Here is a 144,179-nt window from a genome sequence, read left to right on the forward strand (position 1 = left end):
CTGGGTTTCGTTGATACTTGTTCCTTGGTACCCTTTGAGATAGTTACTTTCAGGTGATTCCTTGAACCTAGATATTGGTTTTGACTTGTGTGTTGTTATCCTATTTGAGACTTGAGTTTATCTCCTTAGTACAGTGGGAGTGGGTCATTTAGGTTCCACGAGGTTAGGTGGTAGTGCATTTTCTTACACCATTGAGATCTGATCATTGGATGTTGTTGCTGGTTGTACCTGTGTAGTTGATTCTTTCTATCTAATCTTGTATTTTTGTTGGATGGTTATATATTGTTGTATTATACTTGATTATCAAAGATCTTATGAGATGTTGTATATTACTGGTGATGTATATTCTTTGAGCTTATCATACCCTGTGACTTGTACAATGGATGATTAAGTATTTATTATTATTGCCAAGTGGCATACTATATAACTGTATATAATTTAAATAGATTCATACTTGTAGTTAAATTGGATTCATACTTGTGATTATTCCATGATGTGGATTTTGGTTATGTGTTAGATTTAATATTAATAAAATATTTACATGTGACTCAACGTCATGGGACCCTTAGGAGATGTAATCTATTTATGATGGTTGTTATGTATGCGAGTTAGTGCTTTCACTATATGTTATCTCTTGTTTTGATTGCTTATGTTATATTATATATGTTGATGTTATTATCTTTCAAAAAAAAAAGTTTGACAAACTTAGTGAAACTTTAGGTTAATTTATTTTGGGTTCCATAGTGGGGCGATACAAGGTTTAAGGATTATTGAGATGAAAGTTGTGCACTACAACCCTCACCATATTGACGACGTGATCTCATAGGAGTCACAAAATCTTGTAAGAAGAGCACATAATATTTTAGATCATGACCCATAAGATACTATAAAATATAAACATCTATTGAACTTTTATTATTGCTTAAGATTAATTACTGCTTACCTTCAAAGAATTGACTCTAAGTATCAATTCTTCTTTCAGTGCTTTAGTCTCCTCAGTTATGTTTCAGTTGAGGAAAAGGTTAAGAATTTCATCACTATATTTTTTAATAATTTTATGAGCCATGAAGATGGGGTTAGCACTACATGTGACGTCATCTACAAATGACACTTGAATTTCAGATCTCATTTGATCTATAGTCATTTTCACTTTTTCCAATTAGTAAGTATCAAGTTGTGACATCAATATTAGTAAAATTCCATCAAAATAACTCCAAATCCATAAAGAAAAGAACATAATAATATGACATTTGTTTCTATATAATTTGTGCAATTACACTAATTAAGGTTTAACTTTGCTGAAGGAGTGTGAGGTAGATCCCTGCCTGTGCCTTGTGGTGTATCCATGTTGCCCAATGAAAAATATTATTAATTCTTAGCAATCAGCAGGGAAATGAAAGTAATAGAATTACAAAAAAAAATTTAATAAAATAGTAGATTGTATATTGGAGTCAATATTAATTGGAGGTAATTAGTATAAATGTTATTCTTACCAGTCCCATGATAGGGAATTTTTTTGTATGTACATGATTCAAATTGTAATCTATCAAAATCTCTTCCCCTCCACTTATTGATTTTATCGCACATACAAAAACATGATTTCCCTTGCGTGCCTCGAATATAAAATTCGACCACTTATTAGTTGACAGATGTTGAGAACAATTTATAAATCATGTAATATTCTTTGTTTCTTTTGGCCTTCCATCAATATACATAGCGAGCCTTTTACTTTGATTATTTTCTTTGCATTATATATAATTTGGTGACAATGCATACCTACGCATACCTTTTTTATATTGCACAACCTACATCCAATTGTTATAATTATAATAAGGTCCTACATACTCCATCAATTCAACAACTTTATTTTAACCGACTTTTATGCAATCCATGGAAAATAGACCTAATCCATGTAATGAAGATGGAGCTATGCGATATATCCTTTCGTTAACAAAAAAAATAGTGTTAACTAGAGGTGGCTCCTTGGGTACTCTTTATTAAGATGTGTATACCTTAAGGGAACCTTCCTATCACCTTCACTCTCATTATCATGTAAGAACATGACCCCCCCTCAATAAGAAAAAAATAAATTCATTTATTGAATTTTCTTCTAATCTTTTGACTTCTAATTGATCTCCCTATTTTAGACCTACTAGATGTCTCACTTTTGTCTTCTATTGCCGCATTTTCCTCACTCAAGGAAGACATATTAGACAAATACCTATTTGATGATACCTGTAATCCATAAAATGAGAGACATACTAGGACTAGATTTGATGTTGACAGTAAAGAGAAGATAAGAAAATAAAAAAATTATATCTATATTGACTTATACCTGTTGATCCATGTGACTATGCAAGATCCTAATCAAAAGCGGTAATGTAAATCATTTATCTTAAGTTAGCCAAAAATTACATGATATATATGCTACAAATTATATAGAAGAAAAAAAATCAAATAACGCATTCATCAAAATCATTGTATATTTTATAATTTCTTACCTCTACTTTATGTGTGGTAGCTATGCAATATCATTGTATATACTCCATGATAGTAGAGTTCAACACATAATAACTTTTATAAAAACATAAAAGTCAAACAAATTTCTATAAATAAATCGTGACCCCATCATACTTGGCATTGATCATACGTGGACATACATTTCGTTGATCATGCCATTGATCATCATTTTCATCCATGTCATCATCGTCATCACCATCATTGTACTTATCACTTTGATCATCATTAGCATCACCAACATCTTCATCACCATCATCAGCATCTTCATCACCATTATCATGACCATCATCACTATCTTCATAAGCATGATCATCATCATCATCACCATCATTGTTGGCATCACTAGAATCTTCTTCTTCTTCATTGTGTAACAGTCATTCGTGATCATCATTTACTTCATCTTATGATTCTTCATTATCTTCTTTTTCCATCACATTATAATTTATCGGCCTTCCTCTTGGATCATTTCTAACAACAAATGACCAACTCTATTTATGTGGAATACTTACTCACATTGGCTTGGAAGAACATATGGCTCATTGCCAACTAACTCAAATGACTTTGTATTAATCATTGTAAATCTATTATCATGTTCAATAATAGTCCTATCGAGATCATTTTGATTTAGTCGTAGCTTGTACCATTTGATGACAAATAGAATTAATTTGAATAAATTAAAGTCGCACTCAAGTATATCATCCAAAATGCCATAGTATTGATTTCTAGATTATTGAGGATGTATATCATTTCTAGATGAAATATTGGTGACCTTGAAGATTGCACTTATCCCATAATCATAAGTTTTCTTCATTTTTTCTAATCTTTTTATGCAAAATGTATGGCCATGGTAGTACATAGCTTTGTGGTGTTTGATATGCAATTATTTAAATATGTCAAGATTATTTGCATTAATCTGTGAGTTGGTATTAAACTTATCGGTCATGATTAGTAATCTTTTATGTACCTTTCTATCTGTTAAGCCATATGCTAGATCAAGTACCATTGGTGTAAGATTGGGATCTCCATTACAATGAGATTCTTTAACTAATGATGTAACATCGTCCCATGTTAATGCAAGACCATTTTCTTGAGGCTGTTGAATCCGTACCATCATCCAATCAATATTTTTTACAATATACAAATGTAGTGCATTCCACTAATGACCAACTATAAACAAAACAACTAGACCAATTAGAAATAACTTATATTGATATGGATAAAAATTAATTAACCACAATAACATCTTATAATTATCTCTCACTTTTCTCAATCTACCTTTCTCCATCAAGTACTCCCTTTGAATCTGTTAATGAAGTTGGGATCTCAAATGTAATCTACATGGATATTTGATGCAAACTTGGAAAGATATTCACTAATGTACACCATGGTCTGGTATACCATATATCCCTCTACCGTAGAACCCATAGGATGTGCTCTTTGTGAAACCAAGTCCTTCATAAATTTCATGTGCCTCTCAACCATTCACATTGACCTAGTTCGTATAGGTCCACACAATTCAATCTCCTCAACTTCATGTATGAGGTAGTGTTCTTGAGCATTGAAAAAAGTTGAAGGTAGACACTTTTACATTTCACACAAGTTGTGAAATTTTTCTCTTCCAATATTTTATATCTTTTTTATCAATTTCTTTAGATGATAACCACCTAAAAGAGACTCAACACAGAAGAACATATAAATGTGATTTTAAATAAAAATATACAATAAATTACATAAAAAGTAAAGAAATTCATAAATATAATATATGTACAACAAATATAATAAATAACACTTCTAACCTCATGGGTTTTCCAAGATCATACATATCTTGTTTAATATTATTGTCAAACTTATATGGGAGGGATATAGGTAGGATGTATTGCAATCATTTATTATGAAATAATACAATAGGTAGTACATGCAATTTTAAAAATATATTGCAAATAGAGAACATGACTTACCTTAACAAGGTATGCCAATCATGTGTTTTCAACCCTGGCCCAAAGTAATCTTTATTTGATACAAGACTACTTATATTTGCAGCAAATCCTATGGAAAATTTTGTTTATTATGACTTCTTTTGATGCATCACTTTGCTACTACATTAATAACCAAGGAAGGGCACTTGTATTCATGTGGTCTTCATTGCTATTTGATTCAATGAAATTTTTCAATGCATGATTGGATTCATAAATGTCATTACAATTTTTGACAATTTTTTCTCTATCACGCCTTCCATCCAATATTTTCCATAGTGTCTCAATTACATGCTTTCCAATATGCATAGCATCAAACAAATGCACAATTAAGAGATCCTTGTAGTACGATAATCTACTAAATTGAGTAGGATGACTTTTTATTCCTCTAGAAAGTTGGTCATCGATGCCTTGATGAACTTCATGAGCATCAATTATATTATTACTAAATAAAGACAATATCAAAATATAAATTTCAAACTTCTAACCACAAACTAGAAATTACCTCAACAATTTAGTTGATCGTATTCCAACTTCCATAGATGAGGTGTCATTCTTCGTGGCCTTGATGTTGTCTCTTTTTTTCCATTAAAGATATATTTTCCAGTAATTTGATACTTATGATTATTGTGGAAAAAATGCCTAAAATCATCAAACACTGACTTTCCTAAACTTCTTGAATGATGAGATTTCATCTTCGAACCACAAAAAGGACATGCAAATTTTTTCTCTATTTGAAGACCTAAAAGATTATGTACAATTATCATGCGCAACTTAAACATACAACAATAATGTGTAAGCACTATAACAAATGAAAAATATGTGACCTTAACAATATAACATATTGCAAAACTGAGTTAGCCTGGGGGTATCATGTATTGTCCATACAAGCATTGCATGAAATTGAAATTGTCTTTGTCATATTAGTCTAGATATGTCATGCATAGTGATCCCATTCCATAACTTCAACAACTTGTCAATAAGGGGCTCAATATACACGGTCATATCTTTAACTTGGTACTTATCTAGTAATTTAATGAACATAAACATTACATAATTATTATGAGAATTTTGATGCATTGTTTATAAATTAATTTAGATAACTATTAAATTAAAAAAATACCTGGTACAATCATTGACAACATTATGTAATCCCTCTTTATGGACATCCAAAGAGGAATGATATTGTTAATTACAAAAACAAGCCACACTAAGTAAACAGATCTCATATCTCCAAATGGATTGGCATTGTCCACTACCTATGAAAGCTTGAGATTACGAGGTTCTTCTTTAAACTGTGGACATATTTTTTATGTTTTTAAATGTGAAACTTTACAAAGGCATTTGCACAATGTCATCTTAACTTCTATTGCATGCATGATAATCCACAAATTGTGCCAAGATAGTGCACTTGAATAATCATTCAAGACATAGAATAATGAGAATGCATTGAAGAACCTTGTGAGGCACCTTTTTTTTAATTTTATTTGACCAATATCTACTAATATAACAATCAGGGCATTCTGTTAAAAATTCATGTTGTTTATGATATAGAATGTGATCATTGGGACATGCATGTATTGTTTGATACTTCATTCCAATTTGATTCATAATGGTGGATAATTCTTAGTACGAACGAAGAAAAATGTTTGATGGTGGTAACAAAAACTCACCTATCAACCCACATCAACAAATATGAATTGTTAATATAATGAATAGTAATGGTATGCTAACATTGAAGATGACAAAAAATGACATACCTTAGTATACATGACATTGCTACATTGGATAAACCATTCATAACCTTCAAGTTCACCAACAACACTATAGCAAAGAGAAGAGTTGTTTGGGAGCCTTGATATAGGGGCTCGTATGCCTTCTCAAGTATAGGTATATCAAGACCATCTTCATCATCATTATTAGATGCACTAGTACCATCATTGTGATTATCTTCATCAACTACACCAATACCATCTTCTTCAATTGTGTCTTCTAGCACATTATCATCTTCTTCCATTGGAGCATTATCCTTAGCTTGAATATTCACACCTCCATGTTCCTCCAAGCTGAAATCCACATTCACCAATCGACAAAAATTGTGACCCCCTTCAACATGACCATGTTGCCCAAAATGACTTTGGGTTGTTGTGATTAGAATTCTTTGATTCTTTAAGCCCTTACACTTTTTTGCAAGGACAATTACATTTATCAACTTTTCATTAGAACTGAGACCACAATCTAGCAATTCCTCATTATTTTGTTTTGGGTTCATATTGCTAGGTGTGGTCTTTCTTCATAGGAAAATATATCTACAAAATTATTGGACATGTTGTATTTAATGTTTATATTTGCACATATGATTTTGAAATAAAAATTTGGTGTGATTAATGTGTATATCTACAAAAATATTGGACATGTTGTACTTAATATTTATATTTGTACATATGGTTTTGAAAGAAAAATGTTTATATCTAGATTTTATGAGAAAGTTAGCTCTACAAAAAATTTAGTTATATTTACTTTTAGGATGACATAGTGATGAAAGCTAACCAATTATTGGTAATTTTAAGATATTATAAAATTTCATCATATGCGGTTAAAGATTTGTTGTTAAGGAAATTGACAAGGAAGCAACGACAAAAGTACACTTCTAGTTTTGAATTTCCATTGTGAGTTGTTGAACTAAATAAGTCCCAAAAGAGAGAGAATGACAATGTGCAAAAACTAGAAGGTCCTGGGTACAAATGTTATTAGAAGCCAAAGATTTCATTACAAGTATCACCTCCCAAAATCCAATCACAAAAACAAAAAGAAAGAATTTGTAGAAATGCAAGATGGAGAAGAAGAAGAGTTGAACAAGGTTCCAATAAACTCAAAATTGTTAAATCTTCCAAAAAATTGGAATTCTTATATATGTTGGATGTACAAAAAGTCAAAGTGGGGCAGCATATACTTGTAGACATGGGAGGTGTGGACCCAAATGAAGAAGAGAAAATATGTTATATGTTGAAGGCAATATGTAAGGGGATAAAAGAAAACTTGGCAAAAATATATATGATGTGAAACAACATAATAGATGCTACAGTTAGAAAAGCAACAAGGATAAAATTTGGCATAAACCATATCTAAGACACATGTAGGAACCAAACTAGTGTATCAACATTTCTTGTAAACTTAGATGAAGAACAATAGAATCCTTGGATAATTTCAGGTAAAAGATTTTAATAACCCCCATTGGTTTGATTCTAGGACAATGATTGTGAGGAGGGTGAACATAAATAATCTTAAGAGGCCAAATCAAAGAAATTCTATGACCTTGAATTTTCTTGTGTGCTAAGTGAAAGTAGTGGGTGCACCTAGCTACATGACAACTCTTGGAAGACATGACCAATTTTAAAAATAGATAAGGGGGAAGAAAGAAAGACTAGATGGGAAGTAAATCCCCATGGGAGCATCTTAAGAGAAAAAGGATACCATCAATAAAATCAATTCTTAAGACGTATTGAGCTTTGCCTACTTTCTTACAAAGAGCGAGCAGATTATTTAATTGCGAAATCAAATAAAGTAGGTCATACAGATTCATCTAATGAAGTACATACAATGATTTCTAGCCTTAACACTATGCAAAATTAACTCTGGATGTCTTCTGAACTTTATGATTTCAGAGGTTCTCAATTGAAAACATTACATCACATAAAAGAGAAACTGAGGTTTGTTAAATGCTGAAGTTTTTTGTCAAATGAGGAGATATTTAGGCTTTATCTACAAGCATTTAATACCAAAATTATAATTTATCTTTGGACAAATTATTTTGAAGTCTAGATGTTTGATGCAAAACTTGAGATGATGATTACATAAAATAAGAGTTTTAAGAATCAATTTGACATATTGATAAGCATTTTTAAAGATCTTCCCTTCATAACTATTTCAATCCATCATGTTAATGATGTGGAAAAAATGTTCAATATACACTAATGATTTTGTAATGGGAGACGAGGTGGTTGAGATGCCTTGTCATCCAAGCCATATATTCCATTCTCACTATATTCAACCATGGCTGCTCTAGCAATCCACTTGTCCAACCTAGTGTAAATGAAACATTGTAAATTGTATCCCCATATAATTTATTTCTTATCTAGGTCCCAGTAAAACCATGTGGCCTTACACATCAATTTTTTCTTATCCTATCTTGATTCCACATATATTCATAATATCATATCTCCAAGTAGGATCTTTGTTCCAAATTCAGGTCCATCTTGGGAAGGGAAGGAAGATTGGGGAGGACAAGGGTAACTTAGGGTTGCTCTTTCCATAAAATTTTTCCCTATCCTCAATTTTTTGGTATCAAATCTAAATTGGGCAATATTTATTTGGTTTTAGTAGGGATTATAGGCCTATTTTAGTCTCATTTGAGATTTGCATCCCAAAACGGCTAGGAGAGGTATATAAACAAGGGTGCCTCCATCATTTTGGTAAGTTTCCAATTCACTTCAAAGTGATGAATTTTAATCTAAGACCTCTCAACTATATTTTTACATCAATACTTTTGATTAATAAAAAGAGCATCACATCATCAAGGTATAAGGCATTATTTCTCAAATACAACCTTTATTACATATCAATATAACCTTTCACCTTTTTTTCTCTGCATAGGAAGATATACAAATACATGTAGAAAAGAACTACATTTTACAATTGATTTCATCAATTGTAAACAAAAAGAAATTGACTACCATCAAATCAAAATCTAAAAAATTAATATATATAAATCATAGAGTTAAAAATTTGGCATGTACTTTTAAAGAAACATAACATTTATAGAAAATCATTAAATAAAATGAATTTTAATTGGTAGAGAAGAGTTCATTTAATATCAAGTTAATACAAATAATCTAAAAAAAATCACAATAATACTTAGCCTACCAAATGAATGTCTTCCATTAAAAAATGGACTTGTTGCCTTAACTTTACATAGTTTTACTATGATTGAAAGTCATCCATCTCCTTTTCAATCCAACTACATCTTGTAAGATTTTTAATTTATCAATTTTCAAACTCTTTAGCATTGGATCGCATGATCTACCCACTTCTACGAAAATGTTTGAAAAAAGAAGATTGGTCACATAATTCTCAAGATCCAAATTAAGAAATAATGCCAATGAAACACTCGTCATGAGCCTATTTTCATATGTAATTTGCAAGTGGCAAGAAAGAAAATGCACAAACCCACCCTCGGTTTTAACTCATATCTTGGTAATAAACATTTACGAATATCCTCAAGATAGCTAACATGAGCAATGAGTTTAAGCTCACAAATAAAGATCAATTCTAGATATAATCCAGTGATCAATATATAAAAGTTTGATTTTACAACATAATCTTGTCTACATACTATCATTAGTATCAGAGCTTCTGTCAGTAACTGGCTAAGCCTACTTGATTTGTTTATATGATATAATATCATCATGACAATAGCTTTTGTTTGTGGTTTATATTCCATCTGCACATTTTTTCTTTATCTATCATGCATATTCAATGATCACTTTAGAATTGGGAATTGGGGGATAGAAAATTAAATTGAAGTAAACAATAAACATAGAGTGTTGGGTTTCATTAAGAAAAATCTTCTCGATTAAGATCATGGAATGAGTTTTCTGGGTTGTAGCTCTAGTTTTAGTTGGTTTAGGATTACTTCTCTTAAAGGTTGCAAGAGATATATGGTGGACACCATTGTAGATAAAAAAGTACTTTGAAGTCCAAGGGATTGGAGGTCCTTCCTATAAGCTACTCTATGAAAATGCCCCTGATATTTTTAGAATGGCTATAGAAGAGAGTTCTAAGTTGTCATTGTCAGGACACAATATAACTCCTCGAGTTATTCCCACATATCATCAATGGGGGAAAATTCATGGTTGATATATTCTATACTTAAATTTAATTTTTTTGAAATCAATTATGCATGTTTTATTGATGTTTAGATCACACTCAATGATCAATCATGAACATGATATTAACATATGTTTAATGACAAATAAGTTATTTTAGAAAACATGGCAAGTCTTTTACGTTCCTTTATTGTTTTATTTGCCAATTTGCACATCTTTTTAGATGAGTGGATTTGAATTTAGTTCTCAATAAAGAAATCTTCAATGAAATGAGGAATTTAGATTTTTTCTGTCCAAATGATAATTTTTCTAGAAAGATAGGATTCCTTAAAAAATGTAGTTGTTCCAATGACATTCAATACTAAATCATCTACCTATCACTTGCAAGTCATTGTTGATGTTCTTGATATAAATGGTCACAAAGCTATTCTTAAGGTTCATGCAAGCAACAATAATTTGGGAAAAGATGTCTTACTTGATGTTCTTTCCATGAGAACACCTAGGTTTAATGGTGTTGATCTTGCAAACCTCTTGAATGAAGTAGTAACTCTTGTTGGAAGATGAGGCAAACAATACATATCAAGTAAGGAAATAGATGATGCAATAGACATGATTGTGGCTGGTATGGAGAAAACATCAATGACTAATGGAAAGAGTAAGAGTTTGGTGGCTTACCATGAAGTTGGACATGCAATTTGTGTGTAAGTACAAAAAACTAAACATCTATTGGTACATTGTTGTATGCTTTTATATAGACCCTTCACTTATGTATGAACCACAAGATGGAAGTCTGATTTGCAATTATATATGATATCAATGTGTTTTTTAGAGGCAACCAAATCTTATTTTGGTAACTATTACAAGGTCAACACGATGACCCCTAGACATGATCCAGTTCAAAAAGCTATACTGGTACCTCAAGGACAAGCACGTGGTCTTACATGGTTTTTGCCTGTGAATGAATTGAGTCTTATTATCGAGCAACAAGTCTTTTCTTGGAGTGTGGGGGCTCTTGGTGGTAGGGTTGTAGAAGAATTCATATTTGGTGAACCTAAGGTCACATCAGGTGTAGCCAATGACTTATTGTAGGAAACACAAATGTAAAAACATGTATTTTTCTCTAAGTGGAGATTGTAAAGCATTCCAAAATGCACATAAAATCTAGAGTTGAAATCTATTAATCATTAATTCTAGAGCTAATTTTTTTAACATATAAAATTATATCTATCCATCTATATGTATGTATGTATATACACAACTTCTGAATATTTTGTTTCTTGTTGCATCATCATTAGCATTTTGCTTCTCATTTCTCATTTTTGGTAACATAGGTCAAATTTAATTTTAGCTTTGCTAGTTGAAAATTTCTATAAGTGAGGTGTCAAATGGGAAACTTAGTATGTTTTTCTATAACTTGCAAATGGTTATGAGGTTTGGAATGTCTGAAATTGGTCCATGGGCTCTATTGGACCCTGTAGTCCAAAGTGTTGATATTGTTTTACTCATGATGGAAAGGAATTCCATCTTAGAGAAGCTAGCAAAAGACATTGATAGAGGATTGAGAGGCATTTTAGATCATGTATATGAGGTGGCTAAGAGCCACATCAGGAGTAATTGAGCAACAATGGATAAGATTGTGGAGATATTATTAGAAAAAGAGACACTTTTAGGGGATGGGTTCAGGGCTATCCTATCTGAGTTTACAGAGATCCCAGTCAATGGCAAGGATTTACAGGTTGCTCCTCAACTAGCATTAGCTTGATGGATATGGCTAAGAAGATTCTAAGAATATACAATAAAGTTATACAACGAATGGGATGCATGAACCCTTGCATTTTCTGGATATGTAGAGATTTTGTGTCTCTTGTTAGACATGTGTGCCATTATGTGCAATATGTATAGAGTTTGTTATAATAAAAACATAAATGTTATTATATGTGATTTTTAGAGAGTTGTGGGTCTATAATAAGTAATGAAGTACAAATACAATCCATCAAACACTTTAGCATTCTATGTAGCTTATTTTGGTTAGCTACTTTTCTTCCCAAAGTTGGGGCCTTTCCTAACTCACAACACAATTTAGATTTCTTACAAGCATGAGACTAAGAAAAAATAGGATTAAAGTTGTATTTCCTTGAGTATTATGTGGTCATTTAATTGAATCTTTAGACCACTTGTTATCTATTATCCCATTTGTTATTGATTGATGGGTTGATCATCTTCCTTTTTTTCTTCCCTATGGGTAATTGCATGTTCACTTTTTGTTTTTGTTTGAAAATTTAGTTGGAAATAAATAATTGATTCTTTAAAAAGACTCCCTCTTCTTTATCTAAGAGGTCCATTCATAATCAAAAAATTCCATCTTAGATTTGACTCTCATATAAATGTATGAGAATTTGGATCATTTAAATAACATTTCTTCATAGGATAATGAGAATGGGAAAAATTAAAATCACTTTCTATTCTTTCAATTTTGAGTTGCATACCTCTTATAGAGTTTTTCTTCTACTAAACAATTCTTTTGTTGGGCAATCAACCAGGTGCTTCCAGACTAATGAATGCCAATTGGAAGAAATCCTCAGCTGGGCCTATCATTCAGTAGGAGATCCCTTCTTGTGGCTTTTTGTAGGGGGATTTACCTATTGCTAATGGGGAGAGATCTTTACTTCATTAGGGGTTTATACTCCTCAATGGAGATCCCAATAAGAATAAGTTGCTTGTGGAACTCTTTGATTGGTATCTACTAGAAGCATGAATCCTATCCAATCAATCACATACCTCCCATAAGATATGCTTGCAATTCTTAGCACCAATAGCTCTCACAATCCTAAAATCCTCAACTCCAATAGCTCTTGTAATCCTAAGCTTCAATAGCTCCAATAGCACCACAAAGATGAAATAACAAACAAACATACTTTTTTCTATTTGCTTATTTGAACCCGTGTTGGTCAAAATTTTGACCAAATTGGAAAACCCTAAGTTGGTTGAAATTTTGACCAACTCAAGCATAAAACCAAAAAAAAAGTATTAAACAAACCTCTTCATATGTTGGTGAAAATTTTAGGTCAAAATTTGACCTATAATGTACTAGTGGGGCCATTCCTTTTATAGCTTTGTCAAATTGGTTACAAGGTCTCCCAACTACAACAAACATAGGCTCACCTACTATATAGTTATTTATTAAAGAAGAAATGGAGATTGTGCAGTGGTGTTAGGAAATGGTAGATCTAGGATACGTTCTTGAAATAAAATAATTGAAAACATATGTTGCCCACGTTTATGAGACTAGGGAAAACCCCTTTAAGAATGCTTTTTCTAGGAAGTCATAGCAAGAAGAGTTTAAAATAAGAAATCCAAAATTGGTATTAAGAACTATAGAAGGTATATATAGTGACAAAGCTACCATGCTTAGACCATTTGTAGAAGAAGCCTTTTATGAAAACTTGGAAATTTTTTACACAAAAAAAAAAATGATTTACACCAAATTTAGAATTGTGATGATAGTAACATGTAAGTTGGGAGAAATGATGGAATGAGAGTTATAGCTAAAAAGGGTTCAAGGAGTGTTCCCTATAAAATATCAAAAAGTAGATAATAGATCATTATATTATGTTGTGTTAGTGTTGCAAGTTAAATCATTCTTGGATTCTACCTCTTCAAAGGTCAAAGGTAATAGAAAACTTATATTGCAGGTTGTAAACCTTTGTATTAACATGGAGTTAAATAATGAGGATGTAGTATTGTCAATGTCATCTCCTCCTCCACCTCTTCCAAAAATATTAGTTCACTGCTATGCAATCATAGAAGATGAAGAGATTTAATCAAGAGAAAATGATAGAATGGTTGATGAAAATATTACAAATGTATATAATATCCAACTAGAAGGCAACCAAATGCAATCATTGTCATCTTTTTTAGAGTTGTCAAATACAAAGGCTAATGATAAATATTCTTATATGAGTGGTGACACAATTAGGCCAAGCCAACACTATCAAATACTCATAGGAGATGAATACATGCAAATATATGTAGAACACAAATCCAATAAGAAGGAGATTGCATATTTGAAGGAAAGCAAAAAAGAACAAGGTAATGAGAAAAAGGATGATAGAGCTACAAGAGATGGAGTTTAAGGAACAAAAGAAACTAGAAATACAATGAACAAACAAATAAAAAAAGAAACTAAAAATAATATAGAAGTGAGAGAAAAAGGGAAAAAATAACTTTGGAAAATAATGGTGGAATTTGAAAAATCGAAGGAGCTAGAAAAACATAGATATAAAAGCAACACATTACATCCTATTCTAGAAAATTCAATTTTTATTGATATGATAAACATTTATGCCCATGCATATTCATCTGTTGTCAACTTTCCAATTAACATTCAGGTTTCTACATGACAATTTTAAATGCCCATAACACCTTCCAAGGAGAAAGAAAATGGATGACCAAGTTCTAGCATTGCAACCATTGCCAATAGTGGTCATTTCTCCATCCATCCCCATGTATGGTGTGGTAAAATTTCTAATTAAGTAAATGGATCTAGGTCTAGATATGGAACTATACCTAGTAGCATTGGCAGTAGCTTTACCTTAGCATTGTCATGAGAGAAGTAGAGCTTTCATCCCCATCTCGTCCACCCTCCCTCCCCTCCCACCCCAACCAAAAAAAAAGTTTAATAATAGGGCAATCTGCAGAATCATTTTGGAGAACCCTACTACTATTATAATAAATCACCCCTCAATTATTTATTTGTGCATGCATGCATAGGTGGATTCAATTATGGGGGGTTACATTCCTCCCACCCCTATAGGGGCCCTCATGCACACCCGATTATAGGGTTATTGTACCAAAGTTTGTCTTAACCAAATACTATCTCTATTTTTATTGAGTCTACTACATTAATACACAAAGTTATTAATACTTCTCTTGAATAATAATGAAGAGGAAACCTCTACTGGCTCTTCTCTGGCTATGAGAAAGAGGTGCTCAGATTCGCCGCATATTATATAGTTGTTTAGTAGGAGGGAGAATTGTCCTAACTTCCATTATAAGATATCAATTGATCACATAAAAAAAATTGATGGAACCACAAGGACAATAATCTAATAGTGGGAGCTTTCTGTGAGCTTCTACCATGTCGAGCTACCAAGGAGATGACATATTCACATGTAGGAGTATGTAAAATGAATCTTTGAGCCCTTGAATTGCATTTTTGTTAAAGTAGTTATCAGCCACAATGTGCCCCTTCTTGTTCTATGTTGTTGGTTTCCATATTTTCATGCCCAACTTATAATTGTAGGGTCCTCCCTTTAGAATAGTAAGGGGTCGGAGATTAAATCTAAAATTTCACTTATGTTCCCGCAATAGAATTACCTTTTTCTAATATTGAAGTAAAGTTATCTAAGGATCTCTCCTTTCTTAGAACTAAAAAAAGGTATAATTGACTCAACAACAAAACCCCACATGCACCAAATAATGCTATTAAAAAATCATAACGGATTATGAATTTTTTTAAATTTAAGAATACACTATCTTCTTGAAAATAATCCTAAAAATAGAGATGGTTATTTCAAAATATGTGTCTATGTAGACTACCATATAATTAAAGAGATCATAAATATATTCACCTTTCCCCTTTCTTCATTATCCTTAAATTATTAAAATCAAATTTGAGCTTGTATGATTCTTCAACCATGTCCTCTACATTTAGCTAAAATTAGGCAAACAATATACATTATTTGAACTATTTATGACTAGTGGTACTAATTAGATCTATAAAATCTAATTTACTTTTTTATAGGGATGTACATATCTCATCAGTATTGTCACTATCATTTTCCACCTTGAGACATAATTCTATGGTTAGATAATTTTTGATTTAAGCACACATTTACTTATAACCATGAAAACAAAGACATCATCCTATAGAATTCACATGCTCATACTTGGATTACTAATATTGCAAATATGCATACTAGGAGGAATTGAGAGTAATCTTGTGGAGAATAGAATTTAGGGGTGAATTAACACTCAACTATATCAATATTACTCTAGTGTTGAGAGAATGAAATGGATGCCTCTTTCTCCTTCATCTCATTTTAACTAGATAAACCCAACTTATAGCACAAAACTTACAACCTAAATTATACAAAAGCCACAAGCCGATCCACCTTCAATTTAGATAGACTAGATTGAAAATAAGCCCCCCAACTTTACACCCAAGAAAATGGTTCTCAAAGTCTTCATACTGGAATGATGAGAAATAAACTTGGACCAATTTATGGGGAAAAAAAAAAAAAAAGGCCTAATAAATAATACATGCCCAAGACCCTACTATACACTCATCCCATATTAATAAATGGAGGGACTCCAAATGTAGAAAACCAAAGCCACCTTCAATCTAGATAGACTAGATAACAAGAAGCACCCAACCCTTATATCTACAAAACAAGTTATAACATATTCATAATAGATTTTGGGGGAAATGAACTTGACCCAATATATAGACAAACATAAAAAAGGGTCTCACAAATAATAAATACCTAAGGCCATATTGGATATCCAACATAAGTCAACAAAATAGAGGGACTCCAAATGCACCCCATTACAACAAGGTTTCAAAAGAAAAAATTAAGTAACTGTAAGACTTTGTCAAAAAAAAAAGATAAGAAAGAAAGATAAGAGAAAAGAAGTAAGAGACTTATAATATAGTGCAAAGGCCCAACAAGTGTATTAAGATCCCTGATTACAATTATGTGCTTTCTACTGCCCTTGTATCTCCAAGAAACTTACTTCAAAATTAAACATTCTATAATCACCCAAAATCAAAACCCCAATTTAATCAGAGATTCAATAATGAGGGAAAATTGTCCTAAATTACGTTATAAGAGATCAATTGATCACATTAAAAAAAGCAATGGAACCATAGGAACAATAATCTAATTATAGGGGTTTTTTGCGAGCTTCTACCATGTTGAACTTCTAGGGAGATGACATATTCACATTGAGGAGTATGTAAAATAAATCTTTGAGCCCTTGAATTGCATTTTTAGTCAAATTAATTATTAGCCACAATGTGCCCCTTCCTATTATGTGTTGTCTCTTTTCATGCCCAACTTATAATTGTAGGGTCATCCCTTTAGAATAGTATGGGGCAAGAAATTAAAGCTAGAATTCTGCCTATGTTCCTACAATGGAATTCCCTATTTTGAATAATGGAATAAAGTTATATAAGGATCTCTCATTTCTTAGAATGAAAAAAAAAAGTATAATTGACTCAAAAAAAAAACCCCGCATGCACCAAACAATGCTAAAAAAATCATAATGGATCTTTTTAAATTTAAGAAAGCATTATCTTCTTGAAAATAATCCTAAAAATTGAGATGATTATTTCAAAATATTTGCGTAGAATACCATATAATTAAAGAGATCATAAATATATTTACCCTTCCTTTTTCTTCATTATCCTTAAATTATTTAAATCAAATATGAGCTTATAAGATTCTTCAGCCATGTCCTCTACATTTAACTAAAATTGGGCAAATAAAGTACATTATTAGAACTATTTATGACTAGTGGTACTAATTAGATCTACAAAATCTAATCTACTTTTTTATAGGGATGTGCATATCTCATCAATATTGTCACTATCATTTTCCACCTTGAAACATAATTCTATGGTTAGATAATTTGTGATTTCAGCATGCATTTACTTATAACCATGAAAACAAATATATCATCCTATGGAAATCACATGCTCTTAATTTGATTACTAATACTACAAATACTCGTAGTAGCAGGGATTGAGAGTAATCTTGTGGAGAATGTAATTTAAGGGTGATTTAACACTCAACAATATCAATATTACTCTAGTGTTGAGAGAATGAAATGGGATTCCACTCTCTCTCCTTCATCTCATTTTAACTAGATAAACCCAACTTATAGCACAAAACTTACAACCTAAATTTTAGAAAAGCCACAAGACAATCCACCTTTGATTTAGACATACCAGATTGAAAATAAGCCCCCTACCTTTACACCCAAAAAAAGTTCTCAAAGTCTTGATACTGGAATGATGGGAATAAACTTAGACCAATTTATGGACAAATAGAAAAAGGCCTAATAAATAATACACACCTAAGGCCCTACTGGACACCCATTATAGGTTAATAAAATGGAGGGACTCCAGACATATCAAACCAAAACCACCTTTAATCTAGATAGACTAGATTGACAAGAAGCACCCAACCCTTATATCTACAAAACAAGTTATTACATCTCCATAATAGATTGGGGGAAAATAAACTCGACCTAATATATTGACAAACATAAAAAAAAAGGGCCTCATAAATAATAAATGCCCAAGGTCATATTAGATATCCAGCACAAGTCAACAAAATAGAGGGACTCCAAATGCACCCCATTATAACAAGGTTTCAAAAGGAAAAATTAAAGTGACCTTAATATTTTTTTCAAAAAACAAAGAGAAGAAAAAAAGATAAGAGAAAAGAAGCAAGAGACTTGTAATATATAGTGCAAAGACCCAACAATGTATTAAGATCCCTGATTACAATTATGTGCTTTTTACTGCTCTTGTATCTCCAAGAAGCCTACTTCAAAATTAAGCATTCTATAATCACCCAAAATCAAAACCCCAAGTCATTATACAAAGGAATCTTGTAAATGGAGAATAAAATTGTATCTAGATGACATGGTCCATTTGTCTTCCATAAGAAACCTATAAAATATCGTTTAAAGGGACAATATAGAGGACATTATTTCACATTTGAGACTGTCGACAAGAAGATTGGAAAATCCTTCCTCATAACCATGTTTTCCATGTGGCTGCAAAATGTGGGAAGGAGAGTGTGAAAGTTTTTTGCCATGTAATCTACATATCGTACTAGGTACTTTCAAGAAAAAAAGAATGATCTATAGTTTAAATTACTTATATTAATTGTCGCATGCAAGAGCTACCCTCTATATAATTGTACCATTCTTTTAAAGGCCCTCCTTCTCACCATAGTGCTCTGTAAGATTATTTTTTAAGGGAAAACTGTGTGCCCTGGGCTTATCATGTAAAGAAGTTGGACCTAGTTATATCTCTAGCTTAATGGCTTCCACACTTATTAAAACAATTGTCTCCTAACCCACACAATGCCATGCCTTTCATAGCATCCACCCTTCATGTCACTATTAGAGAATTATCTTTCTCTTTGGAAACCCTTAACAATCCCAACAAACCCAACATCAAAACAAAAATTAGAAGTTATCTCCAACATGATGACTTTGGCATAAAATGTGTCAAACTAGTTGGTAGAACAAAATATGTGTTTCTTGAATGGTGGTCTACAGTGCATGCTTTATCATTTGTAAGGAAACCCTAAGTAGTGGAAAATGAAGCAATTAGAGATCCAAAAATGATGCAGGAGCATCTTGGGTGTAAGAGCAATCTTTCATCACCCAAAAAAATATTTTATTTCTAGTCTAATATACTTTAATAAGGACTAGTAGAAATGGTGGTTACTATTTATGGGAACTTGCTATTTTTTGTAAGTTTATCATATGAGCTTGGAATGTTCTCATTTTCTATTGGAAGGTTCCTCTAGAGTTATAAGCTTACCATAAAAGTCTCATTGCTCTAGATTAAGTATGAGAGAAGTTATTGCAGATTTTCGATGGAAAGATTTGTAGAAAAATCTTCAGGCTCAACTTTGGAGGTCTTAGAGTGCCTGAATGAGGTTTGTAAACTTGACGAAAGGGCGCTTGCGCAATTCCAAGCTTGTAGATTAGAAGCTAGCATTTCTAAAAAGTGGTAATAATAGCCAATCAGAGCAACAATTCGAGAGTTATGGCCTTCCAAAGTTGGGCTACCCGAAATATCTAAAATAATTGTCAAAGATGTACTTGGTCGACTCTATATGTATTGTTAGGGTATGTCAGCCCTAGGTATTAAGTTTCATTGTCTAAAACCTTCTTGGGCGACATAAAATTGTCTATTTAAGAAGGGTTTGAACATTGTCTAGGACAGCTTTGGGTGATAGTTTGTAGCTTGTCTTGCGACTTATTATAATGAAGATGCCCATGTGGGTTAGTATATTGTACTTATGAATTCTAAAATTCCACATTTGCAGTGCAAATAAGAAGTCCATATTTTGTTCTTGCAATTGTTGTTATTTCTTTATTTTCTATTATGGTTTATGGTATTAGGAGAAGCACCCTTCATCAATAGGTATCAGTGCTAGAGTTCTTGAGTGTGTGGATAGATCAATGACTATGAGGTAATTTGCACCAGGATCATGGTTTGGACTAAGCATGTAGACAGATCATCGATTGTGAAGCAGTTTGCACTAGGGTTTTAGCGGAAGTCCAAAAATGCCTCCACAAAGAGAGCATGGTGGAAGAGTCGAAGGTGATACACTTGAGGATTTTAGAACCCTCCAGAGGCAAATGCAAGCGATACAAGAATAGATTTGTAGAGGAATGAATCTTACCATAGGAGATGATGAAAGTGAGGATGAAAGAGAAGAAGAAGGAAACACAAACCCAAACATAGTAGAGGAAGTTCTTAACCTAGAGGAGGCAACGTTTTTTAGTGCCATTTTCAGTATTGGAAAAAGACCTATGTTTGATGTTCCCACATTTTTGGAAAATCTTGACCCAAAGGAATTGATCAATTGGATCAATGAATTGGAAGAGTATTTTGAATATGAAGATATTCAAGATTTAGATAGGGTCAAGTTTGTGAAGGCCAAACTATAGGGTCATACAAATATCTAGTGGCAGGAGATCTAGTTGGATCAAAATAAAAGAGGAAAAGACAAAATCACTAGATGGGATCAGATGGTAGCTAAAATGAAGTGACAGTTCATTCTTGTAGATTATGAGCTTGATCTATTGAAGAAAATGCAAGGGTTGAAGCAAGCGGGAAAATTTGTTCAAGAGTATACTAAAGAGTTCTACTGAGTTCTGATTAGAACCAGCCATGCAAAAGCTAATAAGGAGAAAGTTGCATATTATATTAATGGGTTATGACCAAGCATTTAGGATGAGATGAGTCTTGTTTAAGTGACCAATATTGAGGAGGCATACCAGTTTTCCTTAGGAGTTGAGGAGAAACTAAGAAAGAAGTTTTATAACAAGAATAGTGGAAGAGGTTATGATGGAAGATCTAGTAGACAATCTTATGGAGGTCATAATGATGATCGGAAGAAAAAGGATGAGGCTAGAAGTAGCAATCACAACCAGAGGGGAAACAATTCCAACCATTTCCATGATCAGAACAATATAGATTAGAGAGGAAGAGGTAGAGGACAAGGATCTAGAAGAGAAGGCTTCCATGGGAAATATTTTCACTGCGAAGAAGAAGGGCATAAAGCATTTGAATATCCCCAACACCAAGGAAGGATAGATCGAAGAACAAAAGGCCAGGCCAAAGTTGCACATGTTGATGAAGATGCCATATCATTGCATTTTGAAGATGTTGAAAGAGGAGAGGTCCTAGGTAATAGAAGAGTCTTGCTGAGTGGTGAGAATGAACCTGATCAAAGATAGAGCTTGTTTCACACAATGTGTAGATGTGAAGATAAGTGTTGTGATGTGATCAATGATGGTGGAAGTACTAACAATCTGGTGTCAAAAATGATGGTCACAAAGTTGAAGCTGAAAAGATAGAAACACTCGCATCCATATTGTATTGCTTGGGTACAAGATGACCACAAAGTCATGGTCAATGAGCACTACTCAGTGAAGTTCAAGATTGGAAGCTACTAGGATGAGGTACTATGCGATATCATACCTATGGATATATGCCATATGTTGTTGGCTAGGTCGTGGTATTTTGATAGGCACACTGTACATGATGGGTTGGCAAATACCTACACTCTGACCAAGGATGGAGTGAAACATAAGTTAAAGCCATTGAAGGATAAAGAAGAAAAGGTATGTAGTGCTACCAGATTGTGTTTTGTTGATGGAAAAGAATTTCTCAATGGTATGAAGCCTGAGCATATGTGTTTTGCTATAATTCCAAAAGATAGTAAAGAAGAAGTAGAGAAGGTACTTGAAGAAGTTGCAGATATGTTGGGAGAATTTTTTGATATTGTATCAGATAATGTACCTAATGGATTGCTCCCAATGAGGAAGATTAGTCACCATATGAATTTGGTTCCAGGAGCCAGTTTGCCAAACAAGGAAGCACATAGAATGACACCAACAGAAAGTGAAGAGTTGAACAAACAAGTTTATGAGTTATTGTAGAAGGGGTTGATTCGAGAGAGTGTGAGTCCATGTGTTGTACTAGCCATATTAACACCAAAGAAGAATGGAGGATGGAGGATGTCCATAGATTCTCACACGATCAACAAGATCACAATCAAGTATAGATTTCCATTGCTGAGGATGAATGATATTATGGACTATTTGAGTGGAGTTGAGAATTTCACAAAGATAGATTTGAAGAGTGGGTACCATTAGATTCGTATTAGAGAAGGTGATGAGTGGAAGACTACTTTCAAGAACAAAGAAGGAATGTACGAGTGGTCAATCATGCCTTTTGGACTAAACAATACACCAAGCACTTTCATGAGGCTCATGAATGAGGCAGTGAAGGAGTTTCTGGGTAAGTTTGTCATTGTTGACCTAGATGATGTGTTGATCTTTAGTAAGACATTGGAAGAGCATTTGATTTATATTCGTAAGGTGTTTGATAAGTTGAGGGAAGAAAAGTTGCTAATAAACCTAAAGAAGTGCAATTTTTTAAAGGAGTTGGTGTATCTGGGATTTGTAGTCTTACCCAAAGGTTTGAAAATAAACCCAGAGAAAGTGAATGCTATCCTTGAATGACCTACTTCAAGGAGTACGATAGAGGTAAGATCTTTTCATTGATTGGCTAGTTTTTACAAAAATTTCATAATAGGCTTTAACTATATTTGTGGACCCTTGACTGAAATAATGAGAGGGGATAGAAAATAATTTAAGTGGATTGTTGAGGCGGAAAAGAGTTTTAATTTGTTGAAATAGAAAGTTATTGAGCAACCTAAGTTAGCACTTCTTGATTTTAACAAGGTGTTTTAAGTAGACTAAGATGCTAGTGGTACTGCAATAGGATTTGTTATGAGCCAAGAATGTAGACTTGTTGCTTATTTCAGTGAGAAATTGAATGATGCAAAAAGAAAATATTCTATTTATGATCAAGAATTTTATGCTATAGTTCAAGCATTGAAGAAGTGGAGACACTATCTTCTTTCTAAAGAGTTTGTTTTTGTATACCGATCATCAAACTTTGCAATATTGGAATAGTCAAAGAAAATTGAACCAAAGGCATTTAAAGTGGGTTGAGTTTTTTCAAATTTATACATTTCTTTTGAAACACAGGAGTGGGAAGTCTAACAAAGTTGCATATGCTCTTAGTAGAAGACAACTTTTGTTGACATAAATACAGATAGAAGTGGTAGGGTTCAAGGAACTCAGTACTTTGTATCCAAATGATATTGATTTTGGTGAAGTGTGGAAGGCTTGTATAGAACCTGTAACACTTGACAGGACAAAGTGGTTGGATTTCATGATCCAGGATAGTATGTGTTCAAAGGAAGCTAGTTGTGCATTCCTAAAAGTTTAATGAGAGAGAATCTCATCAAGGAGAAGCATAGTGGAGGATTGATTGGATATTTTAGCAAAGATAAAACCATAGATTTGGTTGTTGAGAATTAGTACTGGCCATAGTTACAACAAGATGTGAAGAAGTTTGCACAAAGTTGCAAAGTATGTCAGATGGCAAAAGAAGTAAAGTAGAATACATGGTTGTATCAGCCATTACCTATACTAGAGAATTCATGGGAGGATGTCAATATGGATTTTGTTCTTGGATTACCAAGGACACAATGCAGGTATGATTCTATTTTTTGTGGTGGTTGACAGGTTTTCAAAGATAACACATTTTATTCCTTGCAAGAAGACTAGTGATGTTGTTCATGTGCGAGAGTTGTTTTCAGAGAAGTGGTGTGACTACATGGTCTTCCAAAGAGTATAGTTTTAGATCGAGATACCAAATTTTTTGGGTTTTTTGGCATACATTGTGGAAGAAATTGAAGACGGAGTTGAAGTTCAGTTCATCACATTATCCACAGACTGATGGATAGACATAAGTTGTGAATCATAGTTTGGGAAACTTGCTGAGATGTTTGGCTAGAGACAAGCCAAAAGGATGGGATATGATTTTACCATAGGTGGACTATGCATATAATAATTATGTCAATGAGAGTACCAATAAATCACCATTCCATATTGTATATGGGAGTAGTCCTAGAAATGCTTATGAATTGAGGCAATTGGATAAAGGAGAGACAAGTAGTGCTAAAGCAAAAGATTTTGCTGAACATTTGAAGAACATATATGAGGAGGTGAGGAAACACATTATAAAGATGAATACATAGTATAAAACTAAGGTAGCTATGAAAAGTAGGTATAAGGAATTTCAAATTAGAGATGAAGTCATGGTTCATTTGAGAAAAGAGTGTTTTCCAGTGGGTAAATATAATAAGTTGAAGATGAAGAAGTTTGGATCGTGCAAGATAGTGAAAAGGCATTATTCTAGAAATGCTTATGAAGTGGAGTTGCGTACTGAATTGAATATTTCACTAGTATTTAACATTTTAGATTTAACAGAGTATTATGAAGGAGGTGATGAAGATGAAGTTGTAGAAGTGCAGTGGAGTATTCCAATAGCTAGTTCGATTAGAAAGGAGATTGAGGAGATACTGGACAGTTATGTTGGTAAAAGTACCAGGAACAAAACTTATGAGGAATTCTTGGTCAAATGGAAAGGGAGGCCAGTAAAGGATTCATCATGGCTAGCAAAGGAAGGAGGTTAACTGTCTTGGTTTTCTTCTAAACACCTAAGATTCGATGAAGTCACTTCTCAAATTACTCCAAGTGTCGGATGCATGAGCATCCTAGGTGTAAAAGCAATCTTGCATCACCCAAAAAAATATTTTATTTTTAGTCTTTTCTATTTTAATAAGGACTAGTAGATAGGGTGGTTACTATTTATGGGAACTTGCTATTTTTATTAAATTTGTAATATGACCTCAAAATGTTCTCATTTTCTATAGGAAGGTTCATTTTAGAGTTTTAAGCCTATCATAAAAATCTCATTGCTCTAGCTTAAGTATCAAAGAAATTATTGTGAATTTTCAGTGGAAAAATTTGCAGAGAAATCTTTAGGCTCACTGTTGGAGGCCTTAGAGTGCCTAGATGAGGTCCAAAAACTCAATGGAAAAGTGCTTACGTGGCTTTGAGCTTGTAAATCAAGACCTGGCATTTTCAAAAAATTGTTATAATAGCCAATCAGAGCAATGGTTCGAGAGTTATGGCCTTCTGAAGTTGAGCTACTTGAAATATCTAAAATAATTGTCAAAGATGTATTTGGTTGACTCATATGTGTTGTTAGGGTCTGTTGGCCCTAGGCATTAAGTTTCATTGTCTAGAACCTTCCTGGGCAGCATAAAATTACCTATTTAAGAAGGGCCCGAACATTGTCTAAGATAGCTTTGAGTGATACTTCGTAGCTTGTCTTGCAAATTATTGTAATGAAGGCACCCATGTGGGTTAGCATATTGTATTTGTGAATTCTATAATTCTACAGCACAAATAAGAAGTCCATATTTTGTTCTCGCAATTGCTGTTGTTTCTTTGTTTTCTGTTATGGTTTATGGTATTAAGGGGAGCACCCTTCATCAAAAAACATGAAGCAAACTATATTGTATGAAATGAAGTAGTCGTGTATCCAAGTAGATGAAAATAATCATTCATAAATATTAATTAAGTTAAAAAGTCTCAAATTTTCTTAGTGTTCAATATTAGGACCATGCCATATTAGTTTAGGTTATAATATGTATAGTTTTAGGATTTTCACCTTAAAATATATGATGCGTAGTGAAATTAATTTTATTTATAATCAATAGAAGTTCTAATGTCTAACAAATTAGGTAAGAAATATACATTACAGAGGAGAAATAAATCAATTTGAAAAAATAAGCGAATATTATAGAATAACACTAGAATAAGTTTAGGTGTATATATATACAATTTTTCAAATAAGACTATGTTATTTTGTAAACACAAATTTTGCAATATAAAGATGTATATATATAACAAAAATAAGTGTTATTAACAAATATCATAATCTTTATTGTTTAATAAGTCACGCTTAAAAAGGAAAATATGGACATGCTTGTTACGCCGAGAGGCGTTCTATACAATGGCAGCACAAATGCCCAGCATGGGAATATGCCAAGATTCCTTGTCAATAAAAAAGAATTGGGAGCAGTTACAAACTTCCAAATTAAATATTAAAAAAGAATTCCCGAAATAATAGCTGGCCGAAATAATAGGAAGCCAAATGGAGGCCGAAATAATAGGCTCGAAAAAGTAGGGCCCGAAAAAGTAGGACCCGAAAAAATAGGGCCCGAAAAAATAGGGGCGAAATAATTTCAGTATGATTTTTTTTTTGTTAAATATAATTTTGCATGCACATTCATGCTTTTTTTTTGGAGTGGGGGAATTTGAAACAAATTCGTGGAATGTGAAGAGACGTCTGTTGGGGGATATGAGGAGCCTCTTAGAAGTTATAAAACCAAGGCTCCTCATTTCATTTTCATTTTATGTTTTTGCAGGAAGGAAGAGGTGGAGGTTATTGGAGGATTAGATTGGAGTTTTTGAATAGGAGTAAATTGAAGTTTTGGAGTAACATTTTTGCAGGTGAGATTTCTATTTTTTATTTACATTTTCATTTAGATTTAGATGTAGAAGTAAATTGAAATTCAAAATTAGTTATAATATTCTACTTTGATTTATATTTCAATTTTAATTAATTTCATTTAGATTTAGAATTCTGTTCATATGACCAAAATTGAGGCCACTGGAGGACCTGTGCAGAGTTTTTCGTGGAGATAAGCATGTGGGTACTGAATCAAGGCACATTAGGCCTCTTGGAGATGTAATTGTGGTGACTTCCATGGCTTTTTGAATCGAATAGGGCAATCTAAACAATCTCAGATCTGAAATTCTTTTTTTCCTTTTCAGCCGAAGACAGAACAAAGATTGCTTGCAAGAAATTTTGCAGAGTTTAAGATTTGATTGCTTATGGCCAACTATTCTTGGTAACTGATATTTCTATTGTATATTCCCGTGCCCAGCACGAGAAGTTTTAATCTATACAATTTATTTTGTGCATTTAGTGCACAAACTAAAGAATGCATATGCAATCAATTTTTTTATCAATCTTTATGATAGCTTTTTTTTTAAAATAGAAAATAGAAATTATTCTTTTATGTATGTAGAAAAAAATTAGAAAGATTTTATGTATGTAAAAAATTAAAAGAATTCTATATACATCTAGATTTATTGAAAAGAATTCTATTTACATCTAGATATTTTGATTGAAATAACCATAATGTAAAAACAAAATATAAAATAGAAATGTTAATATATGTATGTAGAAAAAATTAGAAAGACTGCATGCATCTAAAAAAATTCTATTTACATCTAGATTTTTTTAGAATGGAAAAAAATGGATAATAGAAATATCAGTTGCATGTTTGTAGAAATAAATTAGAAAAACATGTATCTAGAAATTAAAAAGATTCTATATGTGTCTAATTTTTAGATTTTACTTTATTCTAAACTAATTATTGATGGATATATATTTTAAAAATATTTATGTAGTTTAAAGTTTAGATTTTAATTAATTTGTATGCAAATAGGAAAAAGAATAAATATTTTATATATATGTAGATTAATTTCTATTTTTAAAATTTACAAGTAAATGAGTACTTTATTCATTTAAAGTAAACAAGTTTTTAAGTAATATATTTTTATTTTAGAAATATATTAATCATAATGTTCATTTATTATTACTTATTTAATATACTTACTCTCAAATCTAAGACAATAGAAATGATATTTTATTAACTTTGAAATAGGGAAGTGTTGAGCAAGTTCGTTTACAAAAATACCAAAAATATATTTGGTCTTTGATCAAATTGGAGTTAATATTAGAAATATAAATATGATCATTAACAATTAAGCTAAATTCAGTTCAAAACAATAATGTTATTTAAATTTAAATAATTTTTTTTGAAAAGAATTCTATTTACATCTACATATTTTGATTGAAATAACCATAACGTAAAAACAAAATATAAAATAGAAATGTTAATATATGTATGTAGAAAAAATTAGAAAGATTGCATGCATCTAAAAAAATTCTATTTACATCTAGATTTTTTTAGAATGGAAAAAAATGGATAATAGAAATATCAGTTGCACGGTTGTAGAAATAAATTAGAAAAACATGTATATAGAAATTAAAAAGATTCTATATGTGTCTAATTTTTAGATTTTACTTTATTCTAAACTATTTATTGATGGATATATATTTTAAAAATATTTATGTAGTTTAAAGTTTAGATTTTAATTAATTTGTATGCAAATAGGAAAAAGAATAAATATTTTATATATATGTAGATTAATTTCTATTTTTAAAAATTACAAGTAAATGAGTACTTTATTCATTTAAAGTAAACAAGTTTTTAAGTAATATATTTTTATTTCAGAAATATATTAATCATAATGTTCATTTATTATTCCTTATTTAATATACTTACTCTCAAATCTAAGACAATAGAAATGATATTTTATTAACTTTGAAATAGGGAAGTGTTAAGCAAGTTCGTTTACAAAAATACCAAAAATATATTTGGTCTTTGATCAAATTGGAGTTAATATTAGAAATATAAATATGATCATTAACAATTAAGCTAAATTCAATTCAAAACAATAATATTATTTAAATTTAAATAAAATAAGTCATGTTTACTTTGAAACATCAAACAACTAATTAACTAATACAATAATTAAAATAAATGAATCTATTATGACATAGAAAAATATTTTCGAAGTATAATTTCTTTGTTTTTGAATCAATATGAGTTTTTTTTTCTACTTGAAAAGATAAACCATCCTAATTGTCATCCTTAGTTAACCCTAACAACAACCCCTACCTTAGCCCTAGCCCCAACAATGATGTACAATATAACTATAATCCAACATTAAACTATAATTATAGCACTAAAACATATCCCTATTGATATAACGAAAATCTCAGTCCAAACCATAATCTAAACCAAGAACCTACACACTAATATTGGTTATAGTCCTAACCCTAAAATCTAACCCTTAACCATAATGTAAAAAAAAACTCCAAAATATTGATCAAATCCTAAACCTACCTATATGGATAACCATGATATTAAACTCTAAATCCAGTCCCAAGGTCCTAACCATGGTGTAAACCTATAACTGAACTCTTAAAAAATTTACTAATCCCTGATCCTAATCACATTCCCAACTTTAAACTTGAACCATAAACCATAGTTGTAACCATAATCATAAACTTAAGCAAAACCCTAACCCTAAAGGTACAATCATAAAAATTAATCATAGCTTAGACCCTAATCCTAGCACAAACCACAATCATGACCAAATATAAACCTTCACCTTACCCCTAATCATAATTTCAATGTTAACCCTAACATTAGTTTCAATCCTACCATGATATGAACCCTAATATAGACTTCACCTTGATCCTCACCCTAATCTTAAGTCTAATTAAACCTTGACTAAAACCTAATCTAAATGATATATCTAACTATAATCCTAACTGTAATGATCATACAACCCAATGCTAACCCTCATGTATATTTAATCCCTAATCTTAACTCTAAATATTCTATAAACTCTAGAATTGACCTTGATTCTAACCATAACCCGAAAATCTAAATTGTAACCATAGCACGAAAGGTGGGGACCCCCACTACATGGCACAATTCTGGGTCTTGGAGCCTTGCAAAAGCACTATAGAGTGAGGAAATGTCATAAAGGTGACATGTAGTAGCATGATGCAATTTTGGGCTTTAGAGCATTGCAGAAACAATGCAGCTTAAGGAGGCGCTAGAATGGAGACTCATGGAAAGAAGAGGAAAGACATTCATGTCGCTGGCAAAAAACTATGAAAAGAGATAACATGATGTCTTAACCTCCCACAAAAAATGCAAGGTTGATCCCAAGGGGGAATTTGGTTTCCCCAAAAATGAATGATGGTCATCGATGAAGGTCTTCCTCTCGAAATAGATGGCATAGATGCATCGTGAATCCTCACCAATGAAGGATTAAGTCGCAACCGTCGATGTAGATTCTCCCCTCAAAAAGGATGACTGAGATGCAACGAGGAAACTCCTCCCAATGAAGGATTAAGTCACATTCGTCGATCAAGATTGGCTTTATTTCCAATGGATGACTAAGATGTAGTGAAGAGATTCCTCCCAACAAACGAAGCAGATAGCACAAAAGGTGTGAACCCCCTCCATGTGGCACAATTTTGGGTCTTAAAGACTCATGAAAGCATTGTGGAGTGAGGAAATGTTGGAAAGGCAATGCGTGGTAGCATGATGCAATTTTGGGCTTCAGAGAATTGAAGAAACAATGTAGCATGACGATGCATCAGAATGGAGATGCATGGCAGCATCTTGTGCAATTCTAGGCTTTAGAGTGTTTCGAAGACACTAGCATATAAAGAAACGTTAGAATGGGAATGCATGGCGACATCTTGCACTTTTGGAAAGATGGGAAGATAGCTCGCGAAGAAATAAGAGTTATCGAATCTCGCAGCATGAATCAACCCGACCAAGAAAAAATGATCCAGCGTGGTCAATGAAGAAATCGAGCCAACACAAAATGTTAGCCGCCAACTTTAGCGATGTTAACCCTCTGCAAAGAACCTATCCCATTTAAGGTCTCTCAGATCAGACATCAGTGATGGGTTGAATAGGGGGAAAAAATAGCACACAATGCCCTCCTAAATGAAATTCTAAATGTAACACTAATAACCACAGTCCTACTTCTTTCCCTAACCTTATCCATGAGCGTGGGAATATACATATTATTATATAGGGCACCTTATATAATAATAAATATAATCTAAAATCCCAACCCTTACTCCCCTCCTAACTATAACTGTGACCATAAGAAAACTTCTAAATATAACCCTTCCTCTAACTCTAACCCTAACCCTAACCCTAACTATAATTGTAACCCTATCCCTACCACTAACTGTAACCCTGAATCTAACTCTACCATAATTGGACTTTAACCCTAACTATAACTATAACCCTAAACCTAACTCTAACCTTAACCGTAACCATAACCGTAACCCAAAACCTAACCCTAATCATAGCTAGGATTCTAATACTCTGTCTACCCCTAACTCAAACTATAGCCCTAACTATACCTCAAACTCTAACCATAACTCATATTCTAACCCTAAACCTAACCCTAACCTTGACCCTAACCCTAACCCTAAGCTTAAGCCTAACCCTTTGTCTACCCCTATCTCTAACCCTAACCCTAACCCTAACCCTACCCCTAACTCTAACCCTAAATCTAACTCTTTTTGTAAATCTAACTCTACCATAATTAGACTCTAACCCTAACCCTAACTTTAATCCTGATTGAAACCGTAACCGTAACCCTAACTCTAACCTTAACCTTGACTCAATCCCCTTACCCTAACCTTAACATTGATATAACTCTCTCTATATATAACCCTAACTCTAAATATAAACCTAACCCTAACCCTAAATCTAACTCTAACCCTAACTGTAAGCGTAACCCTACCCCTACCCATAACTCTAACTGTAAGTCTAACTCTACCATAATTGGATTTTAATTTTAACCCTTACCCTAACTCTAACCCTAACCTTGACTCAAAACTCTAACCCTAACCCTAACTCTAACATTAACCCAACTGTAAAATTAACTCTATTGGTAACTCAAACCCTAAAACTAACCCTAATTCTAACCCTAACTCTAACTCTAGCTCTAGCTCTAACCCTAACTCTAACCATAACTCAAACTCAAACCCTAAACCTAACCCTAATCCTAACCCAAATTATAATGCTCTGTCTACCCCTAACTCAAACTATAACCCTAACCCTAACTCAAACTCTAACCCTAACTCATACTCTAATCCTAAACCTGACCCTAGCCCTAACCCTAACCTGGAACCTTACCCTAACCCTAACCCTAACCCTATCTATAACCCTAATCCTAACCCTAACTCTAATCCTAATCTTAACCCTAATTCTAATCCTAACACTAACACTTAACCCTACCCCTAACTCTAACCATAAATCTAACTCTACCATAATTAGAATCTAACCCTAACCCTAACCTTAACCCTAGCTCAAACCCTTACCCTAACTTTGTCCCTAACCATATATCTACGTATGACTATAACATTTTACATTACAATATCCCAAAAATAAAATATATATTTTTATCTAAATTAAACTCCTTATATTAAATTAAAAATAATATTTGACTCAAACCTTAACCGTAACCCTAACCTTAACCATGAGCATTACTCTAACCCTAACCTTAACCATAAACATAACTCTACACCTAACTCTAACCCTAATTCTAACTCTACCATAATCGGACTCTAATCCTATCCCTAACCCTAACTATAAGCATAACTCTAACCCTAGCCTTAACCATGAGCATAACTCTAACGTTGGCCTTACTATAACCCTAACACTAACCCTAATCATAACCATAACCATAACTCTAACCCTAACCTTAACCATGACCATAACATTAACCCTAACCTTAACAATAAACATAACTCTAATCTAAACCATAACCATAACTCTAACAATAACCATAACCATAACTCTATCCCTAACCTTAACCATAGCTCAAACCCTAACCCTAACTCCAACCCTAACTCTAATGCTAACCCTAACCCTAATTCTATCCCTAAGGTTAACATTAACTATAATGGTAACTTTGTCCCTAACCATATATCTATGTATGACTATAACATTTTACATTACAATATCTCAAAAATAAAAAATATATTTTTAATCTATATTAAACTCCTTATATTAAATTTTTAAAAATATTTTGAAGCATAATTTTATACTAACTTCATACAACTCTAATTAAAAATTAATTAACAATTTTATAGTAACCTTATCAAAATAAAAAATAAAAAGTAAATATTTTTCCTATTGCGCCGCGACTGCCACTAGCTATATATACCTCTATATATATTACGCCGAGAGTAATCGTTCTCGAGGCACCTATTTTTATTTTCATTAATCCCAACTTCGATTAAAATAACTTTGAGATTAAATAAAAATAGGCGTCTCGAGAACGATTACTCTCGACGTAATATATATAGAGGTATATATAGCTAGTATTAGTTTTTGTTTTAGCATTGAACACATAGCTTTGGTTTAGATCGTGTATGATGCTAGAAAGCAAAAGAAGCTTCTTGTTAAAAACTCCTACACAATCTAAACCAAAAACTTCATATGGTATTTGAACAAATGAAGCCATAAGCCACATATCCAAATCTTACTTGTAGATAGATAAGAATCAATTATTCGATTAAAAAAAATAAAAAATTCATTACTAAAAATAAAATAAAATAAAATAAATTAACGGGTATATTTGTACATTTCCATTAATGGAATGTGTTTCCAAATAATTGTTGCTGCGCCGGTGGAAGTTCCGAAGCGAATACCGTACCGACACTACATATTCGTCCATGAAGACTATATGTTTTCTCAGAATACTGAATAACTGCCCGTACAGCACAATATAAAATCATACCATAATATAATTTTATGTGTTCGGGCGCAGGCGTCGAATGGAAGGAAGTCAGTGTTCCATTTGCCTGGAACCCGTAGACGGAGAAGCATATTTGGATCAGTGTTTCCGTAAGTTTAATTTTATGTAAATATTTTATTTACAGTTTGATGTTATTTTTAAATTGTTACCTCTAAACCACCCGTGATGCCAATCTTGATTATAATTTGTCAAATCTAAGCCGGGTTTAGCGCCAGGCCTCGAACGGGTACATCATTATTGATTCAATTTAAGGATTAAACACGTTTGTCAGGGATTTGACTTGTGCTGGTTTTTTCTTAATTTACTTAAGTTTGTTTTTCAAATGTATTGTAGGGATTTGACTTTAGTTTCCTTTTAATAATGGATAATTCATTGAGGTCTTGAGCTCAATATTTTTAATTTTATCTATACCACGTTTTTCGAAGATTTGAATTTAGACATTGTTCAGAGATTTTCTAAACTCACTGAAGTTAGTAGTTGACACATCTTTCAGGGATTTTAATTTTCTTAAATCTTTGCTGAAATTACTCAATTTCACATTGAACAGGCTTCTTCACGATTCACTCATATGTTTTTTCATACAAAAGGCTAATTCGTTTATGGCTTGAGCTCCACATTCTTCTTTTTATACGTTGCATGTTTTTCTAAGATCTGAATTCGGGAGTTTTCACAGTTTGCTTAATTTAATGCTTAACACGTCTATCAGGGTTCGAACACTAGTTGATGTTTTCCTAAATTGCTTAATTTTATAATTAGCACGCTTTTTAAGGGATTCAAACTTAGGTCATTGGAACAAAAGATAAATACGTCTATGTCCCCAACCATTGTTCTTATTCTTTATGTGGTGTTTCTGAGATTTGAACTTGGATGGTTGTTGTTTACTTAATTTTTTGCTTTACACCCCTTTGGGTGATTTGAACTTTGGTGGGTTGTTGCTTTGAAAATTGAATTCATATTAGTAGTTTTTCATTATTGGATGGCACTTCTCTTGCATTTATTTCCAAAAATCCCAATCAAGTTGTATGAGAGCTGTGTTTTGGGCCAAATTTTTTGTTTCTCCTTAACTTATAAACTTGTAAAATAAATTGGATACAAAAATGGCAACGCCAAAAAAGTAAAGAACTTGGCACTAGAGGATGAAGCTCACTACCCAGGACATGGGTGGGTACCCACACGATGTGCTGTCCTCCAGAAAAATTGCAAAATCGAAAGTTTTCATTAGATGTCAAACTCGATTGCGCTACGAGAAACAAAGGCAAGAGAAGCAGCAATACCAGATGGTGTAAAAATGTTAAAGATCAGTTTAATCTATGTATTTTGAATTGGAGATAGAAAACTGATAGAGAGATGAGAGCATGCAAACCCCCATGTTGAAGAGTTCCAAATAAAACCTGTGGCTTGAAAGAGAGTGGTTTTATGTTATGTACTATTATCAGTCATTCAAGCCTATACGTATTCAGTCTGTTCTTGTATCTTCCTTGTTTCTGTCTGTTGTGTATTTTCCCTTGCCGAGTATGTCTTTCTTCCGACTCCACTCTGCCTTTTTTCCTGTTGCAGTTTTCGACATCTCCATCTTGTAATTGCTACCATCCATTTCCTGCCCTGCTGTTATATTTTTCCGACTATCAGATTTTCCATCACTAGCATGCCTTTTGCTTGACCTGCATTGCCATGGTCTGTAGCTTGAGTCTTGTGGTGTGTCCAACGCCCAACCCTCCAAATCTCTGCTTGTGTTTTTGTGATCATTTATGTGCATTTCCTTAGACACAGAGTGCAGTGCAATCTTGATTTTAATTAAGACTCAAATTTAAAGTGTCAAAGGAATGACAGAATTGAAATTAATTAGTCTTATGTGCCAGTAAAAGCCGAGTTATCTATATTATAATTCCCTTTTATACCACACTTTCTACATAGGCATATAGAAAAAGAGACGAGGGGGAGGGGAGGTGGGCTGGTCAGGGGAGCTTCATGAAACACACTTGATAATTCTGCAGCACCAAAGGTGAACTTTTGGTTTGGATGGTACGAATAAGGGCTATCTCTCCTCCCAAATTTGCTTGCAATGAACATGCAAGTTTGTCCCATTTTTATATTCTTGCCATTGAGGTGGTGCTTTGTCTGAATAATTAGTACAAGCTGCGATTGGCAGTATTTCTCTTGATTCCTAGTTTATTACATGCCTAGCTCACCTGAAATTGCTTTCTCAAGAACTAATGCTTTTGAATTTTTAAACCACCATAGCTTGTGGAAATAGTCAATATTCAATGATAAATTGGAACAAGAGAAACCGAATTCAATACCTGTACAAGACCAGTTACCTTGAGTTAGAATTTAATTGTCATTGATGGGCTTCTCTATGAACACATTAGTGTTATTCTTGGAATTTTTTTGTAAATGTGTTGTTGGAAGATGTTAGGGCCATATATTGTTCATTTTGAAGGATGATTATTGTCATATTAGTATTGGAATATTTGATTGCACTCTCCAATTTTTCTTGCAAAGTTATTTCTGTTTTACTGCATTCACAAATCAGTTAACTTCGATGAATAGCTTCTATTATTTAGTGAAGTAGTGCTTATCTTGGGGTAACTATCATGCAAAGCCACATTTTATTTATGTTTTAACATGTAAAAAGTTAATCTGTTCAGATAGGTTCTGTTATCATTGTATACTGCAATGGGCTGAGGCGCATTCGAACCAATGTTCTAACTCCCAACCAGGTTTACTTTGCCCTCTATGCAAGGTTTTTAACTATTCTTTATCTCATACAATTTTACCAGATACAGAATTTTAGTGCAGTAATTACTATTTGCCAATGGCCCAATAAGTGATATACTACTTTTAAAATGTTCTAATGTTGGGATATGCATGATTTTTCAGATGGTTATATGTGCTCTTTCTTTGTCCTTTTCAATGCTTGTAAAGGAGCTATTAATATTTTTCATGTCTATCCTCCCCATACATAGTAATGTTAGATTTGAAGCCTAAGGATATTACACCTCTAAAAACACAACAAATGTAAGATTGCATCGCCATTTTCTTTTTTGCATTAGCAACAATGGGAGAAACCACCTGGCAATATCACAAGATGCTGATTGGCTGAGCAAAGATTATATTTTAGGGGTCAAAACTTATACTGATAGATAGGAGTAAAGATATGCCCTTTTTTCTTTGATTGACTACCACTCTTGTGACTATACCAAACATATTTTTCATGTGCTTTAGTAAGTTCTAAACTGTGCAAAGAATTTACACAAAATATATCACTGTGTACTAGAATTATTTGAGAGGTGGGTACATCGTGTGGTGATACCTCCTATGGACCCAGTAGATTTGCCTGACTCTTTAGTTTCCTTGAGGAAGATGTGTTCTTATATTGCATTTTAGGAGTCCCTTTCTTATTCTGTGAATGAGGGTATTTGCATGTCTCTGTTGAATATTGATGAAACAAAGAGTCCCTAGATATACAATCTAATCCAAAGGCATGTCATGTACTGCTCTTAGAGGAGTGTTTAAATGAACCTAATTCAAAAGAAGCAACACATAAAATAATAACCACTTACGTAAGAGATTATGATAAATTGATTTCTGGGGTGGTTGTGCAAGAGGTTTTGTTTAAGCTTCACATGCCCCTCTAAGAAGGATTAAATTTAAAAATACTGAGTCTGATCCACATATGGTGTACATATCATGGCATCAGTCTAACTGTTTAAGTCATAATTCACAAACTTGTACTTGAGTTGGAAATGGCAGACTCCAATATAGAAACTCGGTATGAATTCAAGCAAATCAACAAAGTCTGGCAACTTCAAAAAGTAAGTAGGGAAAAGAAAGGCGAGTTCTTCAGTCAACAGTCATGTTTTAGGGCACATTTTTTAGTAAACAGCTATATTACCAGGTTTCACGCTGCATAGTCCCCAGGAGAAGGGGTTACGTGGGGATGCCAGAGACTGGTTCCAGTACCAGCATAGCTAATTTTCAATAGGAGACAGGGACTTGCCATTTTTTAAATATAATTTAATATTTTCCAGAAAATATGACATGACTTTGAAAGCAAGAATAGTAATTCAGTCATACAATAACAGTAAACAGTAAAGGTAGACTCTCCTTATACCATTGCAATGACATCGAATCAATCATTAAACTGTCTTCGTCCCTTTCAAAAAGTCTACACTGTCAGTAGATCTGATCACTATAACTTTGAATGAATTTTTGTATCATCCAAAATATCAGCGTAAAACATTATGCAGGCTTTTTCTTTATTTGCCTTTTAGTTTTAATGCATTTTGACTTATGTTTACTGGTGAGAGACATCAATTTGTGGTTGGAAGACTTCAGAGATGGCAGCCAAAAGAACCCTGTGCATCGGAAAGTTTTCAGAGATGTCTCTGGTACTGGAGACCGAGACACATCTCAGGGGTGGGAAATGGGTTAGCATGTTTTCGCAGTATTGTCTTGCATGCGAATTCTGGTCTGCAATGGTTTGGGGTTTGACCAGGGTTTGATCCAATTAGTCAATGATCCAGAGTGCTTGGGGTAGACCCTTGTTTAACCCAAATGAAGGTTCATTTATCACTACTTATTTTGCTGCATTGATCTCAAGATTATCATTATTTACCCATTTTTGTTAATATTGAGAATATTATACTATTTTCTGTTATTCCAGGAGTTGTGATTCTGGGTCATGTTTGAAGTTTAAATATTCTTTTTCTTTCTTTCTGTTTAAATATTCTTTTTCTTTCTTTCTGTATTCATCTCTTAAAGAGTAACCCATCTAACCTTCGCAGGAGATTTTCTTATTCCATTCTATATTTATTTGGAAATGTGTAGAGAACTGCAGTACAAGATCACTTGTGCTTTCACTGTTCTGATCTCATCTTTCCTCTGTGTTCCTACTATGGATTACTGCTAATATGCTTTGTGTGATATGTTTTTACATCTTCTAATTTTAGCTTTTCCTTGTAAATTGATTGAGGGAGCATGACCAGTCAGGAAAAGAGTCAAGAGACCATAGTGGATAATTCCTTTTAAGCAGAAAGTGTTAATTCAAAGATTAGTAGAATTCTGGATGTGGAAATTATATGAATTTTCATATTGCATTATATCGTGAAAAACTGTAAAAATTCAACTCTGTGCCCAAGGAAAAGAAAAAATGCCATACCAGCATGCCCAAACCCTGAACCTGTTCCTGTCCCTATAGCAGGACTGCCAACATAGGTAACCTAGTCATTTTTAGGGTATGTTTTTTTAACCTAGCCATTTTAAGGGTATGTTTTTTTAACCTAGTCATTTTTGGGCACGTTTTTTAGTATACTGGTGTTTCTAAGACATGTTTTTTGCAGAGGCACATTCTCAGTCTTTAGTTGCATTTTTCAGTGGTGACGCTCTTAAACACTGCAAAAATTCCAATTCTTTTAGTGTTTTTGGGCTTTTTCACTAAGTTTTTTCTGTCATGTGTTCACGAGTTGCAAGTTAATGCTGCAACAACTTGATCAGAAAAACATCCAGCAAATTACGCAACACTTCTTAAACTGGAACCAGAAATGAATTGAAAACACTTGCAGAAATACTAAAACACAATAACAGAAAAAAACACGAGAATTTTTTCCCTGGGAAAATCCTCCACTTGAGGGGAAGAACCCAGCCACGCTCAAACAATGATTCTTTATTGAATAATCATAAATATGGATACAATGCACACTAGCTTAACCTGAAATGAATTCTTCACTGTGATTGTTAACCCTTAACAGTCGCACATTGAACACCTTTTTCAGTTATATATATATATATATATATATATGCACTGCTCAATATATACTGCTCACAGAATGCTTTTCATCACTAATCATGTGATACACAACAGAGTAAAATGCATATAATAACCAAAGAGGTAATTTTCAGCAAAAATGTCTGCCATAAGACTTGAGCAAGCATGCTTTATCTTTAAACCAGAATCATATTCAAATGATCACCACCCTAATGATGCTCAACTAGAGTAAGCAACCAATATACATGCGAATACAAAGCATTGAAGCAACTGATGTCATTTCCTCTTCTAAAACATGGAACAGATACAGCAACAGCAGTAACTATGAAACTGTTACATATTCTTTCCAATCCACAATGTCTTAAATCACTGTTCTGAATGACAGGAACCTCCACATGGACCATAACGAACTATAACAACCACGACCCTCAGAAATAATAATGAATATCCAATGAAGAACGATAGACATTAGAAAGAGATCTGCCACCAACGGTAGAAAAGAGCTGAGCCATTCCATCTTGAATTCCTGTGGCATATGAATGACCTCCAATAACAATACAGACAAATGCCATGACACATTACCCTACAGCGGTTATCAAAGCAGTCTATCCATCTTCTCATACCCGTTGCACAAGAATGAACTGTGGTTACTATAAGGGATTCAAATCAAACACTTAGATTGAATACATTACATTGCCATAACCAAATACAGCATATGAAGGAAATGCCCATCGTTGAAGACTTCTACAATCACAAAGTTCTTTAGAGATGCTACAATTGAATGTAATTCTTCAAATACAAACTCATAAATCTCTTCAGCGAGCATCAGGCATGTATGCACATGAGTATATAAAACATCAAAACTGATGGAGTTAAAAATATTTCTCGCAGCTGCCAATCACGAACAACTCTAGTTTAAAGAACATAGCACCATGACCATGAGTGCATGGAAGTTTTGATACATGGATTCTGCACTGGCTGATTCATGTATGGTAAATAGGACAAGCCTGGGGTTATTCAGATAAGATCTGCATACCATTTGACATGTTGAACCAAGCTTGTGATGAAAATAAGAGAAATTGATACTGGACTTTAGAACTTAATGGAGGATTATTTCGAGCATTCCTTTTTTTCATCACTTCAAGCATGCCTACTAGAATTTGTTGCAAGTGTAGGCAGAATGGTTCTTTTGTCAATAGAAGAATATCCTGTAATCTGTGGTGAGAACTTTCACAGGTGTCCAAAAGAAATGGATCGTAAGACTACAATTTTTTGCCAAGCTCTGTAAGTCAACATTCGTCCTGGTTCTTGGATGCAGTTGAACTTCTTTTTCTGTTTCTCTCATTCTGTCATGAATATTTTTATATGCAATATAGTGTCTAATAATTTTTATATATACACACATGCGTATATGTATGAACCTGTAGAGCTGTACTCCTATCCAGGTGGATTTTGTCTTTGTCATAGTGGCAATTTCCAAACCCTGAACCCATACTCATCTCACTATACCATGACCAGCAAATTGGGCATACAGGCTTTTTTGGGGCATGTTTTACAGCCTACAGTCATGTTTTAGAGCACATTTTTTAGTCACTGAGCAATTTGAAGGCACAGTTTTGCAGATGAGAGCACCTTCTCAGTCAACAGTTCCATTTTTCAGTGGCCACATTTTTAATCACAACAAAATGAAGGGCACACAGGGACAGTGAAGATACCAGGTTTTTGTAGTGGTTTTGGGCATTTTTACTGTATTTTTTCTAATGATTTGGTGAGTAGTGAGTTAACCCTGTGAAAACTTTGCCAGCTAAAATATTGCAAGTTCTCTAACTATGGTTTGAAATTTAAACAGCATAGTTTCAACTTTCACGACCATGAGTGTACAGAATGTTTTTCTTTGTAGATTTTAAGCTGCCTGATCCATATCATAAATAGGACAACCTTGTAAGATTATAGACCAGTTGACATGTTGAGCCAAGCCTTTGATGAATGTAAAACAAGTTGAGAATTGATTTTAGAACTTATGGAGCACTATATTAAGCTTTCTTTGTTTTCTCATCAATTTAAGCATGTCTACTAGAATTTGTTGCAAGCAAGGCAGGATTCTTACCCTTTTCAATTTTGAAGTAGTCTTTAATCTGAGGTTAGACCTGTGACACATGTCTAAAAGAAACAGATGATAAGATCACAATCTTTGCCAGGTTATGTGTTGGTTAACAGTTTGTCTTCCTTATATTTTTGGTTTATACCTTGACTCTTAACTTGCCCAATGGCTTATGGAGGACATAGATGTTAACAACAGAATGGGTCAATGTAATGATTTACAAAGGACCCCTAAATTGAAAGGTACAACTTGTAATGCCTACCCCTAGTTTTGTTTCATCTTTCTTGTAGGCTTCCAGGAGTAAGCCTAAGTCTAGGGGGAGCGGATGTAATGCCCACCCCTAGTTCACTTTTCTAATTGTATTGTTAGGTTCTTTTAGGCCTATTTTATGTTATGTTTATGATTATTGGTACTTGGTTACCAGATTTGATTATATGTCACTTCATACTTAATTGATTTATGTTATGAGTTATTTAGTTATTTCAGGTGTTCAAGATTATTTCTACGATGATATATGTATGTTCATACATTGATTTCAGTTATTGCATGATGTTAGTTAGAGGAATGATTTATATACAGTTTTATGGATACTTACCCCATACTTGCATGTGTATGGCGTACTTGTTTGTTTTACTTTATGATTGATGTTTCTAACATGGTTGAGGGAGGGAGTAGTAGTCACCTACTTGTCGGGATCTACACGATGTACCACTCCTCACTGTTGCCTGTTTAGTATAGAATATATGAATATGTACATGCGTGAATTTTATGTAGATTTCAGGTACCAGGTATCGACTTCCCTAAATTGCTAGGGTGAGTGTACCCTAACGCAGTATCTCAATGGTATAAATGGGGAGATAATTCTTGAGTCCAAATCTTAACCTAAGCCAATTGTCCTAGAAAATAGGACAAGTATCTGAGTTGTTTACCCTTCCGAATTCGTCAAGTGACATGAATTCATGATTTTGACCCTGGAGTTTGACTTTGTGCTTTGTCCTTTAGTGGAGTTGTCGCATTTAGTCTTGTGGGCTTGTTGTGATTTTTTGTTATAACTAAATCAAATTAAAAGATAATTTAATAGAAATTTTATAAAGAAAATTTGATATTTTATTATATTTAATTAATTGAGAAATTAATTAAATAAAAGAATTAAATTTAAAAGGTTTTATTAAAATTCTGTTTTGGCGTATTTATATTTATTTAATTTAATGATAATTATTTAGGAGTTTTATTTTAATAATAAACTCTAAATAATTTATTTAATTAAATTAATAAATATATTATTAAAAGCGTCTTAGGATTTAATTAAAGAGAAAAAACTTATTTAATAAATATATTTTAATTAAATGGCAAAAAGGTTGTGCATGAAAATTAAGATATAATTAAATAATAAAGGTAAAGGGCTTTTTGCGTGATTGCACAAGCTAGCCCTGATTTGGGGAAAAAACTCTTTATCAGGAAATTAGTGTTCATTTCTCCATAGACAGTTTTGGAGGAGCCGATTTCCAAGAAGAGGGATTTTGAAAGAGAAGGAAAATTATGCGTGTTTGGTGCATTCGTTATTTAGCATCAGATCCATGTAAGATCTCGTGAGTTTTGTGCAATAGTTCTTGCACTGAAAATATTTGTCCTCTTTGTGATTGATGGATCTGTTTTAGAATTCTTTTTGGGATGAAACTCTTGTTTGGTTTATTTATTGTTCTTTGTTTCAGAAATCATTTGTAAACAAATTTAATATCTGAAACCCTTGTTTGTGAATGATTCGTTCCTTGTTTTCAAAGATGACTGTGAATGAATTTCAGCTTTTGAAAACTCATGATTGTTAATTTTGGAAACTCATAATTAGTTGTTTGTATGCGGGTTGGGGTTTGAAAAAAGAAAAAGTATATCAGAGATTAAAAAATTACAAATGTGATTAGCTGTTTATATATATCTCCTTTCAGTTCTAATATGTGAATTGATAAAAGAAAATATATATTATATTTAGAAAAAATGCTGATGAAAATTACCTTTTTAAGTACGGACTGCAATTTTTTTATTGAGAAAGGGTGTTTGTCTTATTTTATGGTTTTTAATCATATGTTAAATTTTTTTTTGAAGTTTGGAGGGGGGGTTGGCGCAGCAACCATCCAAAGGATAGGTGCACTGCCAAGGCAGCGTGCGACTGTCCAAGGACAGTTTGCCGCTCTACCAAGGTAGCGTACGCTACGCTACCTTGGGCAACGCAGCTTTGGCTGCATCCTGATTTTTGGGGCGTGTGATATGAGAAATCACAGTTTTTTTAAAAAGGCTTTTTATATATTTAAAATTATTGAATATTTAATAATTTAATAAAATTTTTATAATATTTTTAATTTAATTTAAATAATAAATGCTATTTTTTTTTGGCGAAACATTATATTTATATTAATAATAACTAGTTCAAAAAAGCTCCTAGAGAAAATAACTAGAAAAGAAAAACTCCGGTCATTGCTTGATACAAAAAAGATGTAAAAGAAGAAATATTGCATCAAGAGAGTATCGATCAACACTAATGAATCTTGTCCTAGAGATTCCCAGATTGAGAATATAGTGATTACAAAGAGCTCAAAACTCATATGAATACAATTCATTGATTGGTGCCAAAGACAAGACGAAGAGCCCAGCCAAAAATTGTCATAGAGATTACCATCACTAATCTATATCCAAAACTTCAATTAAGACCATGATATTAGAAAGCCATCTAATGCAAGTGCAATCCAAGACCCTGACTTGCATACAATATCTCAAAAGAACAAGTGAGATCCATAAAAGAAAAAACATGCGAAATCATAGAGAAGTCATGATTTACTATCAAATAAAATATGAGGAGGACTCAACCTTATACTAAACATATTCTTTTGTCATAATATTGACCAAGTTGGGGAGATCAAGGAGGCTAAGTGGAGAAAGTAAAGAGTTAATATAAATCCCGTGAGTACCCAAATTAGCTAGACAATCAACTAAAAGATTGCCTTCTCTATAAGTATCCATGATGTAACATTTAGAGATTGAATCAAGAAGAGACCATACTTGATGTAATATATAGTATGGACCAATTATATACATGGCATTTAATACACGCATTAATAATAATGGATGAATCCCCTTCAACATGTAACTTAGATATAGAAAGAGATTTTGCAAGTTCCAAACCAAAAAGCAAGGCCAAGGCCTCAACTTTGTTATTAGTACATTGAGGGAGAGAATATAATTTTGCTACAATTACATGACCTTTAAAATCTCTAATGACTATGCCATAGCCAGAGTTGCTTGGATTTCCTCTAGAGGCCCCATCAAAATTGAGTTTGAAATAACCCTCACTTGGAGGAATCCACTTGGTTTGTGCTCAGATAAGAGGAATCTTGGATGGACATAATGGAGCAGGAAGATGAGGAAAAAGTAAACCCTTCCACCGCTAAATAACATAGCCATCCCAAGGAGAAAAAACATGTTTACCCTTATATTTACTTACTCAAGCATTAACAAGCTCAACAACTGATCTCTCTAATCCTTCCAAAAACTGAGGTATTGGAGATGACGTTTGTCTAAAAATTCTCTTGTTTTTTTCCCACCAAATTGCCCATACTACAAATGTAGGGATGCACTTCCAAAGACATGAAAACATTGATTTAGATAATAAGATTGGCCAGGCTTGGAATAAATCCCATAGAGAATTAGGTAATGGCATATGGAAATTAAGTTTATCAAGGACGAAATGCCAACAATCTTGGGCAAAAGGCCAGTTTAAGAGGAGGTGATCTATTGTTTCTATAACTTGTAGATAGAGCACACAGTTAAAGGGATTAGAAATGTTCAATCTATGAAAGACAATCACTAGTTAAAATTCGGTTCTTTAGTGCAAGCCATGCAAAGCATCCTACTTTTGGCAGAACTGAGCTATTCCAGCAGAATTCAAAAGCATGATATGTGGTCTGATTATACTGGTTGTGTTGGAGAGCTAAGTATCCTAGTTTAATATAGTATTTACCATCTTTAGCTGGAACCCAAAAGAGGCAATCTGGATGATTAGACATAAAGACATTCCTTTCAGCTAGTACTTGTTTGAAAGAATCAACCTGATTGTGGGATATAGGAAGAGTTGAGGGGTCTTGCCTAATGACTAGCCTTGTGAACCTATGAATAGCTGAGACATAAGTAGAAAATGATGTCCCCCAAGCTTGAATCACTATGTTTGAAAAATCCTTTAGAGAATCAATAGTGGCAAGGGGGGGGAACCCATTCCATGAATCAAACCAAAAATTGACACCATCTTCGTTGTTCACTTGCCATGATATGAATGAAGTAATAACTTATTCGAAAAGCCATCATGAAATCCCAAATGACAGACCCCTTTGGCGGGTCTAGCATAGTAAGAACTTTGGAAGGTTCCAAGTTATCTAAATATTTCTCTTGTAAAAGGCGACACCATTTGGCAGAGGATATTTCATACATTTTCCAAACAAGTTTAGCACCAAAAGCCCTATTCCTATTGGTAATGTTGGGAAGTCCGACACCTGTTCTATAAGAGGTTGGCATGGCATGAATAGAAATTAGTGGTAATTTCTTCCAACCATTCATATTATCTGACCAAAGAAAGGTGCGGATTAAAGTTTCAATTTGAGAGATGATACCTTTGGGGGCTTGTAGAATGGAGAATTAATAGGTAGGAATGGCAGAAAGAACAATTTTGATAAGCAAAATTCTGCCTGAGAGGGATAACTAGCGAACCTTCCAAGCACTAATTCTACTATTGATACGATCAATCACAAATTTCCAATAAGAGGGTTTGTTTAAACTTTAATCTCATAAAAAAGGGAACACCAAGATAAGTAGAAGGTAAATGGTCATGGGGAAAACCAAGAAGACAAATTATTCTTTGAGAAACCAATTGGGATGTATTAAAAGCATAAATGTTGGATTTAGTTGCATTGATACATTGACTTGAAACTTGTGTATATAGGTCAATGGCTTTCTTCATACTTTGTGCTTCTTGATATGTGGATGATCCAAAAAGGAAAGTATCGTCAGCAAAAAGAGAATGAGTTATGGACAAAGATGTACCTACAATATTGATACCTTTCCACAACCCTTTCTGATTAAAAGAGTTAATAAGTTTGCTGAAGGCCTCTGCCATAATGATAAACAAAAATGGAGAAAGAGGGTCACCTTGACAAACTCCTTGGGAAGAGGCAAAGAAACCTGCTGGTGCACCATTAATGAGAATAGAAAAATGTGCACTTGAAATGCAAGCTTTAATCCATTTACACCATCTAAAAAAAAAACCAAACTGATGAAGGACTAGAAGAAGAAAAGACCAATTCAATTTATCCTAAGCCTTCATTATATCTAATTTGGCAACAAAGGCTGAAATATTATGTTCTTTGATGGAATGAAGGGTCTCATGGGCTATTATAACTCCCTCAGTTGTTTCTCGACCAAGAACAAAACCCCCTTGTTCTGTCGATATAATTTTTGGAATAATGGGCTTAAGTCGCAAATAGATAGCCTTTGTGATAATCTTATAGATAGTGTTACATAAAGAAATAGGACGAAAATCAGCAAAAGAAAAGGGATCATTAACTTTTGGGATGAGAGCAATATTGGTGGTATTAAAGTTCTTCAAAATGGAAACATTTTTCCTAGATTCTTCAAGAACCTCAAGCAATTCAAAACAAATGACATCCAAATGTTTTTGAAAAAATAATGCAGTGAACCCATCAGGGCTTGGTGCCTTATCAACAGGCATATAAAATACTACACCATGAATCTCAGAAAGAGTAAATGGGGCCATAAGAATCAAATTGTCTTGTTGTGTAATCAAAGAAGGGATGGAATCCAAGATCTCATCCACAAGGTGGGAAGTGGGGGATCTCGCGGTGGAGGGGAAAGAAGATTAGAGAAGAACCTTACACTCTCAGTTTGAATGCCCTTAGCATCAGAAATCAAATTTCCTAGATGGTCATGAATTGTAAAGATTGTGTTATTAGCCTTCTTGTGTTTGGTAGATGCATGTAAAAACTTAGTATTTTGGCCCCCTTGTTAAAGCCACAATTCTCTAGACTTTTGTCTCCAATTCTCTTCTTCTCGCTTACATAATTCAGACCACTCCTCTTGCAAATTATTCTGTCTTGAATGCATATCAACATTTAAACCATGGAGTAAAATATGTTCATTAATCTTAGCTAGTTTTTCTTCTCCCACCTTTTTCTCCTCAAAAATATTTTTAAAAACATGTTTATTCCAAATCTTGATAAGCCCTTTGATATATTGCACTTTCTTGTGAAACTAAAATATTTTGGTTCCTGGCTCTAGTGGAGCATCCTTCCACCATTGCTTTAAGAGGCCATCAAAGTGGGGATGACGATACCATACACTTTCAAACTTAAAAGATGGTCTAGAAAAACTAGTAAGAGGAGAATTTGATGGAAGAATGGACAATTGAATAGGGAAATGGTCAGATTCTGGATATGGTAGTATATCCGATTGGATAGTATAATTCGCCAATTTCCAAAATTGTGAACACAAAAATCTATCCAATCTAACTACAATCTGGTGGAACCCAACTCTTCTATTAGTCCAAGTGAAAGATCCAGCTTGTGGGGGAACATCAAATAGAGCATTATTGTTAACAAAGTCATTAAAGTCCTGGGTAGCTCTAGGTGAGGGAATAATACCTCCATACTTATCCCTAGGATGAAGAATGACATTAAAGTCACCGACAATAATAAATTTGACACCTACTGATTGTTGGATAAAACCTGTAAGAGTAAGCATAAACTTTGTTTATCTGACATAGGGGTAGGGCCATAAACATTAATCAAATGGAATGAAAGTTCAGTGTTGAATGGATAATATTTGCCAATTAGTTCCTTGATGAAGATGTTGAGCCTTGATAGTCTTAGGATTCCATAATACAACAAGGCCTCCAAAAGCACCTAAGCTATATAATAAATGATATTATTATTATTTTAATATAAAATTATTATATTATGTAATTTTAATATTTATTATTATTAGATGAAAAAGTAGATCAATGTAAGAGACCAAAAAAACAATAACCATTGAAGAAAGAAAGCATGACCGTTGATATAAAAAGGAATTTGCTTCTGTTATATAGCCTATTCACTTGAGAAGCAGAGCAAATTATAATCGTCACTCCTTTATTTTTCTGTTTGTTTGATTTGCCTGCAGTTTCATATGCTTTAGTTTTTTGCCCCCTTTGTTTTCCTTTCTTTATGCTGATTGGAGTATGGTTTTGGCCTGGCCATGCTTCATTTTTCAGCTTCGGTTTTGATTCATTACTTTGTTAGATTTTGTATTCACCTTGCTCTCTATGTTTCAATTGCAATTTGTTTTGGTATCTTGTGCATATTTTTTTTTATGTTTTTGGTCAATTTTTAATTGGAAATGGAGGTAGACAGCAGCAAAGATCCTACGCTAATTGCAGATGAGGTCAGAATATAGCGAGTACATCTGATACTCTGCCCTCCTTGTTTTCCTTCATGTCTGAAAATTGATATGTTTTAAATAGTTCATTTGAAATTGAGTTTGGTGTATATTATACTGAAGGATTTCTCCATCCATCTGGTTGAATGGCACAAACATTTCCTGTTTCCATCCTCTTTTAACTTCTCCATAGGATTTCAAATTGTTAGGGTAGGGTATTGATAGGGTTTCATAATCTTATTATATAGTTAGTTCGTAGAAGAGGATTCGTTAGTAGCCTTTTCTGGCAGACATGCAAATCTTAATTAAGGATATTTATGATTAGTCTGCGCCTCTAAATATATTTTTTTGTTAAACAAAAAAATAAAATAATTATTATTGATAATATAATATAAATATATTATTTTATTAATAAGATAATAAATATTTTAATTTGTAATTCATAGTTATTATTAAAGGATGATGATAATATTTAATTTTATGAAGAGTTAATATTAGCTTTCTTCATTAAACATATTATTAATTTCTTTATTAATAATATTTTAATGAGGTAAAATTGATAATTGTAAATTGGGAAAAATGGTTATCTTTAGTAAACTTGGGTTTTGCTTAATGATACAATTTTATATGAAAATGATTTATATTGCTGGAGAAATTTTATTCGAAAACCTTAGTAGTTATCATACTTTGAAAAGAAGAAAACTGTAATGTGTATGTTTACGGAACTCTTACTTTTTGATAATGAATTGAACTATGAAAATTGAAACCTTGATTGAATCTGTGTTTTGAAAACGAAAATGGAAACTTGGAAACCTATAAGTGAAAATTAAACTTGTGTATTTTCCAAAACCTAATGTATTGAGAAACTTACATTGTATTAACTGTATGCGACGTGTGGTTTACTGTTGTTGGGTTTGGGTTGACTTAGCCTTTGACCAATTAGGTTGTATTACTAGAGGCTTGGGAGTTTTGTTCTGTGATGTGTAACCCATTGGGTTGACTTAGTGTTTGACCAATTATGCCAGAGCCCTAAAGAGGCCGCCCAGTGGGTAACCCATTGTAAGTTGTTTTTATAAGTGATAACATTTCATTAAATGGGTTCAAAATGAATTAATAAGATATTGGTACCACATAAAGTCACTAGGGGGTCGGAGTCTTGAGAGACTGCCAAGGTAACCTTAGAGTTGACTTGTTAGTTTGCTGTGTTTGTACGAAAGGATACTGATGTCACATAGAGACAGTAGGGGTCCGAAGTTTAGCAAGGCTGCCAGGGTAACCTTAGAGTTGGCTCATGCAATGACACTTGCCCACTTGCATAGTAGATATCCTACATGTTTGTATTGCCTCTGAGATTAGTTGATACTTGTGTCTTGGTACCCTTTGAGATAGTTTGCTTTCAGGTGTTTTCTTGAACCTAGATGTTGGTTATGACTTGTGTTTTGATATCCATTTGGGACTTGAGTTCATTTCCTTAGTGCGGTGGGAGTGGACCATTTAGCTTCCACGAGGTTGGGTGGTACTGTATTTTTCTTATACCATTGAGATTTGACCGTTGGATGCCGTTGTTGGATGTGCTTATGCAATTGATCCTTTCTTTCTCATCTTATATTTTTGTTGGATGGTTATGTCTTGTTATATTGTACTTAATTTATCAAAGATCCTATGAGAGGTTGTATATTATTGATAATGTATATTCTTTGAGCTTATCACACCCTGTGACTTGTACAACGGATGATTAAGCATTTCTGATTATTGCCAGGTGGCATCTTATATAATTGTATATTGTTTAAATGGATATGTACTTGTGATTATTCTTTGATGTTATTATGTTGTGTATTGGTTTCAGTATTTAATTAAACTTAAATGTGATTCAACGTCACAAAACCTTAAGAGATGTAATCTGTTTATGATAGTTGCTATGTATGTGAGTTAATGCTTCTGCTATATTTTATCTCTTGTTATTATTGCTTCCGCTGTATTATATCTGTTGTTAAGTTATTATCTTTCAAAATTTTTTTTTGACAAACTCAGTGAAACTCTAGGTTAATTTCTTTTGGGTTCCCTGGTGGGGCGTTACACAACTCGCTTATGAATGCAAGATATGCAATGTATTTGTTTTTCGGGTTTTACGGGTACTCTCTTAACCAGAGAGCAGAAGAGGCAAATACCAAGTTGCTCAACACTTTAAACAACTTAGGCAATTGAAAGGGGGGACTAACTCACAACATGAAATCTATTCTAACCTAAAATGCAATGAATGGAAATATGCATAACCAACTATGACAGTAGGAAGAAAGGAAGAGATGGCGAAATAAGTAATTCCCAGATTACACAGTTAGCTAATGTTTTGACAATACCTGGATTTTCTATCCCTCAACTATTCCACACACCAGTTTTTTGCTTCCTTATGCAACAAATTATACCAAACACACAGACCATAACGCACAACATAGAGAACAAACGAGATGCTTATGTTGAAGAAAGTAAGACATCCAATCTATTGAACAAAGGAAACAAAACCAAGTTCATTCACATTCATTCAACTTTCAACATTCACACATTCCTTCCATATACTATACTTTAAACTGAATGAACAACAAAACTTAAAATGGACTTAGAGTCGCACACAATAGTCCCAGCTACAAGGCTTTGTCCAAAAGTAAATTTGTCGATCTTATTAACATCTTAAATGGTTACATTTATAGGCCTTCTCAAAATGGCTGGTTAGATTGGATGATTGCTTTGCAGAGCATCTCTGAACAAAATAAACTAAAAATAGGACAAGCTTAAATCGTTGCCCGTTCTTATCAAAATGGCCGGTTACACTGGATGATTGCTTTGCAGAGCATCTTTGAACAAAATAAACTAAAAATAGGACAAGCTTGAATTGTTGTCTGCTACAGAGACTAACAAAATGCCATGCATGGCTACAAAAAGGAAAAGAAGGGGAAGAATGACAGATGTCTGGAAAAGCATCATAACATCATGTCTTTTTAGGAGTAACCGATTTAACACTATAAGCTTTCATGGCTTCGGTTACTTTGTCTGGCTCTTCGACATCTAGAATGATGATATTGTCGACTCGGACCATCCAGTAGTTATGCATTTCCTTCAGTTCATCAATTCTGGCAAGCCTTGACTGGAATTTCTCCATTCCTCTCCTTATGATCGCATCCGCTACTGAGAGTTACTGAATCTTGGACACTTGAAAGTTGAGTGAGTCAACGGCTTCATTGACAAATGCCAAGAACTTTGGTTTCATTCTCTCAATATCCACAAGCTTGCCATTAGTGGACACAAAGGACTTTGTGTGCAATATCTTCAAATATTGAAACAACTTTTCAATGACCTTTTGTACCAAGTCGTGCACATCCTTGAGCTCATTTGCAGATCTCATGGAACTTTCTATAACAAACTCCAAGGATTGTTTCTAGTGAAACAATGACTCTTGCCTGTCTTAAGGATCCCACGAGCAATGGCCACATTTGTCTTCATGTCAATTACTTCTTGTAGAAGGGCCAATTGCTCTGTCAGCTTGTTTGCACCTTTTGTATGGTTGTTTGATGATTTAAAGCTGCTTCCCTGAGTTTGTTAGCATCCAACACTAGGTGTCCCAAGTTTTCAACTAGTGGGGGACCTTGAGCCTTGATTTGATCTACCCATGCTCGTCCAACCTTCTCGAAGTGCCTTTCTTGTTGCAACTTTAGGAGTAGATTTTTATTCTCCTCTGCATTCGGGTCAAATTGACTCAATGAAGTGCTCCCAAGTGTAGACCTTATGTATTCCACTAATTCTCTGTTTGAGGCTTTCAATATTTCCTTCTTTGCTCTAAGCTCTTCCAGCTTATCTTCAATTTTCTCATTGGTAGATTTCTACATTCTCACCATGGAGTCCCGAACTGGGATGCCAAGATCTACCGTTCTGATATGGAAATCATCCTTTGAGAGCTCATGAAATCTGTCTTATTTCTCTGGCTGAGCAATCTCAACTAGTATATGGCCAGTTGTTGAATCTGTAGCCACTGCAGCAATTGTCTTCTGTTTCTTCATCTTTTTGGACGGCTAAGAGGAGGTGACGTGTGATCAAGTCCTTCAATGGATTCCTATCAATGGTCTCCTCAAGCCATGACTTTGTAGAGAGCACATTGATAGCAGACTATAATGCAGTAGGATCGAATAGCTTCCTTGGGATTAATGGAGTTGGCTTGCTATGAGAAGCAACAGGGAAGGCAGTGACCTTAGTTACCGAAAGGGCCAAGGTATCCCCTTGCTAAGTGCATCCTGTTCCTAGCCATCCATGGGGTTAGTGTCACCATCCAAATTGATGACTTGGACAGGGGAAGATGGCTTGGCCATTGATTTTTCTTGTTCGTTCCCCTTATCTTTGTCATCCTACTTCTCTACAACCTTCTCGATGTTCAGAAGAGAGCCAACTCCGTAGGTGGGAGTGAGTGGCACATTCTTTTCTGGAGTTCGGTCTCCACCTTGGCCAATGACCTGTAGATGTTGATGTAGTAGCTGTGGTGGTTGTTGTTGTGATTGACTGGGTTGCTCCAGTTGATACTCCACTCGTAGAACCAGTGCTTCCGATCCTCTTCTTCCTCGCTTGGGTCCACTCCACCCATTTGTCTGTTCTCTTGATTATCCCCTGCATAAGGACCTCCATAGAGTCAATGACTGGATTTGCAGGTGGGGTGCCTTTGATCTTCTCGTAAGATGTGGGGTGCATGTAGGCTCCATCATCTGCAAAGTCAGAAACATCAACATGATCGTTATATAATTTAATCTTGTTAATGGTTAGCCACAACCAAAATCTCTCCCAAGTTTGGTACTCGTTGAGACACTCGAACCAAAAGTCTTCATTATCCGGAACATGCCTGTAGGCATATCCCAACTTCAAATGATCCCTTACAAAGTTAACTGGATCATATTGAGGCTTGAGTACCTCATAGTCTAACAACTTAATTTTGCTCTCAAAGCTCTTTACCAATTTTCGAGCATTTGATCTGGAGGCACATGAATATAGGCCAACCACAATAGGGAAGGGAATCTCGACTATCTTCTTCACAGTAGAACACAGGGTGTTCACTTCAAGGATCTGTTGACACAGTTTGACTAGAACCGCCTTGTCTTTCGGATATCTTGGCAACTCTCAGGAAATCCATTGTAAGCTCCTATTTGCAAATAGGAGAAACTCGGAAATTGGATGAATGAGCATCCAAATTGGCTTATGGCCAAAATTGCCTCTGGTGAAAATCTCCTTTCAAGGCATCCTTGCAATTCTCGGCATAGCCTCATTGTGAAGGCATCATTGACAGCTACATACTCATAGCTTCTTTGCAGTTGCAGATGTGGGTAGAATTCGTATACCTTGGTGTGCTCATCATAGTTCGAGATGCTAGGCAGGTCAGGCCACAACTGTTGAGTTGCCAATGCATAGATGAAATGAGGACATGTAAAACTGCTTGAATCCTCTAGTCGAATTCAACCACAAGGTGAGCTCATCATAGATGATCTGTGTCCAATCGATCTGCATATCCTCAGCACATATTACTTGTACTAGGAAGAAATGGTGCTTAATGAACTCCACAATCTCCTCTTTTCCTTTGAGTCTGAGGAGTGCGAGGATATCCACAATCTCTCTATTAAGATTCGTGCCGAACAAGGTCTTCGGCATTTTTCTCTTCTTTGAGCAATCAGTCTGTTGCCCCATTTTTCATCTTGTAACCGTTTTGCAAAAGTGGAGAATTTTGTGTCTTCGAAAAGCCTAGGTATGTCTGAGTCTAGTTTTAAGTTCCCTTAGGTGGAAAGAGTCTTCATTGGATTTTTCATCTTTCCCTTCCCCACATTTCTTAGTTGGGTGGTTTTTCTTCATGTTGTGAGTCTTATGGGTAGCTTAGTACCTAATCCAATGGAGATTCTTGCAACATGCAAAGATTATTCACAAAGTTGAGTTTGCTTGCGGCTTATCGTACTCTCCACGAAAAGAAGAAACTTGCGGAAAATTGAACTTTGCCTTCTCTACGGCGGGTTTTCAACCCATGAAGGCGATTCCCTGTAGAGAGCACCAAATGATGCATACGAGTCACAATGAGAGGAAGATAAAGTGCCTTGTTTTGAATTCCTATTGCCTTTATGATTATCTGCCTCAATAGGTATTAAAGACTCATTACAGCTCTCAGAATCCTCTTTAGCGGGAAAACGAAAATTGACTTCCTCGGCGGGGTTTTAACCCATGAAGTCCATTTTTTGCAAAAGACAATTTTAAAAGAAATAAATGAAAGGTGAATTTCTAACAAAGTTTCGCACTCCTTATGGACATCTCTGAACTCAAAGGAAGAAATAAGTTAAAAGGTAAAGGTAAAAAAGGGCCTGGGTGGAGAAATGAAAATCGTCTTCTCCTCAGCGGGTTTTCAACCCATGAGGACGATTTTTTGCATTTAAAAGAAAATCAAGTTTGTAAGTGAATTGGACCCACATTTCGCATGCAAAATATTTCAAGAGGATAATGGAAACAATCCAGTCATCGTGGAAAAGATCTATTAGGCAGGATTTGATCTGGCGAATATTTTCTTACAGAGTACTTTGTCCATAACTTCTCGAAACTTAATGGGAAATGGGAAAGTAAGTGTGAAAGGATGGAAAGTTACTGTTGGGCCAACAAAATAGTGAAAGGACACCGAGTTATCCGTTAAGAACCGCACATTTACTATTTCAACGGATTTATCCTTTAATTCATTCGTGTGGCGCGAATCCTGAAGATCAATGGGTGAATTGAGACTCCTATATAGATGGAAACATAACAGTTATTCAAACTACCGCTCTTTCTTGAGCTGTTATTCTATTAAATTGCACAACTTTTTCAAATATCCTGTGTTCGTGAATTCAATATCTTGTTCTTCTAGATTCAAAATTGAATTTGTTTCATTCTCAGACAGAATGGCAACCAAGTTTGTGAGTTTTGATGGGCTGAATGGAATCAAGTCCACATTGCAGAATTTTACGAATACTTCACTCCGTTTTTATGATATGGAAGATTTTCAAAAGAGGGTGAAATCAGAGCCGATTCATCCCATAACTAAGAAGCTTCGAGGATGTGGGCTAGTGGAAGCAGTTGGTTTCTTGGTGGCAGCCCAAGCTCTGGAATTGATCTGTGAATGCATAAATCACTACAATCCGGATACCAGGCAAATTGTATTGCCTAATGATACAATATTGATCTCTATTGATAGACAAACAGTAGTGAATTGTTTACGAATTCCAGAACGAGAGGAGTTTTCAGACTTGACAATTGGTGGAGTCATCTCTAAGTTTTCTGCAAAGAAGATGGTCTAGAGAAAGGAGATTATGCGAACATGGTTTCAAAAGCCACGGAGCGCCAAGAGTAAGGTCCCTAAGACCCTTTTTGGTACTAATCTCAAACTCGAGATTGTAGACATTCTGGTTCTCCTGTACAGACTAAAAGGTGAGGTAGAAGCTCTAAATTTCGTTGAACAATATTTCTTTTTGGTACAAGTTATTTGTTCAGATACTCATTATATTGACTGGGCTCATGAGGTAAGTGAGAATCTTTCAAATGCTCTCAACGCCGCAAAGTTCTACAACACCTTCTATATGTCTTCTTTTCTGATTTACATGCTAGCTTCTCTACAGTTATGGCCGGGCCTCCGAAGGGTAGAAAATTTTCCTGATGATGTGAAGTCTTATGAGTTCTATCCATGTTTGTAGTTGGAAACCAGTTATGCTGAATATATAACGGTTAATGATGTGTTTACAATGAGAATTTGCAGGGAGTTTCAAGGATGCTCGGAGAGGAGATTCAATCCAGAAGCAATGGCAGCAATTAGTTAGTTTGGAAGCTATTTTACCTAGTTCTCATCTTTCTCTTATTTACGTCTTGCAGCTTTTGATGGATTCCCCTCGAGCCTACCGAGGTACCTAAGCAACATGATCGTGTTGATCGAGATAGTGAGGCAAGCTATCCAAGTGAACGTGCTGAGCAGGAGTTTAAAGAAGTGATATGAGTTCCCTATGAAGGTGGGAGCTTTCAGCTGTGAGTCCCGTTCTGATGCAAAGAACATGCTGAAAGCCTTTGAGATGAAATATAGATTGGAGATGTACAAGGTCTTAAGACCCATGTTTGACCCAAATGGGTATGCATGGGAAGTGTTGCAGATTGGGAGTGTGATCAAGTACATTACCACGGTCGAAGACTATTGGGCGGATTGTAAAGATGAATTTGAAAGTTGGGACCGTGCTTTCGCCAGATTAAAAGTTGATCAAGTTAAAATGTATCAAGTCAACCTTAATGTTGAAGGAATTGAAGATGATGGGCAGAATATGTAGAGTAATACATATTTGACAAAGATAAGAAATGCCCCTATTAGTTCAAAGCCTTATCAAGATGCTGGGGATGATTTAGATATTATGATGGCCCGAATTGTTAAAAGAACTGAGAAGTGGGTAGAGTGGACTACAGCGAGAAGAAGCTGAAGTAAGAGCACACCCACTCAAGCTCCTTCAACATCTACTCCTACCTCCTCACAAGTTGATACATCAGGTGTGACCCTTGTCATCACTCAGGGACTAGCTCAACCAGCAAACGAAGGTGATCAACCCCTAGGCAAGAACATTCCTTTGATAAAAACTTGTCAAGATGGCTCTTCTCTAGTGATTGGTACTCAATCAAACGCTGAGAAGAAAACAAAGGAGCCCAAAGACAACACTGTTACTCTAGTACCTTCACCTCATGGTAGCTTTGTTCCAACCACAAGTGCTACACTGCTCCAGCCAAGTAGCCCTCAAGTGCAAGTAGTAGATTTGGGAGATGGAGGAAGCAGTGATAGTGAGTCTACCGAGTCAGAGGAAGCGGCTAAGAAGACTGCAGAAATGGAGAAAGGCCAAGAGGCTTCAAAGCTTGTCTCTCAAGCTCAAAAGAATCCATTCTCCTCGACTGCAAAAGCAATTACTCCAGTTAAGAGGAAAATGTTCGGTATAGATTCACTCAGGACAGCTTCTAAGGTGATAGGCATTGATTCCTGGTTAGAGGACACTCTGGAGTGAAAGAGAAAGAGGAAGGATGAAGGTGCTCCCAGTAAGGATACCTTATCTCTTGCAGTTCGTTCTGGATCTGCATTGAATAAGGTTAAGAAGCAGAAGACCTTGTCTATTATGGGACAAGATCTAGAAATAGGGCACCTAACAATGGAGATTGCAAAACCCACTAAAGATGGGAGAATTGAAGATATGTCTGCCAATGATTTTACTCTGCATTCAGTAGATCTTGGGGAATCCAAACATGACACCCAGGTTGGCTTGTGGAAGTCAACCGACAAAGTAATTGAGGGACAGTTAGAGAGCCTCAAACTGTCAAAGGTTAGGATAAAGGCGGAGATAGAAGAGCTGAACAGATTTATTAGACAATTGGTCACTCCATTGGCAAGTATATCCGAAATGCCAGTAACAAGTAATCCTATTGTTGTTGAGGTTCAAGCCCTTATCTCTTAGCTTCAAGAAGATAGGCATTTTGGCCAGATTGGTAAAGAATGGGGTAACAAGCTTAAATCAGAGGGGCTCTCTATCATAGAAAAAATAGGAAATGTTATCTTAAGACTAGAAACAAAAAAAGATAACATTTCATCTAATAGAAATACCCTGGCCGCGGAGAGGATTAAAAGTGATGATTGTGTATCCTTGTTGAAGATGATTATTCAAATGAAGTCAAAGGAAGCTGTCGAAGCTAAAATTTTGCCCAAAGGAGATGAGCCTCTGTTCGAGTGGTTGCAAAGCATGCAGTTCAAATCAAAAATGATCTTGGAGGCAGAGAAAGGTCTAAAGGAGATTGAAGAGAAGGTAAAGAAAGATCAAGATAGAGATTATGAACTTCTAAAAGGACTACACACAAATTCACAGACTAGCGGGCAAGGAAAAGGAGTAATTGGAGTCATTGTCATGCAAAATAATTTCTCCAATTTTATAGATAGCTTAACAAGCATATCTTTAGGGCACCAGAACAGAGTTTCTGAGCTTCAGAAGCTTGGCGGATGCACACATGTAGCCATGGAGGAATTGCAAGATAGACTAAATGCCGTCAAAGATTTGGCTAGAGAACACTCCAAATGGCTCTTGAGATATACTAATGTACATGTACAGAGACATGAAGAGTTGATTTTGATTATTGTTGCTGCTAAGGCCTATAGGGCAAAATTAGAGAAAGGAAAGAAGGCAAAGTGATTCATATTCCGCCCTTTCCATTTTTATTTTGTAATCTTTGTAATGGACAATCTGGCTCTTTGCCATTTGTCAGTTTTGAGTAGATGAACCGGTTAAACTTCCTTTGTAACGGTCATCTCGGAATCCTATATGTATGATAATGAAAGATAAATAGAAGGTCGGCAAATTTTTGGTATGAAAGACTTGAAGTTGCAAAGTCAATTGCATGGTATTTTTGTATCAATCATTTTCTGTTCCATTAAAAATAGTTCTATTAGCTTGTTTCTCTTTAACAGGAATTGAAGTGAGGAATAAATAGATTTTTACTTCCCCTGTTTTAATACAGTGAGTTGAATGTGATATGAATTGTTACTTTAAATTCAAAGAGATTCATTAGATTTTTCATTCAATTTAATCTTCTCCATTAATTAGTTCCTAGATAGATCAATTAATCTCAACGCATATGAGTTATGAATTCATAAGATGTGTGAATTCATTAGATTTGAATAACTCAAGCGTTAATTTCTGCCCAAGTTAAATTCTGTATAGGTTTGACTTAGTTTTCCCTCTCCTGTTCTCTGGTTAAGAACATACCCTATTTTAGATTTAGGAATAAACAAAATTCATTGCAAATTCATAATAGGGAGCTGTCCCTAACAATTCAGAGGAAAGTAAATCTTCAAGATATCACTTTCCAAACTGTTGTAAATGGAATTTGTTCATAGATTAGGGCATTTGTGAGTTAGAACTGGAAAGAACAAATCTATTTATTAACACAGTTTGGAACCATGCCCTCTACATGTCTTCCTGTCTGAGGGTCTTCTCGTTGAACATGGATGCGGAAGACCTGAAATCAACATCACAATACTACTCTTTCACAAGAATGCCAAATGTGGATTGAATCAACGCCTTGTTGATTGAGATGAGAATAGATTGATCAAGAAACAAAAACTACTTTGTTTCCAGGTTGTATCTCTCGATGCATTCCTTCACTAACTCAAGTGCATGAACTGCCATTGGAAACCGGACCAGTTCAATCAATCTACTCTCTTTAAGTTTCTGAATAATTGGGTGAATGGGTTGAGAATTAAGTCTTCTACAAGGATCACCCAAATTGTAGAATTTGAAGGATGTCTCTATAAGCTCTTTTAACCCACTCTCAAGGCCAATTAACTTATCGTAACCAGCAGCTATGATTGACATTCACTATGATTGCACAAGAGATAGTTCTCGATAAACAACCATTTAAATATACTTGAAGAAACCAATTGTAGGCAATGTCGATGAAATAGCTTTTAGGAATTAGAACATTGGCGCCACACGAACGAAATTATGTTCAGCCAATGATTATCTCGGCAGGATTTGCATTTAATTCCATGAGTAACAGCTATTTAAACTTTCCGTTCATTTGCATGCAAGCTACCAAATTCCTGAAAGCTGTATTACTTTACTTAAAGTGATATGACTATGAATCACTTAACAACACAGATGCTTTAGCTTTACAGGAAGTGCCTTATTTTGCTTCATAATTTGGAATGCAGATATACTTCATAATATTAACATATGCGGGAGAGAGAGAAACACTTAGCTTTTCTGCATTCCTATTTTCCTTCTATTCGGGATTGCAACACGGGGAGTAATCCTTTTGCTAGCTTGCGCACTTTGTTCTTTCACTTTTCACCTAAAGCTTTTAACACTACATCTCCTTTATATAGGGGTCACATTCCCACTACTGACTTCTCTAGAAGTATCTTTCAAGCATCTCCAAGGAATATTCGTACTTTAGAGTAACTTGCCTTTCTATTTTCAAAGCCTCTGGAGAAGTGGCCTTTTTCATTGCCTTGGAATGGAAAACCCCTTTCTCAACAACATTTCTTGGATTGGGGCACATCAAACACCACTTTATTCTTTCACCTTGATTTGATGGCCTTGGAGCTAGATCTCGAGTATGCCTTACTAGTTATGAGCCCTAAATGATTCATTCAATATCGTGTTCACACTATTTGATCATTGGGACTGAGATTTGGCTCAAGTTTATACAGCTTTGGAAGCAAAACTAAACAACTTCACTTCCATGAGTATGCAGCAGAAAACCCATATACTCGTGTTCCTTCGTAGCACTTGATCTTATCTCCACAAATTTGAATGGGATTCATTTTGGCTTTGATCCACAGCTTAGTAATCCTTTCTAGCACGACATAATCATATTCTTACCTTGTTAATCACTGTTAGGGCTTCATCCTTCGGATTCGCACTCAATATAGTTTGTTCAAGGGGAAAATCAGCTCAAAAGCTTGGAATCTGTGGGACATGGAATGTTAGGGCAAGATAGCAGATTATGAAGTGCGGAAAACAAACTTTTCATCGGGAGGACGCCAGAACACACCCCAACCATGCCTAAATCACCTAGACCCTGCGTGCACCGGAAAAATAGGAAACCCGCTTAGATGGTGGGTAAAGGTAATGCAAGGGGAAAACCCATAAATCAAAGAAAGTAGAGCACTTCTGGAAAGATGAGAAGTAAGTGACCTAAAAGGTACTTAGACATTACACTTGGACACACCCACCTTTATACTAATGACTTTAAGTATTTGTCTTCCTGATATTTGGATCTGGTTAAATTCCTCTTTTCTGTCTCTTAGTGAGTGAACAGAACTTTTTTAATTATGTAATATGGTGTTTGCTCTCTAAATTCTTGTCCTTGATTTGGTTTCAAAGGGATCCACCCCTATCGTTAGTCACCATGCGTTTTTCTTACTCAAATATTGTTTTTTAGTATTTTGGACGAGCTAAATGTTTCCCATTTGGATTTGTATGCATCTTGATTACTTACACTCCAAAGGGAGATTTGATTCAATTGAAGGTTAAGAGTGAGCCCTTTCTTTCCCCTTGAACTTCCATGTCTACTACCTATTACGAAGTAATTGGTAAAATACTTACTTGTTATTAACAGAGACGGAGAGGTCAATATATACGAAAGAATGGAACAATGTTTCCTTAGGAAACAATTGTAAAGAATAAAAACCTTCTATTCTAGCTAAGAGAAAACTAACAATTATCTACAACTAACTAAATAATAGAAACATTCTAATAGTTACAATAGATTACAAATAGATTACCATTAACTAATAACATACACTTATCTATTATCATAATACTCTCCCTTAATGGTTAGTTTATCCACAATACCAAGCCGTCCTCTGAATTTGACAAACTTATCAGGACCAAGAGTCTTGGTGAGAATGTCTGCAGTTTGATCTGTGGTAGGAACATATTGCAAATCTATGGTCTCGTTTTTAACTAGTCATCGTATGTAGTAACAACGAACATCCACATGCTTAGTTCATTCATGGAAGATTGGATTTCTTGCTAACTTGATAATGCCTTCGTTATCAACAAACAGAGTAGTTGGTCCTGCTAGTGACATTTGCATATCCTCAGGCATTTGACAAAGCGAAACAACTTCACATCCTTCCTTAACAGTCCCTTTGTATTTGTCCTTTGTGGAGGAGAGAGAAACTACCTGTTGCTTCTTACTGGTCCATGTGACTACACTGGATCCCAAAATGAACACTTATCCAGAAGTTGACTTTTTATCGTCAATAGAGCCTGCCCAATCTGAATCTTTGAACCCACTAGGTGTAGGATTAGAACTTTGAGAGTAAAGAAGTTCATAATCTGAAGTGCCCTTCACATAACGAAGCACACACTTTGCTGCCATACAATCATCAGCCTTGAGAGCTGTCATAAAGCGTGAGATGTTGTTGATTGTGAAGCTGATATCAGGCCTAGTAGCAGAGAGATAGATGAGATTACCTTACTAGTTGCCTATTTGTAGTATCATCAACAAAAGGAGAATCAAACTTGGTTGATAACTTGAGACCTTTCTCCATGGGTGTAGATACAGGCTTGCAATCCTACATACAGGATTTTTCTAATAGAACCTTGGCATATTTGGACTGAGAGATGAATATATGAGAAGACTATTGCCAAACCTCAACACCTAGGCAATAATGCATGAGTCCAAGATCCGTCATATCAAAAGACCAATATAAATTTTGATTGATTCCCTAAATCAAAGATGTCGAACTACCAGTGATGATCAAATCATCCACATAAATAACCAAAAAGATGATGTCATTGTTAGTAGTCTTGATATACAAATTTGAGTATGAAGAACTCCTCTGGAAGCCTTAATCACAGAGGTACTTATCAATTCTTATGTACCATGCCCTAGGGGCTTGCTTTGAGCCATAGAGAGCTTTCACCAATCTAATAACCTGATGGTCTTTACCAACAACCTTGAAACCAAAAGGTTGCATCATGTAGACCTCTTCATGGAGATCATTGTTCAGGAAAGCACTCTTGACATCCATCTGATGGACCTTCCAGCCAAACTGTGCTGCCATGACTAGGACTAATCTGATTGTGCTCATCTTTGTAATAGGAGCAAAGGTCTCCTCATAATCAATGCCCTGATGCTGAGAAAAGCCTTTCACAACTAAATGAGCTTTGTGCTTATCCAAAGTTCCATCAAATTTGTATTTGATATTGTAAACCCATTTGCAGCCAATGGCTTTCTTCCCTGGTGGAAGATTAGAAAGGACCCAGGTGTTATTCTTCAACAAGCTTTGGTGTTTAGATGTCATGGCCTATTCTCACTTTGGAATTCCTTTAGGCTCGGAATATGTTTGAGGTTCAAACACACTATGAATGTTGGCCATGAGAGCAAAGTTAACAGACTCTATAGGTTTGCTCTTTTTCTGAGCAATTGTCCCATCAACGAGCTCATCATCACGAAGATCAACAAGTGTCTGAGCTCACCACTTAGGCCAGAGAGGAGAACAACCACATTAGCATTAGGAGATGCTTGGTGATGAGGTTCCCCATTAGAAGAATTGGAATCAAACTCAGGTGAAACATCTACAAATTTGGATGATCCTGCAGGAGAAGCTGGAGGTGTCTATATAGGGATCACTGGTATAACTGGAGCTACTGGAGCCCTTCCATTAGGTGGAGCTAATAGAAGCCTAACTCCCAAATCATGAGCCTTCATAGGTTGGTCTGTTGGATTAGGAATAGGAGAAACAGGCATGAATGGTCCTCGTTTATCAAAGACTACATCCTGACTGTACAAGAGATGCAATGTCTCAATGTCGATCAAGCGGTAGGCTTTGTGAAGACTACTGTATCCAACAAGCATGAGTTTAAAACTCTTGTCATCCAACATGGTGCATGACACATCAAGGATCCAAACAAAAGCAAGAGAGCCAAAAACCTTCAGGGGACTGATTTTGGGCTTTGACTTGACTAGGCCTCTTCTAGAATCTTACCTTTGACCGCTATTGTGGGTGACTGGTTCAAAAGATAAACTACAAGTGTTGAATGCTTCTGCCCAGAACTTCTTCAGAACATATCTGTGTTCGAGCATAGATTGAGCCATCTCGGTGATTGTTTTATTTTGACGTTGAACTACATTCATCTGGTGTGGTGTGTGGGGTGTGGTTAATTGGCGTTTGATGCCATGAGTATCCAAGAAGCTAGAGAATTCATTAGAATGAAATTCCCACCCACTCTCTGATCTAAGAGTAATAATAGATTTCCCAAACTCTTTTTCAACTATAGGTTCAAACTTCTGAAATACAAGAAATGCATCTGATTTCTTTTTAAGAAAATACACCCACATTTTTCTACTAAAGTCATCAACAAGCAACAGAAGGAGTGGCCATAGGGTTGCAAATATCTGCATGAACAAGCTGAAGTACTTGAGAAGCTCACCATGAATCGCCACTGGTGAAAGGTATGCGATGTTGCTTCTTAGCCTGGCATGCATCACAAACTCCAAGTTGTTGAGTTTGAATCTCTGGCAAACTAAGGACAAGCTCTTCCCGAGCAAGCTGAGAGAGAAAATGCACATTTAAGTGCCCACATTGATGATGCCAAAGTGTGCTAACACAAGACCATCGAGCAACCATAGCTAAGTCTCAAGAATCACCAGAATCAATAAGTCAGAAAAGACCATGATCCTCAAGACCCACTACAACAATTGATTGAGTTGCTTGATCAGTGATGGTACATTGATGTGAACTGAAGGTGACATCCAAGTGTGGAGAATGTTGTAGTAGCTGACTGACTAAGAGTAGATTTAGTTCCATCCTTGGAACGTAGTACACATCGAGGAAAATGAGATTCCTCCCAGTAGACTGAATCTGAATATTGTTTTTACTGACAACAGTGTATTCTTCTCCACCACTAAAAATAACAAAATTTGAATAAGGTTGGTAGTTAGTGAACCAGTCTCTATGGTGGGTAAAATGATGAGAGGCACCTGAATCAATGTACTAGGCACACGACTTCGCATGATCTATAGATCTTTTAGCCATGAAGGTGTAAAAGGCAAATTTTGTTTGCTCAGTGTGCTTTGCACAGTTCGCTTTAAGTTGCAAACTTGATTGCTTAGATTGGGCAGCTACGTGTTTTTGACATTCAACCTTCATATAACCAAACTTGTGGCAACAGTTGCATTGAATGTTCTTTTGGGACCCTTCTAAAGTTGGAGCAGAGGACTTCTGTCGAGAAGACTGCTAAGACTTGCTTTTATCCTTCTGAAAGGATTTACCAACAAAGGCTTGCTCTATGGAGGTGGAGCTGGAACTGCTACCGAACTGTTGTTTCCACCGATCTTGCTAAAGCAAAAGTGTACAGAGATCAGTGAACTTTAGATCAACAGCAAAAGACACAATGTTGAGAGTCTCGATAAAATGCTCGTAGGACTTTGGTAAACTTTGAAGAGTGATAACCACAATGTCCTCTTCTTCCATCTTGCGATTGGTGGCAAGCAACTAATCACGGATTTCCTGAATCCTATTCAGGTGAGCCTGGACCAAGGTTCGCTTATCCATGATAATAGAAAACAAAGTGTTCTTCAAGAAGAAAGCTCTTCTTTTGTCAGAAATCTCATGAAGACCTTTGAGATGTGCCCATATCTTGACAGCTGTCTTGCCGGATGGAATCTAAGAGAGCTGATGATCAGCTATGGATAATCTGAGAAGCATCACTACCTCTTGATTATTTAGATCCCATGAATCTTGATCAGTGCCAAGGGCAGTCAAATACTATGTAACACCCAAAACAATCTGATCGGTATTCTGATACTCAAAAATTGCCACGATCAGCTACTTCCAAGTGCCATAATTTCAACCATTGAATTTTGAGTTGCTCTCAAGTAGAATATTTGTTAAAGATGCCATAGCACGTGTTCCAATGAAAAAGTGTGAGTATCTATGAAGCCACATTCTTCGAGGCAAAAGAATGGAAGACCTAGAAAATTTGAAGGGTGACTCAGAAGAGAGCTCTAAAAACCCAAAAAGAAATATGTTGTCAGGGATTTGCAAACCAAAAAATGCGAATATCCAGTGGAAAAAATCACGAGTTGCAGAAGAACTTTGTCCATTTTTTATCTAAAAAACAAATGGAATTTTTTAGACCCATGTTTTTTTGAAAAGCCTAGTCAAAACCTAGGTATTTTTGAAGCAGGTTTGAGGAATAATTTCGAAAATAAAGATTCGAAAATTTCAATTAAGAAATTATTTTCGAAAAAAATTCAACCATGCTTTGATACCATATTACGAAGTAATTGGTAAAAGAGTGAAACAATGTTTCTTTGGAAACGATTGTAAAGAATAGAAATTTTCTATTCTAGCTAAGAGAAAACTAACAATTATCTAACTAAATATTAAAAACATTCTTATGTTTACAATAGATTACAAATAGATTACCATTAACTAATAATAGAAGCTTATCTATTATCGTAATACTACCTTAATTCTTATAATAGATGGACATGATTTATTTTTTAACATGCTTGCCTATTCCCACTATAAACAAATATGGCTGATACAAGTGCCAATTATGATATGGTCACTGGTTTCAGTGGATCCGATGAGAAGATAATTTTGATTTCCCCTTAAAAATGAAATCCGCGAATTATGCTTGATGGCACTTAATATATTGTGGCATACATGGTTACTATTTATATGGTTGATACAAATTAAATGTTCATTTTAATATAATTCATCAAGTTTTCAGAAAATTGAATATTCTCTTAAACTATGTACCATAATCACCTGGAAATTCTAGTGTAAGGATGAGGAGATTTGTCCCCACTGCTGTAGCTTCATCTGCCGATGGCTATATTTAATATCTATAAATAAGATTGTTGTTTAGGAGCATTTAAAACAACACACTTGTACCCCAACACACATCTCCTGACAACTATTGCAGTGCTTGCACATAGTTTGAATTAATATGGAAACACTTGTCTTTCTGAAACAATTCAAGGAGGCACATTACAGAGACTTTTGGAAGACAAAGATTAAAGTGTATTACTTAGGAAAGATTTCAGTATAATTAAACACTTTTTTTTCTCAAAGTACACAAGAAAGCATATTATGATTATTTTGGGGCACAGTTGACACTCGAGAGTATTGTGGGGACAATTTATACTCCCTTTTCCTGTTATTTGTGTAGGTTAGCTATTGTGAGAGTTATATCTTATGAGTTCCACAATGGGAAGTTGATATTCGCATGCATTTTAGTTTAGACGCTCACTCTATAAAATTTTAGTTTGCTTTCTAGATGGACATTATGTTACCCGATTTGCACCTTGGACCTTCCAATTGGGTCCGTGTTCGGATTCATGGACCAGTTCATGCTGAACTCGCCTAGGGTCCATGTTCAAACCTGTGGGTTCATCTAGATCCCGTGCTGGATTCGCGTAGGGTCCATCTGGATCTGAACAGACCCACAGATCCAAACATGGACCCCACGTAGACCCATAGGCACAAACACAAACCTTGGGCGAGTCCAGCATGGACCTAGGGGGATCTTGCATGGACTCGAGCGAATCCCACATGGACCCCCAAGGACCCATCGCTGAAGGAGAAGCAATTTACAGTATTCTTGTTTTTTGTTTTAGGATATGGAGTATGTGAACAAGTGCCAAGCTGGATGGTCTAATAATACTTGTTCAAGAAAAGAGAATTTAGCTGGAAAGAGATTCTTCTTCCATTTTTTTGTCAGTATTAATGGATCTTTCATCATTTATGTTGCTCTTATATAATTTAGAATGCTGACATTTTTTGCCCATCTAGCTTTTCAACATAATTTGCTTCTATATTTTTCAAGTTGAAGCACAAGCAGAATTTGCTTTCTTCAAAATGCAAGTTGGACCAAGCATAGTTTCATTTTTGTAACCATTAATTTTCAGGATGTTGATATTCTTTTGTAATTCCATTTGTACGTTCACTTAGTTATTAATAAAATAATCTATTTGATGACTGATCAATGATGAACACTTACACAATTCATGAACATTGAATCATGTTTCAAACTTTAATGAACTATATTTTGAATTATCATTTTGTGACTCAATAATTCAACGTGATGATTTTCTTTAGAATTGTGAGCATAGATCAATGATCAAGCATCATAGATTCATTATATACAATGAAATGATTTAGTTTTACAATTATGTATATTTCTCTTATGTTTTTGTATATATAATGCATATATATCAGTGTAACACAAGGACACGTCCCCCCCCCCCCCGCCCCCCCCCCCCCCCCGCCCAAAATCCCAACATCTCTGAGACAGGGATGAGGGGACATTGTTCCGGTGTCTCTAGCAGCACCACTAGTCCACCACCACTCTGGCGGAGATAGGGGGATGTCCAGGCATCCCCTAGGGAGACAGAGGGATGTCCCGGTGTCCCCCGAGGGGATAGGGGGATGTGAACAAGTCCCTTGATCCTTCAATGGGACAGCTGGGCATCCCCTTGTCCAACCAAAAGCAAAAGTTTGTTTTAAAAAAAAAAAATGTTTTTCTAATATTCTATTGGTCGTATTGAATTTCATATCATGCTGCTCAATGTAATCATCTTTATGATGAAATACTCAGACTTTTAATATTTATGACTATTATTATTTAATATTTATATAATAGAAGTTATAAATCTTCCATTTGCTGATTCGAGTACTCAAAATTTTAATATTTATTGTTCGATGGTCAATGCAATGTTCAAGTATTTAAATTTTAGTAAATAAGTATTTTACATCTTTATGTCTTATACTGTTATAATATTTTCATAACTAGCATAAGCACTGCATGTATAGTATATAGTATATACATCCCCCTCTACCCCTCATCCCCCTGCCATCCCCAAATTGAGGACCCTCTGCCCCCACTGCCTGGAAGCCTGTCCCCCCATCCCGTCGTCCGCCGTCCCCTAGGGCAGTGTTACTATATATATATGATCTGTAATGGGAAAAAATCATGAATCCATGAGCCAGGTTCTTGTATCTGAATCCCTTCCTGAACCTGAACCAGTAACTTAGGATGGACATTTAGATTTATTTGGTTGTTGTCATGATGACTTGGGTTGTCTTCCTTCCTTATGTTTTGGTCTGTTTGTTGGAAACATTCCCTGTCACCATTTGGGGAACCATAAATTGTTTCATTTGGTGATATATCTGCATAAATGTATGGACTGCAGGGTTTTCTGTGTGGTACGTCTTTTATGATATCTTTACAAGTGAAAAATACTTTGGCATTTCATAAATTTGCTGTGCTTTATTTCACAATGGATCTGCATAATTAGACTGAGATAAGGTCTTAATCTGGCATGTTCTTAATGTTTATGTATTGACATCTTTTGCAGGTGAAGAATTCTTCAATAATTCATAATTTTGTTGGGTCTACATTTCAACGCCACTATATATCAAAGCTTCTTGAAAAGAGGTTCAAAATTTTGTCTCAACACTTGTCTGTTAGCAAGGTTTAATGCTAATAAATAATATTTAGCTGGTATTTAGTGCGTAACATTTTACCAGCAATCGACATTAGAAACAGTTGAATCAGACATTGGTCTTACAAAAAATATGTTCAATGATCCAGTGATCTTTGCTTGTTACCATTCGTTTCGGTTTTCATTTGGGGTGTAACACAAATATTCAGTATTTCAAGAAAATTGTTGTTCAGTTGGACTTCTTATCTAGCAAATATTGACAGCTTGTTTTGATTCTTGTATGATTTCTTTCAGATTTGTCATGTCAGAGGCACACTATCGTAGATTACAAATATATTCTGAACCACCAGGTAGTGTTACATTTCTGGGATGCATCCCTGTGTTACACTGCATTTATATACGTACAATATTAAGCATTTAATACCCAGCATTTCAAACAGGCAGCTTTAGTAATTTGAGTAAATGAAAATTCCTTCCAAGGTTAGCCTTGTTGGTGTACTATCCTAACATATTTGATACTTTGGATCTCAGATGTTGCATGCGGTGACATGAATGTCTTGGAGCGCTGGAATCAGTATGGGAATTTGCAAAGTAACCGTTGGTTGCAGTGTTGGATACGTCGAGAACTTCAATCTCTAATGCAAGTATGTTCTGATTCATTTCAGCAGGATTATAGTATAGTTATGTCACTATAAATGAAAAATTATCCAAGAGTTCAAAATATGTTCACTCAAAACTTTTCTTTAGAGAATAATTAAACAACATAGGACTATGAAAAGTACGTATGGTTTGACTAAAGTATGATGCTGTTTTGAAAGTGAAGTAGATTGCTCACGAATGCTGTTTTGTTATTTCAATGCTTTTAATCATTCTCTAAAAAGCTCTAAGGTACTAAAAAATTGGAAATGTGTTATGAAGATTCTACATTATACTTGTACTAAATGTCAAGCTGTGTTTTTTTGTGAAATGATTTTATAGAATCAAACGAGGATGAAATGGCTGTATAGTTAGTTCGTCAGAAATAAATACTATGCATATTAGCTGTATATGATCAACAAATGAGTATTTTTTTAGATTGGTAAAATTATGGGTGTATTTTATTAATATTATATAATAAGTTATTACAAAAAGTAGCCAAACCACAGATCTGCCATGAGATCCAACCCTCCAAAACTCAGTTTACAACCCTTAAATGTGGACAGAAATGAACTGTGTAGAGTAGTCCACGGCATCAAAAAGGACCAAAATAAACTCCACCAGACACTACTAGCCGATGTACATTCCCGGATTTTTAAACAACCAACACTATACAAAATTGAAATCCATCACCTTTACAAAAAACTGCAGCCACTCTTTATGTTCACTGTTCAAAGAGGCAGCAGGAAGTAATAAATAAAAAAGGAAAGAGAGCTAGAGGCTCAACAATGAGGACCCAACAATGCTTGAAGAGAACATGTCTTTCTATGATGTTTGGTGTCCTGCTGCTCCTTCCTGTTCCAGTATTCCTCTTCTGAGAACTTACCTTTCTTTTCCAAAACTTCACTAGGGGACTGACCACTTTCAATGCCATTTCCCAATCATTCACATATTCTTCAATAAAACCCCAACTAGGGGAGTGCCTGCTGTGTCATTTTCCCAATCATTCACATATTCTTCGACAAAACCCCAACCATTCATTGCTTCCACATGCCCAGCCTCCTTGTTTGATGAGGCCTGCCAAAGAAGAAAAGGCTGAAGTGGAGGGGTGAAATCGGGGGCATCAACCCCCTTTTCTAGAACCACTACCGCGGGGAAATCCTCAAGCTTGCAACACCATTCTTTGTTCATGCAAACTGCCATCAACCTTTGAATTCCTCTTGCTCACCCAACTTCAAACTCCATACAAAGAACATGGGCGCTACGTCTATGTTCATCTTGTATTTGTGATTTGTCATCAAGTAATCGTCACCCAAAGGGATCTTCACTAGCATACAAAAGAAAGGGTCATCCGTGTGGAAGATATACTTCATGCCCTCCTTTGTGACCCTCCCCCAGAAAGCCAATCAACTGCTTGGTGGTGCAAAGGCTGAAGTTTGCTTCCACCGCCACCCAAAAGAAACCCCAACACTACCAAAGACCTAACTCCCAAGAAATTGTAGAAAGGAATTTATTAATTGACTTTGGACTAAGTTCAATAAAACAACTTTACATGCTCCATCACCTTGAGGAGTAAATTTCATTCAATGTGTATAGCTAGGATGCCACCATGTCAATTTACCAACTACTCTATTTGAAGAAGCCCCCATTAATCCTCAAAAACTAAGTTGGGATTGCATGCTTGGAAAGTCAATGCCCACTAGGAAAGAGAGTCAGAAACTTGATTGCCCTCATAAAAAATATGATTGTATTTTTAATTTTGCTACTAATAATGTGAATATTGTTTTTTTAAATTTCCACACTTGTGCTATCCCATTGGCGATGCCATTTATAATGATTTGTGAATCTCCTTTGAGGTGCAAGTGGCCCACATTTATTTCTTAGCTAATTCAATTGCTAGGAGGGCCACTTTAGCCAGAACATTGTCATTGTTTCCATCACTCAATTTATGTGCTTCGAAAGCAATGATGTTTCCTTCTTGTCACGAGCCATGCATCATGCACCCAATGGTACAAGGTTGCTCTTGGATGCCTCGTCAAAATTGACTTTTGATCCATCCCTCCTCCAGATTCTCCCATTTAACATCTAATCTCATAATAGGGGATGGATGAACCTATGGCAGCTTATCAATATGTGAAATGAGAATTGTTATTCTACTAGAAGTGTTAGCACAATTCGAGGCTCATGAATAAATAGATTTCCCAGTCCTTCCCAATATAGTCTTTTGCTGAATGCCTACAAGCTGTGTCATGAGGTTAAGTTCAAGTTCAATTTGGACAATAATAGAATTTGTCTAGGGAAAAAATGACAAAAAAATCATGATTAAATTCATCTCATATAATTTTGATTTGGATAATATATAAAATAAATTAAATTTATTAAAATAAACATATTTTATTAACTTTAATTATATAAATAGTTATTGTACAACATACTTTAAAATTAATAGTAAAATAAATTTTTAATTTCAATATTTACATTTGAATTTATTAAATTTCATAAATTAATATTGATAATATATTATATATTTTAGAAGATATTATCTTTTACTATGATGTGAAACTGAAATTTGACAAGTAGGAGGTATTTTCCATACCAAGTCAAACTGTAACACTGCTATTAGGATTCAACTATGTAGTTTTTGAGTTAAGCTTATTAACCCATGTTTCATGAGTAGTGATTCACAAGAACCCTTCTCTCATGATAATGAATAGAGCACTTAACACTCATTGCATCTAGGTGATGCTTATAGAAGGGAAGCATTGAGCCTCTGTTAGAGGTCATCCTTCCCAATACTACTCCAATTTAAGAGCACTTGACAATGGACTTTCCTCCAAGGTTTAGCCCAATTAGCTTGCAATCCCATTTGCAAAACTTTCAGCAAGTGCTCTAAAAAAATTTAAATGAATTTAAAAGAGAAAACATTATAACAAAAAAAGGAAAATTGCCGTTTCTGCTTCTGGTGGTGTTGCGCTAGTGAAATCTGGAGGTGAGGACTATTGTTTAACCGAGTCATCAGTACCAGACTATCAATTTTGCAGGAGTGATCTACCTCTACCTTGGTTAAGAATGTCCTTCTAAACCAGCAAACTGACATAACAACCTCTGCTCCCCGGTAAACTGATATTGCATTCTGACTACTGATGGGCATTTAAAGAAACCCTATCAAAAACTCTAAAGACAAATTTAAATAATAATTTTAATGCACTTGAATTTGTGAACAATTTTTTATGATTCTTATAAATTTTTCTAATATTCACCATTCTTCAAAGTATTTTCGACTCATCAAATATTCAGTTTCATAGCATGATAGACTTTGTAGTTATGTATAGGTAGCACTGGTTATCACTTAAAACTTTGGTAAGTGCCAAATGCCATTTGAAAGGAAATGAGATAAACTCCAACATTTCTTCTGTTGCATAGTAACAATACTACTAATGATATATTACAGTTCTTCCTAATAGATATATTTTTTTGTCCACATTTACATTCTTTATTCAAGAATCTGTCATAATATACTAATAACTGGTATCTGCATAGGAAGAGGACGTGGACATTGTTATGCATCATACACTTGGAATTCTGGAATCTTTTCATATAAGGTACACTAGAAGTCAATTTTGTATAGTTGAAATTTTTATGGTATTTGTAGTTGGTTGTCTGTATTAATTCAAAAAACTACTGAAGATAGATTTGATTTCATTGGATGCAAGGGCCTTTAACTTCCCGTTGTGAAATTGCACTTCTTGATTTTTTTTGTGAAAGTGCAGCCATTTGCACTTTGATTTCGTTGGATGCAAGGGTTTTTAACTTTTCATTGTGCTTAGCTTCTCATTTCCAATTATTTAATCTAACTGTTAAGAAGTACAATGGAAAATTGACTTCAAGAAATAGGGGCATAGGACTTGGAGATCCTGAAATTTTGAAGAAGATGCATATGTTTCAAAATGTGTATTAACCAAGGTTGCATGGGTACGTGGGTACGGGAACGGGAACGGGTACGGGAGCGGGTACGGGTACGCATATTTTTCAAAATAGGGGACTGGGGTACGTGTGTAAGCCTAATTTTTTCTATATAATTAATATTTTATAGAAAATATAAAAATCAAAATATTTGTCATGAGTCATGACATTGAGCATTCAAAACAAGAAATTTGAAAATATAAGCCATAAGTCAAATATATATATATATGCTATTGCTGAATGTTTAAAGTATTTGTCATTATTGGGGACGGAGGTACTTGGGTATGTCAAACTTACTTAAAAATTACACTTTTATATTTATAAAAAATCTGATTTTATGAGTCATGACAATGGTTTTTCAAAACAAGAACAGTGATAAAGTTTGCAAATGTAATGTACTGTTTTCAGTTTCAGATTTGCTATATGTTTGAAATAATAATACATGATAAATGCTTAGATGCATAACAAAGAAGGCAGACTTCAAACATGAACAAGAAGATCCTAAACCATATGACAATGACATATTGCAAATGATAAACTTTTAACTTGAACAGTGATAAAGTTTATTGTTAATGAGTATCAAAGTTTCAAACTGATTTGGTATTGAATTAAGTTTGATAAGCAACAAGCTAATACAAAAACAAAAAACCAAAAAAAAAAAATCAGAATCTTAATCAAGGTCCTTAGCTATGATGCTCTCCACCGAGTACCCGGTACGTGGGATACATGTACCCGGTACTTGGGTACGTGGGTACGAGTACCAGGGGTGTGGGTACGAGTACCCATGCAACCTTGGTATTAACTTTACAAAATTTTAACATTTTGATTTAAAAAAGGTTATGATAATTGATTTACAAATCATGTCTTGCTGTATTGGATAAACTCTTATGTATATTTGAGTTTGCATTTATTTTCACCTATGATATGATGTAATGCAAAATGCACTAGTCACTTTTACTCTCTATCTTCTATAGATCATTCTAAAATAATTTTGAGTTCTCTCTAAAATTTAGCCTTTTGTCTATCTTTACCACAGGACAAATGCAGAAAACAAACATTCTACCACAGAATTGAAATCAGGGCGTGCACAATGGAAATCATTGGTCTCTAATGCTCTAAGTCCTTTCATATTTGAAAACTCTCTTCGGTTTGCAGATGAGTTGGAAGCATTTCTTGTTTCAGGATTAGATATTGCAACATATGATGAGCAAGTCTTGAGAAGATCTGCAACTGGTAATATTTCAAGTTGCTCCTCAGGGAAAGATCTCTCCAGTAAAGATGCATCTGAGTCTTCTGTTTCATCTCGGAACACTTTGAATGTAAAGGGTGGTAAAAGTGAAGAAGGCACATGGACAAAGTTCTTCGATTTACTTGATGAAGATTGATTGTAGAGAGGATTAATATTTATAGAAATTGTGCGATATGGACTTGCCCATAAGGAAAGCATATGTTTTTACAAAGGGGAAATCCACTAGTTAAGAACTGGTAAAATTAAGTGTTGAACTAAGAATAAGCTCTACCTCAATTCAAAGTACACATGGCTTCACAAATATAAAGTTTGTTCTCTGGTATTATGGAAAATTCCAGACTGATTGGCTGAGGCAAGTAGAAAAGCTTTTGCCACTGCACCGTGAAAGATTTCTGTAAGAAAATGTACGGTGCATACTTCAGCTTCTCAATGTCATTTTGACTTTTTTTTTGTACAATATAAACTTGATTTATAATTTTATCCTCAAGCAATGAATGAATAATGTAAATTGCAGCACATTTTAATCATACTTTATATTGAATTAGCACATGATTACAGGATGCCATGTACTAAAAGAATAGGCCAATTTTTAAATTTTGAATAATTCACTTTTTGTAGTTAACCTTGGTGCTCACCTCTTATTGCAACCAGATGATACCTGCTCAACACAGAACAAGAGAATGACCATCTTTAGTTTTTGGAATGATGCAATGCTGTTGTCTGTTGTCTCTTCTGTTCTTAATTGCTTGAAGATCAGGAAGGCCCAATTGGGTTTATCAGAATGATGTTCCCATAAAACTAACATACCGTTATTTTAAAACTATCTATATATAAAATGTGGAGGGAAATCAAGTTTCAAAATATTTGACATCCATAAATCTATTAAAGTAGCTTTTAAATAAAACATTTTGTATACTTAATATTTTCTTTCAATCCGCATCCTATAATTTTTTTAATATATGGAATTTAATATTAATTTAATCTCCACATGGCAGCCGAGTTAAATCACATTATTTTGATTACATGCTTTTCAAATACATTTAATACTGATGCTTTTCAAATACATTTGTAGAGACTAAACATTTTGGATTCATAGATTTGACCTTTTATATAATCTTCTCTTCATGTAAGAAGATATTTTGTGAGTTTTTCCTTCAGTCTCTTTTATTCCACCAGGTACCAGAGGCAAATTGGCAAACATTCAACAAGAAGATTATTGATATTGCAAACAAACAGAAACGGTATGGCTTTCAACACAAATTATGGAACCCACTTTACCACGTTTTTCACTACAATTTTGAAAACGAAAACATATATTCACTAATACGTACATATATCAATAAATTTAACATATAATAATAAAGAATTATAATTATTAATGTAAAATAAAAATGGGCTTCATAGGGGCTTTTAACCCCACTGAAACTGTGCATTGGTTCAACATGTTAAGTTTCCACTCCTATCCACTTGGGATTAAATGTGGAAATAGAACAGGAAATACTCAGTTAAACTGGTTGATTGGTTTTGTTGTGGCTAAGAGAGACTTTGTTGTGCAGTTTGTGAGAATGAGTCTAAGACTAGTGTCAGGAACTCAGACATACAGTTGAAAATGAGTTAAAAAATTTCACTGATCTGATACATGTAGAAGCACAAGCAAATTTATAAATTACAACTTGTAAGATTTAAATAAACTATTACTAAGATTGAGATTAGTTAGAGCTAAAATTCCATGAATTCAAAATCCAATACAAAGAAAGATTTGACTTTTCAAAGCACTTACACAACCTATGCAATTGTGAATATCTACCAGTAGATTTGGTGATCATGAATGTGGTTTACCAACCTTGCTGTAAAAGAATGGAAGGAGGCGCAACAACTGCTAGTGCACAATAATTATCAATCAATGTAATTTTAAATACACTGTCATAGTTCAGTCTAGAATTAGAATTGAGTTCATAATGAATTGCAGTAGCATTGATAGTCGACTGTAGGAACCACAACATCAAAATCTGCAAAGTGGAAACTCTTGAAAGACATATTCGGTGATATCAACACTCCTTATTTCTCTCTTTAAAGGAATATGTCACAACTTTGTTCTTTTGGGAAAAAAGACACAGCACTGCTTGTTTCTTGCTTCCCTCGTCCTGGTAATAGATCCCAAAGTGATAGAGTTTAGGGTTTAGAGTTTCATTGATTAAAAAGCCCAGAAGCAGTTATCTCCCTGAAGCTCTTCATTTAACTTTAATTGACCATGGAAATATGACGCTTTGAGGGGTGATTATTATTGAAATTATCTAGCATCAATCTGAGTTACATGGAAAATAGGGAAACTTACCATTGGAGCAAGTACAAAAAACTAGTTCCAAACAGTTCAGAAGATCACAGATGATGTAAACAATCTTCTCTAATTTGAAACAAGCTTGATCACTCAGGAGACACACCACCACAAGTATTTATCCTTTCAGGCATGTGTGCATGACTCAAATGCATGCAAGTCATATTCCAAAGCAAAACTGAGACCAGGCAATCTAACAATCTAAAACATATTTATAATTGTATGACAAAAAATGCTTAATGGAAGAAACTTGTTTGGTGTAAAAAATATTTGAACCTTGGAAGTAAAAACAATGTTTCCATCTTACCCATACAAATGAAGATTTGTATTTACAAAGATTTAAACATAATACTAAAACCACCTTTCCATTAAAATTACATACAGAAGCAACAAAGCGTAACTTATGTAGGCTTGACATCAAAATCATTTTAATCATATTTGCTTGTAATAAGACCTATATCCTAACACTCATGAAGACGAGTTCGATTTCTTATCCCTCTGAATGCTCTTTATCAATGTGCTTCAAAAATTTAGGCGCAACGGCAATTTTTGAAACATTGATCTGAAATATACGAATCATTGAAATATTTTATGAATCAAGCCAGGCTAGGTGCTTTTCCAAGCACAACATATCATTACTAGTAGACCTTATATACAAAGGGGAACCAAAAGCATACCACACAGCTATATATACAAAAAGAGTCAAACTAGCCAAATTATACAAAAACTTTATGGATAAAATAACGGAACATACCGAACATACTCATATAAGGGATGTTGAATATAACATGATGAAGCATTAGGGAATCCCTACAAAACAGAAAGAATGAGGACTGTAAGGGAATGTGCAACATGCTGGGAAAAATATTTCAGCTCTGGGATTGCTGTTCTGTATAGCCATAGGAAGATGAAGGCACCTTTCACAAAAACCTTGTTGATATTCAAGCAATGGGCATCCTTGACGGAACTCAACAACCAAAATGGAAGTGCAAAAAATGCACCGTAATGAATAAAATTTACATCTTGCCAGCAAAGGACTGGACAGAGCAACCATTATTCGTTTATCTTAGAAAGGACTGAAAATTTATGTTGTTATCCAAAATTTTAAGATCTTCAATAGAACAGTAAAATTTATCCTTCCCTGTAAATGCAAACCATTAAACTTTTTTTTTTTTTAAAACTTCTGAAGGTTACAATTTATATTAACAAAGAACTTTAAAAATACTTCTCACATTTGGTTCCACCAAGCAGATGATGGACGGGCTTCTCGCGTTCAAAGGGCCAGTTAAACGACTCTGAAACAGATGATTTTTCATGGTTTCAAATAATGTCTCTGCACCTATTTTGGGGCACTGTGCGCAAATGTTTCCATGAAATTGTCCAAGAGATTTTCAGCAGTTACTCTTCCTGAATGTTCTGGCATGGTTGTTGAAAAGCAAGAACCGAGATGTTACATAGAATATCAAAAACAAATGACCATTAAGAAGACAGCAACTCGGATGGATGAAAAAATAAATAATAAAACACACAAACCTATGAAATAATAAAAACTCAGAAATCAAAGAAGGATTTTTTTGTGATAAGAATGAATTAATTCCTGGAATTGCAGAACATAAAACAATAGGAATTCAAATAATTAATAAATAAATCTGAAAGATCCCATAGACTTTAGTCAATACCTAGACTATTCTCGAAGGCAAACCCTTCAAAATTAATTATTGAAGCTAATTTTCCATTACAGACATGTATCATATGGATATTATAGTCAAAGAGGCTTAAACTATAAATCAAAGCCCAAGACAAGTGCAGCTTCCATGGTTGTCCACCGTAACATGCCAAAAACAAAAAATTCTAATTGCCGACTGTAACAATCTTCAAAATCAAACCTCTAGTGCGGGTTCTCCGTCCTCTATATTGAAGTCCGTTGTTCTGTCGGAGGCTCATGTGAAATTGTATTTTTTTAATATTTGTTTCTATATAGCCTCAATAATCACACCTTCTCTTCTAAAAATTTGTATGAGGAAAATTATATTCACTGACAATCTGTTGCCACCTGACTCTAATCCAATCAAATAATGGATTAATTTTTTTATATATATTTAGGCTCATAAAACATTCAACTTTCCCTGATCAAATTTAGCTTTAACATAAGAAATAACAAACACATTAAAAATATTAAAATTTGATTGTTTGTTAACATTCAGTTTAATCTCTTTTCAAGGCAATGCCCTAAGCACTAGTTCTCTGCCAGGGCAGAAATTAAAAATCAAGCATCATGTGTTGTTCATATCTGTAGGTGTTTACCAGAAGATGTGTGCAAAGCCTGTATATTTCATCATGGGTGGTGCGGGCCTTTTTGGGGGTGGTAAAAGGCAGGGGAGAAATTGGGGCAAAGAGTTGAAATCAATTAGAGAAACAACAATTATAGTTTAATGTCAAATTTAAAGTTGTCCAAAAATGACCTCAATGACTACTAACAGTGTACCCATATGGCAATTTGTCTTTCTTATATTGGTATTAATTAATCATAAGATTCCCATGTATAGTTGAAGCATTTTAAGCAAATGTTGATAAGGTTTGATGCAATCAAAGATAGGAAGCAAAATGAATGGTGATCTCTTCTTAGCAGCTCCACCAAAGTTTTCATTATGGTCATGTACAACAAATTTATTTCAGATTCGATATATTTAATAATACACATAGAATTACAATGAAATCAAGATCGATAAATCTCTATAAATTGTTGAATTTATTGAAAAAAATATAATAATAGCTATTTAAAAGTTCAGAGATCTTTGTGAAGTTTTCTCCAACAAAAAGTACATATTCAACCCTATATACAACACTTACAATCAACACACTAAATTCCAACCTAGAGACTAACTAGAAACTCACAAATATATAACACAATTACTACTATACTTTTTCTTCAACGTAAAAGAAATTTATGGCTTCTTTAGCCCTTGCTCTATCATTTTTTATTGGCATCCAAATCTAGAAGCTTCATGAATGGTATCAAAGTATAGTTCCAAGTAACTCACTACGAATGTGGTGCCAATATTCAAGATTGTCATGCATTTATCAATGACTCAAAAGAGTAATTCCAAAGTAACTTCCATTTGACAACCACACCAAAAGTATGAAAGATTCTTTATAACTAGTAATTCCCCATCTCATAGCTACTCCAATCAATGACATAGGCATGGAAAAGTGAACAATGTGCAAGGTGGCCAATGAATGCAAGCACTTGCGTGAAATTGTTACTCATCAAATTCATTGAGTTTTATGAATTTTTAAATAAGTTTTACATAAGGCCTTACAAGAATATGTCAATCGTGGATGCTAAATTGAATAGAGAAAATATATTTTAGGTGATGCCAATTGTGTTAACCCCAAAATGTTGTGTTAAATCTAAGATTCTCTTACATTAGAAGTTAAGGTAAAAAAAGATATTGAGCTCCTTTTCATGGCAACGATCATAGTAATTTGATATTGTACTAGTTCCAAATATCTATGTTCTATGTAGGAATCGAGTGAATAACAAGCTAGTTGTAGAACTCATGGAAGTCTCTAGACATTTGGTACAAGTACAATCAACTTGAATTAATATGTGATAATTTTTATAGGTGGAGAACTCAATTATGTCTTTTGTGAATTTTCATCATAGCTTCCACTAAGTTATCCCTTCAAGTTTGTTTACTTACAATTTGACGTCATAAAATGTGGGTCTAAATAGCCTTATTAAGTCAATGGAAGGAAATATCCCAAGCACTAGAGCCTTAAATAATTGGAATACATTAGCAAGGACCTAAATAATCATAAATTGCAGTTTCAACATGTAACAATCTTGTTATTTTGCAAACATCTAATAAATAAGATAAAAATGATCACTATCAATATCCTAATCAAAATATGAAAAGTTCAGAACAAGCTCAATGCCATCAAATAAGTAGTGGATACAATTTTTTTCTTTATAGGAATTGAAGTTTTCTCAACAATCATTTTAGCAAGTGGTTGGTTAACAAATATACCAAGGGACATCTTATCAATATCAACTATAGTTAAGTTGTAGGCTCAACAAGATTTATAAGATGGTACATCTTGTTAGAAGAATCAAGATGGAAAGAAGTTTATGATTTTGAGTAGATAAATGTTTATTAATAATAGACTGGCCTTTTCTTTAACTTTAAGACAATCAATGAACCTCCACTATCCATCTGCAACAATTGATTTAATAAAAGTACACGCTTCATAGGATTTGGAGGAAGATCTTGCAAGTAATAATTTCTATATAATGAGTATACATCCCATACAATTTAATATGCATAATTTTTTTTTTTATTAAAAATATGACTTTGATGTCCACAATGAGAAAATTCTTGAACATTATTGGATATTGATTTTTTGGTTTTCTAAAAAAAATGTGGTTGTTTGTAGGTAGAGTTTTAATTCCATAAAAAATGATCAACCAATAGGTCAAGACTCATCATGAAATTTATTTGACACTTCTTTATTACTGTAATATAGTACATGCTTCATGTGTTTTATCCAAAAAATGACATCTATTCGTAACTTATAGTATGAATTGAGAATATCAAAAAATACCTTTTTATACATCTATGATCATATTGTTTCTTCTAGAGTAATATATAAAAGTTGTAACCGTTTGGTCTCCATCCTCCATTGTTGTTTGTACTCACATCCAAAGTTTCAAAATTTTGGTATCAAAACATAAAGTTTAAAATTTGGTATTGGAACATGATGTTTGAGTTTAAAATTTGGAAATGAAACTTAAAGTTTCAAAATTTTAACTTCATGCTCTTATACCCTTTTTAAACTTCAAGATATTACTTCAAAAGAAATAATATTACAATATGATCGTAAACTTGTGCAACTTATTTTTCAATATTTCTAGTTTGCACTCTAAGTGTAGGGATAAATCATACTAAAGACTTGTAGACTTTTGACTCCTCCCAAGACTTACTTGAAATTTTGATGCAAGACCCAATGCTTCTTGTGCTCTTATTCATGCATGCACGACCTTATATAATATTCATAATTACCTAATCCTATATAACATTTATCATTTCATTATCATTTTCCTTCATTGTGGGCAACATGAGGGTGTCCTTTTTCCTTTATTGCACACACCTTCACATTTACATCTTAATAATTTGAATTTCACACACTTCATGCAAACACTTTGGGAGGGATATACATGTTAGTAAGTTTCCTTTGATAGGAAGCTTTGCATTGAAAAAATCATTGAAGAATTATCATCCCCATCCAATTCATTTAAGTCTTTCTAGATTTCTATTTAGGTAAATCTTTACTATTTAGTGAAATCCTATATGGTAACATTGATTAGTGGTGTTTGTAAGTCCTTTAAATCATGCCACTCTTTTTGGTCCTAGACAAGGATTGATAAGGTCTAGATGATCTTTTGGTGAAATCCTCTAACAAGACATTTTAACAAAGTGTATGTAACCTTTTACAAGGTAGTCTTTGAACAAAGATCACTTTAGAAGAGTGAAATTTTTGGGTTGTTGGTTCCAAGCAGATTTTTTCTTAATGGGGTTTTCACGTTAAATATTGGTGTCAAAATTGTGTGAATGTTATTTGTGTTGCAAGTTGATCAACATGTTTTATAATTTACTACAACTTGGTAATAACTAAATTATCACTAGGTAATTACTAGAAATGTACTAACAATTGGTAATGCAAGGAACAATTTGAGAAGAAGTTGATGTATGAGTTAAATTTTATGTTGGATATGTCTACCGAGTGATTGGATGTATTGAAGATATTGTTGTTGATGTTTATGTGGCTTTGATGCCAATGAAATGTTTGAAGGGACTATGAGATAACAGGACATAATTGATTCACCCCCCCACCCCCTAAGTTATCTAAGAACTTGGTATAAGATCTCAGAGTGCTTGAAGGAAGAAGTTTAAAGGAACTTAAACAAAAGATCAAGATGCATAAAAGAGAGCCACCACAGCTGAACAAGGAGAAAGTTTCCCCATGGCAAGATAGAATGAAGATACATTTTCAAATATTGGAGATGATGTCACACATGTTGGTCCTCTAAATGCAGATCAAATAAATGAGAAGAGGAATCATAACAATATGATGATTGATATTCCATTTGCTCTCACTAATGTTGAATTTGATGATGTTAAGAATCTAACCACTACAAAACAAATGTGGGATAAAATAAAGCTAATCTATGGAGGATATGACAATGTAAGAAGAGCTAAAATTGAAAGCTTGAGAGGTAAGTATGATGACATGAGAATGAAAGAAGGTGAAAATGTTGCACAATATGTGAACCAAATCAAAGATTTTTTGAGTGCAATAAAATTTGTTGGAGGACAAATCTTGGAGTCTGAAATTGGAAGTAAGATCTTGAGAACTCTTTTTCTTATGTATGCTATCAAAGTTTCTGATATTCAAGAAGTAAGAGCCATGCCTATTAATGATCTAACACTTGATGGTCTAGTTGGTTAATTGATTGCATTTGAGTAGAGAAATTATTATAACAACATGGTTACAATTGGAAATGCTTTTAAGTCTTCACTAACCATCAACAATTCAAAGAAAGAAGAAAACCAAAGAAGAAAGGGAATCTAAAACATAAGATGATCTAGATGAGATTGAAGCATTGCTTGCTAGAATGTTATCAAGAGGTAAAGGTAAACTGCCCTTGATCTTTCAAATGTAATGAAGTTGGTCACTTTGTTGCTAAATGTCCTAACAGAGACAAATCTGATAGAAATGATAAGAAATATTACAAGAAAAATATATATTACAAAGACAACGGCAAGCAGTCATGTAACATTGTTGAAGAAGTGCATACCAAGAGAAATTCTGATGACGATAAGGAAATAGTGGAAATGGTCTATAATGCAATCAAGGAAGAGCCAAATGGTGAAAGGTATGAGAATGAATCTGCCCTTATTTTACATGTTACAAAGAATGATTCATGGAATATTGATTGTGGTTATTCACATCATATGCTGGGTGATCTACGTAAGTTTGACAAATTTGAAGAAATTGATGATGGTGGAATTGTTAAGTTTGGTAGTGATGTTCCATACTCAGTGAAAGGTAAAGAATCATTAATGATGAATAATAAGGTTAGATGTGATGATGCATATTGGGTTCAAGGACTCAAATATAATATATTGAGTGTTTCTCAATTAAATAACAAGATGGAATTTGAGAAAATGAAGGCCAAAATCTTTGATGAAGAAGCTAATTTGATTGGAACGGGAGTGCAAACCAAAGGTAACTTATTCTACCTTAATTCTATGGTTGATACATGTTTATTTGCTACAATTTAGGATGTGTTGTTATGGCATAAAAGGTTTTGTCATGTAAACTTTGAAAATATGGTGAAAATAAGTAGAAAGAAAAGAGTAAGAGGCTTATCAAATCTGCAAAAACCTGATAATGCTATGTGCAAAGAATGTTAGCTTGATAAGATGAAGAAGTCTAGTTTTTCTAGCAAGTCACACACTTTCGATGATATTCTTGAATTAGTGCATATTGATTTATGTGGTCCTATCGGAGTTGATAGTCACTATGGTGATATACACTTTATATTGTTTGTGGATGATTATTCAAGGATGATGATTATAATGTTCATGAAAGTGAAATTACATTCTTTTGGTATGTTTAAATAGTACAAAGCAAGAGGTGAAAAAGAAACTAGTAAACCTTTAAAATGTTTAAGATTTGATAGAGATGGTGAATTTATGTCTATTGAATTCACTAACTTTTGTGCTGAGAATGGTATCAAAAGAGAGTTATCTGCACCAAGGACTCCACAAAAAAATGGTATTGTAGAAAGGGGAAATAGATCTATCATGTATTGTACAAGGACATTGATGATTAAGAAGGAGGTCTCTATGATATTCTAGAGACAAGAAATTAGTATTGTTGTTTACACATGCAACCAAGTTCAACTGAAAATAAGAATAAACAAGATACCTTATGAGCTATGGTATGGTCATATGCCTAATGTGATTTATTTTAGAATATTTGGAAGTAGATGTTATATTGACAAGGATGCTAGGAATGGTAAACATGATGTTAAAGGAGATGTAGGTATATTCCTAGGATACTCATCTAAGAGAAAAGCTTACAAATGTTTGAAAAAATTACTAACAAGATGATTGAAAGTGAAAATGTGAGATTTGATGAGTTTATAGAGAAGAATGATCTAGAAAGAAAGAAGGAACCTAAAGATTACAATAAGTTTTTTTATGTCAATGATGATGCACCAGATACTCTGCCGGAGTTATAGCACAAACCTATTGAGTATCAAACAGTAGCACTCGAGTCATAAATAGTTGTGTCTGAACATGAGATAGCTACACCCAAGAATAAGATAGTGATTAGTGAGTCTCAAAAAGTTATACCTAAGCACCATAAATTACTGAACTCCCACTGAGCAAAGAAAATATTGAAAATCAGAGAACTGAACTTGTATTAGCCAACGTGAGAAAGAACCATTCACCTAAACAAATAATTGGAGATAGATGTGTTGGAGTACAAACAAGAAGCAAAATAAGAGAAACTACATGTCTAATAGCTCATTTTGAGCCTAGATCTGTTAAATCTGCATTGAATGATACTTGTTGAATTAATGCTATGAATGAGAAGATTGATCAAACTGAGAAGAACAACACATGGAAACTTGTACTAAAACTTGTTGATAAGAATGTGATTAGATCCACATGGATTTTCAAAAAAAAATTGAATGAGAATGGAGTAGTAAGAAACAAGGCTATATTGGTCTACAAAGGTTATGCCCAATAAGAAGGAATCGACTATGATGAAACTTTTACACTTGTTGCATGATTGGAAGGGGTAATAAATCTATTGGATTATGCTAGATACAAGAAATTCAAGGTATATCAAATGGATGTTGAATTTGCATTTTTTTATGGAATACTTGAAGATAAAGTCTACATTGAACAACCAGAAGGATTTGTTGAACTTGGAAAGAAGGATATGGTTTTCAAGTTGAACAAAGAACTATATGGATCAAAAGAAGCCCTAAGAGCATGGTATGAAAGGTTACACTCTTATCTAATTAAGATAGGATTTACTAGAACAAGTGAAAATAGTAATCAATATATGAAGAATGAAGCACAAGATATGGTTTTAATTGCTGAAATATTTGTTGATAACATAATATTTGGAGGAAAGGATATGTTGACTAAATCATTTGTTGATCAAATGAGAACTAAATTTTAAATTTCAATCTTTGGAGAGATAAAAAAAAATCATTGGCTTACAGGTATGTCAAACAACAAAAGGTATTTATGTTACTCAATCCAAGAATGTGAAGGATTTATTGAAAATATTTGGGATGGATGAGTCTAAACTGGTCAATACACATATGATGATTGGAGTGAAATTGTCAAATGAAGACACTATTGGTGAGGTTGATCAAAAACAATATAGATCTATGATTAGAAAGTTATAGTATGTTGTACATGGTAGACCAGATATTGCCCTAATTGTTGGAATTGTTGCAAGGTTTTCATCTAATCCAAGGGAAACACATTTGATTGCTGTGAAAGGGATATTCCAATATCTCAAAGGACTTGAAGATTATGGCCTATGGTATAAATAAGAAGATGACTTTAATTTTAAAGTCTACAAAGATGTTAGCTAGGCTAGAAATGTTGATGACAAAAAAAAGAAAGTGGAGGAGCATTCTTTTTAGAAAAAAATTTGATCAAATGGATAAGTAAGAAGCTATCATGCCCAAATTTTGAACAAGACACACACACACTACTCAATAGTAACAATAAAATTAAAATTTGAAACACTTTAAAAAACCATATCAAATCATTTACAAATTATAGCTACAAATTTTCAAATACATCTAATCATATTCCAGGTAATATTTAAAGTGAAATGTATTCACAACTTTGACATGTCTCTTCCAATATTACAATCACATCTGGATCTTACAACAAAACATGATTTTACATATAATGAAGATCTACATGTGACCTTTTACAATATAGATTTTTTACAAATATTCATAATAAATCATCTTGAAATCTCCAATAGAAAATTAAATCATCCAAGCTTTTCTTCAACACAATCCATATGACACCTATAGAAAACAACATTGAAAACCATGGAGAGCTCACATCCCAACCTAGGTCTCTATGAGACCACCCATCGAGCTTGGAGAACCAAGACCAACCACGTAGCAATCAAGCACAACCACATAAAACCATAATTACACGATACAATATTTAACACCCTTTTTGAGCTTACACAACAGGTTACCATAGCAACCAATATAATGGGTGAAGGTGTGCCTAAAACCCCAAGGAGAAGCCAAATAAATAAAACCAAATCTTCCTTCACAAGGCATACAAAATAATTACCAACTCTCACAAAATTTCTCCCCTTATCACCCCCAAAGTGCATAACAATATACTAGCACATGCAACCCATACTACATGTGTATCCCTCTTCCTTCCAGGGAAGAGAATCTACACTCAAGGGAAAGGCCCAACTAATCCCTTCACCTGAAGGCCACTTCTTCCTTCCCAAGGGTGAGTGATGTCCTTCCACACCCATAACATTATACTCTTAAAATCAAAGAGAAAGAAAATAAACAATATAAATTTATTCACATCCAACAATACAACATGGACAATGAACAATACACATATGCATATGTAGCCAAATTTACATAATTTTTACTCAGAAAAACAATACAATACATAACTCCTAAAATATGGAAAAAAACTCCAATCTTTCTCCAAGCTATGGAAAAAGGACCGATTTGAGAATGTTGGTGTAAATAAGTATTTACTTATTACACTTACTTAAGTTTTACTTAGGTTAATGCATTATTTAATTATTTTACATTATTTTATTATTATTTTAGGTGAGACACTTAGGAGTTTGTGAACTCTCATTGAGTTACGCAACTCTAATTATGCACATGGTGTCTACAACACACGGGTATGCATCATTCACTGAGTTGTCATGTTGACAACACAATTATATGCACTCCTCATTTAGCACACGTTGTCTACTCCACTGATTTGCATGCTAAACCATTGTAGGCTTATCCTCACATCATCGCACTTAATCCCGTGCTTAATGGAGGATAATCCATATCTGGTGGACATGTGCTTGGTTGTATGACATATCATGATGCTCACTTCTATGCATTCTAGAAGCTCTCCTGAGGCCTTTATATTTAGGCACTCCTAGTGTACTCTTGAATGTAGTTATTGAATGAATATTGTCATTCTGATCATACTCTGTCTATTTTGGTCTACTGTGTGCTTGTGTTGAATTCTTTAGTTCTTGGGTGAATTCTGGCCTAAGCCAAATTCTTAGATGGTATCAGAGCTAAGGAGGATTCTCATCATGTAGTCGTTCGAGACCGTTCATGCTTCAGCACCTCGACACGAATTCAAAGGATCTGCAAAAATTGGGAGCATCTAGAGCCAGATCTGACCTCATCGTTGCATTCGGAGCGTCAATGATCGACTATAAATTTTCCTATATTTGGTGAAAGTTGATCGTGAGGCAAATTATTTTTGCATATCAGAACCCGCAGGCCCCGATTTGCAATTGGGTATGATCGTTTTATTTGATTTGATTATTTATTTTTTCAAATCTACTCTGCAATTTATTTTTGAATCTATATATTTTCAAATTTTTTTAGTTAGAATAGCAGAAAAAATATTTTTGCCGAACCAAGAAGTGACACCCCGGCTCGGCTCTGTATTTGTTGGTGGAATTTTTTAATTATCGCAGGGTTTATTTATTTTTACTGCCAGCTTCGCCACTGCAAATTCGGCCGTGCTGTACAGCCCTACATAAATCTACCAGTATTTTTTCAAATTTAATGGCCGGCAGCAATTTTGCGATTTTCGACCAAACATTTCGGCAATCGCAGAGAGAGGGCAGCAGACGCACTGCCCAAATCCCGTCGGGCTTCCTTTCCTTTCAATCTCAGCTGAAGCTTCTATTTAAAGTCCGCAGACCTTCTTAAACTGATGAATGTGGGATTAAAGGAAAGACTTTGGTGATAGATTTAGCAATTCGGCAACCGCTGCTCACCAAACTCTGGCAGCGACAGAGAATCCGACGATCGCAGATATGCGTCCGCACAACGACACGTGGCCCCAGCTCATTTGCCCACGTGGATATAATTGCACAGTTAGCACTGATTCCTCCACCTAGTCAGCTATCCATACACTGCACCCGAACATCTCTTTTCTGTCCGTACAGTTCTGTACAAAGCTGACATCACGCTAGCATCTTTAGAGCGATTGGAGGTCATTGACGTCATCAATTTATTATGCTAAATTTGATGCCCATTTGGACGTCATTCTAGGGAAAATTAGAACTACGGTGATGATTGTATAAACATCAAATTTAACCTCACATTTCGTTGATGGAACCCCTGTCCAGATTCATTTTGGTTTCTGTAGTTCGACTTCAAGAGGCCATAACTTGCACATTCGGACTCCAAATCAGGTGCCATTTTTTTTGAAATTAGATAAAATTTTCTAAATTTTTTAGTGGTGCAGCTATTTTCTGGTTTTGGTGCATGGATTGTTCAAAATTTGCATTTTTTGGAGACTGTACCTGGATAATCCTGCATTTTGCAACTTCAAATGCTCCGTACGGGCACATCTGGAGTCAAAAATAGGTTTTGTTTTTTTTAAAGTGTGTTATTTTTTGTCTACTTTCTAGATCTAGCATCAGACTGTAGAGTTGTGTGGACAAAAGTGTCACTTTCAGCAATAGGGCCTTTCTTTTCTTTGTAATGCTTCGGTATTGTAGCACATTGTAAATTTTAGATTTGTACTCTATTAAGAGGTTGTAACAAGAAAAATTAGAAGTCTACGAAGGTCAAAATTGGCTAGTGGCCCATTGTAATCGCACTACTGATAAAGTGCCCAAAGCATCTATTTTGGGGGGGTTTCTTGATTTAGTGAAAGGGAGGGGGGGGTGTTCTTGGTGCTATGTTCTTTCTTTGGTACAATTTTCTTTCATTTTTTGCATTATGGGCAACTTTAAGTTTCCTAAATTAACTCCTAATAACTATGCTTCGTGGTCAATCAAAATGTTGTATCACTTAATGCATAATGGAGTTTCACAATATGTAGATGGTACTCTTTCTAAACCAGCAGGTGATAATGTATCAACAAGTAAAATTTCAAATTGGCTAGCCATGGATAGGAAAGCCCTTGGTGATATATGTTTGGTGGTAGATGATAAGATCATGTATCAAATCAAGAAATGTACTACATCCAAGGAAGCTTGGGATACCCTCGAAAGCCTTTACGGTAAAGTGTCTGAAGAAGATGTCTTCAAAATTGAAGATGAGCTTGTTTCCTTAGATCCTAAGTCATATGACTCAATATAGGACTTCATCATCAAGGTGAATGAATTAAGGTCAAAGCTTACTGATTGTGGGAGTTCAATCAAAGATGACAAACTGATCTATCTCATCCATAACAAGCTGTCGTCAAAATATTCCACATTTGTATCTTCTTTTAACACCTCAAAGACTACCTTAGGGTCTGCCTACAAGAAAGTCACTTTTGATGAATATGCTAAACTATTGGATGATGAAGAAAAGAAGTTGAAATCAATGGAGATTCTCAAATCACCTCAATCCAAAGCATTGGTGGCCAATGAGGGTTCTCAAAATTCAGCTGGACAATCTTCAAACAAAGGAAAGGGTAAGAAGAAGTGGAAGAAAGACAAATCTAAGCATGCAGAAAAGACAACACCACAATCCAATCAACAAGGCAAGTCCTTGAATTCCAACAACAAGAAAGGGGACGACAACAATAAGGAGAAGAAGAAGTGCACTTATTGCAAGAAAATGGGTCATGAAGAGCATGAGTGTTATCTTAAAAAGATTGACGAATTAACCAACATCATGAAGAAACATAATGTTCCATTACCTAATGCTTACAAGGAGAAAGGATCGTCTTCAAATTAAAAGGGCAAAGAGCAAGCATTCATGGCAAATGCAAACTCTTCAAAGGAATGGATATTTGACTCAAGTGCCTCATATCACATGGGTTCTTCAAAGGAGGATTTTTCTTCAATGAAGCAGTCCAAGGTACCGCACATCTTCATGGGGAATGATAGCAAAATGGAAGTTGAAGGAAAAGGAAATGTGGAGATGGAAAATGGAGAGTTTCAAGAGGTTCTCTATGTTCCAAACCTAAATTCGAATCTCCTTTCAATCTACCTAGTCACTCACTTTGGAGATGGACATAGAGTTGAGTTCCTTCCAAACTTAGTAAAAGTGCACAGTCTTAGAGATGATTCCTTGGTTGCAGTGGGGAAAGTGAATGATCACAAGAGGTTGTACTCTTTCTCTCATTTTGTACCCAAGTCTCCTTCAAAGGCCTTGTTATCACAATCAAACTCAAACATGCAATTATGACATGAGCGGTATGGTCATCTTGACTATCGCTACCTTTAGCAAGTTTGCACATACCGAATGGTCAAAGGTCTACCTCAAATCAACTTTTCTAAGGGTGAATGTTCAACAAATTCAATGGATGTGCATCTAGAGGGGACATTACAAAGAGGGAAGTCTTCTAGAGCAACAGGTGTTCTACAAATGGTTCACATGGTATTAGCAGGTCCTTTTGCATTCAGCCAAGGTCGCTACATACTTACCTTTGTTGATGACTTTTCAAGGTTCACTTGGGTCTACTTTCTGCATAGTAAGGGTGAAGTGTTGGACAAATTTTTAGCCTTCAAGGCTCATGTTGAACGGAAATCCAAGAAATCCATCAAAGTACTCCAAATGGATAATGGAAAAATGGATGTGAATAGAAAACTAAGAGACTTTTGCAAACATGAGGGAATTGATCTTCAGACTCTGACAACATTCAGTCTGCATAAGACAGATGTTGTAGCTTTGAGGATTCGAACTCTCAAATCTATGGCAAGTTGCATGATTCATGCCAAGTCTCTAGATCCATCATTAGAAGTCAAAGCAATCTCCAGTGCCACTCACATTCTTAATCATTCTCCTAGTCCAACCTTAGATGGAAAAACTCCTTTTGAGGCATGGTGCGGCAGAAAACCCATTGTGACACACTTCAGAGTCTTCGGTTGTGCTGCATGGGCAAAGATATCTTCCAGGGGATGCAAGGCACAATCATCTTGGCCTTGTACTTTCATTGGTTATGAAGACGGTGTGAAGGCATATAGACTTCTAGATCTTGAGACACATCAGATATTTGTGGAGAAGGATGTACATTTTGAGGAAAGTTCTCCTAGCTTGTCCTCTACTCCTCTTCGTTGATCATATAGTGTGGATATTGATAGTGATTCTAGCGATAATGCTTCAACAGATTCAGACACGTGGGGTTTTGTCGACAGAAATAGTGAGAGGTCACTTCATCAGTTCAATCCACATGCATACATCGCCATAGTGATAGGTCCAGAACAACAGGGTACATCTAGTCTTCCAGATACAAGTTCAGTATAGATTTGGAGGACAACATTGATGATTTGTCTCTTCTTCTTGATGCAGAATTACCTTCTTCAATTGTCATGAGAGTTCCATCAGACTCTCTTGTTCATTCTCTACATGATCAATCCTCACAGGTTAAAGTGATTGTGGATACTTATGATCAACAGTTGCAGCAGGGTTCTTCATCAGTTGCAGAGTTAGACAGTTCTTTGAGATAGGTTCTTCAGCCAATTGAGCAGGTTTTAGAGACATCACTTCTTCATGGGATTCTTTCCACACATAGCGGAAGCATCTCATTTGTACCTTTGGCATTGTTTCTTCCTAAGGGGAGGAACACCATTCTGTAATCTTGGATCAACTTCTTCATCGGAGAAGTCACTATTCAACATTCTTCTTTTGGGGGGGGAGCCCATCCTGATTCTCTTCCTCTTCTCATCATCATCATTCTCTTATGTATATACTAGATGAATCATAAAGGGGGGGTCTTGATTACTCCATCCATCCATGCATCCCTATTTATCTCTCTTTTTGGGGGAGGGTTTTTCTCATGAGGTTTTCCCTCTTTCCTCGCTTTATGGGAGATTGCATCTTCATTATGTACATGGGTACCTAACATGGCCTAGTAGTCGGGACCCATCCTGCATATCATCCTTGATTTTGTAAGCTTAAGGGCATTCCCCTAAGTTGCACTTAAGGGGGGGGGTGTTGGTGTAAATAAGTATTTACTTATTACACTTACTTAAGTTTTACTTAGGTTAATGCATTATTTTATTATTTTACATTATTTTATTATTATTTTAGGTGAGACACTTAGGAGTTTCTGAACTCTCATTGAGTTATGCAACTCTAATTATGCACATGGTGTCTACAACATAGGAGTATGCATCATTCACTGAGTTTTCATGTTGATAACACAGTTATCTGCACTCCTCATTTAGCACATGTTGTCTACTCCATTGATTTGTGTGCTACACCATTGTAGGCTTATCCTCACATCATCGCACTTAATCCTGTGCTTAATGGAGGATAATCCATATCTGGTGGACATGTGCCTGGTTGTATGAAATATCATGATGCTGACTTCTATGCATTCTAGAAGCTCTCCTGAGGCCTTTATATTCAGGCACTCCTAGTATACTCTTGAATGTAGTTATTGAATGAATATCGTCATTCTGATCATACTCTGTCTATTTTGGTCTATTGTGTGCTTGTGTTGAGTTCTTTAGTTCTTGGGTGAATTCTGGCTTAAGCCAAATTCTTACAGAGAAGAACCCTATATCCTTCCTTGATCCATTCTCCAAACCAAAAAATCTCTAAAACTAGAGTGGGTGAATGAATCCCCTATTTTCAAAATTCTCCTTTAATAAAAAAAACTCAACTCTTTCTTTTTATCTAGTATGAAATAGAAAAAAAATCCCTTTATTCCACCTAAGTTTCCCTATTTGATTTGAACTCCAACTCACTAAAGATTAGCTGAGAAGTTGGGTAAGATTTCTTCCATTTTTACAATACTTGAAAAATGGGATTTTAAAAGGGTTAGAAAAGTGATTTAAACTATAGTCAAAATTAAAGCCCTAACATATGGTACTAACATGTAGGTAACTTAATTTTATCAAAAGAAATCCAAATTCAATCTAATAAAAGCCTTCATAAGATATTTTTATGCAACTGGATAAAAACTTAAACATTTCTAACTAGTTAGGAATAAGGTTTGGTGTCTTTTGCCAATATCTCAATGTGACTTGCCACTTAAACAAATAAGTGTCAAGTGACACTATAAAATATACATTTAACATTACGAGTGGCAAATCAATTTTGACAAAAAGAATCTAATCTAAAACACTCATTCACATTACATTCACAAAGTAAAACACTTAACAATGAGGTTAAGATCTCTTCATTAGATCTAACCTTGGCATTCTCAGTTGATACAAAGTTAAAGTCTTGGTTCTCCATTTTACCATGGTTATTTCCTATGCACTCAAACCACATATCAATAGTTCAAGATAAATAAATCATATGCATATATAAATCCTATATCAAATCTATATTCATAACTTAATCAAACATAAAATATTTACCAATTAAATTTCAAATAACATATTTCTATTTCTATGATATGACTATTTTACAACATGTCATGATTTTAACATATATATCCATCTGATATTTGCACTAAAACATAATTTCCTACCCATTAATAAAATCACCAAGTACATAAATGTAAATAATCATCAAACACCATCAATAAGTTCTAACATCATAAATAATCACCATAAAATAAAGTGTCTCATAGTATCAAATAGTCTACATAGCAATCCAAAATCATCCAACATATAACAAGGTCTCAAAATATAAAGTATCTGAAATGCAAATACACAACTATACTATGATGGGTTCAGGTGAGGCATACTCCTCATGCTAAACCTATTATCACTTACAAAATCCCTTTATCTATAACACACTAGGTTAACCTATAATCCTACACTAATCTTATGTGGTGATTTGACCCTTACTTGCAAATATTTAAAGGAGGCTAGGTATTCCTACTAAAATATAGGAGAGGATGAGCACATATAGCTCCATTAAACTTAACACCTGAATGATCTTCTTCCCACTTAATTCATCAGGAATCCCTTCTAGTCTGGCCATTCACAAGTTACTTTGCCAAGATAATGCCCAAGTTTTTGAACAAGACACACACACACACACACACACACACACACACACACACACTACTCAATAATAATAATAACATTTAAAATTTGAAACACTTTAAGAACCATCTCAAATAATTTATAGATTAGTGCTATAAATTTTCAACTACATCTAATCATATTCTAGAAAATATTTAAAGTGAAATGTATTCACAACTTTGGCATGTCTCTTCCAATATTACAATCACATCTAGATCTTACAACAAAAAAAGATTTACATAAATGAAGATCTACATATGATCTTTTACAATATAGAACTTTTACAAATATTCATAATAAATCATCTTGAAATCTCTAATAGAAAATAAAATCTTCCAAGTTTTTCTTCAATACAAATCCTTATGAAACCTATAGAAAACAACACTAAAAACAATGGAGAGCTCACCTCCCAACCTAGGTCTCAAGGAGACCACCCAATGAGCTTGGAGAACCAAGGCCAACTAGATAACATTCAAGCACAAACACATATAACAATAATTACATGATACAACATTTAACACCCTTTTTGAGCTTACACAACAAGTTGCCATAACAACCAATATAATGGGTGAAGGTGTGCCTAAAACTTAGAGGAGAAGCCAAATACATAAAACCAAATCTACCTCCCAAGTCATACAAAATGATTACCGACTCTCACAAAATTTCTCCCCTTATCACCCCCAAAGTGCATAACAATGTACTAGCACATGCAGTCCATACTACATGTGTATCCCTCTTCCTTCCAAGGAAGAGACTCTGCACTCAAGGGAAATTCCCAACTAACCCCTTCACTCGAAGGCCACTTCTTCCCTTCCAAGGGTGAGTGATGTCCTTCCACACCCATAACATCATACTCTCAAAATCAAAGATAAAGAAAATAAATAATAGAAATTCATTCACACCCAACAATACAACATGGGCAATGAACAATACACATGCATCTGTAGCCAAATTTACATAACTTTTATTTAGAAAAATAGTACAATACGTAATTTCTAAAATATGGCAAAAGCTCCAACCTTTCTCCAAGCTATGGCAAATGAACTGATTTGAGAAGAGCCCTCTATCCTTCCTTGATCAAATCTTCAAAAATAAAAAAATCTCTAAAACTAGAGAGTGGGTGAATCCATCCCTATTTTCAAAATCCCCTTTTATATTAAAAAACTCAACTTCTTCTTTTTCTCCATTATGAAATAGAAAAAGCCCCTTAACTCCACATAAGTTTCCCTATTTAATTGGAACTCCAACTCACTAAAGATAAGGTGATAAGTTGGGTAAGATTTCTTCCATTTTCATAGTATTTTAAAAAGAGATTTTAAAAGGGTTAGAAAAGTTATTTAAACTAAAGAAAAATCAAAATTAATGCCCTAATATATAGTACAAACATATAGGTAACTTAATTCACTACAAGAACACTCTAGGACTCAAATAAAGCCATCTAAAGTCACCCTAAACTTGAAATCCGAATTTTAATTTAATTAAAACCTTCATAAGATATTTTTATGCAAGGGAATATAACTTAAACATTTATAATTGGTTAGGAATATAGTTGTATCTCTTTTGCTAATATCTAAATCTCACTTGTCACTTAAACACATAACAATACAAGTGTCAAGTGACACTATAAAAGATACACTATAACATTACGAGTGGAAAATAAATTTTCACAAAAAGAATCTAATCTAACACACTCATTCACATTACATTCAAAAAGTAAAATACTTAACAATGAGGTTAAGGTCTCTTCATTAGATCTAACCTTGGCATTCTCAGTTAATAAAAAGGTATAGTCTTGGTTCTCCATTTTACCATGGTTATTTCTTGCAGACTCAAACCGCATATCAATAGTCCAAGATATATAAATCATATGCATATATAAAATCCTAAATCAATTTTGTATTCATAATTAAATCAAAACATAAAATATGTCTCAATTGAATTTCAAATAACATTTTTACATTTCTAAACCATTGTGCATATATAATACTAGCAACATCAACTAAGCATGATATGACCATTTGCAAATTCTCATGATTTTCAAATATACGATCCATCTAATCTTTGCATTCAAACATAATTTCCTACTCATTCATAAAATAACTAAGTACATTAATGTAAATAATCATCAAGCATCATCAATAAGTTCTAACATCAAAAATAATTACCATAAAATAAAGTGTCCTATAGTATCAAATAGTCTAAATAACAATCCATAATAGTCCAACATATAACAAGGTATACAAATATAAAGTATCTAAAATATAAATAAAATGCTATGCTATGCTATGATGGGTCAGGGAGGGGCCTCACATCCTCCCCCCTAGGCATGAGCCTCCTCCTGGAGTTCATCAAAGAGGTATGAGTATTGTCCTTTCATGTGTGTTGTGTCCTCCCATGAAGTCATGACCTCATCATAAAAATCTCACTAGACTCTAACCTAGTCCAGCTCTCTACCTCGAAGTGTTAGGCTTCATTGGCCCAAAATGTGAATGGGCTCCAGCGTTAACTGCTCGTTTGACTCCACCTGCAAGGCATCCCAATCTATAATGTGAGAATTGTCATAAATATAATTCCTTAATACTGAAACATGAAACACATCATGGATGTGTGGTAGGCTAGGTGGCAAGGCTAAATGGTAATTTTCTATATAAGATAATATTAGATACTTTATGCTTGAGACACCTATGTATACATTGTGTGTATATATATACTATAATTGATAAAACTAGAGTATTAGAATGAGACAAGGATCTATTGCACATGTGTTAATATTTATCAATTCAAGTGATCATTTGATGATGTTAGGAAACTATTTATTTATTTATTTTATTTTTGATGTTATTTATTCAGGTGTTAATTTTGATGTTGAAACTTGAATTACGATTAAGTTGATTTTGGTATGTAAATGTTTATATCAAGCTTTGGCCACAAAATGTAATGTTAATTGAAAACAAGATGATTATTTAGACTACTCCTAAAAAAATTTTAAAAACCTCATCACCCTATATTCTTTTATCATGAGATAGATTCTAGCCAAGAAGGCAACCTATAGAATCAAACTCATTAAGGCATGGAGTATCAAGCAAACAAATCCATGCATTCATGAGACAATGAAGTTTTTTTAATCATGCTTCTTCTTCTTTTTTCACTCCTTGTCTAGGACCAAAAAGAGTGGCCCAATATAGAATATATCATTTCATCTTAGTAACACAACTTTTTACCACTAATGAAAACATTACATAAAAATCATACCAACAGGGTTTTATGATATTGTCAAGGTAACAATCCCCCCCTTTGGCCTTGATGAAAAAACTCTATGTAATACTTATCTTATCTCAATATTCAACTCACTCTTACATAATTCTATTAACCACTCTACTAATCTTCATTGTCTTGGCTGTATACACAATCTCACCCTCCATCTCATAGTTTCTCCCTTAATCTCATAATCTCTCCCCCTTTGACAATAATGTCAAAGGTGAAAAACCCATTCTAATATTTTCTTAGTTGTCTCTATATACTTCATCTTTCTTGCTATACTCATTAGTATATTACTCCACTTATCTTGTAGACTTGAAATATGACCTTTTACTTGTATAATTTGGCCAATGATGTCCACATTGTACCTATCAATAATCTACCTAGGAAAATATCTATCATTTCCACTTGTTGGTAAAGGAGACTCATGTATAGTGATAACTAGTAAGAATCAACATCTGTCTAGAATCAATCATCAATGGAATTATCTAAATATCTTTCAAGGATTCTTCTATTGTGATCTTCAAATTTCTTTGTTTCTCTATTAGTGCTTCTGTAAGTTTAGCTAAGTTATCTTTATAGGTTTTATGTTGGAGCGTTGCACTTATTCCTTCTTAATATTGTGATAATTATTTATTATATCTAGAAAGGTTTGTAACTATTTTCCACTTTCTTGTCTCTCATCAACCTCTACTTCCAGGAGAAAATGAGATAATGTGTTCAATGTTCTTTTCACTGTCTTCATTTTTTGCTTGTCTTCCAGTTTAATTAATGAGCTTGTCCTTTTCTGTAATCTTCTTGCACATTATTTCTTGTCTTCATGATTTAATTATGCATATGATCTTCTAAATATTTCAAATTCAACACTACTATTGATCTCTTCTTCTTCATTATCAGCTTCTCTTTCTATATTCTCGGTGATTTCCTCAACCTATGTCATTCCTCACAATGTTCTAGCAACCTCCATTTTGATAGATTCATTCTTGTCTTCCTCAACTTTCATTTGAATTTCTTTATCCTTCTCAGCACTCATACTTCTTATTTCTTCCCTTATTTCTTTGATAACAATAGGCTTATCGGCAAAAATTGCTCCTTCCTTGGTGACTTCCATATTTGATTCATTTATTTGTCCTTTAAGATTCTCTTTAGATGTATCAACCTCCTCTTGACTTCTCTAATCTATTTCTTCATTGGTTTTGGTTTCTTCTTTTGATTCTATACTAGTAATAATCTTGCATTTACTCTCTATTTTCTCTAAGATTTCATCACCTATTAGATCAATATGCTCACTTAATTCTTCATTTAGATCATAAATTTTTCCTATCTGTAATGATTCATCTGTAGCAATGTGCTTAATATGAAAAATTATATTCTTCATTCTCATACTATCTTTTTCAAAATCTTCTATCTTTCCTGGAATAATATTTTCTTTCCTGTAATTGATAGATATTTTCTTCTCATGCTCCTCTAGTAATCTATTTATCTCAGTAACTGATATGTCTAGTTCTACCGTATGTAAAGTTCTGTCCTTTCTATCTCTCTCCAATTGGTCTATATTACTCCACTTGACTAGGATTTTGTCATATAATTTTTTAGGAATTATGTAATTTGACTTTCTTGGGAAATACAAAAACATATGCATTTTATATATTATTGCTTCCTCTATAAGAATTTGTCCTCTTTACTCCATTTTCCAAATTTATATTATGATATGGTTCCAATACTTCCATATTTCATTATTCCTTTTGCATGTTCTTCAATAGTTTTTTTAATTCTCTTTCTTGGTTGTTGCATGACTAATTGTGGTTTTGATTTCTTCCTTTGTCTACTTAGTTGTTTCTTTCTAGAAGTTTGACTTCTAGTTCTTCTTGATGCTTGAGTTGTTGTAGATAGTTTTTGTCTTCCTTGCATTCAACTACCTATTTTTGCTTCTTTATCTTAGCATATGTAGATGGTATATTGGTAGCTTTCCTCCTACTACTTCCACCTTCTTTAGACTTCTTCTCTTCCATGGTGATTTTTCTATAGTTTTCCTCAAATGTCCCAAATATTTCAACTCCTTCATCCTTTTATTCACCTAGTAGTTCCTCAATTATTAGTTTAAGTTCATTTTTAGACACTTCATATCCAAATGGTGTTACCCATGGCAACCTAGGTTCTACAACTTTCATCACACAAAAATGCCTGCTATGTCCTTCTTGTGTCTTTTCACTAGTTGGAATAGAATTCAATTCCTTTTGTTCATTTTCTCTTGAACTTCTTTAAAATGAAAATGCATCAAGCAATTGTAATTTATTCCTAACATTTCAATAAATCTGTTCATTTAATGTACAATTAGTTCACCAACTAACCAATCAACAATCCCTATTCAAGGAAAATAATTTTGCACATAGAAGTATATGCAAACCAATAGACATCCATGCCTTAGTCCTTATTTCTTGGCTTTTAATAGGTTCAATATTAGCTAATCTCTCAATATTTTACTTAGATCAACTTTTTGCCTTCAGTAATTGTTCCATAAGCTACTTGTATGGCTCCTCCAAGTATCTTGTCAATTTTCTTTGCTTGATATATTTTGTATCCCATCATAGGCATATGATTGATTACTGAGAGGGGGAGGGTAAATTAGTAATCACCAAAATAACAAATTTCATACTGTCTACCAATAAGATTCAGTTATACCTATAATGTTTTTATTAGTTAGATGTTCTTTAAATCAAAATAAACAATAAAATTGTCCACACAATAGTAACACAAGTATTTATCTCATCGAAACCCAATTTGGGTGAAAACCATGGTGTGAGAACAATACTCACAAATATTGTAGTCTTATGAAATACACTCTATTAGGAGCTTTCCCAATTAAGGGTTACAAGGACTCTTAGGTGTACCTTGTTACAAGATTTTCCTTTAGATCTGTTAGGATATTTACTTTGTTAGTGTTAGGATTAAACCGTGGACATAAATAACAATTACATGCAAATATAACCAATGTCAAAAAATAATAGATCCCACATAAAAGAACACAAGACACCAAGATTTAATGTGGTTCACCCAAACCCTAGGCTACATCCACCAAATAGAAAGGCCAATATTTTTATGATCTAGTGATTACAACCTGATTAAAATTCGTAATCCCTTATAGCTCAATACCATCGAAAGAACCAATTTTGCATCACCTTATAAAATAATCCCTAACCCTAAGCCCTTTTTATACAAGTATTAAATTGCTTTAGGTTTATAATTAATAATTACATGTTGGCCCAAAATCTCAATAAAATAGGGCCCAAAATTTTTCTTTCTTCCACTTGGGGATTGATCAGACTCCACATTGGACAACAATCTCCCACTTGGAGACTGATCCTATAGCAATACCGTTACCACATGGGGCTCCCACTGGATCAAACCACCCTAGAATCTATTGTTCTTTTATGCATGTTCAATCTAGAAGACCAACTGAAGCTGAAGAGGAGTTTAGCTTCTCCCTTGTTACTACCTTTGTAAACATATCCACTAGATTTTCATCTATATGTATCTTTTCCAACTTTAATTGTCCATCCTCCAAAACTGACCAAATGAAATGGTACTACAATTGTATGTGTTTGGTCTTTGAATGCAGAGCTGAATTCTTCGCAAGATGAATGGAACTCTAACTATCTATAAACAAATAATTATCCCTTTGAGCGTGTCCCAATTCTTCCAAGAAGAACTAAAGCCACATCATATCCTTGGCTGCCTCTATAGCAACAACATACTCTACCTCTGTAGTGCATAATGCATTAACCTTCTATAACCTAGAAACCTAGCTCACGGGTGCCCCAATAATAGTAAAGACATAACCCGTAGTACTTCACCTGTAATCAATATCCCCTACTAAATCTGAGTCAACATAGCCTTGTAAATCAGTAGTAGAGCCCCCAAAGTGTAAACACTTATTGGATGTTCCTCTCAAATGTCTGAGAATCCATTTGGCTGCATTCCAATGCTCAATTCCTGGATGACTTGTATACCTACTAACGACTCCCACTGCATGTGTAATAGATGGCCTATTACATACCATAGCATACATCAAGCTTCTTACAGCTGAAGCATAAGGTAACTTGGACATCTAATCCTCCTCTTCTTGAGTCTTGGGACACATCTCCTTAGGCAACTTCAAATGACCAAGTAAAGGTGTGCTGACAACTTTAGCATTCTCCATAGAGAAACATTGCAACACCTTCTCAACATAATCAACATGAGATAAAGTCAATTTCTTGTTCTTCCTATCTCTACAACTCTTCATACCAAGGATTTGTTTTGCTGCCCCCAAATCCTTCATAGAAAATGCATGTGCTAACTGGCATTTTAGCCCCTTAATCTAATCCATGTTAGACCTTGCTATAAGCATATCATCAACATATAAACATAAAATAATGTAGCTGTCATCATCCAACCTCCTAAAATAAACACAATGATCAGAATGACACCTATTGTATCCATGCTCATACATAAAACTATCAAATTTTAGATACCATTGTCGAGGTGCTTGCTTCAAGCCATATTAAATTTTCTTCAATTTGCACACTAAGTTCTCCTTACCCTTGACTGCAAATCCTTTTGGCTAAGCCATATATATCTCTTCATCCAAATCACCATGAAGGAAGGCTATTTTAACATCAAGCTACTCCAAATGCAATTCTTCAGTAGCCACAATACTTAAAACAGTACAGATAGAAGTCATTTTAACAACAGGAGAAAATATCTCATCAAAATCAATGCCTTTTTTCTGTGCAAATCCTTATACAACTAACCTGGTTTTAAATCTTTTCTTACCTCCTTCCTCTTCTTTCAACCTATAAACCCACTTATTTTGTAAAGCCTTTTTACCTGCAGGCAATTTGCATAAATCCCAAGTCTTATTTTTTAGCAAAGAATCCATTTCATCTTTCATGGTAGACTCCCACTGAATCTTAGTATCCACTTGCACAACTTCATCATAACATTCAGGTTCACCAACATCTGTTAGTAAAATAGAATACAAAGAGGGAGAAAATATCTTTGGAGGTCTAATTTGCCTTTTTGACCATCTAACATTCACTGGTGTATGTGGTATTTGTTGTTGTGGTTGTTGCATGTCATGAGGAATGGCTGGAACATCATCTTTTGGAGTATCATCCAAAACTATATAATCATCTTCTTTCTTCTCATGTTGCTACAATAGATCTTTGTACAACACTTTCTCATTGAATATGACATCCCTGTTTGTTACAATTTTATGATTTTCAAAATCCAAAAGCCTATAACCAAATTCATTCATGCCATATCCAAAAAATACACATTTCTTTGACTTAGCTTCCAACTTGGTTCTATTTTCAAAATCTATATGAGCAAATGCTTCACAACTAAAGGTTCTGAGAAAAGAATAACTCACGTTCTTACCAGCCCATGCTTCTTTTGGAATACCACAACCCAAAGGAGTAGAGGGACCTCTATTAATCAAATATATAGCAGTATTAATAGCCTTTTCCCACATGTGTAAGGGCAAACCAACATGAAATCTCATGCTCCTTGCATGCTCCATTATAGTCTTGTTCATGTGTTCAACCACTCCATTTTCCTATGGAGTCCTTGGAATAGTTTTTTGTCTAAAAATACCATTAGTGGAGAAATAATCTTCAAATTCATGACTACAATACTCACAACCATTATCAGATCTAAGACATTTTAATTTCTTACCAGTCTCATTTTCAACCAAGCATTTTCATTTCTTAAAAGTTTGAAATACATCAGATTTTTGTCTAAGGAAAGAAATCCATACATTTCTAGTTGCATCATTAATAAATGTAACATAATAATGATAGCCTCCAAGGGAAGATACCTGAGCTGGTCCCAATACATCGGTATGCACAAGCTCTAATTTCTTCTTTTTGTTTTCCTTCCCAGTCTTTACAAAGCTCACTCTCTTTTGTCTTCCATACACACAACTTTCACAGAAATCCATATTAACACATTTCAAACCTAGTAGAAATTTCTTTGAATGAATTACTTTCATACCTTTCTCACTCATGTGCCCAAGTTTGTTGTGCCACAATGTTGTATCAAAATTTATAGTAGCTATTTGTTCTCCCTAGTTAACTATAGCAATTGTTCCTAAACATTCATTTTTCTCTAAAATAATTAAAGTAGAAGGAACAATATGACTTGTACAAAGATATAAGGTGCCTAATTTCACACCTGTTTCTACTACAGGGGAACCTTTTGTAACTTTCCATATTTTATCATTAAAAGTAACTACACAAACCTCATCATCGAGTTGCCATGCTGAAATTAAATTCCTACTCAACCTTGGAACATGTCTTACCTCATGTAATAGCCAATGATTCTCATTCTGCAACTAAATATTAACTTTTCCCTTTCCAACAATTTGATAGGGTTCATCATCTCCCAAATAAACAAGCCCAAAATCCCCTTGGACATAATCAATGAAATAACCTCTGTGAGGTGTAGCATGAAATTAAGCACCAGAATCTAAAACCCATGAATCATTAACACTTTCTAAAGATAGAAGCAAAACATCCACTTTGGATTTGTTACTTACCACATTTTCCTCCTTATCTCCATCTGATTTATGTCCTTCATTATTCTTTTGATTCCAACAATCTTTCTTTTTATGCCCTAGTTTCCCACAGTACCAGCAACCATTCAATCCTCTCGATTGAGACCTCCTCCCCTTTGACTTTCCTCTTGATTTCCCACAATTTTTTAAATTACTTCATCTCTCAATTGTTCTGCCTTGACTTGTGCATTTAAAGCACTTCCAGATGTAGATCTACCTGAGGATTTCCTATGAGTTTCCTCACTCAAAATAACACTGATCACATCATCATATTTTAAGGTACTAGATCTAGAAATAAAATTACTCACAACCATTACCAAGCCATTCTAGCTTTCAGGCAAAGAACACAAAATCAAGAGAGCCCTAGTTTCTTCATCAAAATTGATACCCATAGAAGATAACTGAATAGTAAAAGTATTGAACTCATTTAAATTATTTGTAACAAATCCACCTTCTGCCATTTTCATACTAAATAAATGCTTCATGAGAAATACCTTGTTTGAAGTGGAGGACTTTTCATACAGTGTCACTAGGGTTTTCATCAACTCTTTTGTTGTCTTCACTTTTAAATGCCATCGATGGTGCCAGGCATAATCGAATGCTTCCAAGTACCTTTCTATCCCAAAGATCCCATTCGTCTTTTGACATAGATCCCTGATTCTTGGTTTTTCCTTCCAACAACTTCCATAAATCCTTCTGATAAAGATAGTTCTCCATTTGTATTTTCCATAACTGAAAGTTCTATCCATTGAACCTATCAACCCTCAACTTATCCTCGTCTTCCATTTCTCCCACTCAACCATGAAACTTTCCTGCAGAAGATAATTGAAAAAACAACCTCACTCTGATACCACTTATTAGGATTAAACCACAAACAAAAATAACAATTACATGCAAATATAACCAATATCAAAAAATAATAGATCACACAAAAAAGAACACAAGACACCAAGATTTAACATGGTTCACCCAAACCCTAGGCTACTTCCACCAAGTAGCAAGTCCAATATTTTTACGATCCAGTGATTACAACCTGGTTACAATCCTGTTAGTACCCAATATGGACATGGTTTTAAAACTTGTAATTTTTGTTTTCGAACCACTTTGAACTTTAGTTCAAAGTAGGTCAAAATGGTTCAGTGGTTTAGATGATCCATCCTATAGGTTCAATATAAGCAAACTTCAGACTCATGGTTCAAAGTACAGAATGGTTGACTCAGAAAAGTTCACAATTCATGATCAATTTTTGTCAGTTCAGTAGTTTCAAAGGTTCTATGAGTTTGATGTTTCAAAGGTTCAACAGTTTGAATTTTAAGTGCAGAATCTTGAACCACTTCAAACCAAAGTTCAAAGCAGTTCAAACTAGTTCAAAATAGTCTAGCTTGTTCATTTAGGTTTAATGATCTGTTCTGAGAGGTTCACATGTACAATTTAGTGGCTTGGTTTCAATGATTCATTTCCCATGTTAGAATTGTAGTTTTTTATTCCAAAAAATTAGAGGCTTCATGATACAAAGTTCATATTAAGGTCAAGTTCAGAGGTTCAACATTTAGTTCACTGGTTCAGTATGTTCAAAGCATAGGTTCAACCAAAGAGCACTTAAAACAACTATTGGCATTATACATTTAAAATGTATACTGATATTCCATCTAATGTACTTGATGAAGGTTCTGAATGCTTTTCTATTGCATGTTAAACAATGAGAACACAACATTAATGAGGCAACAATCAACCATATGCCAATGGGAAAACATGCATGCAAATGAATAGATTGTACCACTCAGAGCTCATGGTTGTAGAAGATGAATGCATCTATTTGGAGCCAAGGAAATATATATTTAACATAAATGGTCTAACATTTTTATATGTTATTAGATGGGTATTGTTTTGAATAAAAAATAGATCAAGATTTGCTGAAATCAGATGCTTGTTGTTCCAGAAAAATAGTCTTAGTGCGAGGGGCATAACTTCCAATTGTACAATTGGATTTAGATCAGCTTTGGATATGTTGTTTAGAGTCAAGTTACACATGATCTGAATAGAGAGATCTTCAAAATTATTCATGGTTTATGAGTCATGGTTGACTGAGTAGAGCATTGTCAAAACTGTCAATGATAGTCTCAAAATTATCACAGAGCCTCATCACCAACAAATGCCACTTGTCAAGTTAGGGCCACATGTCACTTTAAAATATTTTTGATCTTAATATTCCTAGAAATGAAATTTATCCCAAGAAAGAGATTGAAAGCATAAGAGTGATGCTTCATTTTTTTAACCAATAATGATGCAAAAATTTGGAAAGTTTTTTTTTTAACTTTGAAAGTGCCCACAAAGACGGAAAAGAACATGTTAAAAAGGCCAACAAAAGACAATGAAGGGGTTCCATTTTTGCTGTCGAAGACTATAGATTGGGCACTATAGCAGTGAGAGAATAGGTTCTGAGATTGCAAAAGAGATGATTTTTGTTTTCTTTTCTAAACTTTGTGTTAGGAAGAATAGGGAATTTTGATTTTAATTTTTATGAAGGGAGATCTTGTTTATTTGCAGATAACGATATTGATGTAATGTGTATTAAAATTTGTGTAATTTTATTCATGTTAGGGAAGGGAGGTTTGGGAAAAAATTGTATATTGTAACTTTGACTCTGTGCAAAGTTCTCTCCACTGATTGTTATCTTGGTATGGCTTTTAGTTTTCCTTAAACGCGTTTGGTCTCAATATTCCCTAAATATATTTGGTTTCAAGATCCCTTTTAAGTTTTGATTCTTTGCTTTCTTAGGATTTTTATTCATTATGTAATACAACATGCAAATAGACTTTGTGAGTTGTTTGTTGTTATTTTCTTTTCAGTCATTTTGGTTTTTCGCATCTACTTTGTGTTTATAGGTAGATGTTTGAAATCCTTTTGTGCTTTCTAGTTAAAAGCATCCATAATTAATTCATTGTATATTTTACACAAGGAGCTATACCCGATAAAATTTAGAGGAAGGTTATCAATCCAATGATAACCTGTCCAACTGTTGGTGTTGATTAGTCCTCTCACTTGGGCATTCAGGGTTATAGTTACACGTATTTTCTTGAAGGACAATCTGTTCACTAACAAATCTATAATCCTTTACAACTCAATACCACTACAAGAACCAATTTCACATCACCTTATAAAATAATCCCCAACCCTAAGCCCTTTTTGTACAAGTATTAAACCGCTTTAGGGTTATAATTAATAATTACATGTTGGCCCAAAATCTTGATAAAATAGGGCCCAAGAATTTTTTTTGGCAAGCCCCAAAGAATTTATGAAGTATGTACAATACTTTCCTAATCAATCACCACAATCTAACAGTTAGAAGTAACCTTGATAAAGGATTTCAACACTCTGATCTAAAAATTCCACCTTGTTAGAGGTTTTACAATAGACTGATTAAGGTCACCCTTGTAAGGGATTTAGACTGCTATAATGGTAAGAAAGTAACAAAATTAAAAAAATGATATGTGATTCACACTACGTTCCATATCAAATCTAATAAATCTCTTCAATACAACAACATACCATTATCTATTCTTTTACAATCACAACACACTCTCTACCTCTGTATTCTAATAGCTATGTTTGTTTTCTTCTTTCTATGACTTCATCTAATCACAAAAACAACAACTCTTTTATTTTCATCTTTTTATGCTACAAACCCTAAACTTAGATCTGATGATCACAAAGATATCTTTATATCCATTTAGAAACTTCTTGAACAATCTTCCTACTCTTAACCTACTTGTCTCTCCTACTTCTCTAATAAAAGATAACAACATCGATAAGCTTTATTCCTCGATAATATGATAAGATAATTCACCATATAAAATTTCTTCCATTGATCATTCTAGTTGTTAACCAATAAGGGACCTTTCATATTTTCTCCTTGATTCCTTAGTGCTCCAAACAATAGACTTGATAAAGATATGGTAACAACATGGAATAATATGTCAAACTTTAGAAATCATTGAGAAAAAAAACATAACTAATAAACAATATAATACATAGCTTACCTTTCTTCATTAACAACCTATAAATTAGTTATACCAACAATATCTCCCTTTGGCATTGATGGAAAACCAATTAAAAGTAATGTAATCATGTGCCACAAAACTGACCTCCCCCATACAATATGATCTTTCTGATTCTTTTGTGATTCCTTTTATATTATCTTCAACTTCTCATCTTTATCTACATTATCTCTTTTTGACTTCATATCTTCTCCCCCTTTGAAAATAATGGAAAAGACATCACACCTTTTACTAATCTTTCTTCTCACTCTAATTATGATGTTCATATAACCTCTCTTTTAGACTACTCCACTTGCGAGCAACCCATGCTTATGTCACTCCATGTAAAAAATATTCTATTAGGCTCTTCATGAACTGATGCATAGTGCATCTACTTGATTGATTTCAAATAGGGGTAGAACCCTTATCTTCCTTCTCAAGTACTCAAAGCTCTCTCTTGGAAATGAATTTGTAAATATATCAAAAACTTGTTCCTTGGTTGGAATATATTCTAGTCTAACTTCTTTACTCTACACTTGTTTTCTTAGAAAATGATACTTTATCACTATATGTTTGGTTTTTGAGTGAATTACTAGATTCTTGGATATATTGATAGCACTAGTGTTGTCATAATGTATAACCATTGGTTCTTCAACTATTTCTTGTATTCCTTCAAGAACCCATTTCATCCATGCAATCTCTTGATAATTGATTGCAACTGCCACATTTTTAGCTTCTATAGTTGACTGTGATATGCAATTCTACTTCTTTCTCATCCATGAAACTTATATTTCTCCCAAGAAAAATGCTCCATCACTTGTGCTTTTCCTTTCATCAATATCACCTCCCCAATCTACATATGTATAGACCTTAAGATCAAAGTCTCCTGTCTATTCATACCAGAAACTAAAATCCTACGTACCTTTTGAGATATCATAATATTCTTTTAACTATTGTCAAATGTGATTCCTTGGGTTGTGATGAAAGTATTGGAACAATTCCTACTGCTTGAGCTATATGAACTCTACTATGAACAACATATTGTATCTTCCTAGTCATATATTTGTATACTTTTTCATTCATTTCCTTGGATTCATCTTGTTTAGATAGCTTACAACTGATAACCATCGGTGTACTGATAGATTTAAATTATTCCATCCCAAATGTTTTCAATATCTCTTTTATGTATTTTGAATGAGTGATGTAATTTCCATTCTTCATCTATTGTACTTGAATCCCAATAAAAAACTTTATTTCTCCAATCACAGGCATTTCAAACTCATTCCTCATTTCTTTTGCAAATGACCTACTTAATGCTTCATCTCCTCCAAATATTATGTCATCCAAATTGTTTTTAGCAATTAATACCCTATTTTTTCTTTTAGTCTTAAGATAAAAGCTATAGTTATCACTTGTTCCCACAAATCCTATTCTAATCAAATACGAATGTAGCCTTTCATACCATGCTCTCAGTGTTTGCTTTAGTCCATACAAAGCTTTGTGTGATCTACATACCAGATCTATTCCTTTTTCTATAACAAAACCTTCTGGTTGCCCAATGTTTACTTCCTCCTCCAATACTCCCTTCAGGAACGCAAATTTTACATCCATTTGATAGACATTAAAATTTTTATAAGTTGCATATGCTAGTAGTATTCTTAGTCCTTCCAATATGGCTACCAGTGCAAATGTCTCTCCACAATCTAACTGTTCTTCCTATGCACAACCCTTACAAACCAATCATGCCTTGTTTATAATCACTTCTCCACTATAATTTAATTTATTTCTAAATACCCACTTCATTAAAAGGTTCTATTTATGATATTAAATATGAACATCATAATTTATAATTTATTTCTTCTCACCATTTTAGGTTCTATTTATGATATTAAATATGAACTGTTCCTTGTTCTCACCTGACTTCTTATTAACACTCCTTCATTTCTATCTCCAATTACGTCTTACAAGTTGTGATTAATCTTTACCCACTTTGGTGTTGGGGTATTGTCAGTACAGTGTTATAGATTCCTGCAATTTCTTAATGTGCTCATTGAAGGATTTGAGAAAATATACAAATCAAATCCATGAAACCCTTGAATACCTACATGTAGAAAACATGTCATAGAGAAGAAAAAGACAAGAGGAGGCAAGGGTTTGCTCTGAAAACCTGCAAATTGTATTCTTAGATAAAGAAAAGATAATGAATTACAAAGAGAGCAATCTTTATAAAAGGAGATAGAAACCCGAAAAGGGTAACCTAAAAAGTTACAAAAGGTAACCTAAAAGATAAAGGCTATTTAATAATTACTAATTAATGATTAAATAGAGAATGAAAAAAGTGCATAAAGTGAAATCTTAAAAAGGGAGAAAAGATAATTTAATTAATGAAACTAAATTAATATTTTTCTCTAACACCACCCCTTAAGATGAGCAACAATGCTGAAGACTGAATAGAATGTGCCTAAAATGCCAAAGCCTAAAGAGCTGATCAATCAAACCAAGGAAGCATGAGAAACAACATAAGAATGTAAGAATGCATACAAATGATATCTAAATAGACCAGAAAAAACATAAGACTGATACAAAAGATAGTACAAGTCATGCCGAATGGGTTTTCTTTGAAAACCTACAAATTGTATTCTCAAATAAAGAAAAGATAATGAATTACAAAGAGATCAATCCTTAGAAAAGGGTAACCTAAAAGGTAAAAGCTATTTAATAATTACTATTTAGTTATTAAATAGAGAATGCAAAAATTGCATAAAAAGAAATTTTAAGATGAATGAAAATAAATTAAGCTTTTTCTCTAACAACCCCCCTTAAGATGAGCAACAATGCAGTTACAAACAATGCAGAAAGAGCAAGGAAACTACAATGCAATGCTGAAAGAAAACTTGGCTCCCGACAACAAGGCTTGATGAGATATCCAATCACAAAAATATCTCTATGAAATGGAGAAATAAAGAGAACCCAGTGGGAAAAAATCTGCTATAAAAAGAGATAGCTGAAAACCTAGTGAAGGACTGCAGAAGCCTCCAACTAGAGGAATTGTTCTAGAAGATAGGAACAAGAGGAATCATGAAGAAAACCACTAAAGAATGTAGAAGCTACAAATGTTGTCAAAAAGAAACTACTAATATGTAGAACTTTCTCTGAAATAGAACCTAACCAGGTAGAGAAGACTGTAATCTACATCAAATCAGGAGGCAAACAAAGGAAAATAATTGAACTCAAAAATAAAGATGGCATGAAACACCAAAGCCTAAAGAGTTGATCAATTGAACCAAGGAATCATGAGAAACAATAGAAGAAACCCCCTAATGCAGAAAAGGGTGAGGTGACAGGCAACTAGGAAATTGGGCCAATATCTCCTACAAAATAGAAAGAACCAAGAACATCAAGAGTGAGGAAGAGGTACAAACACCTATAAAGGAACGTGTCATCAACACATCATGGGGCTAATGTCATGGAAGGGAAAATCACTTGACAAAGGAAGAGGAAACTAAAAAGAAAACAACTATCCTCCCATGGTAATTTATAATGTAATACGAGTACAACAAGTCACAATGATGAAAAAGATCCTAAAAATGCAAGGAGTGACACTTTATCTCAGTGCATTTGCATAAGTATGCTTACAAATGATATCAACAATGATAAAAAAGGGCAAAGAGCTATTACAACAGAGAGTACAACCCAAAAGAAGAGATCCCATGCTACAAAAATGATCCCTAGACCTAAAACATCCAAGATATCCACCATAAAGCAATAAAGCAAAAAACATGATAGAAAGAGCATGGAGCAAAATCTGGAAGAAGAACTAGTATTTTTGGAAAGAGGACCCAACCAACTTTTCAAAAATATCACGTTTTCAAAAAACAAAGATGGGAGACTCAAGATATGCCCTCTAGAGTGAAAAACTAAACATCTAGCTTTGATTGCCCAAATAGGAAACCAAACTACATCAAAACCAAAAAAATCCTAATCAATCATCTTCATATCAGAACCAACTTTTTGACCCTTCTTTCATATCTGAAAAAAGATGCTCGTATGCTCAAGTTATGATGAAAAAATCAATAGGGCCCCTGTATGAGCAAGAAAAAGATTTTTTTTTTTTTAAATTTAAAAACCCACCACTAATGGGAGGTGGTGGTGTGGAGGGGGGGTGTTGTTGTGGTGAAGCCGCTAGGCAGTAACTGCCAGCGGTGACTGCATCGGTGCCACTGTGGTTAGTTGACCACGACGGATCAAAATTTCTTTTTAAATTATTATTTTTTAATGATTTTGATAAAATAACAAGCCTCAGAGTGCATGCAGAGGTCATACAACCCTGTCAGGCAAAGTTTTTATACCTTCCAGATCAATGTTGTCCAAAATGGACAAACTTTATATGGAAACAGGGGTTTTGACACCTTCTGAAACCATCCGTGAGGTTTTTTTGGTGTCAAGCTGCTCCAAAAATTAGTGACCCCTATTTTCTCAAGAAATACCCAAAAAACTCCAAATCTGATCCATCAAACCCTTGTTCCCCATTTTTTGCCAAATAAAAAACAAGCTATAGCAGATCCAACTCTAACACCATGAAGGATTTAAGAAAATATGCAAATCAAATCCACGGAGCCCTCAAATCCCTACATGTAGAAAACTTGTCATAGGGAAGAAAAGGACAAGAGGAGGCAAGGGTTTGCTTTGAAAACCTGCAAATTGTATTCTCAAATAAAGAAAATTTAATGAATTACAAAGAGATCAATCCTTATAAAAGGAGATCGAAACTTGAAAAGGTAACCTAAAAAGTTACAAAGGGTACCCTAAAAGGTAAAAGCTATTTAATAATTACTAATTAATTATTAAATAAAGAATGCAAAAAATGCATAAAGTGAAATCTTAATGTTACTAATTCAGCCTACACCTAAATTGCTAAGTACAAGGATCGTTTGTGGATTAAACTCTATGTTTTGAATTGTAGATATTATATATTACAGAGGTATTTGAATGCTGAAATATAACTACCAAAGTGCTAATGTTATGTAAATTTGATCACTATCAATTCAAAATTGGTATACAGATATAAAATAGTATAAGAATTTTCAGCAAATATAGAAACTGTTCATATTTCATATACAAAATTTTACAATGCATTCATAATCCATGCAGCCTATGGTGCCATAAAATATATAGATCTAAATAAACACACTATACATGCATGAAATGGAGAAAAGACAAAGGAAAATGCCTCCATTGCCTGAGCACGAGGCTGGTAGGCTAAACTTTGATGAAGATTTAAGCCTGCATCTAACTTAGATATAGCCTGCAAAAAACATGATAAGAGAGGGGTCAGTTCACATGAACTGAGAAATCAAGAATTTTTTGTCTATCTCTACTACATGCCATACAAGTACAACATGTGAATTTAGAAAGAGCATTAAGAGATACAAGGAGAAAGTGAATAAAAGAGTAGAAAACAATTGGTTTTTTATACTAATTAGGTTTGTTCCATGTGCAAATACAGGTATGAAGACTTGAGGCTATGGAAGGATCATGTTTAAATTACATGCATGAAGCCTTCTAGCTAAATTTGTTGAAGAAAAGACAGAAGATTTTGGGGAGACTATTGAGGGGGCATACATAAGTTTCAGGTATGGGACCTTCTAGTTCAACCATAGCAACAAATTGAAGACACGAGGAGATTGTTAAAGGAACGTACATGTATTACAAGTATGAAACCTTTTAGTCAAATCATGGAGGGAATGTGATATTCTTAGTCTATAGGTTAATGGAATTGGATCTTTTCAAGCATACGGGCAGGATATGAAAAAAGGAACAAAATTTGGTATGAATGAAAGATTACACCTCTCTTCCTATGTGAATGAGATTTACAAGATTATAATGTGAGAAGATGAACCTTTCAAGGTAGCAAGGTATACAACAGGTACTTTTCATAAAGAAGTTTCAATCAACAAATAAATTGTAAGCAAGCATCAAAGGTTAAAGCATGATGGATAGTTACAACAAAGACATGGTGTATGAAAATACAAATAGAAGTAATGTGTATTCAAAATGAAGTATAATGCAGCCCAGAATCAAATGATACAGGAAGAAAATGAAAAGACAAGCATAATGGATGTGAGACAATAAATGCAAAAAAATGACAAGTAACTTTAATACTTAAACAAAGGGAGGAGTAGCACTTCAAGTATATGATAATGTCTTCAGCAATTTCACAAGTTATAGGACTAGACATGGCTTTACTGAAGAAATTTTACAACTCAACAAAGGAGCTGGAATTAAGTATAGGAGGATACAAAAATAAAAGTGCAAAAAAATGCAAAGAAAGTGACTTCAGCAATTATGGAATCAACCAAGTCTTTAGATGAAGAGGCTATGTAAATTAATCTTAAATCAGCCTGCACATTTAAAGGCCAATCTTCTCTTAACTTTGCAAAGCTATGACAGAGATCAGCTGGAAAGTTTTTAGATACTATTTAGAAATTCATCATAGTTTTGGTCTATGAATCTCCTATAAATGACAAAGTTGAAACATGATTGCAGATTCTTGAGTTCCTTTATAAAACAAATAAGAAATCTTGAGTGGTCAATCACATATCCTTCCATAATGGTGCAGTAAACGGGGAGGACTTCAACATTATAGCAGATTTCAAAAAAATAAAAATAAAAATTTGGATGGAAAGGAGTTTGTTCTCATGGTACACTTATCCCTTCATATATGACACATCAAGCAAGAGTTGGTAACTTTGGGGGAGAAGGTCACTCTTAATATTCTATGGAATTGTAGAGGAGTCGAAGATAGTGACTATAATTTTTCATTTCAACATGTTGTTCTTCCTATAGCTTACTAGTTTGCCACTAATTTAACAATAATTTCAACTGGGTTTGATGCTACAAAGGGTGATCCACTTGGCTATTGTGAGGTCACACCAGCTAGTTTTGTAAACATGGCTTAGATGTTAACTGGTGTATCAAATGGAAAGATGTTTGTTATCTTAGAAGGGGGCTATAATCTATAGTCAATATTTGCCTCAGCAATAGCAGTAGTAAAGGTCTTTCCTAGAGATGACCCTATTCCACCTCCTTAGGATATCCAACCATCAAATTCTGGTCTAAAGACACTTTTTGAAGTCCTTGAAATTCAATCAAAGTATAGGTCAAGTGTAAAGGAACACTATCTTCAGTTACAGTGGCAGTGGCAAGCACTGCATGCTAAAAAGAAAAGAAAGATAATCATTAGAAGGCACATTGTTAAAGGCCCAGTGTGGCGGAAATGGGGATGCAAAAGAATCATGTATGAGCATTGGTTTGCAAAGGATACCATTGAGAAAGCAACACAAGATAATTAGTGCTCAAGAACATGTTACGTTGGAGCCAAATAAGGAAATGGAGGCTTTAAATATAGAAGATTTAGGAGGCTCTGAAGGTTCTATGTCTGAAATATTTGTTAATAAAGCCCGAGCTGAAATTTTTAAGTCTTTAAAAGAGGAGGTATGGTCTCTACAAGTTAAGATAATGAAACAGGAGTGGAAGCAAGGAGAAATTACACTCCAACTATCAAATATACAAAAAAATGAAACCCTTAAAAAATGAGCAAAGAATATTCAGCCATGGATAATCAAAGCAAACTCATACCCAACAAAATGTAAAACCCTTGTTACATTTATAAGATATAGATCAACCCGTGAAAACAAGAATTTTTTCATAGACTTACGGCTAGCATAAAATGGCTGTCGTCCAGTACACACAACAAAGTATATGGCCATGAAAAATTGGCATCCAAGGAGTATAAATAGCCATGTCTAGAGAAATCCGTAGAAGCCAACAAGTATGACATCCACAACTAGGTAAAACTCATAGCCGTCCAGCAAAAATCTTCAACATTCACGCCCAGAATGAAACAGTGCCAGCAAGAAATAGCTCACACCAAGAGGAAACATGCCCAAAATCATCAGTATGATGGCATCCAAGCAACAAAATCTGACATGGAGAAATAAGTCCACGACTCAAAGAAGAAACCAAGCCTTCCAATAGATATGGCATCTCAACCAAAAGAATCAACAAGAAATTGCAGGAACATTCTCCATGGCAGCTAGGGTTATGAAATCCTCTCATTCTCTCTTAGTGTCAAAAGAAAATAACCAAAAAAACCAAAACAAATGCCTTTCTTTTTACCTTTGACATTTCCCATATTACCCTTTGCCGTATTTTATAAAAATTTATGGTCTATGCATAGGAGTAGGCATTTTATTTTTTTGAACAACTCCATTATTTGTTCTAAGTTCCATATGCATTAAACTTCATAATGCCAATTATATATTATACATTAATGCATATAAAACTTGAATTAATAAATATATTTTATAAATATTATATATATTAAGTGAGTTAAATATTATTGATCATTTAATATATACAATACTTGTAAAATACATTTAATATTCCCTTTATTATATTTATTGATACTGATGTGTTTTAAAATTAATAAATATAACATTAAACACATCAATATTGATAAATATAATAAAAAGAAGTTATAATTGTACAATTAATATATCAAATGGATGCAATTATAAAATCATTGATTTTATTAATTCAATAAAGGGAATTAAGAGGAGTTTCAAATATTTTAATGCCTAAATGTAAGGAGAGCTTTCAGTGGATATCTTTAGAGACGTCCAGTTAACTTTTTCATGCAAAGATGAGTTCTATTTTAGCAAATATGAACTGTTTGAGTTAACTGAACGTTGCATGCAATAATAGGGTTAAGTATGGAGCTACTTTTGAGGCTAAGGGTAGTTCGAGTTTCTCATGTAGTAATGGAGTAGAATAGTGCTATTTTTGGTGATTTTTGGAGCAGTTAAGGGTAGTTATGCATGTAGTTCATTATGCGAACCTATTTTATGCATATTTTGCATAATTATGAGGAGTTTTACATGCTATATTTTTGGGTTATTTGAGGGATCTGATTTTTGGTTTTATGCATGATTTTGAGGAGCTAGAGGCAGCTTTCTAGTTATCTATCCACTGGGCAAGTGGTTGAGAGCAATTTTTAGAGGCTTCTTCATAGTTTTCATCATTTTTGATTGATTTTTCTTAGGCATGATTTTGGAATCCAAATTAAGGTTATCAGTTCTATATATTGTACATCCACCTCATTATGAGGATCTTCTTTCGGATTCAAATTTTTACACATTGCATATTTTGAGTTGATTGTAAGAGCAAATTTGTAGTAGAGATTTTTTCAACATTAGTTATGGAGATTCAATGGTTCCTTCTCATTGATTCTCATGCAATATTGTGAATTTTTTACTTTAGTGTTGTGTTCACCTTCATTTAAGTCACATTCCTTACTACAGATTTGGATCTTAATACTTGTGATTACAGATCTTTGTTTGTGATCATTGTTCTTTTTGCAGAAAATTGGTAAAACCTAGGTTTTCCTCTCACAGCAGAAGATCTCAGTCCTTGCATAGAAATACTTTTGTGTTTACATGTTTGTCTGAGTATTGTGAATCAATTGTGTCTTTCATAATTTGTGTTGATTTGATTAAAGTCACATTCAAAAATTATCAGTGCATCATCTCATTTAGGTTAGTATTCATTATTTGTCATTCACTTCTCACCCCTTATCTCGCGTATAATTTAGGATTAGGGGATCACTATTTAGGAGCTAACCTAGCTTCCAGAGATTCATCTCTCATTTTAGGACAACCCACCACCTGAGAGAGTTTCCATGTTTCAATAGGATGTCTAGATTTTGCATCTTGCTATAGGTGAAATCCTAATTGACAATAGTTTTTGGCACGCTCGGTGGGACATGAATTGCTGTTCAATTCACTGAATTACTAGATTTTACCACTGTTATTGGTGCAAGCAACAATATTCCTACCTTTTTGGAGGATTTTTATTAGCACCCAAGGACTCTATTATTGAAGGGTTTTGTTAGCATTTGATGAGAAGGACTCCAACAAGATCAAATAAAGAAGGATTTGAATATCAAGAATTGCAATTGGGTAGAAGAGGGAGAAAATCAACAAGGGGAGAAAAAAGGTTAAACTTTTTATATTTGAAGATCAGACCACTAATTTTGAAGAATCTGAGGTAATTGTTGAAGATACTAAGTTTCCAAAGGATTATAATATTCTTGATAATTCTAGCTTGGAATTACCAGTTGTTGAGGAGCCAACCAAGAATCAATTTATTTCTATAGCATCTACCAGTGGTACTCCAGCTACTGTTCAAGGCTTAAAAACATATCAGTAGAAGGTAACTAAGCCTAACCAGCCCTTAATATCACCTTTGGTTTAGCAACAAGTATGGTCACTTCACCAAATGGTCTAGAATTTTCCATTTATAGCTTTTGATGTTGGGAGTCCCTTACAAATTGCTTCTCATCATGATATACCATCAGCAGCATTGAGAAGTTTGCCATTTTTTACCCATGAAAATTAGGTTTTAGTAGTTGAACATATCAGGGATGTAGCTATGCTTTGTGGCTTACATCAAGTGACTCATGAGGATGTGGTGATGAAGTTTCTTGTAGCCTCTTTCAAAGTTAAAGAATTAATTTAGTTTTGTAGCTTACTAGTTAATTTAATTTCCACATGGGATGAGCTAGGAACCATATTTATTAATAAGTTTGATGAAAAATTAGATAATTTTCCATTGGTTTAGTAGTTGACTACTATTAAGAGACATATTAATGAGCATATTTCAGATTTTAACTTCCATTTTCAAAGGAATTGGGATAGAATTCCACCATCTATTAAACCTTATACTAATCATACATTCTTATACTATTTGAAGGCTTTTAATAGTGATATTTCAGTTATGATTCAATCTATGGGAGGTTGTACCTTGCCTAGTGCATTTGATATTGTAGTTAGAGTTGAAAACAACCTAATACAAGCTGAAAATTACCTCCTTAGCCACCAATGCCTTATTTTGCTGGGGTACATCCACTTGTACCAGCTGTGGTACCACCACTAGGTGTTGTTCCACCTAGTCCAACATTACCAACATTTAATGTACAAGTTGTAATAGAGGAACACACAGTTACAACTCCTATTAGAGAGCTAAAAGAGTAGAATTTGGAATTGAAGGAGAAAAGTGACAGTATGATGAGAACATTGTAGACCTATGGGAATGAAATAATGAATTTGAAAAGGAAATAGGGTCAATATAATTACAACAAATAAATTATGGTCAAAGAACTTGTTAGAAGTGCTTTATAATAACTGGGGTAGGGGCTAAATCAGTTTTTCAAGGTCCAAATGTCCTATTCAAACTTTTCACTAAGTGTAATGAGCTCATTCAACCATTCATTCATCCAAGCTTTAACTTTACTAATCAACAAGTTACTGTAAATCAACATGCACGCATAACACAATGATTTATGTGGAAATCCAATTTGGGAAAAACCACCAATAACATGCTACTCAATTCTCACTCTTCTGAAGTGATGCCCTGTGAAAGGCCTACCCTGTTAAAGGCTTACAACACACTATCAAATGCGACCTTGTTAGAGGATTTAACCACCCTATTAGAAGTGGGTCTAGTTAGAGGACTTTAGAACATTCACTTGGAATGACACCCTGTTAAAGTATTTACAAATGGCTATTAAACCAACCTAAGTCCATAGGATTTCCATATCTAATAGAATTTCTAGAGAGTATTAAAAAATCTTGACCTGACTACAACATACAACTTATCTTGTAGATCTCAGATCACTTCTGAGCTCATACCCTTGCCTGGCCTTCAATCTCTACAACTCTTGACTGCTTTCCCTCCTTTTAAGCTTAGTCTCCTTGAGTCTCCATGCTTAATGTACCAGTGTAATAATCTCTTCATGACCACTTATAGAAGCAGAGCCTCTATGCTCTTCCTTCTCCTAGATGTCTCCTCCTTGACACCCTTCTAACCACTTCACAGATTTGGCTCTTCAGCAGCAATAGTATCAGCAACTCTTTTGCTTCTTGGTCTATGACTCCTTAAATAGAAGTCTTCGAGTTCCTTTTCCCACTCGATTCTTCCATTCTTTAATTTCAGTTTGCATGGATTAGGTAGAATTCATTGCATCTAACCCATATTTTGTTTCCTCTAGAATTTTCTTGAATAATCCTTTAGAATTTTCTCAAAAATGATTTACATAAGATTCTGTACCACCAACTCATCATCCTTATCTTCCAACTCATTCCCAAAATTCAATGTACCCACTATGTCAGCTTAAATTTGGTGAATCTTCATCATTTAAAATAATGCAGTAGCTCAACACTATTGAAATACTGGTGCTCGACACATACTATGTTACTCGACATCAATTGTGTTTTTCTTGATAGTCAACACCTAAAGATCACTCGGCACCAAGAATTTTTTGATGCTTGACACCTGATCTTTACTTGGCATATGAAGATCACTCAACACACACTAGAATTTCTTGTTACTCAGCTCCAACTAAGAATTTGCTCGGCTTCAACTAACTTGCTCGGCACCCACTAATGATCTTAGTTTAAGCTTTGCATTCTACCTTGTTACAACTTCTTCCTCCAATGTTTCTAAGTATGACCAACCTATGTATCCTTGAGTACGTTATCAATACATCATTTAACCATTTTCTTAACTAATCCTTGCACTTTATTACAACATCATAAGTCAACCTTTCCCTTAGGTGCTCTTGTTACATCTTTGTTGATCAAATCCTCTTCATCAATCAACTAAGTGATAGTACTTAGATCTTATAAGCAAATATCATCCCTGCAAATAGCAGGTTTAACATCAATGACAAAACAATGATTGAAAACATTCTTTTATAACAATCTTCCTTCTTTGCAACAATATCCCTCTTTTATCTTCAGCAATGAGCTTTTCAATCAAATTTCCAACAGAACTAACTAGCCTTACAATTACACAACTCCTAGCAATTCAAAAGTTTTGGTAGTTGTTCCTCAAAAAAACTATGCACATGATGAGGAGTGGTGCAATACTTATAATGCTGGTCATTATTGGCTAGATTGTGCACATGCACTTGAGGCAAGAAAATGAGATGTTCTTAAAGGGTAGAAAATAACTACTCAAGGAGAGGTGCATCATGATCAAGTGCAGCAACAAGGTAACCCAAATGCTACTCTAATGAATTTTAGTGAAGATGAGGCTTTTATAGTAGCAAATTTTGATCAAAACCAAGGTTGGAGACCTGTATCAATGGGAACAAGGTCAAAGACCCAAGCTGCAAATGTACAACAAAAAGTTGATAAGGCAAAATAGCAATAGGTTAATGCTGATAATACTCAACTAGGACCATCAAATGCACAAAATATGCAATATGTGCCAAAAGGACAACAAGTGCAAGCACAAAAGGTAAGTTTTCAGCCATCACAACAACAAAGGAGCTTGCTATACCAAAAAATAGTCTAAGGTTTGTACACAAAATTTTACTATTGTTGAGCATTTGAAAAAGACTCATGTTCATGTTTCCATGTGGGATGTTTTAGCACTCCCAAGTCCAAAAGATATGCTATAGGAAGCATTACAATCACTTACCTTATCTGATAACACTTTAGCACAACAAACTCCTACAGTTCTAATGGTTGTAAATGCTAATGAGTCATAACAACTATCCAAGATAGTCAAACCACCACCTTTTTATGTTAGAATCATAATAGGCAAGTACCTTGTTCATAACTGCATGATAGATTTAGGTGCCACTAGCTTAGTTATGCCAAAGAAGATAGTGGACCAGCTAGGCCTTAAATATGAGCCAATTGAAAAGGGGGTAGTTCAACTAGATGGGATAGCTATTGAGACAATTAAATTTATTAGGAATATGGATTTGACCTTGCATGCTTGTCCTAGTTTTTGGGTCCCTATGGATATATACATCATTGACTTGCCTCCCTATTTTTTCATATGTTTATTACGTGATTTCATTGCCAAAATAGGAGGTTATGTATTTACAAATTGGTCTCACATGCTTTTTTGCACTAGGTATGGTACTAAGATCACAATTCCATCTGAACCTATTGCTAAGGATTGCCTTGAACATAATGTTGTTGTTGCTGAAAATGAGACAACAACTGTTTTATTTGACCAAGAGGAAATTAATGTTGTTCATGAGCAAAATGTAGATAAACAATGTCCCTAACATACTATTAGATGAATGGCCTGCTGAAAATGTTGAAATTATAGAAGAGTAGGTTGAAGAACCAAGTTTGGTCAATTATTTCATTCATCAAACTACTGATTTTCTGCCAAATGTCATGAAAAGTGCAGATTTAAGTTCAAAACAACAAGGTAATGAAGTGTGGAAATTATTTTTTGATGGCTCATGCAGAAAAATAGGTGCGGGAGGAGGGTGTATGCTGATTTCACCAAAAAATGAAAGGTATTATGCTTCTTTCAAATTTACTTTTAGTTGTACCAATAATGTTGCTAAGTATGAAGTGCTTGTGAATAGGTTAAAATGGGCCATAAAGTGAGGTATCAATTGTTTGCAAGTTCATGGTGATTCTGAATTGATTGTTAACCAAATTAGAAATGTCCATGCTACTAAAAATGATCTATTGAAAAGTTACAAACATGTTGTGTGGGATTTAATTGAAGGTTTTGAAGCATTTAATTTGCAATATGTACTTAGAAATTAGAATAAACATGCTAATAGACTTGTTGCAATTGGTGCACAACATGATATACATTCTGAAATCAGTAAAAATAAAGGAAGAAATCATGTAAAAGTTATTTTCAAACATGCTATACCAAATAATGTTGAAAGTTGGCAACTCTTTGATTCTGATCAGCATATTGTTAATTTTTTAAGAGAAGAAGCTAAGTTCTCTCAGCCTAACTAGCAGAAACTACAGGAACAATATGAGGACCATATTATTCAATTAAGGAAAAATAAGATGCCTAAAGGTTTGGTAACTTTAGAATCCATTTTTAATACTGATGATCAACCTAAGAAGGATAAATCCAGCTTGCAGATCAAAGAGGAACACTATGAAGAAATTGAAGTTGCAAAGGATAAAAAGCTGAAACTTGGAAAGGTATGTACCCTTGAAGAGCGTCAAACTTTTGTTAATTTGTGCAATGAATTCCAAGATATTATTGCATGGAGTTATTTAGATTTGAAGGGGTTTGATCCTAATATTGCTCAACACACCATTGAATTAGAATCTGGTGCAAAACTAGTTAGACAAAAATAGAGGTCAATAAATCCCAAATTAGAACCTCTTATGATCAAAGAGCTGAATAAGTTAATTGAGAGCAATATTATATTTCCTATCAAGCATACCTCTTGGGTTTCAAATTTGGTCCCAGTTAGGAAGAAAAATGGATAAATTGGATCGTGTGTTGATTTTCATGATTTAAACAGAGCTTTGTTGAAGGATAGACATCCTTTGCCTTCAATGGAACAAATCTTACAAGTTGTTTTAGGTTTAGAACCGTTCTCATTGCTAGATGGTTTCTTTGGTTATAATCAAATTTTAGTTAAGGAAGAGGACAAATTTAAAACAACGTTTACTACCAAATGGGGAACTATGGCCTATCAAAAGATGCCATTTGGTTGGTCAAATGTAGGTGCAACATTTTAGAAAGCAATGGATAAGGCTTTCTTGAACTTAATGTACAGGTTTGTGCTTGTTTATCTTGATGACATTATTGTTTTTTCAAAGAATGTAGCAGATTATTTTCAGCACTTAAGGGTAATATTCGAGAGATGTAGGGAATATGGTATATCTTTAAATCCAAAGAAGAGTGTTTTTCTATTCATGAAGGTAAATTATTGGGATTTATTATTTCTAAAGAAGGTATTTCTATTGAACCTAAAAGGGTAAGTGCTATTCTTGACTTAACATTACTAGCTCACAAAAAAGGTCTCCAAAGTTTTCTTGGTAGGATTAACTCTGTAAGAAGATTTATTCCAAGCATTGCTAAGTTATTAATGCCTTTAACAACCATGTTAAGAAAAGGTATGACTTTTAGCTAGACTAAAGAGGGCAAACGTAGCTTTGAGCTAATAAAAGAGGCATTGACTTTCTGCTCCTACATTGTTAAATCCAATTTTTTAAAAAGATTTCATTTTATATGCTTGTGGAAACAATGATAGTATTGCTGCTATGTTGGTACAACAAAATGATGAAGGGTTTGAATAGCCGTTAGCATTTTTTAGCCAAGGACTAAAGGACTATAAACTGCATTACACATTTGTGGAAAATCATGTCCTTTCTATTATAAGAAGTCTAAAAACGTTCAGGCATATGCTCTCAAACAATAAGATTCAGCTAATGGTCGCCCATCTTTCTGTTAAGGATTTTCTACTAAATACAGATTTAAATACCAAGAGGGCTGGCTGGATCACTAAAGCAATGGAATATTACATTGAGATCAAAGTTACCAAGTTGGTAAGAGGTAAAGGTTTGTGTGAACAACTTATTGAAAAGGGAAATAATGGTTTAAATGATAATTTTGATGTTGTTTTCTCTTTGATTGATAATGAATAGCCTATTGTTTCTAATATTCAGAATGACTAGGTGGATGACATCGTCATTTTCTTGCAAATAGGATGTTGTCTTGAAGGATTAGACAAATCATAATGAAGGCATTATAGGTTGTAGGCTATTCCTTGCTATTTAATGAATGGTATTTTGGTGAAGACGGATTTATAGGGTGTTTTGCTGAGGTGTGTTAGACCAGATCAAGTGGATCATATTCTCCATTAGTTTCAAGAAGGGCCAGCTAGAGGTCATTTCTCACAAGATCTACAACACCTAAGGTGATGAAAGCATACTATTATTGGCCAAATGTGTTTAAAGATGCACACTCTTGGGTAAGAAAATGTACAAAGTGTTCAATTATTGTTGGAAAAGAGAAATTAGCAGCACTTCCCTTGCAACCTATCCAAGTGGACCCGCCATTTATGAAATGGGGTCTAGACTTTATTAGCATCATTAACCCACCATCAAGTGTAGGTCATAAGTGGGTATTGACAGCCACTATTTATTTTACTAAGTGGACTAAAGTAGTAGCTCTTAAAGATGCAAATGAAATTGCTGTTCTAAATTTCTATGAAGAATTAGTTTGCAAATTTGGTGTACCAAATTCAATTATTTTAGATAACACACTTGCATTCATAGGAAACAAGATTGCAAAATGGGTTGTTAAGAAGGGCGTATATCTAAATACTTCATCAAATTAGTACCCATAGGGTAATGGGCAAGTTGAATCCACTAACAAGAATATGATTCGTATTATAAAAAGGACATTAGAAGGGAATCAATGTTCTTGGCATGAAAAGTTGAAATCAACACTGTGGACTGATAAAATAACTCCTAAAAGATCAACTAGTATGTCTCCTTATATGCTATTTTATGATAAAGAAGCTAGATTACCAGTTTTAGTTGAGTTACCAGCATTAGATTTTATGCTTTAGATAGATATGCTTGATGAACAGCCTATGATAGTAAGGCTAGCTCAACTCAATGAGTTAGAAGAGAAAAGGAGAGATGCTTTGTAGAAAATTGAGAATCATCAAACTCAAATGAAGAGAATGTTTGACAAGAAAGTATCTCTAAGGAGTTTCTAGCTGGGAGACATTGTACTAAAATGAGATGAATTAAAGGGTAGGCCCAGAAAGCATACAAAGTTTGATGCCATGGGGGCTGGTCTGTATATTATAATGGGTACCACGCAACACAATGCTTTCCATTTTTCTACACTTGAAGGAGAGGAGTTGGGAATCTCAGTCAATGGGATTCACCTCAAGCAGTGCTTTTGAGGTATTTTCATATTACAATAAGTGCTTTGGCACAGTAGAGTAGAGATATGATTTAGTTTTCAGATTTCAATAAGTATTACTTCAATACATTCAGATTCAAGTTTTCAACATGTTAGTTGTTAGTTGTTAGTAATAAAACTGGAAACTACAACACACCATTATCAATCTGCCAGCAACACATGAGGTACATATCACACAAAGCATGGAATGAATTCTGATGCCTTGAATCATTCATACTCCATGGATTCATAACACGTTCATGATGACATGGTGTTGTTTTCAGCCATTCAACTATAAGGAAATTGGAGAACATTTAGGCATATTGCTAGTACAAATTCTTTTAAAATATTTTTAGAAAAATAGCAAGTATAAATTTTGATTTTGAATTATGGTTGACTTGAATAAGTATCTTGCCGCACAATAGTAATATGATGTATTATCCACCATCATACTAGACTGATATACCATTGTATAAAACATGAAAATACTGAAAAATAGGAGGTATGGTCACTCCAAAATAGCTAGTAGCACCCTAGTACAATCATAAATAACACACCACGTTGATGTCATGATGCAATTTACAAATTCAAGCTTAGTAGTTGAAGTTTTGTAGTTGTTTTTCAATAAATTTTTAGCCAAATTTGCAAGGTGTTATAACAGCTAATAGCTATTAGCCCTCACAACCATGATACAATTGTTTTGCTACAGAAAAGAGATCATAAAAGAAACTATATTTATCTCTTTGCTATGATACAATTCCATCATGTTTATCAAAATGAACAGCTATAGGATCCTATGGCAACTAATAGATTTGTTTTCAATTTTCAGCTTCTAGATTTTAGTTTGGTGTGATGAGGTGTGTTTATTTCAGCAATGTTTTTAGTTTGATAATTTTCTAAATTTGGAGAAGGTTCAATTTTCTAAATGCTAAAGAAGACTCTGTTCCAAATGGATATGGATAAAGTGGCTGCTCTATTGCTATTTAGCAGGCAAACATCCGTGAGAGGTCGCCAAAAATGTTACCAATTTAGCCTATACCTAAATTCCTAAGTACAAGGATCATTTGTGTATTAAACTTTATGTTTTGAGTTACAAATATTATACATTACAGAGGTATTTGAATGCTGAAATGTAACTACCAAAGTGATGATGTTATGTAAATTTAATCACTATCAATTTAAAGTTGATATACAAATATAAAACAGTATAAGAATTTTCAGCAAATATACAAAGTGTTCATATTTAATATACAAAATTTTACAATGCATTCAAATTCCATATAGCTTGTGGTGCCATAAAATATATAGATTTGAATAAACACATTATACATGCATGAAATGGAGAAAAGATAAAGGAAAAAGCCTCCATTGCCTAAGCACGAGGCTGGTAGGCTGAACTTTGATGAAGATCTGGGTCTACATCTAGCTTAGATATAGCCTGCAAAAAATATGACAAGAGAGAGGTCAGTTCACATGAACTGAGCAATGAAGACTTTTCTATCTATCTCTACTACATGCCATCCAAGTACAACATGCAAATTTAGAAAGAACAGAAAACAATTGGTTTTTTATACTAATCAGGTTTGTTCCATGTGCAGATACAAGTATGAAGACTCAAGGCTATGGAAGGATCATGTGTAAATTACATGCATGAAGCCTTCTAGCTGAATTTGTTGAAGAAAAGATAAAAGATTATGGGGAGACTATTGAGGGGGCATACATAAGTTTCAGGTATGGGACCTTTTAGTTAAACCATAGCAACAGATTGAAGAAGATTGTTAAAGGGACGTACATGTATTAAAGGTATGAAACCTTTTAGTCAAATCATGGAGGGCATATGATATTCTTAGTCTACAAGTTAATGGAATTGGATCTTTTCATGCATACAGGCAGGAAATGAAAAAAGGATCATAATTTGGTATGAATGAAAGATTACACCTCTCTTCCTATGTGCATGAGATTTACAAGATTATAATGCGAGAAGATGAACCTTTCAAAGCAGCAAGGTATATAGTAGGTATTTGTCATAAAGAAGTTTCAATCAAAAAATAAATTGTAAGCAAGCATCAAAGGTTAAAGCATGATGGATAGCTACAACAAAGATATGGTGTATGAAAATACAAATAGAAGTAATGTGTATTCAGAATGAAGTATAATGCAACCTGGAATCAAATGATACAGGAAGCAAATGAAAAGACAAGAATAATAGATGTGAGATAATAAATGCAGCAAAATGACAAGTAACTTTAATGCTTGAACAAAGGGAGGAGTGGCACTTCATGTAAATGATAATGTCTTCAGTAGTTTAACAAGTTAGAGGACTATACATGGCTTTATTGAAGAAATTTTACAACTCAACAAAGGAGCTAGAATTAAGTCCAGGAGGATACAAAAACAAAAGTGAAAAAAAAATAGCAAAGAAAGTGACTTCAGCAATTATGGAATCAACTAAGTCTTTAGATGAAGAGGCTATGTAAATTAATCTTAATTCAGCCTGCACATTTTAAGGCAAATCTTCTCTTAACTTTGCAAAGCTATGATAGAGATCAGTTGGAAAGTTTTTAGACACTATTCAACAATTCATCATAGTTATGGTCTATGAATCTCCTATAAATGATAAAGTTGAAACAAAGTTGCAGATTCTTGAGTTTATTTATAAAGAAAGTGAGAAATCTCGAGTGCTCAGTCATATATCCTTCCATAATGGTGCAGTAAACAGGGAGGACTTCAACATTGTAGCATATTTCAAAAAAATAAAAATAAAAATTTGGATGGAAAGGAGTTCATTCTCATGCTGCAATTATCCCTTCATATATGACACATCAAGAAAGAGTTGGTAGCTTTGGGGGACAAGGTTACTCTGTTAATGTTCCATGGAATTGTAGAGGAGTCAGAGATAATGACTATAATTTTTCATTTCAACATGTTGTTCTTCCTATAGCTTACCAGTTTGCACCTGATTTAATAATAATTTTAGCTGGGTTTGATGCTACAAAGGGTGATCCACTTGGTTGTTGTGAGGTTACACCAGCTGGTTTTGCAAACATGGCTCAGATCTTAACTGGTGTATCAAATGGAAAGATGCTTGTTATCTTAGAAGGGGGATATAATCTATAGTCAATATCTACCTCAGCAATAGTAGTAGTAAAGGTCCTTCTTGGAGATGAACCTATTCCACCTCCACAAGATATCCAACCATCAAATTCTACAAGAAATAGCTCACACCAAGAGGAAACACGCCCAAAATCATCAGTATGATGGCGTCCAAGCAACAACATCTGACATGGAGAAATAAGTCCATGGCTCAAAGAAGAAACCAAGCCCTCCAGCAAATATTGCATCTCAACCAAAAGAATCAGCAAGAAATTGCAGGAACATTCTCCATGGTAGCTAGGGTTATGAAACCCTCTCATTCTCTCTTGACATCAAAAGAAAATAACCAAAAAAAACAAAACAAATGCCTTTCTTTTTACCTTTGACATTTTTCATATTGCCCTGTGCCGTATTTTATAAAAATTTATGGTCTATGCATAGGAGTAGGCATTTTATTTTTTTGAACAACTCCATTATTTATTCTAAGTTCCATATGCATTAAACTTCATAATGTCAATTATATATTATACATTAATGCATATAAAACTTGAATTGATAAATATATTTTATAAATATTATATATATTAAGTGAGTTAAATATTATTGATCATTTAATATATACAATACTTGTAAAATACATTTAATATTCCCTTTATTATATTTATTGATACTGATGTGTTTTAAAATTAATAAATATAACATTAAACACATCAATATTGATAAATATAATAAAAAGAAGTTATAATTGTACAATTAATATATCAAATGGATGCAATTATAAAATCATTGATTTTATTAATTAAATAAAGGGAATTAAAAGGAGTTTCAATTATTTTAATGCCTAAATGCAAGGAGAGCTTTCAATGGATATCTTTAGAGACGTTAAGTTAACTTTTTCATGCAAAGATGAGTTTTATTTTAGCAAATATGGACTGTTTGAGTTAACTGAATGTTGCATGCAATAATGGGGTTAAGTATGGAGCTACTTTTGAGGCTAAGGGTAGTTCGAGTTTCTCATGTAGTAATGGAGTAGAATAGTGCTATTTTTGGTGATTTTTGGAGCAGTTAAGGGTAGTTATGCATACAGTTCATTATGCAAGCCTATTTTATGCATATTTTGCATAATTATGAGGAGTTTTACGTGCTATATTTTTGGGTTTTTTGAGGAATCCAAGTTTGGGTTTTATGCATGATTTTGAGAAGCTAGAGGCAGTTTTCCAGTTATCTATCAGTTGGGCAGGTGGTTGAGAGCCGTTTTTAGAGGCTTCTTCATAGTTTTCATCATTTTTGATTGATTTTTCCTAGGCATGATTTTGGAATCCGAATTAAGGTTATGAGTCCTATATATTATACATCACCTCATTATGAGGATCTTCTTTTGGATTCAAATTTTTGCACATTGCAGATTTTGAGTTGATTGTAAGAGCAAATTTGTATCAAAGATTTTTTCAGCATTGGTTATGGAGATTTAGCAGTTCCTTCACATTGATTCTTGTGCAATATTGTGAATTGTTTACTTTAATGTTTTGTTTGCCTTCATTTAATTCACATTCCTTATTGCATATTTGAATCTTGGTACTTGTGATTACAGGTCTTTGTTTATGATCATTGTTCTTCTTATAGAAAATTGGTAAAATGTAGGTTTTTCTCTCAAAGAAGAAGATCCTGGTCCTTGCATAGAAACACATTTGTGGTTGCATGTTTGTCTGAGTATTGTGAATCAATTGTGTCTTTCATAATTTGTGTTGATTTGATTAAAGTTACATTCAAAAACCATCAGTGCATCACCTCATTTAGGTTAGTATTCATTATTAGTCATTCACTTATCACCCCTTATCTCGCGTATAATTTAGGATTAGGTGATCACTATTTAGGAACTGGCCTAGTTTCCAGAGATTCATCTCTCATTTTAGGACAACCTACCACCTGAGAGAGTTTCCATTTTTCAACAAGATGGCTAGATTTTGCATCTTACTATAGGCACAATCTTGACTGACAACACTTAAGAAGGGAGAAAAGGTAATTTAATTAATGAAATTGAATTAACCTTTTTCTATAACAATCATGTCTTCTCAAGTCCAAAATATATCAATTCATTATGTTCATCTATTTTCCTTCTATTGTTTTCCTCATTGTGTTAAAATAATTCATCTATCTTCACATTTCCATTTCCAAAAATTTTGTTTGTCTTCAAGTTTAGACACTTGTATGCTTTTCTTTTGGTTGAGTATCCCAAAAATATTCTTTCTTCACTTTTGACATAAAACTTCCCATTTCTTTCATCTTTTTTTTTTTGATGTAATACCTACTTCCAAATATTCTAAAATATCTTACATTAGGTGTACTTTCATACCAAATTCCATATGAAGTCTTGTTTACTCCTTTCCTAAATTGTACTCAGTTAAGTGTGTAGATTGTTGTGCTAATAAATTCTCTCTAGAATTTATGAGATACATTGTTCTGACCTAATAATGATCTAGTACATTCACCTATAGATTTATTTCTCCTTTCTTCTTTACCATTTTTTTGAGGTGTTCCTTGTTTTGTCAGTTGTCGTTTGATCCCATTTTCTTACCAATATTGATTGAACCTATTGGATGTGAACTCTCCTCCTCTATTTTATTTGAGACACTTTAAATTTATTCCTATTTCTTTTTCCACCCTATCCTTATACTTCCTGAACATATCAAATACTTTTGATTTTTCTTTCAAGAACATAATAGACACCTTCCTTGAATAATCATCAACAAACAATATAAAGAATTTTTATCCATGATAGTTTTCAAGACCAATGGGACTATACAAATCTATATGGACTAAATCCAATATGTTTTGGGTTGAATATTCTTTACTTGGAAAACTTGAACAAGTCATGTTTTCCATATTGACATTCTTTATATACAATTTTTTTTGGTTTGTTTACTATTGGTGTTCCCTTCACACTTTTCTTTCTACTTACTTTTTCTAGATTGTCAAAGTTTACATGACACAATATCTTATGCCATAACTAGCTCTTGTATATTTTAGAAATAAAATAATGACCTAACAAGGTATGTAAGTTGAAATTTTTCCCTTTAGTCTATTCACTTGTAGCAAGTAATTTTCAACCATTTTCAAATATTTTGCATTTTCCATTACCAAATTCAAATTGAGAAACACTCAAAAGATTATACTGTAAATCGTTAACCCAATAAACTTCATCACACACAATATCATCAGTTAGATTGACTATACCTTTTCCTTTGATTATGCAAGGTGACTCATTTCCAAATTTTACTGATCCTCCATAACATTGCTCCATGGTTGCAAGTTTGTCCTTCTCTCTAGTCATGTGATGAGTGCGGCCACTGTCAATGATCTGATCATTATTTCTATCCACACATAAGATTAATTTTTTTTTTTTCTAATAACTTCCTTTTTAATGATTGGTTCTTCTTTACAACAATAAAAATTATTTCTTCATCATTTCCATCTACACTATCTTCACTATCTTCATCCTTAACTATATACTATGGCTTCTTTCCCTTTTTGATGCAGGAGCACCAAGAGAAGACATCGAAGTAGTCTTTAGTATTTGGTATTAAATTTAATTAATTTTGCATTGGTAATGTCATTTTTAGTCAATGTGAATCACTATGTAAGGCTAAACGAGCCTATTGTAATGAGCTCTCCTAATATGGTCTTCAATTGGTTATTTGACAAAATTTGTAAAAAATAACCATGAAGTGGTATGATGATAATAAAATATAAAATTATTCCATTCTAATATGTTTGGAATGTTATTTTTAAGTTTTAAAAGTCATTTGAGTCAAATATTTTAGAAGTTGTGAAATGCAACTTTTCAAAAGTTGTGAAAATACAATTGGGAAGTTGGATGGTCATAAGAGGAAGTTGACTAGTTATAACTTCCAAAAGAAGGTGTAAAGGCTATAAAAACCTTTGTGATGGTCATTCATAGGTGTGACATAAATTTGAAGAAGGATTGGAAAGCATTGGAAGCATTTTGGTATCACGTCTTCATTGTTTAAATCTATTATTTTGTTTGCTTGAAGGTTTTCCCTTTTTTTCAGGTATTGTATGACCATGTACAATCTTAAAAAAAGTATATTTATATTATGGTAGTTTATTAAATTGAATAATCTTTTCATTTCTTTTGGTTTGAGATAATCTCATGCAATATTGAGGAAGTTATCAAAGTTTTGGTGAAAATTGTTTGTACCTGCCCAAAACTCTAATTCACGGTGACTAGTTTTGGGAAAATAATCATAACTCTTTATTGCACCATTGGATATTACTATAAATTAGATAAGTAATATATAATTACTCATTCTACAATATGAAAGGTGAGATTGGGGTTATTTTCAATATTTGAAGATTTATTGATGATTGTTTATGACTATATCTTCATGACGAAAATAGAGTTTATTTCACATGTGTTAATGCCTTTATCATGTTGAAGAAATTGTGTTGATCATTGAACTCTATGGTTGATTTGGGAGCTCTTTGTTGGATTTCCATGATGCTATGCATCACTTTTGTCCAAAGTGTTTGTTCTTTTAGTACTAGTTTATCTTTTCCTCACCTTTCTCTTTCTTTGGTTTGTTAGGACATCTATGAGAAAAATGGCCAATTTGTCTACAATTTCAACATGTAATGGGGCTCTATCCTTTGTAAATTCCTTTACCTTTAGGAAATATTTTTACAATTAGGGCTTCCAACTCTTCTAGCTCTTTCTCTTCTGTTGCTAGGCCTTCATATTCTCCATCATTAGCAAATCTTCTTCGATATTATTATTCACTTACTAAAGATTGAAGTGCAACTTCACTAGTTTTTTGACTATTATCATAGTTTCTAAGTTCAAATATTGTTATCCTCTTGATAAGTGAATAAATGTAATCTTACTTTTATCAATAGTTCTTAGTTATTGTATAATAAAGACTCTAATTGCATACTAGTTAGGTAAAATACTCAACATCTTACTTACAACTTCACTTTCTTCAATAATTCCTCCAACTCATTTGATTGTAGCAACAATTTATTTTATTTTCGTTCCATACTACTCAATAGTCTCATTATTACACATTCTCATGACATCCATATTTTCTTTCAGTCATTTTACCTTGGCTTCCAAAATATGCACATCTCCACCATGTACTTGTAGCAATTTATCCCACATTTTCTTATTTGTTGTCATATTACGAATGTCAACATACTCTGAGTTCTTCAAAGCACTAGCCAATTCTATCATTACTATTTTGTGTACTAACTTTTCCTTCTTCTAAGAATCATTAAGTGGACTAGTAGGTTTTGTGTATTCTATGGTAAGATAATCCTATGCATTGTCTTCAAGTCCTAGTAGATGCAGTTTCATCCAATTTGTCCAGATTTTGAAGTCATCTTCATACTTATTAAACTTTGGTGCTTCCTTCCTATACACCTTGAGATCTTTTTCCCTAAGCAATTAGCTTCCAGTTCATGTACCAAATCTTTGATACCAATTTTAGGTATAGGATTGATTAATTAAAGGGGGGTGAATCAATTTTCACCAAAATAAAAAAATCTAAAACTATCTATGAATAAGATTCAGTTATACCTATAATGTTGTTATCAGTTAGATGTGCATTAAATCAAAATAAACAATAAAATAATCCACACAATAGTGACACAAATATTTATCTCATGGAAACCCGATTTGGGTGAAAACCACGTTGTGAGCATTGGAGCTCACTCGATTAAGGGTTACAAACACTATTAAGTGTACCTTGTTACAAGATTTTCCTTTATAACTATTAAGATATTTACTCTATTAGGAGTAACCTTGCTAAAGTATTTCAACACCCTAATCTAAGAATGCCACCTTTTTAGAGGTTTTACAATAGACTAATTAAGGTCACCCTTTCAAGGGATTTAGATTTCTACAATGGTAAGAGAGTAACAAAAATAAAAAATGATTTGTGATTCACACTAACTTTCTATATCATATCTAATAAAGCACTTCAATACAACAACATACCATTAACTATTCTTTTAGAATCACAACACACTCTATGCCTTTGTACTCCAATAACTCTATCTTTCTTTTCCTTTCCTTCACTTCATCCATCCACAATAACAACAACTCTCTTTTATTCTCATCTTTTTATGCTATAAACCCTAAACCTATATTTGACAATCACAAAAACATCTTTCCATCCATGTAGAAACTTCTCAAACAATCTTCTTTTTCTTAACCTAAAATTTGTATATGTTGCTTCTCTAATAAAAGATAATGTCATTGATAAGCCTTATTCTCTGATAATCCAATAAGATAATTACCACATAAAATTTATTCCATTGATCATTCCAATTATTACCAAATAAGGTGCCTTACATATTTTTTCATTGGTTCTTGGGTGCTCCAAGTAATATACTTGCTAAAGATATGGTAACAACATGAAATAATATCTCAAACTTTTGACATCAATGACAGATAGTATAATTGATGAATAATACAATACATAGCTTCTCTTTCTTCATTAGCAACATGTAAATCAGATATGGAAACAACTATTCCTAGAGATGCAAACCTTACACCTTTATCTTTGATTGACTTGCATCAAATATATTTTGTTCTTGCCTATATCTAACCAATCCCTCAATTTGAATTTTGGAATCCAGCTCCTTCACACAATTGCAACCATTTCCCAAAAGTCCTGTGATAACACTTATAATATCCTTTATGATTTTAACTTTTCTACTTTCTAGCCATAAGTATTCTCCATGCACTCTCCTAAGTACATTTTTTATCCACTCTTCGTCAAACTTTCTAGTTAGGTGAATAATATGTGATAATCCCACTAGTACATTTGATGTCAATTTTTGACCTTTAATTTTGACCAAGGCCTTTTTTGGCTTGTTAAATTCTTTTTTTTTTGTTTACGAGCCCGATTTTGACCAAATTACTAATTTGGTCTAAATTTTGATAAAATTTTGTTGATAAACAAAAAGAAAAAAAGGTATGAGATTTCACTAAACCTTCATTCACTATTTGGGTATTATGGGTGGGAGGTTTGGAGGTTTGTGCACGTGGGAGATGGTTGAGGTGAGCGTGAGTTTGAATATGTGAATGCTACATTTGCTACAAATTTTCCTTGACATTTGCCTTGACACATTTGTCTACAGGCTCTTCCATTGACATTTTGACATGTTCTTCCATTTTATTTTTCTCCTAAATAGCTATGTGCTCTATAAATCACCTCTTCTTTTTTGTTTTTCATAGCTTGATTTGGTATTTAATAGCTCATTTTTAGGTAAAATAATTTATATGTTCCTCTCTTTCTTCATTATTCTTGTTTATTCATGCAGCTAGGGTTTGATTCTTGTTCTTGCTATAACATGTAATAAAACCCTTGATTGCTTAGAAGTATTTTGTCAATTGAAATGACAAGGACCAAGTAATGTCACACAAATTTCATGTCTACATTGCTCACTTGCATAGGAAGCACTGCCATAGATAAGTTTGTTACCTCCTTCATCTTGCTTAACTAGTGGTGAATAATCTCTATTAGGTGTTTTAATACATGTTATGTCAAAATCAGACATAGGTCCAACTTTTAGAAAAAAATTAGTTGCATTATCCAACACAAATTTCTCAGCTTCACCACATTTATAAAATGAACAATCCTCATTCCCACTAGAAAATTCCATGCTATTGGCATGCTCTACATTTTTTAAGTACAATATGAATAAATTTGCGGACTGTGTTCTTTTCTTTATTGTCACGTTGAATTTGTGGTGCATCTAGAATATCTGCATTAGGAGTTTTGTTAGATTTGATTTGTCCTTCAATTGATGCCATTATTTTTAGATATGTATTTTCTCATGCTCTCAATAAAATTCTCCAAACCTAATGACAATGTTGAAATATATGAGCCTAGCCCACTACATGTAAACATGAATATCAGATTAAATATTCAATAACAACCCCCAAAATATAGCATCGCATTATGATATTAAATCAGATTAAGTATAGGAAATTAGATGAGACATCTTTCTTTTCATTAATATGAACCTCAAAGATGCAAGGATGGGATAACTTTAAACAAAGACAGGAGGATAATTAATTAGTATTTTCCTTATGTTGTTGTTGTCTAACCTTTTTTGTTGTCCAGGAGAGAACGAGTCTCTTCTAAATCTAAGTTTAGACTAGTTGTTCATACTTCCAACTCCCTCCAAAATATATTTTAAGTGGATTTCCTACCCCTAGTCTTCCCAAATCCTATAATGGGCTTCTTGACTTTTGATTTTTTCTTGCTAATTATCCACTTCCCTAAAATCCTACCCTCCCCATTTAGGACAAGAATATCCTCCTCATTTTTAGAGGGAATTTTTGAAACATCCCTTGCCTACCTTCTCCCCCCTCTCTTCTTTTCCTTAATGATAGTTAAGATATCCTTTAAAATAAAAAAGGACATTGGATCCTTTTCTGACTCCAATTGACACCCATTCCCTACCATCATGACTTTGTTTTACCTTTCCTAATATCTTTCCTCCACCATAAATTTCACCTCTTGTGATCCAAAAATAGTAACATCAAACCCTATGATTAAAGCTTGATTCTCCTCCATTATATTTTGTCTCTTCTCCTTTTGTAAATCCACAATTACCACTTTCTCCTCATCTACCTCTTTTCCTCCTTTCAATCCCATTGGAATAGGTAGGACTTACACTTCTCTTTCCCCCATAGATCTTGATGGCCTCTCACCATTCTCTTCTATCCTATCTATAATTTGAGTCTAATACACATCATTTTCTCCTAATGCTGGGCCATTCTAATTTATTGTGGAGACTGGAATCTCCTCCCCAAATGATTCCTCAATGATACCATCCAAACCCTCCCCATTTTCCTCTTTATGGTTCTTCATTTCTAACATTGGGTTTTATCTCTATTTAGCCAAGAGATACAACACCCTTTTCTCCAAATCATTATATTCCAAGCTTTTCCCCTTCTTGTCACTTAAACATTCCCCTTAGGAGTGTCCCAATGCACTACACTATTTACACCTCTCTAATACTCTTCCATATCAATCTCCTACCACCAAAAAATAACACTCACCCATATCTCAATAACATGTGTCAAAGGAAGATAAGTTCGGTACTTAAAAGAACCTAGCATATATTTTCAATTACTTCATTTGCTTTATTGATTTTTCTTAGCTTGTCTCCAATAATCTTAAGAGTATCCCTACTCCAATATTTATGAAGTAGGTTTTAAAGCCTAACTGATATAAAAATATTCCTTCAATAATGCTTACTTTTGGTTAAGGTTAGACATCCAATCTCTAACGAAAACCTTATTCCTCCTATCACATAATACCCCATTATTCCTCTTACAAACAACCTTTTATAGCCAAATAGAAGCCACTTGAAAATGAATTCAACATATATTGACTTCTCCAATGATCATGAAGCCACTTTTAAATCTATGCAAACACCAACCAATCCCCTCCCCATTTAATTAAAAAAAAAAACATTCTCTATACATCTCTTCATTGTTGTCTTCTAGGCTTTAGAGTCTTACACACTATTATTGCACTATTATATACTATTTCCAATTTATCTTTTGGTTCTCAATTAAGGGTGATAGGTTTTTTGGGTTTCCATGCCTTCTTATCCACCTATTGGAAACTACCACTTTTCCAATTCACCAAGTTGGGATACCCTTTCCACCTAGGATTTCTCTCACTCATTGTTCAACTACTTCTATTGGTACTCAAGGATTTTTCCACTTGAGGTTTCTCCAAAAATTCCAAAGCCCTACTAGGTAGCCTCCACAAATATGCAAGTAAGGGGGTGTTAAACAAGTTCTACTCATACACTCTTCAACTTGGCTTCTTTCTAAGCCTTACCAAACATATCACAATCAGTCCCTTAGGACTCCCACAAGGCTAGAAAATAGGTGGTTGGCCTTTTCCTCATGCCACACTCACGTCTTCCTAATATCTCTACCTATCTCTTCACAAACACAAAACAACTACCCCTCTCGCTACACAACACCCCCACTCCCTTACACCCTCCAAGATCTTTCACAAATTCCACACCCAAAATGCTTCCAAGGGGCTTAACTGATCACAAACAATATGATTTAAAATATTCATAAGGTTTCATGCACTTTAGTGGGCTCTATACACCAACCTAACAAATTGACCTAATACGAGGCTCTTCCTTGTAGCACTATTTTGGGGTTTTAGATCAAAAATAAAAAATCCTTTAAAAAAAAAGCCTGAACTAATGAAGGATTAAGATACCTATTATTGAACCCAACTCATCATTAAGGCACTCAAATACCAAGCCCTAATTGAGGACTAATATGCCTAATTGGCACAACAAATTTCAAACTCACAAAAACTTCAAAGAACTTGAACAAATGAACTTTGTAACATATTTACCTTATCAAATGCCTTCAAAATTTCAACTTTTGGGCTCCTAGCTACTGTGGAGATAGCTAATCCTTCAAACCCTTGCTCCCATGAGGGTTTCATTTCCATTTATAGTAATTGTCACCAAATCTTCATTATCTCGCCTACCCAAATCTTCCAATGGGTTCTTAACCTTATATGAGTGCATGTAAGGTCCCTAACATACATGTAGACTATAAAAAAACCTTTGTCACATGTTTCTTACTACTGGTTCATTGTATTCTTCATACAACAATAAATTTCCTATAGGTTCTTGGCCAAATCATTTATCAAGATCAAGGTTAAGGTGTGAATCTGTGAGAGGGAAAACTCAAACAAAAAAGAATGCATTTAAACCTTACCTAACTCTACACAACAAGATCATACAGTCACTGAGGTACTTCACTTTGAAAATATACATAGTTTGTTGTCTAACTAGTGAGCAATGAGATCTTGACAATAAACTAATGATGCTAGGTACACCTATAACATTAACATTAGTTCTAGAATTAATTCAACTATATAGAAAGCTTAAGAACCATCACATCCACAAGGTAAGGGAGAAAGTACCAAAATTGCATTCAAATATAAGTACCCATCCTAATTTCACTATAACCAAAAACGAATTAACTTATTCAAAAACCACACCATACCCTTCTACCCCTCTTCATTACAATGGATTTCATAATATATGCCATCTTTTCAATTTCCTAAAGACTCCTCTCCAAGTGTACAAGTTTGATGACTCTTCACATTCCAAAACTATCATTTTGCAAGAAAATGGTGTCAGCAACATTTTTTACAACTTTGCAATATTTTACAACTTTTTGCATTTTTGACTTTTTATGCTACCACATTCCTACTTGGCACCTCAAATATGTCCAAAGGTTTACAATGAGTATTTTAGCATTAAATTTTAATCCATCTATGTCTTGGAAATGTAGTATAGACTGGATGACTAAGAGGGGGTAGAGGGTGAATCAAGAAACAATAAAACTTATACTATAATTAGCCAATTAAACCACCACCACATAATCTGATCTAATTGCATGCATGAAAGAATGAAAGAGATAAAAAATTCATAAAATTTTGACAAAATATTTGGTAACCCAAAAATCTTCCAAATAGAAATTAAAACTTGGGTGGGGATGATATCTACAAGCTTTATTATAGCAGTATAAAGTTATCCTGTTAAAGCTCACAATTGATCACTTCTTATGATCTACCTTGTTAGGATCAATAAGGATTGTTAGGTCCACCTTGTGAAAGGATTTACAACATAAAATGAAGTATTTACTCTGTTAGGAGATTTGGAATGAGACTATTAAGTACACATTGTTAAAGGATTAGACTAATGCACCTGTTAGGATGAATCAGTGGCTAATCTCTGATCTGCAACTCAATTTACTAAATGAGATTCCTTTGAATAAAAATGATCACCTTTCTATGATAGATAAGTCTTTTCTTTTCCTTATACTTCTTGTAGCCTTCTTTAATTCACACTCATCCTACTTTACTTCTTTGGTATAACTACATTAGATATGAAAAGATATTTTTTATATATATACCAATCCAATAAATTACCTTATGGAGTTGGCTACAATACCAAATTCAAACAATCTTCACAAAGTTGGCTCATTATTGTAACTCATGTTCTAAAGACCACTCAGGTGATGTTTTGACACTCAACAACACTTGGCAAACTCTAGCACTCAGTTGATGTAGATGCTCAATCCATACTGATCACTTGGGGTAATAGGAACTCGGTCAACATTGGATGACTCAGCAAACACTGAAGAACTCAGTAGACTCAATTGACACTAAATGGCTTGATCAACACTACCTTTGTTCACCTTATTAACATTGCTACCTTGGTTAACACTATACTTTTTATTAGATTCTTGGTAGATATTATGAAGTTTGACATGAACTACAATCTATCTAATTAGCTTGTAATAATTGATACACTTGGCTTACACTGCTTGCAATATGATAAGCTCAATAGAGACTATAGAAATCGGTAGCAATGTAACTGATTGACTAAGTGTTAAGTCACTAATAGAAAAAATATTTTACCATTAGGTCAATAGTCTCCTCCTAC

General features: G+C 33.9%; 1 protein-coding gene and 1 pseudogene across 1 annotated transcript; both read left to right on the forward strand.

The window, feature by feature from the left end:
- The first annotated feature begins 10,726 nt into the window (after window positions 1-10,726).
- LOC149541306 (ATP-dependent zinc metalloprotease FTSH 2, chloroplastic-like) lies at window positions 10,727-12,140 on the forward strand (annotated as a pseudogene).
- A 21,995-nt stretch (window positions 12,141-34,135) lies between these two features.
- On the forward strand, window positions 34,136-76,893 carry LOC149541307 (RING/U-box superfamily protein). Its single transcript, XM_089796597.1, has 7 exons — window positions 34,136-34,224; window positions 36,784-36,878; window positions 70,399-70,478; window positions 70,780-70,835; window positions 71,017-71,129; window positions 74,662-74,723; window positions 76,121-76,893. The coding sequence occupies exons 1-7, from the start codon at window positions 34,155-34,157 to the stop codon at window positions 76,467-76,469; spliced, it is 825 nt and encodes a 274-aa protein (XP_089652723.1). The 5' UTR covers window positions 34,136-34,154; the 3' UTR covers window positions 76,470-76,893.
- The last annotated feature ends 67,286 nt before the right edge of the window (window positions 76,894-144,179 follow it).

Source organism: Cupressus sempervirens, chromosome 8 (genome assembly GCF_028749045.1).
Source record: "Cupressus sempervirens isolate cs-2001-9-10 chromosome 8, ASM2874904v1, whole genome shotgun sequence".
In the NCBI taxonomy this organism is placed as follows: Eukaryota; Viridiplantae; Streptophyta; class Pinopsida; order Cupressales; family Cupressaceae; genus Cupressus; species Cupressus sempervirens.

Excerpts from the sequence above, each read along its gene's own strand:
- LOC149541307 (XM_089796597.1), top strand. The coding sequence starts at position 34,155 with ATGGAAGGAAGTCAGTGTTCCATTTGCCTGGAACCCGTAGACGGAGAA. Across the intron at positions 36,879-70,398 it reads TACTTTGCCCTCTATGCAAG|GTGAAGAATTCTTCAATAAT; the intron begins GTTTTTAACTAT and ends CATCTTTTGCAG. Across the intron at positions 70,836-71,016 it reads AATATATTCTGAACCACCAG|ATGTTGCATGCGGTGACATG; the intron begins GTAGTGTTACAT and ends TTTGGATCTCAG.